This window comes from Raphanus sativus, chromosome 1 (genome assembly GCF_000801105.2).
Source record: "Raphanus sativus cultivar WK10039 chromosome 1, ASM80110v3, whole genome shotgun sequence".
NCBI classification, from domain to species: Eukaryota; Viridiplantae; Streptophyta; class Magnoliopsida; order Brassicales; family Brassicaceae; genus Raphanus; species Raphanus sativus.
In genome coordinates this window covers 10566650-10699726 of record NC_079511.1, presented here as the reverse complement: position 1 = coordinate 10699726, position 133077 = coordinate 10566650, and the positions used below count along the sequence as shown (strand labels likewise).

At 37.0% G+C, this 133077-nt stretch overlaps 30 protein-coding genes, 1 long non-coding RNA gene and 2 other non-coding genes across 61 annotated transcripts; 20 read left to right on the top strand and 13 right to left on the bottom strand.

The window, feature by feature from the left end:
• Positions 1 to 4996: 4996 nt before the first annotated feature.
• On the top strand, positions 4997 to 5696 carry LOC108838628 (gibberellin-regulated protein 12-like). The gene is made up of 4 exons (XM_018611532.2): positions 4997 to 5168; positions 5255 to 5299; positions 5395 to 5425; positions 5515 to 5696. The coding sequence occupies exons 1-4, from the start codon at positions 5106 to 5108 to the stop codon at positions 5694 to 5696; spliced, it is 321 nt and encodes a 106-aa protein (XP_018467034.2). The 5' UTR covers positions 4997 to 5105.
• A 1829-nt stretch (positions 5697 to 7525) lies between these two features.
• On the top strand, positions 7526 to 9879 carry LOC108848830 (uncharacterized). Of its 19 annotated transcripts, none has more exons than XR_008946007.1 (5): positions 7526 to 7681; positions 7766 to 7821; positions 7911 to 8248; positions 8664 to 9383; positions 9467 to 9879. It is a non-coding gene; the product is annotated as an uncharacterized LOC108848830 (long non-coding RNA). The 19 variants fall into 19 exon arrangements; XR_008946006.1 differs by having other exon boundaries at positions 7527 to 7681; positions 7956 to 8248; XR_008946002.1 differs by having other exon boundaries at positions 7561 to 7821; positions 7956 to 8248; positions 8664 to 8817; positions 8949 to 9383.
• Positions 9880 to 14301: 4422 nt separating this feature from the next.
• Positions 14302 to 15801, top strand: LOC108839919 (metalloendoproteinase 3-MMP). Its single transcript, XM_018612702.2, has one exon. The coding sequence runs from the start codon at positions 14548 to 14550 to the stop codon at positions 15694 to 15696; it is 1149 nt and encodes a 382-aa protein (XP_018468204.2). The 5' UTR covers positions 14302 to 14547; the 3' UTR covers positions 15697 to 15801.
• A 5796-nt stretch (positions 15802 to 21597) lies between these two features.
• Positions 21598 to 22202, top strand: LOC108859240 (gibberellin-regulated protein 12-like). The gene is made up of 4 exons (XM_018633130.2): positions 21598 to 21660; positions 21748 to 21792; positions 21889 to 21919; positions 22021 to 22202. Exons 1-4 carry the CDS (start codon positions 21598 to 21600, stop codon positions 22200 to 22202), a joined length of 321 nt encoding a protein of 106 aa, XP_018488632.2.
• A 2536-nt stretch (positions 22203 to 24738) lies between these two features.
• LOC108805060 (protein JINGUBANG) lies at positions 24739 to 26284 on the top strand. Its single transcript, XM_018580313.2, has one exon. The coding sequence runs from the start codon at positions 24884 to 24886 to the stop codon at positions 26111 to 26113; it is 1230 nt and encodes a 409-aa protein (XP_018435815.2). The 5' UTR covers positions 24739 to 24883; the 3' UTR covers positions 26114 to 26284.
• Positions 26285 to 28960: 2676 nt separating this feature from the next.
• Positions 28961 to 31888, top strand: LOC108854314 (chaperone protein dnaJ 16). The gene is made up of 10 exons (XM_018631395.2): positions 28961 to 29373; positions 29711 to 29834; positions 30003 to 30085; positions 30197 to 30308; positions 30405 to 30509; positions 30592 to 30642; positions 30744 to 30833; positions 30904 to 31012; positions 31100 to 31302; positions 31433 to 31888. The coding sequence occupies exons 1-10, from the start codon at positions 29234 to 29236 to the stop codon at positions 31733 to 31735; spliced, it is 1320 nt and encodes a 439-aa protein (XP_018486897.2). The 5' UTR covers positions 28961 to 29233; the 3' UTR covers positions 31736 to 31888.
• A 70-nt stretch (positions 31889 to 31958) lies between these two features.
• Positions 31959 to 33410, bottom strand: LOC108845168 (peroxidase 6). The gene has a single exon (XM_018621532.2). The coding sequence runs from the start codon at positions 33196 to 33198 to the stop codon at positions 32203 to 32205; it is 996 nt and encodes a 331-aa protein (XP_018477034.2). The 5' UTR covers positions 33199 to 33410; the 3' UTR covers positions 31959 to 32202.
• A 5222-nt stretch (positions 33411 to 38632) lies between these two features.
• On the top strand, positions 38633 to 40721 carry LOC130512457 (uncharacterized). Its single transcript, XM_057010473.1, has 4 exons — positions 38633 to 38825; positions 39084 to 39472; positions 39541 to 39634; positions 39996 to 40721. The coding sequence occupies exons 2-4, from the start codon at positions 39438 to 39440 to the stop codon at positions 40686 to 40688; spliced, it is 822 nt and encodes a 273-aa protein (XP_056866453.1). The 5' UTR covers positions 38633 to 38825; positions 39084 to 39437; the 3' UTR covers positions 40689 to 40721.
• Positions 40722 to 41137: 416 nt separating this feature from the next.
• Positions 41138 to 45257, bottom strand: LOC130512453 (uncharacterized). The gene is made up of 2 exons (XM_057010467.1): positions 44789 to 45257; positions 41138 to 43844 (listed from the first exon to the last, which is right to left on the bottom strand). The coding sequence occupies exon 2, from the start codon at positions 43842 to 43844 to the stop codon at positions 41439 to 41441; it is 2406 nt and encodes an 801-aa protein (XP_056866447.1). The 5' UTR covers positions 44789 to 45257; the 3' UTR covers positions 41138 to 41438.
• Positions 45258 to 45382: 125 nt separating this feature from the next.
• LOC108814109 (UDP-glycosyltransferase 74B1) lies at positions 45383 to 47181 on the top strand. Its single transcript, XM_018586607.2, has 2 exons — positions 45383 to 46123; positions 46346 to 47181. The coding sequence occupies exons 1-2, from the start codon at positions 45470 to 45472 to the stop codon at positions 47075 to 47077; spliced, it is 1386 nt and encodes a 461-aa protein (XP_018442109.2). The 5' UTR covers positions 45383 to 45469; the 3' UTR covers positions 47078 to 47181.
• A 291-nt stretch (positions 47182 to 47472) lies between these two features.
• Positions 47473 to 47588, top strand: LOC130497962 (U5 spliceosomal RNA). The gene has a single exon (XR_008936999.1). It is a non-coding gene; the product is annotated as a U5 spliceosomal RNA (small nuclear RNA).
• A 263-nt stretch (positions 47589 to 47851) lies between these two features.
• Positions 47852 to 52261, bottom strand: LOC108821153 (uncharacterized). 2 transcript variants are annotated; one of them, XM_057010461.1, is made up of 12 exons: positions 52071 to 52261; positions 51473 to 51838; positions 51226 to 51384; positions 51044 to 51118; positions 50877 to 50942; positions 50697 to 50789; positions 50462 to 50605; positions 50265 to 50372; positions 50087 to 50138; positions 49221 to 49505; positions 48804 to 48971; positions 47852 to 48248 (listed from the first exon to the last, which is right to left on the bottom strand). In XM_057010461.1, the coding sequence occupies exons 1-12, from the start codon at positions 52236 to 52238 to the stop codon at positions 48037 to 48039; spliced, it is 1896 nt and encodes a 631-aa protein (XP_056866441.1). In that variant the 5' UTR covers positions 52239 to 52261; the 3' UTR covers positions 47852 to 48036. The 2 variants fall into 2 exon arrangements, with proteins under 2 accessions (XP_056866441.1, XP_056866439.1); XM_057010459.1 differs by lacking the exons at positions 47852 to 48248; positions 48804 to 48971; positions 49221 to 49505 and adding exons at positions 49607 to 49841; positions 49924 to 49988.
• Positions 52262 to 52323: 62 nt separating this feature from the next.
• TRNAV-AAC (transfer RNA valine (anticodon AAC)) lies at positions 52324 to 52397 on the top strand. The gene has a single exon. It is a non-coding gene; the product is annotated as a tRNA-Val (tRNA).
• A 656-nt stretch (positions 52398 to 53053) lies between these two features.
• LOC108837022 (uncharacterized) lies at positions 53054 to 54860 on the bottom strand. The gene is made up of 5 exons (XM_018610125.2): positions 54643 to 54860; positions 54383 to 54548; positions 54212 to 54292; positions 53444 to 53567; positions 53054 to 53349 (listed from the first exon to the last, which is right to left on the bottom strand). Exons 1-5 carry the CDS (start codon positions 54806 to 54808, stop codon positions 53308 to 53310), a joined length of 579 nt encoding a protein of 192 aa, XP_018465627.2. The 5' UTR covers positions 54809 to 54860; the 3' UTR covers positions 53054 to 53307.
• A 122-nt stretch (positions 54861 to 54982) lies between these two features.
• Positions 54983 to 58044, top strand: LOC108812576 (GCN5-related N-acetyltransferase 5, chloroplastic). Of its 4 annotated transcripts, none has more exons than XM_057010452.1 (5): positions 54985 to 55711; positions 55804 to 56098; positions 56188 to 56282; positions 56593 to 56675; positions 57755 to 58044. In XM_057010452.1, the coding sequence occupies exons 1-2, from the start codon at positions 55038 to 55040 to the stop codon at positions 56090 to 56092; spliced, it is 963 nt and encodes a 320-aa protein (XP_056866432.1). In that variant the 5' UTR covers positions 54985 to 55037; the 3' UTR covers positions 56093 to 56098; positions 56188 to 56282; positions 56593 to 56675; positions 57755 to 58044. The 4 variants fall into 4 exon arrangements, with proteins under 4 accessions (XP_018440380.2, XP_056866432.1, XP_056866429.1 ...); XM_057010449.1 differs by having other exon boundaries at positions 56593 to 56679; XM_057010445.1 differs by having other exon boundaries at positions 56593 to 57079.
• LOC108812553 (probable serine/threonine-protein kinase PBL28) lies at positions 56660 to 58992 on the bottom strand. 2 transcript variants are annotated; one of them, XM_018584842.2, is made up of 7 exons: positions 58332 to 58992; positions 58048 to 58235; positions 57736 to 57934; positions 57494 to 57657; positions 57296 to 57400; positions 56971 to 57093; positions 56660 to 56899 (listed from the first exon to the last, which is right to left on the bottom strand). In XM_018584842.2, exons 1-7 carry the CDS (start codon positions 58438 to 58440, stop codon positions 56660 to 56662), a joined length of 1128 nt encoding a protein of 375 aa, XP_018440344.1. In that variant the 5' UTR covers positions 58441 to 58992. The 2 variants fall into 2 exon arrangements, with proteins under 2 accessions (XP_018440344.1, XP_018440352.1); XM_018584850.2 differs by having other exon boundaries at positions 58374 to 58991.
• Positions 58993 to 64221: 5229 nt separating this feature from the next.
• On the bottom strand, positions 64222 to 66756 carry LOC108859640 (transcription factor ILR3-like). 3 transcript variants are annotated; one of them, XM_056992559.1, is made up of 4 exons: positions 66465 to 66756; positions 65957 to 66019; positions 65678 to 65792; positions 64222 to 64527 (listed from the first exon to the last, which is right to left on the bottom strand). In XM_056992559.1, the coding sequence occupies exons 1-3, from the start codon at positions 66593 to 66595 to the stop codon at positions 65711 to 65713; spliced, it is 276 nt and encodes a 91-aa protein (XP_056848539.1). In that variant the 5' UTR covers positions 66596 to 66756; the 3' UTR covers positions 64222 to 64527; positions 65678 to 65710. The 3 variants fall into 3 exon arrangements, with proteins under 3 accessions (XP_056848539.1, XP_018489055.1, XP_018489063.1); XM_018633553.2 differs by lacking the exon at positions 65678 to 65792; XM_018633561.2 differs by lacking the exon at positions 64222 to 64527 and having other exon boundaries at positions 65426 to 65792.
• A 394-nt stretch (positions 66757 to 67150) lies between these two features.
• Positions 67151 to 67900, top strand: LOC108857646 (uncharacterized protein At1g24000-like). Its single transcript, XM_018631654.2, has 2 exons — positions 67151 to 67409; positions 67503 to 67900. Exons 1-2 carry the CDS (start codon positions 67304 to 67306, stop codon positions 67751 to 67753), a joined length of 357 nt encoding a protein of 118 aa, XP_018487156.1. The 5' UTR covers positions 67151 to 67303; the 3' UTR covers positions 67754 to 67900.
• Positions 67901 to 76392: 8492 nt separating this feature from the next.
• LOC108845062 (uncharacterized) lies at positions 76393 to 77073 on the top strand (the record flags this gene model as incomplete). The annotated part of the gene is made up of 1 exon (XM_056989585.1): positions 76393 to 77073. A coding segment is annotated over one exon (261 nt), but the record flags the coding sequence as incomplete, so codon positions are not given.
• Positions 77074 to 77526: 453 nt separating this feature from the next.
• LOC108838654 (RING-H2 finger protein ATL47) lies at positions 77527 to 79064 on the top strand. The gene has a single exon (XM_018611572.2). It carries the CDS (start codon positions 77755 to 77757, stop codon positions 78856 to 78858), a length of 1104 nt encoding a protein of 367 aa, XP_018467074.2. The 5' UTR covers positions 77527 to 77754; the 3' UTR covers positions 78859 to 79064.
• A 561-nt stretch (positions 79065 to 79625) lies between these two features.
• On the bottom strand, positions 79626 to 85270 carry LOC108809095 (AP-1 complex subunit gamma-1). Its single transcript, XM_018581226.2, has 18 exons — positions 85043 to 85270; positions 84526 to 84828; positions 84258 to 84399; positions 83979 to 84152; positions 83559 to 83738; positions 82962 to 83116; positions 82667 to 82757; positions 82396 to 82559; positions 82220 to 82274; positions 82005 to 82127; positions 81821 to 81916; positions 81595 to 81722; positions 81326 to 81430; positions 80975 to 81228; positions 80617 to 80862; positions 80343 to 80518; positions 80161 to 80259; positions 79626 to 80018 (listed from the first exon to the last, which is right to left on the bottom strand). The coding sequence occupies exons 1-18, from the start codon at positions 85072 to 85074 to the stop codon at positions 79923 to 79925; spliced, it is 2619 nt and encodes an 872-aa protein (XP_018436728.1). The 5' UTR covers positions 85075 to 85270; the 3' UTR covers positions 79626 to 79922.
• Positions 85271 to 85489: 219 nt separating this feature from the next.
• LOC108807671 (uncharacterized) lies at positions 85490 to 87220 on the top strand. Of its 2 annotated transcripts, none has more exons than XM_018579933.2 (6): positions 85490 to 85651; positions 85723 to 85893; positions 86036 to 86200; positions 86297 to 86497; positions 86577 to 86674; positions 86741 to 87220. In XM_018579933.2, exons 1-6 carry the CDS (start codon positions 85597 to 85599, stop codon positions 87161 to 87163), a joined length of 1113 nt encoding a protein of 370 aa, XP_018435435.2. In that variant the 5' UTR covers positions 85490 to 85596; the 3' UTR covers positions 87164 to 87220. The 2 variants fall into 2 exon arrangements, with proteins under 2 accessions (XP_018435435.2, XP_018435440.1); XM_018579938.2 differs by having other exon boundaries at positions 86737 to 87220.
• Positions 87221 to 87226: 6 nt separating this feature from the next.
• LOC108807661 (uncharacterized) lies at positions 87227 to 89852 on the bottom strand. The gene is made up of 7 exons (XM_018579926.2): positions 89530 to 89852; positions 89372 to 89455; positions 89103 to 89279; positions 88574 to 88744; positions 88283 to 88498; positions 88119 to 88207; positions 87227 to 88031 (listed from the first exon to the last, which is right to left on the bottom strand). The coding sequence occupies exons 1-7, from the start codon at positions 89615 to 89617 to the stop codon at positions 87354 to 87356; spliced, it is 1503 nt and encodes a 500-aa protein (XP_018435428.2). The 5' UTR covers positions 89618 to 89852; the 3' UTR covers positions 87227 to 87353.
• Positions 89853 to 91274: 1422 nt separating this feature from the next.
• On the top strand, positions 91275 to 93695 carry LOC108810847 (serine/arginine-rich splicing factor RSZ21). Of its 2 annotated transcripts, XM_018582927.2 has the most exons (6): positions 91275 to 91373; positions 91467 to 91574; positions 91669 to 91757; positions 91889 to 92108; positions 92234 to 92407; positions 92831 to 93695. In XM_018582927.2, the coding sequence occupies exons 2-6, from the start codon at positions 91486 to 91488 to the stop codon at positions 92835 to 92837; spliced, it is 579 nt and encodes a 192-aa protein (XP_018438429.2). In that variant the 5' UTR covers positions 91275 to 91373; positions 91467 to 91485; the 3' UTR covers positions 92838 to 93695. The 2 variants fall into 2 exon arrangements, with proteins under 2 accessions (XP_018438429.2, XP_018438434.2); XM_018582932.2 differs by lacking the exon at positions 92831 to 93695 and having other exon boundaries at positions 92234 to 92411.
• Positions 93696 to 94505: 810 nt separating this feature from the next.
• On the top strand, positions 94506 to 96034 carry LOC108855274 (uncharacterized). The gene has a single exon (XM_018629048.2). The coding sequence runs from the start codon at positions 94599 to 94601 to the stop codon at positions 95700 to 95702; it is 1104 nt and encodes a 367-aa protein (XP_018484550.1). The 5' UTR covers positions 94506 to 94598; the 3' UTR covers positions 95703 to 96034.
• Positions 96035 to 96089: 55 nt separating this feature from the next.
• LOC108809132 (uncharacterized) lies at positions 96090 to 97271 on the top strand. 2 transcript variants are annotated; one of them, XM_018581275.2, is made up of 2 exons: positions 96090 to 96583; positions 96716 to 97271. In XM_018581275.2, exons 1-2 carry the CDS (start codon positions 96160 to 96162, stop codon positions 97165 to 97167), a joined length of 876 nt encoding a protein of 291 aa, XP_018436777.1. In that variant the 5' UTR covers positions 96090 to 96159; the 3' UTR covers positions 97168 to 97271. The 2 variants fall into 2 exon arrangements, with proteins under 2 accessions (XP_018436777.1, XP_018436769.1); XM_018581267.2 differs by having other exon boundaries at positions 96092 to 97271.
• Positions 97272 to 98369: 1098 nt separating this feature from the next.
• LOC108809148 (spermidine synthase 1) lies at positions 98370 to 100903 on the bottom strand. The gene is made up of 9 exons (XM_018581286.2): positions 100626 to 100903; positions 100458 to 100534; positions 100237 to 100359; positions 99522 to 99626; positions 99329 to 99401; positions 99186 to 99257; positions 98903 to 99098; positions 98670 to 98793; positions 98370 to 98573 (listed from the first exon to the last, which is right to left on the bottom strand). The coding sequence occupies exons 1-9, from the start codon at positions 100789 to 100791 to the stop codon at positions 98508 to 98510; spliced, it is 1002 nt and encodes a 333-aa protein (XP_018436788.1). The 5' UTR covers positions 100792 to 100903; the 3' UTR covers positions 98370 to 98507.
• Positions 100904 to 111455: 10552 nt separating this feature from the next.
• LOC108837228 (aldehyde dehydrogenase family 2 member B7, mitochondrial) lies at positions 111456 to 114515 on the top strand. Its single transcript, XM_018610291.2, has 11 exons — positions 111456 to 111671; positions 111868 to 111999; positions 112092 to 112234; positions 112320 to 112473; positions 112565 to 112794; positions 112966 to 113055; positions 113191 to 113364; positions 113476 to 113613; positions 113694 to 113831; positions 113916 to 113977; positions 114058 to 114515. The coding sequence occupies exons 1-11, from the start codon at positions 111596 to 111598 to the stop codon at positions 114329 to 114331; spliced, it is 1611 nt and encodes a 536-aa protein (XP_018465793.2). The 5' UTR covers positions 111456 to 111595; the 3' UTR covers positions 114332 to 114515.
• A 26-nt stretch (positions 114516 to 114541) lies between these two features.
• On the bottom strand, positions 114542 to 116631 carry LOC108845057 (uncharacterized). The gene is made up of 4 exons (XM_018618328.2): positions 115803 to 116631; positions 115531 to 115719; positions 115355 to 115446; positions 114542 to 115243 (listed from the first exon to the last, which is right to left on the bottom strand). Exons 1-4 carry the CDS (start codon positions 116523 to 116525, stop codon positions 114679 to 114681), a joined length of 1569 nt encoding a protein of 522 aa, XP_018473830.2. The 5' UTR covers positions 116526 to 116631; the 3' UTR covers positions 114542 to 114678.
• A 910-nt stretch (positions 116632 to 117541) lies between these two features.
• LOC108857655 (uncharacterized protein At4g28440) lies at positions 117542 to 118501 on the bottom strand. The gene is made up of 3 exons (XM_057010397.1): positions 118187 to 118501; positions 117892 to 118037; positions 117542 to 117857 (listed from the first exon to the last, which is right to left on the bottom strand). Exons 1-3 carry the CDS (start codon positions 118404 to 118406, stop codon positions 117801 to 117803), a joined length of 423 nt encoding a protein of 140 aa, XP_056866377.1. The 5' UTR covers positions 118407 to 118501; the 3' UTR covers positions 117542 to 117800.
• A 550-nt stretch (positions 118502 to 119051) lies between these two features.
• On the top strand, positions 119052 to 120794 carry LOC108839611 (NADPH-dependent alkenal/one oxidoreductase, chloroplastic). Its single transcript, XM_018612368.2, has 4 exons — positions 119052 to 119609; positions 119780 to 120103; positions 120179 to 120338; positions 120413 to 120794. The coding sequence occupies exons 1-4, from the start codon at positions 119196 to 119198 to the stop codon at positions 120676 to 120678; spliced, it is 1164 nt and encodes a 387-aa protein (XP_018467870.2). The 5' UTR covers positions 119052 to 119195; the 3' UTR covers positions 120679 to 120794.
• Positions 120795 to 120838: 44 nt separating this feature from the next.
• Positions 120839 to 121836, bottom strand: LOC108839619 (beta carbonic anhydrase 3-like). Its single transcript, XM_018612373.2, has 5 exons — positions 121801 to 121836; positions 121620 to 121673; positions 121355 to 121443; positions 121132 to 121237; positions 120839 to 121044 (listed from the first exon to the last, which is right to left on the bottom strand). Exons 1-5 carry the CDS (start codon positions 121819 to 121821, stop codon positions 120877 to 120879), a joined length of 438 nt encoding a protein of 145 aa, XP_018467875.2. The 5' UTR covers positions 121822 to 121836; the 3' UTR covers positions 120839 to 120876.
• Positions 121837 to 129690: 7854 nt separating this feature from the next.
• LOC130512420 (extensin-2-like) lies at positions 129691 to 132861 on the bottom strand. Its single transcript, XM_057010383.1, has one exon. The coding sequence runs from the start codon at positions 132812 to 132814 to the stop codon at positions 129929 to 129931; it is 2886 nt and encodes a 961-aa protein (XP_056866363.1). The 5' UTR covers positions 132815 to 132861; the 3' UTR covers positions 129691 to 129928.
• Between the last annotated feature and the right edge of the window lie 216 nt (positions 132862 to 133077).

Here is a 133077-nt window from a genome sequence, read left to right as displayed (position 1 = left end):
ACTTGCGATTCAGAACGTATAAATGTATGTCACTAGAGTTATCTTTTAAGTTTAATTTAACAAATTCAATAAGGTGTTTTGCCCGTACTTGCGAGCATACTATTTTAACAAATATTGATAAATAGATACATTATAAATTTAAAGACAATTTTGCTCATGAGTTCGAAATATTTAATGGTAAATTGAACATCAAAGGAAAGTTTTTCGTCATAATAGAGATTTAAAAATGTCACATAACATATACTCCAGATGGTGCTACTTATCGCAATGTAGAACATTAGAATTGAAGTCTATAGAGGGATAATCTTTGCAGGAGAGTGAAAAAATGGTGGATGTAGTCCAGCTCTGGCTAAATCGGTTAATGATACAGAATTTTGAAGCATTCATGCATTTAAATGTTTAACAATAAGTTAAATTATTAAAATTTTGATATATGAATTTTTTTTATTATAACATAAACTAGATCTTGACACGCACATCCGTGCAAGTTTTTTTCTTTATATACTATAATAATTAAGTTTATATACCAAAATTCATCACTAACTTAATGTAGTTTAGTTTTATATTTCAATAATACCTATGTTTATGTGACTTATATATTATTACTATAAATTTTATAAATATTAGATTTTGTAAAAAAAATATTTTAAAAACATTATTATGTAATAATACTATTTTAAATATTTTTTTTTCTAAATTTGAAATTTGTAAGGAAGTTAAGTCAACTTAGACCTACATAATATATAATCATTTTGGGATACTGTTAAAAACAACAAAAAAAATCTTTTCTAAAAATTAGCTATAATATATTGTACTTCAAAATAATTTTGTAGTAATGGTTTTATTTGAGAAATTACTTGTAATACACTAATTTGATGAATATAATGTTTTATTTTTTAACTTGAGATAGAAATGGATCTTTCTACCAAAATATTTTTCTTTAATATTTGTAAATATATTTTAGAAAATTAATCATTTAATTTTCATAATCATTAAAATATAGTTAATAATATTTTATATAATATTAAATTTCGTCTATAAATCAAAACTAAATTAATTTTTAATTTATACTAATATCTTATGATAATTAAATTTAAGAATAATGTGTATTATAGTTCTTTTGAACTCTAGATGAAAATATACGGTTTATAATACTCCAATTAACTAAAACCATAGTTATATTTTAGCTACAATTAAATCAGCAAAACTAAATATCACACGTTAAAATACCAAAAGAAGCATATTGGAATGAAATCAAGAAAATATTTCATTAACAATGAGTTTGATTGGTAAGAGATGTGATTTCATTTTTTGGCTGTAAAAATATTGCTGTGACATTTTTTGCTTTGGGTCTAGATATTTAATTCCTAAAAGTTTTAAATTTGGGCTGTAGGTATTTATCTCTGCAGAGCAATTTTAAAGACATAAGTTTAAGGAAGTGATGTGAACTTTAAAAAAAAGGCTGTGAAGTTAAAAAAAAAATACAAATCAAAATTGGTGTATATTTAGGGCTGTAGCTATAAGTGTGGGTGTAGAGAACATCTATAACAACAGACAATCACACCCAATTTGTTTAGTTAGTTGTTTATAAATTTTGACAAATCTTCTCTACAATTCGGGCATAAGGTACCAGAGATAACCAGGGAAGCGATTAAAGCCCAATTGGGAATTATTGCCATAGGCGGCATGGCAAATTATTTGGGCATACCGGAGAGTCTAGTAGGGTCTAAAATTCAGGTATTCGGGTATGTGACGGAGAGAATTAATCAAAAGGTAAATAGCTGGACAGTACGGTTTCTAACTAAAGGAGGCAAGGAGGTTTTGATTAAGTCGGCAGCAACGGCAATGCCTAACCATGTGATGTCATGTTATAGATTACCTAAGGCGGTCACGAAGAAAATAACAGGGGCCATCTCTCACTTTTGGTGGGGTGGAAGCGGAAATAAAAAAGGAATTCATTGGCTTTCCTGGGATAAGGTGTGCCAAGATAAAGAAGATGGCGGCTTGAGCTTCAAAGATGTTCAAAATTTTAATACGGCTTTGCTGGCTAAACAATTGTGGCGTCTAATTGACAAACCAGATTGTCTGTTTACGAAGGTTTTTAAAGGTAGATATTTTAGGAATACAGATCCATTGGATCCACACAGATCTTACTCACCCTCTTACGGATGGAGAAGTATCTGTTCAGCTAGATCTCTGGTTAAAAAAGGGCTAATCAAAAGAGTGGGAAATGGTAATTCCATCTTAGTATGGAATGACCCATGGATCCCCGCTCCTCGCCCGAGGTCAGCAACCCCAAAAAACCAATCACAATTTGTGGTTAACTCTCTCACGGTGGATTATTTTATTAATCCGGCAACTCTTTCTTGGAACGAAATGCTGCTTAATGCACTTATTCATTCAGATGATGTTAGCATTATAAAAGGTTTGGCAATAAGCCGGTCTAATAGGCCAGATTCGGCGGGATGGGCTTTTACGGACAATGGTCGCTACACAGTTAAATCTGGGTATAAAATTGAAACACAATTTCCAGATAAGGCCCTACAGGCGGTAAACTTTGGCCCGGATGTGACTCCTCTTTTAAGATATGCCTGGAAAGTGCAGTGCCCACCAAAATTGAGACATTTTATCTGGCAAGTAATTAAGGGGATAATTTCGGTTGCAAAAACTTTAAGATCACGAGGTATAGTAGGAGATCAAAGATGTAGTTTGTGTGGCGCTGAGGAAGAATCTATTAATCATGTTATCTTTGAATGCCCACCTGCATTACAAACATGGGCTTTGTCATTGATACCTTCAGCTCCAGGTCTTTTTCCGGGAGCCTCTCTGTTTTCTAACATGGATTATCTTTTCTGGCGATTACCGAGTGGTTTTGACTTTGAGTTTTTTCCATGGATTATGTGGTATATTTGGAAGAATCGGAACAATAAGATTTATACTAACAAAACCATGGATCCACCGGAAATTCTTCGCATAGCGAAAGTGAAAGCAACGGTTTGGGCGGAGGCCCAGTTGACGATCCCTACCCACCATTCGATCAATACTTCACCTTTGGAGTGGATGTCGATGGAATCTTTACGGATTTGCTTTATTGATGGTGCTTGGAGAGCACAAGATAACTTTTCTGGACAGGGGTGGTTCTATAAGAAAAATGGATCGACCGAGAAATTGATGGGAGCTATGAACCTCCGAAGAAGCCTATCTGCTTTGCATGCCGAATGCGAGGCGTTGATTTGGGCTATGGAGTGCATGAAGACTCTTAACTTCTCAGACGTGGTATTCGCTACAGACTGTTCTCAACTGGTGAAGATGGTGTCCTCACCTGGAGAGTGGCCAGCTTTTGCTACACATTTGGAGGAGTTCCAGCGCAGTAAGATTTTCTTTACTTCCTTCAAGATTCGACATATTCCAAGGGCGCATAACTCAGTGGCGGACAAGCTAGCACGCGGTGCCAGATGTTCCCCTTCAGCTATGTTTTATGTCGATTATATGCCTCCAGTTTGGTTCCACGAATCAACTGAGCATAGATCATAGTTAGTTTTATGATGTTGTCAAAAAAAAAAAATGCAACCACACTTATTGTTATGATCTTATTATTATGCAAATAGAAAAATATAATTAAAGTAATTAGTTAGAAGATGGTCCAATTTAAAAATCACAAATGAAAAAGATTGTTAATTATGTTTTAATTTATGAAAATTTATTTGACTCATTTCATGTTATTTTATATTTTATTTTAAAATAAATATAATAATTATATAGGTTTTACTTTTTCTTTAAAATACTTATAATTTCTGTTTAAAAAAAATAATATATATATATATATATATATTGAAAGGCTGTATATCTGTCTATTAATATGGTAGATAAAACTAAAAACATTATTTTTAATGTTTTAAGGATTCTTGATAGATTTCATTAATTTATTCGTAATGTTTAATATGTGGAGGTATATTTTCTAATTGGGTTGCTGTTTATTTTTTAGTGAATATTTGTATTACACACGATAAAATATCAAAATTCAAAAGCCTTGCAACAATGAGCGAAACTTGGACATGTCTCTTAGCTGAAAAAAAGCTTGAGTAGTTTGATTTTACTAATTAAAGCTTCTGCATGTGTCAATCACCAAATCTTACACACAAACACGAATAAATCATATATAGTTAGGAAGGAATCATTTAATTGTTTTTTAAAAAACATCATAATATATTGTGCTGCATATTTTTAGGAATTAATCAAAAATCAAATAACAAATACAATTGACTGTTATTAGTTGTTGGACAACAATATATTCTAAATGCTCTTAATGAAATGTTAGGAACAATATATTTCATAAAAAATTTAAAATACAGTCTGACACAAATAATCACACATGAAAGAAGTTATAACTTATATTTTAATAATATAGATACTTCTTGTACCGTAAAATAAATTTAAAAATTCATGTATATATATAACACCTATTACATCCACATGTATGTGTAACGGGAGTTAAACCCCAAATAAAAAGTATATCTTTCAGATTTATAATACAAGTGAGGTGAATATAAATTTACCAAACTCGAACATATGTTATAATTCTAAAAAAGTATATAACATAGTTTATTTTATCTATATCTGCGATTTAGTTTTTGTGTAATGTGAATGTATGTAAAGTTAGTTGTAGTAATATGATAATGTGTATCTATTATGCGTAAGTATATATTTATCAAAAGAGTGGTTAAGGTTTCATATTATGGAAAAATATATTCAGAGATTTATATTTATTTTTCTGTCAACTTTTAATATATATTTAACTATGATGGAACATATTTTCTTGGAATGATAATATATGTTTTGACCATTATGTATTTAGCAATTTTGGAATGATACTATACGTTTTGACCATTATGTATTTAACAATTTTAGAATGATATTATATGTTTTGACCAATATATATTTATCAAATTTGGAATAATAATATATGTTTTGACCTATTTATAAATTCCGTTGCTATTAAAAATCTTCTATAGTAAGCCAATTTTTTTTTGCTATAAATAGATAACCATCAACGGTGAAATACATGAAAGGTTAAAAACAAAAATACAAGAGAACAAAAAATAAGAATGATGAAGCTCATTGTTGTCCTCACTGTATTCAGTTTGTTTTTTGCTTCTCAGCTTTCCAGTGTAATAATCAAATACTTTTTCATCTTCTTTAGGTTTATAATTTCAGTAAAGAATCAGTTTTTAATTTCTGTTTATTTTTTCTATAGGCCGATAATCTAGAGAGTCCATCTGAAGCCTCTCCTATACATGTGGTATATATCTTCATAAATCATAATTATATGTATTTGTATAATAATGTATTCAATTTTGTCATCAACAAACTAACGTGTCACCTAAAACATTTCAGGGTGGAGGAGAAGGTTCACTTAAACCAGAACGTAATGTTCTTTTAAAAAGTTTTATCTTTCTTTTACATAGTTAATGACTACACAGTGATTTATTTAATGTTGTTTGTATTTGTGTGTAGAATGTCCGAATGCATGCAATTTCCGATGCTCAGCAACATCTCACAAAGAGCCATGCATATTCTTTTGTAACTATTGTTGTAAAAAGTGTTTGTGCGTGCCATCCGGAACGTATGGAAATAAACAAGAATGTCCTTGTTATGATAACATAAAAACCAAAGAAGGTGGACCAAAATGTCCATAATATCAAAAATAAAACTGGAAAATATGTTAATGCTTTCTCTTTAAATTATTTATGTATTTTACCATAATTGTAATTGTAATACCAAATAAAATATGTTCATTGCAAGACTAAATATGTGACATACATAAAGGGAAAACAGTCTCCCATATTCCTATAAACTCAAAATCTGGTTCCATAATATCATAAAAAAATTGATTAAACATTAAATGTTTGAGATTCAAAATTATGTGGTTCAACATACTCCCTCTTTTCCAAAATAAGTGAGTTTTGAGGTTTTTGCACGTTAATTAAGAAATTACAAACTTTTATTTTATTTTTCTCGTTTACCTAAAAACAATAATGATTAAAGTAATTTCAACCAATAAACAATTATACTACAGAATATAAATAATTAAAAATATTAAAATGCATTTATTTTTTATCTAAAAATTTGAAAACATCACTTAAAATGGAACAAAAAATTTTTCCTAAAACTCCACTTAAAGTGGGACGGAGGGAGTATTTTTTTGGCCTTTTGGTGTGTATTAGAGGGTTCGTTTTTTCTTATTTCCAAAAAAATATATTTTCATATTTTTGTGGAAAACGCATTGCCATTTTAATTACAACGTGAGACAAAATTAATCATTCAAGACTATATTGTTTCGTTCTCTTCTTACCTATTTTCCTTTCACAATTCCAAATGTTTTTATTCTAGTTTTTTCATATAATCCTAACTTCTCTAAAACGTACATTTCAAGTATTTTTATATAATGCTAACTTCTCTTCTAAGATTGAGATAATCTCCAAGATTTTTTTTTATCTACATGAATCTATCGTATAAATCTGTGGGTGTGAATGAAGTGATGACTGAATTTCTTAACACCTCTCTAAGATCGATCGGTGACCATGCGATTTCTGATGCGATCTCACAAGGAGCCATGCATATTCTTTTGTAATTATAGTTGTAAAAGTATTTATGCGTGCCATCGGGAAAGTATGGACATAAAGAAAAAAAATGTCCTTGTTATGATAACTGGAAAAACAAAGAAGGTGGACCAAAATATCCATAATATAAAAAATAAAACTGGAAAATATGTTTATGTTTTCTCAGCCTATCAAGCCTCCGATTGTAACATCACCTGCTACTCCCCATGCTCAAAACACTCGACCGCTACCAATACTAAAACAGAACTCAAATATGATGTTTTCTGATGGTGCTTGGGACCCGGTCACTGGAAGGGCAGGGATGGGATGGCTCATCAAAAACAGGTCTGGTGCTACGCTCCTCCAAGGTTCTTCGAATCGAAGCTTTCTTGCATCATCTATGGTTGCAGAAGCACTGGCCATGAAAGATGCTATCTCCTCTGCTATTAATGCAGGTTTCAAAGACTTACTCTGTGTTACAGATTGCAAAAGTCTCGCGGATCTCATCACAGGAAACTCCTCTGTGACTGCAATTCAAGGCATCCTCTACGACATTGGCATTTTGAGTCGATCCTTGAACTCTATCTCTTACTCTTTTGTACCGCGTTTTAACAATGAAGCTGCTGATTCCTTAGCTAAATCAGCTCTTGCTGCTCTTAATCCCTTGTAATTTTGAACTCTTAAGTTGCAAGTAATGAAAGGTTTGATCATAAAAATGTTTATGTTTTCTCTTTAAAATATTTATGTATTTGACCATATTTGTAATCTAATACTATAAAGAAACTTCTACTCTCTTCTCCTCTTGCCATGTCACTAAATAAGGTGAGAAGGCGACGCCACGTGTCCTCCTTTTAAAACGCGCCGTTTCATTTTAGTATGTTCTTCATCGTTCGGGCTTTAGTTTTTTTGGGCCGTTTCTTCTCTTCGTTGAGCCCGCACCATAATATATCAGCTTCGCCTAGATTAAACGCCGCGTTTTCTATTAGGGTTAACGTGTGTTCGTTCACATCTCCGGAGAATGGAGTTTCGGGAGATTCAGGAGACATCATGAATAATCTCTGAGTGAAGCTCAGATTGCGTCGGTTCGTATTTGGTTCTTATGCTCCAAAACAATGCCTTGATTAATAGCCTTTAAGAAACTTATTAACTCCATCGATTCACACCAGTCATGATTTCACATTCAATGCTCTCTTATAGGCGGTGTATATCCACCTATAAAAAGGTAAACCCCCATGCCTTAAACATCATCCTCACAATTCGTTTTTTTTTCATTTGGTTTGTTTTTGGGGTTTTGTGACCTTTCATTTCCAGAATTCATGTCTACTGCAATCTCTGATTAGACCAATCCATTTCCAGAATGGAAACCTACGATGAAGAAGTCACCGTAAGCTTCGCAACCTAGATTTGAGTACGGTTGTGTCAATGACAAGACTGAAGCGACCCGTTGAGTCCATTGAAGGAAAGATCAATACTTTGCAGGGATGGGGGATTTATGCTCTTTGAAATTTCTCCAAAGAGATCGTTGCAACTCAAATCAGGGAATCCATTGCTGATTCGAACTTTGTTAGCCGTCATGGTGCCTTCTTGCGGCGACTGTAAAAAATAACTTTAAAGCTATTCGATCTGTCCGCCGTTTTGGAATCATACGAGTAAGAACTCTCTGATTAGTTGCATTTTTGGGTTTCTTGATAGGTGTGAGGTTAGAAAAGTAATGCCTTTCACGTAGTGAATTGCCATTTTCACATTTGAATTCAGGTTATGCAATTATTGAGCTTTTTTTTTGTGGAATGTATCAAAGATGTTAGGTGATCTGTTGTTCGAAATTGAGTTCATTGTTTAAACTGGTGTGCACCTCTAGAGATCGTATTTGGGTTTGTGATTTACAAATATTTGGTTTTCTGATAACCCAAAACAACCCGAAACATATGCTGTCTGCCAAGTTACAATTTTTTCAATAATTTATGAGTCAGTGGCTTCAAATGAAATGATCGTATCTAGAAGATTTGTTTTCTTTCTTCTTTTTTTATTGATGTGTAGAGGTTCTGTTTTTTTTTTAAGATGCAGGTAGCGAGTTCCAGAGATGATATGAGGATATACATATGTGGCAAAAGGATGAGAATAGTTTGGGAATCGTTCCGGTTGCGACAGTGGTGCATGGTGATAATGGGTTTTAATATGATTCCTATAATGATAACTTTTTGAAATTGAAGTATTAAAGGTGATATTTTTTAAGTTCGATTGTGGTTTAGGAGATATGTTTAAATGTTATCTTGGGGGTATATATATAATCATATGCCAATTGTTTATGTTCTGAAACAGATAATCAAACCTGTATTGGTTTTGGTGTAGGGATCTGGTGGACCAGAGGAGGAAGATAATTGATGGCCGCCATGGCTGAAACCTCTGCTTAAAGAGCAGTTCTTTGTTCGCTGCAAGTTTCATGTAGACTCTCACAAGGGCGATTGCAATATGTAATACTTAGACTGCACCAACGGCGAGCTTTGCTCTCTTTGTCTTGCCCATCACAAAGATCACCTCACCATCCAATCCAAGTGCGTTCTTGCTTTTTTCTTACTTAGATTTTTTGGTTGGTTGTGCTCTTTAGTTTAGTTTTTCAATTTGTATTGATTGTTTTTGGCAGATAGGTAGATCTTCTTACCATGATTTTATATGTGTGAATGAGTTACAAAAGTGTTTGCATATTTCCGGTATCCAAATTTATGTGATCAATAGTGCTAAAGTCATTTTCTACCACGAGAGGCCTCATCCTTAAGTAAGGAAAAGGTGAAACCAATATTTTCTGGATTTTAAAAAACGTTGAGATTTTTTTTTTAAATTCATTTGCTTTACTAATTTACTAGACATAGTCTATATACAACGAATATCAGCGTCGGAGAAAAGAAAGTAATGGTGGTTGGGAACGTAAATTCGGATGAAAAAAAAAGATCACGACAGCTGGTAGACACGAGATACGGTTGTAGTCAATGGATAACAAAAACAACTCAACTGTGATTACCAGAGAAGAAATCTAAAAACCAGGAAAAATGAAGATGACCTTAGCAGCGGAAATGACGAGGACGACTAAAACAACAACGGTTGTGTTTTTGATGTCGACACATGCATTCACAGGCCTCTCAAGGAAAATGAGGTGGTTGTGATCAAGTGAAGCAAGTTCTAAGGTGTTATATATACACTTTACCAAAAAAAAAATGTAATATAAACTAAGCGTTTAGGCATGGAAATGTCTTTTCATTAATTGGGATTTAGTATGATTATTGTATTACTCTTTTCTTCGGCAGCCCCCCCCCCCAAAAAAAATTAAACAAAATAAAGAATCTTATTTGCAATTTGGCAAAAAAGAATTGTATGTATTTTGTATTACAGAGAATGTTTTTTTCGTCATAGACCTCACAAGAATCGTAAGAAAATATGAGAGGATACTATAAAAGGAGACAAACTAATACCACACTAAGCAACAACAGACCATTTAACGTTTTTCATTTCTGTTCACAAAAAAAGTTAAAAAATCAAAATAGTGTATGAAGTTAACAAAAAAGAATTAAAGTCAGCTAGAAGTAAAAAAAAAAAAAAAACAATCCTCTGAATGACTAATTAAGTTTAAAACGAAAAAAAATCAATGATGCTATATCAAATTAGAATGTGATTTTAATACAAAACAGTAAAATGTTTTTGCTGAAAATTAAAATAGGAAAAATGTTTTTGGATCATAATGTTAGACCGAAAATATATTCTAAATTTCCTAAACCATTAAACATATGCATTAATCCTTAAAATTGTAAACAAGAATATAAGGAAAATAAAGTTGTTAGAAAATATCTAAATTTTATTTTTAATGTAATAACCTGATTCATATTTTGAATATATAATAATTGTAAAACTAAATAATATTTAATGGTAAAATATAAATAAATGGTGAATATTTTTTGCAGTATCCCGGTTATCTTTTACACTGAGTTTTAATCGATAATAATATTTTTACTATAGTTAGATTGTAAGATATTGTTTTGTCTATATTAAATATTAATACTTTCATAGAAGCTTTAGTGTATTTAACTCATACAATTTTTTACGAAAGTTGTTTTAACTATTTGTATGGAATTTATTTTTAATTAAGACATACAAATTAATTTTACTGAACACAATGAATATATAAACTAGCTATAATTATTAAGATTATAAATAAATATCAAAAGCATAAAAACATTATAAAAGATCAAATAACATATAAATAAAATTATATACAAAAAAATAAAATAAATGACAAAAATAACAAATTGAAATATACACAAATATAGAATCTTATGAATCTAAATTAAATCAGCAACAATACTAAGAAGTCAGTCATATTTAGTTATATAATTGAAATTTGGTGTAGACAACTTAGATATACTCATACCAATCTTAACATAAAAACAATTTACACAAATTGTACTTTTTATAAAATTTGGTATATTGAAAAGTCGTAACCTGGTATATGAACAGCCTCAAAATAATTAAAAAGCATGAAATAATGGTAATTTTATTTTATATAATTGGAATTTAGTGAAAAAGAATTAATTGGAATTTAGTATAGAGAATATAATATACTCAAATCCAATTGAATGTAAAAGAAACTTTAAACAAAATTATATATTTTTTTTAAAAAACTGATACATCAGATTCCGCGCGTAGCGCGGACCTACCCTAGTATCAAATAAAATATGAAGTTTCATTTTTATTGCAAGACTAAATATGTGACATACATAAAGAAAAATTGGCTCCCACATTTCTATAGACGCAAAAGCTAGTTCCTAATATCACAAAACTTGATTAAACATTAAATTATCTCACTACAAGAAATCATCGTCAAAGCCGACGACATTTACCGACTACTATTCTCCTCGGTAAGTTTACGATTGGTTTGTGATAAATTTCCGAGAACATATCTTTTGTCGGAATATTCTCGGAACTTTGCGATAAACCCACATTCTCGGTGTTTTATCGTAATCTATTGTCAGTACATTGTCGGAAATGAAAAAATTCCCGACGAGCTTGTTTTCTCGGAAAGTTCCGAGAACATGTTGTCGGTATTTTCTCAAGACAATCAAAATCCCGATATTCAATTTGCTTATCGGTATGACATCACAAAGTTTCGTCGGAGTTCTATCGGTAAAAGTTTATTGATATCGATTTCGTTGAGATCCAAATCCCTTTTTCTTCCCCAATTATATTTGAGGATTATTTTTTTCTGAAAGGCGATTTTAAATATAACACGTGGCCAAGCAATGAGTTTTGAAGGGTCTAGATGTGTCATTAAAAGAAAAGAAGGGTCGAGATGTAGAGTTTTGAAGGGTTTCTCATGTCCACATATCTCTATTTTTTTATCTACTCCTCTGTTATTTTCTTTCTCCACATCTCCATCAAAGAGAAGATCTCCTCTTGCTCAACGGCGTAAAGGGTTATGTAATTGGCTTGTTCGATTCGTATCACCGATCTGCCTACTAATCTCCGCGGATACGTGATTTTGTTGAGGAGCATCACCAGTTTAATATCGTGAGCCGTCGGTTTGTCGGGTTAATTTCCATTCTGAATTAAACCTGGATCTGGACGAGGTGATGTGCTATTTAATTTCCATTCTCTTTTTCTCTTCCTCTTCTTCTTCCTCTTCCTCCTCTCTTCGTTTTAGCTTTTAATATTTTTTTTTCTTTGCAGAAAAACAACCACCTAATACTTCCCCACACCACCGTTTAAAGACTTTGAGCTACCTCCACCTCCACCATCGGACCACCGTCATTGATTTATTAGATTTAATTTGTGTAGAACTTTTATATTTAATCTGTTTTTAATATCTAATATTATATTTAATCTAATATAATGTATATTTGATAATTTTAATACTAGTGTTTTATTTATATTTCATTATTTATTTATTTTTTATTTAAAAATATTAGCTTGTCGGAAGTTTATCGGCAATATTTATCGAAAATTCATTGGAATCATCCGATTACTTCCCGATAAATAATTCCGACGAAACTTGTTTCACGGTATTTACCGATTGATTTCCGAGAAACAGAAATTACCGAGGCCCAAACTCCAACTAATAGTTGATTGTCGGAAAGTTATGGGAAACGCTCATTACCGACAAACTTCCTATTGATTTGTTCCTCGGAGTGTGAGCTTTATTCTTGTAGTGTCTAGATTTGGGGTTCAACATAATTTTCTGGATTTTTGGATTGTATTAAAGGGTTTGATTTTTATTTTCCGAAAATCTCTTATCATATTTGTGTGGAAAGCTCATTATTTTTTAACTACAACCGTAAACAAGATTAATCATTCCATATTATATTGTTTCATTCTCTTCGTACCTATTTTCCTTTATCAAATCTCCATTTTATTTATTCTCACTGAATCATGTCCATTAAGCCAGTCTAACATATGAGTTTCTCTAAAATCGTATATTTCAAATACTTTCATCTAATCCTAACTTTTCTTCTAATATTGAGACAATTCCCAAACAAACTTTGATCATCCCGAATCTAAGATATAAAGCAATGGTTGTGAATGAAGTGATGAATGAAAATTTTCACACCGCTCTAAGAACGATCAGTGACTAGACATTGAAGACTCAATTACGAGAAAGTCCTAGATTCAAAGTTTTGATGATAACGCCAAACGCCTATTGGACAATTAACGGCAAAAATGATTTAGTACACTTCCAATTTCCCACTATATGGAGCGCTTATGGTAATGTACGAAGTGTTAGACCCTCATATTTTAAGTTTCAGTTTATATTCCACAGAGAAGATCAGACATGCTCTTCATCCTAAAAGATTGTCCATGTTCTTATTATCAAGACTATCCATAGTCTTATATATTATTATTGGACTGTGATGATGGATGAGAGGTGGATGACTTTACCCCCTCCTCCCTCCAGAGAACTTATGTCAAATCATGAGGTGCACTTTAAAATCAGACGGTGAACTAACTATTACAAGTGAAAATAATGTTTGCACTGACATCAAATATTGACAAGTAGAAGAGATTGCTATGATTGTAAGACCATCCCATCAAGGGTTCAAGGAGAAGTTCACACACTTCCCAAAAAAGAAAATATATTAAAATAATAAACAGTGACGAATTTGGAGAGTTGGGGTTCGTCTGGATGAACTCGGGTCGTCACGAGTTCGCCACGTGGCGATCTTCTAGTGGTCTGTTTTTTTTTTAGAAAAAATATGAAAAAAAAAAAAAATAAATAAAGTTGTGAACCCCATGGGGGGTTCGCTGATACCGATGCTCTAAGATATCTCAAAATTAATAAATTAGTAAATTCATCTTTTAAAAAGATTAAATTCGATTTTCCAAATAACAATACTTCTTAAAAGTAATTTTTAATTCTTGGATTTTCTAGTATTAATTGGATATTCATAAATATGCTGTATATAATATCTAGACTGCTGCCCATTCGCTTACACGAGACCTGATCATATGTTAAAGACATCGGTCATTGCAATAATAAATGCCAGAGCTACTGCAAAGATTGCATATATAACCAATCATCTCATTTCACTGTGTATGGGGGAGATTGTACGTTGATTTTTTCAGACCAATAAACAAATATCTCATGAATGTTTCAGAATTTTCAACTATTAATATATCCAGAAAACGACACCATTTAGTAGCAGTCTAGCAGCCTCTTCTTGGTCTTTTTTTCTTCATATAAGAACCTTTGAACGTGCCAAGACCGAGGAAGTTTCCATTTGAATAATTCAACCTTTTCAGCCAAGAAAATTCGCCAAACGCAAACAATGCCTCAGCTTTCACCAAATCAAAGTCACAAAATCCTCCTATGGTCTACTTTAAAAGACTATTACAAATCAGCTTAAACGATTCTATCACATTTTAGCTTATATAAATCTTCTCTCTCTCTAATCTAAGTCCCAACATTATAATGATAAGGTTTTGCGCTTTTGGCGCTTTCTTGTTTTTCCTAGTTGCTTCTCCCGTCTCCGCCGGTTTCTACCCCAACGCCTCAGTTATTCCGCCGGATCTCCGCCGTAACGCCACCGACAACGCCTGGAACTCGTTCTTGAATTTCATAGGCTGCCATGCTGGCATGAAAGTCGATGGCCTTTACAAAATTAAACAATACTTCCAATATTTCGGTTACATCCCCCAAACTCTCCCGGGAAACTTCACCGACGACTTCGACGACATCCTCAAGAACGCCGTCGAGATGTACCAAAGGAACTTCAAGCTAAACATCACGGGAGAACTCGACGAGCTCACTCTTCAACACGTCGTGATCCCACGCTGCGGCGTTCCCGACGTCGTCAACGGCACCTCGACCATGCTCAACGGTGGAAGAAGAAGAAGGACCTACGAGGTCTCCTTCTCGGGTAGAGGCCAACGTTTCCACGCCGCGAAACGCTACTCTTTCTTCCCCGGAGAGCCTCGTTGGCCGGAGCGCCGTAGAAACCTAACCTACGCGTTCGAGCCGCTAAACGAGTTGACCGAGGAGGTCAAGAACGTGTTCTCACGCGCGTTCGTCCGCTGGGCGGAGGTGATTCCTCTTACTTTCAGGCGCGTCGAGAGCTTCTCGACCTCCGACATCAGCATCGGGTTCTACACCGGAGATCACGGCGACGGCGAACCGTTTGACGGCTTCATGGGAACGCTAGCGCATGCCTTCTCGCCGCCGAACGGACATTTCCACCTCGACAGCGATGAGAATTGGATAGTCTCCGGCGAAGGCGGCGACGGGTTTCTCACGGAGAGAGCGGCCGTTGATCTTGAGTCGGTGGCTGTTCACGAGATTGGACATCTTCTTGGGTTAGGACATTCCTCGGTTCAAGACTCTATCATGTTTCCGACCATCACGACGGGGAGGCGTAAGGTTGATTTGCATAGCGATGACGTGGAAGGTGTTCAGTATCTGTATGGTCCGAATCCTAACTTCAACGGTACTAGAAGTCCATCACCGCCAACTCAACAACGAGACACTGGCAACTCCGGGGCTGCTGGGAGGATCGACGGTTCTAGCTCTGTTTTGACTAGTCTATTGATGTCGACCCTTGGATTGTTGTTGTGTTTATTGTAAGTAATTAATCTCTTAGTTGATTTAATTAGATCATTAGTCCTTTACAGATTCTGATACAATTTGTTCTTTTGGTTAAATATATTTTCATATTTTTTCCTTTAGTTATTTAGATTGGTTATTCATTCATGCGTTGTCTCTATTTTTTATTCATGGATTGCCTTTTTGTTAACAATTTAGAAATTTTAAGATAATTTTTCATGAATTATAACTCTCATTTGCCACCACTAACAATGATGACCAAAAAGAACAAAAAGGAGTACTTGTGTATTGTTAATACTAGGATTTGGACCCTGTGACTCGCAGAAGAAACAATACTAATTTTAAATATTATTATACAAAAATATTTAGGATAAAATTATGATATTTAAAAAATGAAAATCTCTGATTTATAATATCTCTGAAATTGAGGTTATGATTAATATATTTATAAAATACATAATCGCGAAATATGATAGAAATAAATTGTTTCTAGTAATGCTATGTTTGAAAGGAACCATGCGTTTGCCATAAATTTTGTCACCAAAATAAAAATAGCTATTTTGCTAAAATTTCATTTCTATGGTAAGATGTTTTCAGTATAAAGTTCATAATTTTGGCTTTTTAAATTTATATTAGCTAATATCATAGAGAGAAATAAAACATAATTAATCTGGTGTATTTCAAAATAATGATTTATTATTGATTATTGTCACCCTTTTATCTCTTTCTAATAAATGTATATATTCATCTCTAAAAAAACTAAGAATTTATCATCAATCATAAAAATACTTTCATAATGGCATTTTAAAAGTAAATAGTGGAAGCGGAGGAATGAAGAGTAGCGCAAATAGTGAATGAAGTCATTTGAGAAGGTCAGGTGGAGCGGGAGACAAATCAAACTGAGATCCGGACAGCAACATGTAGATGGAAATGCCAGGTTGATGCGTCCTAGCAATCAGCAACAGAAGGCGTAGGAGTTGGCTTTGTACTCAAGATGAGCGTGTGATCATGGTGCCATGGTGGGTCTTTAGAAAGTACGTGCGGGTGGCCTCCCCATTGCAGGCAGAAGCTGAAGGTTTTAGTTGGGCTATGAAGGAGATAATTCAGCGTGGATTCAAGCATGTCAGATTCGAGTCTGACTGTCAACAATTGGTTCGTATCACCCAACAGTCCTCTGCATGGCCGGCTCTTGAACCGGAAATGGACGAGATTGATTTCTTCAGATCAGAGTTCTCAAAGTTCTCTTTATCTTATCTAGCACGTTCTGAAAACATCCATGCGGATTGCTTGGCAAAAGCAAGTCTATCACGAGATAATCTTTTTTCTTTCGTCGATGTTAAGGTTCCACCTTGGCTAGTTCATGAGGCTAGCTTGTTTGAACCTTTACCAGTTTAATGATTAAGTTATTTGATGCCAAAAAAATATGGATTTAATGAGTAATCAATTATAAAATATAAATGTGGATAATGACTCAATCGTGTATGAGTGCATTTTCTATAAAAAAAAATTACAACATTGATTAAGTTTTAGATTCCACCAAATCTCTTTAAAAGATGGGACATCATAAATTTTCTCTTATTAAAAGTAAGGTTACCATTTAATCAAAAGTAAATAAAAAATTCTATTTTATGTGTTCTACCAAAAATATTTTATAACCATTCAGAGTGATGAATCTCTCCTCCTCTCTTTTCTTCTTTATCTTTTATTTGTTTTTTGTTTTCATGTGAGATTTTCAATGCGCACACTTTTTTATATAAAGACAAAATGTTGTAATAGTTAAAAATCTTTAATTTGTAATGGTTGGTCGGATTACAGTGTTGATCAAAGATTGCAATGGTTAACTATCTCACTGCAATGAGGTATTTAAATAGTTACAAATGTTTATCTAAACAATTACAATGATACTTTTAAACAATGAATATTTATCTAAAAATTAAAGTGATTTACTTAAGTTACTTATTTTTATCAGCAATTTAAACAGATTCTAATTCTGCAAACCAAATTAATAACTCTGCATCCATATGGACAATAAACGACAGTTGTTTTTTTCACTGCGTTTAAGACTATCCGCCTTTAAATTCTACGTCCGTGGTATATGAAGAAGCTTTGAATTGTTGAAACTTCTCTTCAAGATTTTTATGTCTTCCAAATAACTTAGAAATACTGATTATTCTTTTGGTTCTAAAACTATTTTCACCAACTGAAAACAATCCGTTGAAATGTAACAATAAACTATCTTAGATTCCTCATGCATTTCATTACCCAAATGAGAGACTATATCTCAAAGTGACGACTAACTCGCCCATATATTTCTTGCTCCCGTTAACCATGAAAATGATAGTGGAAGTTTTCAAGACTCCCAAGTCAAATAATAGTATAGAAAGGTTATCGAACCACAGAGAACTAGAGATTTATTACACCAAAAATACACAAACTTTCCTAATCTAAGCAAACAAGAAGATGGATGATGAGTAACAAGCTAAGAACCTACTAGTATGAATAAGGTGATCTCAAATCCTATCAAGAAATAAGTGCAAGAACTAAACTTTCAATCAAATGCTAAGGTAGAATCCATGGGACTAGGAACTTGAATTTGAGTGACTAAGATCTGAGTTAGAGTGGCAAGCTAACAATCAAACACTTCCTTAAGTCTATAACACTAAAATAAACAAGCTCTATGGTCAAGAAGAATGTTCATTTGCTTTAATCAACTAGACACCAAAGGTCTTTGAGCCTAAAAGATCTAAGCAATCATTAGGGATGAGTCTATTAACTATCTAAACTCCCTTAACACAATGGTTTTTGTGTAAGGCAAGTTTAGAGCAAGCTCTACTGTTCAGACATTTCATCAAACACCTTGTGTGTGGGAAATGTCTAGAGCTCTAGATCAAAGAGGCCAACTTTAATCTAGCATTAAGGATAGTAGACAAGCAAGGAAACAATAGATCTAACACTAAACACCCTAGATCTTCACTTAATCACCCTAATCACCCTAGCCCATGAATTCAAAGTGTGTCTACTCTCTAATCTCCATGAGAAACCTTAAAATCTATGTGAGATTCAAGGCTAATCATGTTTAGGAGAAGGAGAAACAAGATTTAAGATGAAGAACTTCCTTAAAATGATTAAAATGTTCAAGCTTTTACAAGATGAGGTAAAGTCTTGAGAGAAAATGAGATACATTAGGGTTTTTTGGAATCTAAAACTATTTATAGCGAAGCAAATTTCGAGCTGGTTTAATTGAATTAAACCGGGTCAAACCGGACTAAACCGGTCAACCATTTGGTTTCGCGTATCTTCTTCTCCACAGCGGTTGTCGTACCCCGCTGCGGTATGCCGCTGGCGAGTCCATGTTTTCCCCGAGCGGCTTCTTCCTCCCGCTCTATCAAGCCGTTGTGGAGCTCGGTCAATCCCAGCGATGTCATCTGCCCGCTGCCATCAAACCGCTCTGACTCGAGCTTAACTTCTTCACATCGCGACTCCACTGACCTCGTTGAATCAATCTCGAACCGAAGTCTCCACCATGAATCAAAGCACGGATTCACATGTCGTCGTCAAATCATTGCTCCTCCGTCGTGCTCTGCTCTGGCGAGGCTCGTCGTCTGCAACTCCAATCGTCATCAGCCAAGCTTCGTCCCAGAATCAAGCCTTGGCGTCGTGGTCGTGAACTCAGCCCATCGCCGCCGCTTCAGAGTCGCGACGTCACCGGACCAAGCACCGCGAGCTCCGGAGGCGACGTCGGAGTGCTGCAGATCCGGCGAGAAGAAATCTCGTGAGAATCCAATGGCGACTTCTTCTTATTTTCAAAACAAGCCCTTGAACTTCTGGATCTTTACAATACGGTCCCAATCTTTGTACAATGCAGAATCATCCAATCGAATCAACCCCTGTACTTCTGATTGTGACAATTTAGCCCAGGCGAATTTTATAGATTTGCAGAATGGTCCCCCGCCTCTTGATAGTTCTCAGACTGGCCACAAACTCTGTAATTTGCAAGGTTAACCTCCGAATTTGACCTGAAATTTCCAAATGCACACTCCAAACCCTATGATATGCATATGAGCATGCAAATGCAATTTAATGACCTAAATGCAACCTAAGATGATCATAATAATCTAAAATATGAATCTAAAAACCTATAAAAACATGAGATATCAGAAAACTTTACAGTGTACTATACCACCTTTGTCATGAATAAGTTTCCTTTTTCATGATCCATCCGTAAAACTACATCTATTTGGGATAGACGGACTATTGCTTCTAGTGATACCCAAGTTTGATTGTTGTCATTTTAAGTGAAATTTGTGGCTCAGCCCAAAGTTATGACTATGTTTCTGCCAACTTGAGAGTGTATGTAGGATCAATAACCAAATTGCTAAATACTTTGTTTTTTCCATATGTATCATAAGATTCATGCAAATTGATCGTCTTCTAATTCTACAAAAAACCTCCAAAATAAATAATCCAAGTTTATAAATAATGATTAAGTGGGAAAAATATATGGATTTGATGGAATTCGTGAGAGTGACTAAATCTGAATCGCGGATAAACATTAAAACACACGATTTATGGGTTCCTCAGGTGCTTCACATCTTGAACACATTGTATCCCTTTGTATTTCTCTTGCTCTTAAGTTTTTCTTAACTGCTATACATCCTGATACCAATTGCCATAAAAATGTTTCATTTTATGTAGATAGTGTGCTTTCTAGCAAAAAACCTTCAATGGAGAGACCGAAGGACCATACATCCGGATACACTCGTTTTATTTTATATTCAGATTTAACCGTGTATCTCCTGTTATTAGTAAAATATCATCTATCATGATCTGCTATACTTTCAATTATCTTCGCATCTTGAGAAGTCCACCAGAGTCTTAACTACCTGTAAATTTCATGTTCTTGATGTTACATTAATGAGAGAATCCACTATAAGGCCCGGATAAATTATTGAAATAATCTAATTTAATTTTTAATAAACAATATATGTTAATTTCAAACATATTTTTTTAAATGAACATAAATCAGATCTTGTACATATTATAGATATTTTTAACCATCCAGTAAATATGCTTTTTGTAAACTACACATTAGAAAATTTCGATTAAAAAGAAAGATTAATACTTTTCCATAATTTTAATTTTTAAAAAGAAAAAAAAAATTCAAATAACTAGACATGATAGATAATATGTAAATGAAAACATTTTAAAATAAAATAAATATAGAGATAAAATAATTATGATGTGATTTTTATTATTGAAATCTATCACAAAATATAATGTATAAGAAAGATACACAATTTTATAACGTTATAAAATAATTTATATTGAGAAATCACATCGTCCCAACTTTTCATGGCACCTTTTAGCATCTTAAGTTATGGCATTTCACAAATAATCTATCTAGTAAATATTTTTTTAAAATTACAGAATTAGTATGCAATTTTTCATGCATACACTTAGATAAAATTTCACACTAAATTTTGTTTCTAGTAAGTTTTAACAACCAGACTTTATCATATGATGCAAAATGTATTTATGTTATTGATTTTTTTAGAAATCATTAAATAAGAAATATATTAGCAAAGAATATATATCTTAGAATGATAATATATGTTTTGACCATTAAGTATTTAGCAGTTTTGGAATGATAATATATGTTTTTGACCATTATGTATTTAGCAATTTAGGAATGATAACATATGTTTTGACCATTATGTATTTAGCAATTTAGGAATGATGATATATGTTTGACCATTATGTATTTAGCAAATTTGGAATGATAATATATGTTTTGACTTTGCAAATTCCATTACTAATTTAAAATATTCTATAGTAAGTCAATGTTTTTGGTTATAAATAGATAATCATCAAATCGATTAAATACATAAAAGTTTAATAACAAACGTACAATAAAAAAAAAAAATGATGAAACTCATTGTTGTCCTTACTGTATTCAGTTTGTTGTTTGCTATTCAGTTTTCCAATGTAGTAATCAAATATATTTTTTTATCTTCTTTTGGTTTATAGTTTCAGTAATGTCTGTTTTTATATTTCTATTTATTTTTTCTACAGGCGGATGAACTAGAGAGTCCATCTGAACCTCTGGCAATACATATGGTATATCTTTGTAGATAATAATTATACGTATTTGTAAATTTAATGTATTCATTTTTTGTCATCAACAAACTAACATGTGCACTTGGAAAAATTCAGAAAGGAGGACCAGGTTCACTTACACCAGAAGGTAATAATGTTGTTTTAAAAAGTGTTATCTTTTTTTTTTTTACATAATTGATGAATTGTCTAAACGGTGATTTATTTAATGTTGCTTATATTTGTGTAAAGAATGTCCGAAAGCATGCGATTTTCGATGCTCAGCAACATCTCACCAGAAGCCATGCCTATTCTATTGTAACCTTTGTTGTAAAAAGTGTTTGTGTGTGCCATCCGGAACGTATGGAAATAAAGAAGAATGTCCTTGTTATAATAACTGGAAAAACAAGGATGGTGGACCTAAATGTCCATGATATCAAAAATAAAATTGAAAAATATGTTAATGTTTTCTCTTTAAAATATCTATATGTATTTGACCATGTTTGTAATATCAAATAAAATATAAAGTTTTGTTTTCCATGCAAGACTAAATATATGACATACATAAATAAAATTGGCTCTCATATTCCTACAAACGAAAAAACTAGTTCCCTAGTATCATAAAATTTTGAGATTTGGGGTTCAACATTTTTATGGTCTTTTGGTTGTATTAGAGGGTTTAATTTTTTTCTTTTCCAAAAATCTCTTTCATATTTGAGTGGAAATTCATTGTCGTTTTAATTACAACAGGAGACAAAATTAGTCATTTCAGATTATATTGTTTCATTCTCTTCTTACCTGTTTTTCTTTATCACATCTGTAAAATAATTTATATACCTTCTTCAAATTATTTTAAGAAAAATAATCTACAAAGATCTATGGAGTGAAGAGGATATCAGATTATGAAAGTATGGTGATGATTATAAACCGAGCTTTACTACCAAGGAAACTTGGAAACTCTTGCGAGGGTTGCAGACACGAGTTGATTGGTTCGAAGGTGTGTGGTTTCGCTACAGCACTCCAAAGTTCTCTTTCCACTCATGGGTCGCCATCCTTGACAGACTGCCTACTGGAGATCATATATCACTATGGAATGGTGGCATTGTGGTTATGTGTCCGCTCTACAAAGACTGTCCTGAGACAAGAAACCATTTGTTTTTTCAGTGAAAATACTTGGGGGAGGTGTAGTCGAGCTTCACCAGAAAGCTTTTGAGGTTGGATTTTACCAATATGTGGAATGACATTATACCCCTTCTCACTAAAAGACGAAGCAAACTAGAGCTGTTCTTGCTTCGATATGTCTTCCAAGCCATTCTATGTGCAGTTTAGGCGGAATGGAATGAGAGGAGACTTAGAGAGGACCCCAAAACTGCGTCGGGGCTGACAAAAATCATTGATAAATAAGTTGGAAATCGTATCTCAAGCATCAGCTACCGCCACAACTCAGTTTACCAAAGAGCTATGGGAACTTAGTTCTCTTTAAGATGATTTCCTCTAATGTAAATCAAAGTTTCAAGTTTTTTGAGTTCAAAACAAACAATTTTGATTGTAAACAGTATTTTTTGTTTGAACTAATTTAACATTCTTTCAGATGATGACCACCACAATAACCAAAATTAAAACTATAGAAAATCAAATATAAACGAATTAAATTATTTTTTTCAAATATAAACGAAGTAGATAATTAGTTGATCTGATTTTTTTATTTATATATGCAAGACACACATATATATATATATAAAGAAATATGATCGAAATGGAATAAAATATTGGTACACATACTCCTCGCCTGACTTGATTGAGCTAGAAGGTTAGTATCTTGAAAGTTCAAACTATTTAATTGTCTTTAGCTGTAAAGTTCAAACGTAGTATTCCCTCCATATTAATATAAGTGTTGTTTAAAGTTTTCTATTTTGTTTCAAAATAAGTGATATTTTCATTTTCTAAATAAAATTTAATGTCATTTAAAATTTGTGATCAGTTATATAATATTGTATTTTTTTTATTGACTGAACTAAATTTATTTAATACTATTTTTATATAATCAAAATAAATTACATAAATTTTTTTTATAACTTTTTAATCTTTGTGAAGAAAATTTAAAAAACTACTTAAACTAAACTGATACAGAGGGAGTATTGATTAACTTAATTACTGGAATTGCTTAAAGTTGAGAACAAGTTTAAGATGGTAATCAATCACCAACGAAAAGATCGGCTGTGGAGGGACCGAGTGAAGTTTGTTAAAGAACAGGCTAAAGATATTAGTATATGGAGTAAAAAGAAAGAATTGGTGAAGGCAGTGAGAGTAGAGAGGTGGATTAAGTGGGTTCGGCTGTGGTGGTGGGTTTCTTTCAGACAGGGATCGCGGAGACACATCCTTTGTCCTTCCTAGTACGACTGTACTATGGCTTTATTTCTAGGGACTGGATAGTCCGTTTTAAACACGTCTTCAGAGAAGCAAATGGTCTTGCGGATGGCTTGGCTACTTATGCTTTTTCTCTAGCGTTAGGATTTCATTTTTTTGATGTTGTTCCAGTAGAAGTTAATCTTTTGTTGATTGAGGATGTTTCAGGCCCGTCTAAGTCGAGGCATGTGGTCGAGTAGTACGTTTATGTTGGAATAAATTAAACTTGGGAGTTTTCACTCCCTTGTATTCACCAAAAAAAAAAATCACCAACGAAAAGATAATGATGATAATTTGACCGTGATAAAGGAATTTAATCTCAACTTTTGGAAGCATCGGGTTTGATCACCCAGCTCCATTAATACCATTAAATAAATCTTAGTACAAATTAGAAGAAAACTACAATAATAACAAAAAGTGAAGTTAGGAACAAAAGGATATATTAAAATAACACAAACACATCAGTAAGCTATCACATTAACGACACATGGTTGTTTAGTCCCCCCACCCTACACTACCCTAAACCTTTTTATTTTAATTATCTTTGACCTTTCTATATAATTCTCCATTAACACTCATTTATTAATCTTTATAGTTACATTATTATTCCCAAATCCTCCCTACCTCGGGATACGTCTCGTCATATAAAGCAAAGCATATCAAAGTGTATCAAAGATCATTCCCGACAAACAAAGAAAAGCTTAAAACAATGAGTTTCTTCCCATGTTATTGTCCTCTGTCTTGCAATAAAACAAGATCAGAATGTCAAAAGAAATCTACTCATCACCAATCAGAACCATCCACGTCATCTTCACTGTTGTCTCAACCAAGTCTCCCACTGGTTCCATCTCTCTCTTCTCTGCTCCAAAGCTCCACCGTCGAGCACCAGTGCGTAGCAACTATCAAAGGTCACTCCTCATACGTCTCTTCTCTCGCTCTCTCCAGGAAATCACTCTTCACCGGCTCTTCCCACGGTGAGATACGTGTATGGCCTCGTGAGCCACCGTTGGAATGTTCCACCGGTAACATAGTTGCCGCCGGGAGCGGAGGGGTTAAATCGTTGGTTATACTCGGAGACAAGCTCATAAGCGCTCATCAGGATCACAAGATTCGTGTATGGAAGCCCATCGACGACGCTAAGTACAAATGCGTGGCGACTCTTCCGACGATGAACGACCGTTTCACCAGCCTCTTCACTCAAAAAAGCTACGTGGAAGTCAGAAGGCACAAGAAGCGCACGTGGGTACACCACGTGGACGCCGTTTCATCTCTGGCCTTGTCACTAGACGGCTCTTTGCTTTACTCTGCTTCGTGGGACAGGAGTTTCAAGATTTGGAGAACATCCGATTTCAAATGCTTGGAGTCTATTGAAAAGGCTCACGACGACGCCGTTAACGCCATCGTGGTGTCTCGAGACGCGTTTTGCTACACGGGTTCGGCGGATAAGACGATCAAAGTGTGGAGCAAGAAGGACAAGAATCACTCTCTGGTCGCTACTTTAAAGAAACATCTCTCGGCGGTGAACGCTTTGGCCGTTAGCGAAGACGGGAAGGTTCTTTACTCAGGAGCGTGTGATAGATCGATTCTTGTGTGGGAGAGATTAAGCCACGGAGATGATGCTGATGGGGAGTTACATATGACTGTGGTGGGAGCTTTAAGGGGGCACACGAAAGCGATTATGTGTTTAGCGGTTGTGTCTGATTTGGTGTTGAGTGGATCAGCAGATAAGAGCTTGAGGGTTTGGAGGAGAGGGTTGTTGGAGAAAGATGGTTATTCTTGTTTGGCGGTTTTGGAAGGACATACCAAACCTGTTAAGTGTTTGGCTGTATCGGTTTCTGGTTCCGGTTCGGATTCTAATTCTGATTATTCTTGTGTGGTTTATAGTGGGAGTCTTGATCTTTCCGTTAAGGTTTGGAACTTAAGGGTCTCGGCTGTTTAACAGTCTTTTGTCGTGACCGTTGAGTAGTCTCTCTTAATTTTATGAACGTGTTGTATGATAATGGAACAGTATAGGGTTAGTCATAAACCATGCACAGTACAGTTCTCTTTTTTCAGTTACAAGGGTCAATATAAATATGAAGGATTGTTAAGGTGATGGTTTGTTTGAATTCTCCAACTTGTGATCCGTAGTATAATGAGTTGTAAAATGCTGAAAACGTTTTCGCTTCTACGATTCTTTACAACTCTATTCTTGTATACTTGCTACATTTCTAAAGTGGTGAATAAATTTAATGTCATCAGAAAAAAAACATAAGACATGAAATTCTCACGACCATATGTGGTTGAATGACCTTCACTGCTTCACACGAAGTTATTAATAAATAGGTTTAGTATTTACTTGTTAATGTAGAGTTATGAAAATAACGAACATGTGATGTATATTTATATAGATAGTTAAGTACAAAAGATTTTTCTTTTAAAGTATAGATAGTTAAGTACAAAAGATGATTACAGAAAAGTATGAACTTTACATTATTTTATACAATGTGTGTTGATGATCATCATGACCATGTGGTCTGGTGATTTTGTGATATGTATGTGACAATTGACCAAAAACATTGATGAAGGGAGGATGGAACTTTTCATAACGAATCACGTAATTTTGTCTTCCACTAAGACTGGATTTAAATGTTAGAATAAAAAGATATAAATGTATATTGTATCACATGTGAAGTATGGGGAGAGAACTTACAATTATCCACTAGATTAAATATAAAATATTATCACATGCTTTATTCGAATATTATATATCTTCGATCGTGAAGAGAGGGTAAGTAAGAGAGCTCCGGTGAGCCTGGTGTCTCAATAGCTTCGATCGCTGGTGGCGAGAAGCGGTGTTCTCAATTCGCGTGTCCAGCGTTTGATGTGGTTCAAAGTCGGAGGGTCTTTCTCTGGCGTGAAGACAGTGCGGTGGAAAAGGGTGTTTGGTTCGTTAGAGGCTTGTTGGTTACAGAGCGTCGTCCAATGAACGTAGAGCGAGAGGTGTTTATTCCGGTGACGTCAAGATGCAGGCGGTGGAGTCAAGGCAGTGACGACGCGTATAGCGTCTATGGCACAGATCTGGTCACGTGGCGAGCCAGCCTCCTCTACGCGTTTTCCTTGATCGGTTACACGGTTGACTTGGTGGGCCGAGGGCCCGTTTTTGGGTTTTGTGTTGTTTTCCGGTTGTTGGGCCTCAGGCCTAACCGTCTGTTTTGGCCCGTATTCTTGTTGACTGGGCTTTTTGTTTTGGACTTCGGATGTGTATCGGGTTTGGCCTGTTTTCTGTTCTATTATAATATTTCAATTTGGGAAAAAAAAATATCTTCTTTTTCTTCTAATCGTAGAATCTCATACCACTAGATAGATTAAATATTGTCACACGATAAGCAGTTTTGTGGTTTTGTTGGAGACTTCGAGTAGTTGAAAGAACATTTGCGGTCGCTCTTGATTAGGTGCGTTTGGAGATTTAACGTTTTGGGCCCGTTTTGATTAAAATATTGGGCTTTTAGTTATCAAAGCCCATGAATAGTAAATAAGTTAAGAGTATGATCACGATGATAAACCCATCAACTAGCAACAATCGCAACTTCGCAGGCATATGCCGTTTTGTTGTGGTAGCCTTAAGACTAGGGGTTCCTGGTCCTGTTCCAATCATTTTCGTAGTAGGAATCCCGATATTTAGGGTGATAATTATAATATAATACATCTCGATCTCTTGAAGTGAAAGTAACATTTTGAAATTTGAAAATATGTCGTTCTCCAATGTTGCAATCTAAAATAATCAAAGACGGTAAAGTATACCTTAGTCATTGCTTTAAAAAAACTATGGTTACAAAACAATCATAAATTTGACCCATTATCCTCGATAAAAGGCCAACAAAAGATTTGGTCAAATCACTAATTTAGTAGAATATGAAACCCAACATGATAATGACGCTCTGATTGCGTTGAATTGTCCTCGTCGCTGTGGTTTCAAAATTTTCAATATTATAATCAATATATCATGTGGACCATCTTTGTTGTTATAAAACATATTCCTGAAAAGTTGTACACTGATGCAAGCCAGCATCACAGTCTTTTTGTGAAGATAGGACAGAAAAGAAAGAAAAAAAAACTAACAAGTTGAGACAGTATTAAAGATGGTCTTTCTTAATCCACCAGCTAATTAAATTGGAAAATACTCTAACTAGAGAAGAATTAAATCAAAATATTATATAGTCATAGTCAACAACACTGTTACTAAACCCAACCCCGCCCCCCCCCCCCCAAATTAAATAGCAAATATTTTTATGATTATTAACCATATTAGATTAGATTAATATATTGACAACTAATTATTTCTACATGTCACATCCAATTCTTAGAGAAATCTTACCTGTTGCTGAGTGTATAAACAGACACGTATAAAAAGTTAATTATGGGTTAATAGTACCTCCTATCAGTTTTGAATTTAAGATGTAACAAAAGCAAAACAAAGAGAAACAAACAATACAATTGAAGAGGAAAATGAATTAAAAAAATAATGTTTGATAAATAAAAATAATAATTAAAAAATAAAGAAGGGTCTTAACTCATATGAGTTGGATAATCAATTGTTAAGTGTTAACAAATCAAAGTTTGTTTATTTAAAACATATACCGTCTCACACCGCGTGATGAGTACGCGCCTCCCAAAAGATGCCAAAACAAAAATAACCTGCGGCCCCTAACGTCCAGCGTCGCACGCGCCGCTAACACGCGCCGCCAAACAGCGCAATGTAGTGAAAATCTAGAGAGTTTTAAATTCCTTCATCTCGAACCCCAAACTAAACTACTTCTCTCTCTCTCTCTCTCCTCCGGTTTCTTCCTTGACAGTTCAGTCTTATCTCTCTACGAACCTGCTCAGATAGAGAGAGTGGTTGCTGGTGCGTGATTCTAGGGTTCCGTCGCTTTGTTCCAGCTTGAGTTTTCTGGGAAAGATTGCAGAAATGAAGGAAGAGTAATCGATAAGAGTTGATTATATCCTCCCTCCTCTGAGCATTCCATCCGGAGATTCTTTGGTTTTTTAAAGTGTGGATTCTTAAAGAGTGGAAGGAAACATGGCAGCTAATAGTAGATCCAAGTCGGAGAAGAAGGATGCGGAGAAGCAGCTCCGGCGGGACCCTTACGAGGTTCTTGGAGTCTTGAAGAACTCTACGGATCAGGAGATTAAGAGCGCTTATCGGAAACTAGCTCTCAAGTAGGTTTCCTTTTATTTGATTCTCTCTCTCCCTCTCTCTTTGGTTCGAAGTCTTCTTGAAATTTTAGGGTTGTTAGTCTACAATTGAATTCGATTTGTTTAGGTCTAAAAGATGAATCTTTTAATTCAATTTATCCGCAACTCTTGCAGCTAGTTAATGGCTACTGTGAATTGCTCCTTTTTAATCATTATGGAAGACATTTGGTTTGATTCGGCTTGGTTTAGGCTAATTCTCTCTCTCTCTGGAGATTGATTACTGCATTATCTGCACAAACATTTTAGTAACTCGTCCTGTTTAAGCCCTCCCTGTTCCCAAAATGAATGTTTGGTGTTTCAGGTACCATCCTGATAAGACTGCTAATGACCCTGTTGCAGCCGACATGTTTAAGGAGGTCACCTTTTCCTACAACATCTTGTCTGACCCTGAGAAACGCCGCCAGTATGATTCTGCTGGTTTTGAGGTCAGCTTTTGCTTCTTGTCTGATAAGTACTATTAGACAGTTGAGCTTAAGATAGGATTCTTGTCTCTACAAGTAATGTTGTTCGTTAGGGACGTTCTTCATGTCTGAATTATACGCTTCATAAAATATAAGACTTTTTGCTAATTGCAAATCCCTTCTCTTTCACAGGCCGTTGAAGCAGAAGGCCAAGAGCTGGAGCTGGATCTCTCAAGTTTAGGAGCTGTTAATACTGTCTTTGCAGCTTTGTTTAGGTTGGTTGGTTTATTTCTGATATGGACTTCTCTGTTTCATTCTTATATAGCTGGACATAGATTTTATTAAATGCAAGCTGAGCATGTGTTCTGAAATTTCCAACGAAATAGCAAACTCGGTGTGCCGATTAAAACATCTGTGTCTGCAACTATATTGGAGGAGGCTCTTAATGGCAGAGTTTCAGTTGATCCTCTTTTACTTGGACAAGCTGTTACTAAAAAGGTGAGAGCTATTGTAGCCCATGCTTGGCTGTGATCTCACTTGTGTGTGTTAATGAGAGTGTCTTACCCCCATCTAAGTCTATTGTTTTTCTTACAGGTTGAAAAGCAATGTGCACACTTTTATGCTGTCACAGTAACAGAAGAGGAAGTAAGTTCCGGGTTGGTCTGCAGAGTAGAATCATCTAGCAAAAGCAAATTCAAGGTTTCGCTCCTCCGACACTAAACTGATATGGAAATGCCAAAAGTATTTGACAACTAACTAAAATGTGCATGTGCTTGTGCAGTTACTCTACTTTGATCAAGAAGCCAATAGCGGATTGAGCTTAGCCCTGCAGGTATTGATTGAAGCGAAAAACCTGTCTGTTCAATGGAACTAATGCGTTGTTACATGTGGTAGAATAACTAATTTGAAGATTTTTTCTTCTTCATGGTACAGGAGGACAGCAAAAGAACTGGCAAGATAACATCTGCCGGGATGTACTTTCTCGGTTTCCCTGTCTACCGGTTGGATCATACCAACAATTCGGTAAGTTCACTTTGTCACTATTAAGTTTCCTTCTTTACTCAACGTGACTTGATTTTTATTATTGCTCTAGATGGCTCAAGCAAAGGATCCAGAAACTGCGTTCTTCAAAAAGCTTGATGGGTTTCAGCAATGCGAACTTACTGAGCTTAAGGCTGGCACTCACGTTTTTGCTGTCTATGGTCAGTTTTTCTAGGCTTGTAATCTGTATGGATTCAGCACTTGATTAAATCCGACTTGGTCGTCAATGACATGTTCCTTTTTATCAGGTGATAATTTTTTCAAAAGCGTGAACTACACAATCCAAGTTCTTTGTGCTGCCTCATATACTCAAGAAAAAGAAGACCTTAGGTCTGTAGAAGCTCAGATCCTCACTAAAAGGGCAGAGCTTGCAAAGTTTGAGACAGAGTACAGGGAAGTGCTTGTGCAGTTCACCGATATGACCAGTAGATACGCTCAGGAAATGCAATCGGTTAGTCTTTTTTTTATTCATTGTAAAACTCGTACCACCATTGACATACAAAGAAGAGAAGATATGCCATAGCTTTGAGTAAACAAGACCAAATTCTTTGTCTAGGTTAATTGTTATTTTCATGTTACAGATTGATGAGCTTCTGAAGCAGAGAAATGAAATTCATTCAGCCTACACAACAGGTCCAGTGATAAAGCGGAGCTCGAGCAAGAACAGACTGAACAGACTAAGAAAGAGCTCGTTCAAGAAGGCAGCGGCCGAGGCGCCTGCACCAACTGAGCAGGAAGAAGAGGACGAGGAGGAAGAGGAAGAGGAAGAAAGCAGCAGAGAGAAGAACAAGAAACCAAGTACTTGTGATCAGTCTGAGACGCTTAAGAAGAAAAGCAAATGGTACAAATTACATTTGAAATTGGACAAGAAAAAACCTTGTTGAAGTCTTTTTTTATCCATCCTCTTTTGCTTTCTTTTCATTAATACATTTATATTTTTCTCCCTCTACCTTTAGGCATCCTTGTATCTGTAAATCATTTGATATTTTTCTCCAACTTGTTATTCGTATTAATCAACTCTTTATTTTTGACAATTATATTATTTGAACATGGTTTGTGCTGATAAACATATTTGAATTTGATATGTTATCTTAATTTGTGGCAAATAATATTAGAATTAATAAATAAATCAACATACAAAAACCAAAGAAAAAAACACTCTCATTGACACGAAAAAATTTCAAGAAAAAGATTTGTCCACCATATGCCTTGATTGATACAAGTTTCAACCAATAAATGTAACAACTCAACAATCACTGACCATTGTGGTGATAACTACTGATAATAATATGACAGATTTTTTGTTTGTTTGTTACGTGTGAATGTGTTTAAAGAGGTAACTTTTATAGTTTTACCCCCTGTAGTCATTGTACTGGTCGCACCGCCTCCTAACGTCTCCATTCAACTCCGTCTTCACCCTCTGCTCGCTAAACTTCTCCATGGCCTTCGCAAACGCGTCGAAGAACGCCGTTTCGTTCGCCGCGTAGAGATCAACAAACGGACGCGTCCTGTTATCAAACGCAATCGCCTGGTCCGACTCGAGCAGCCCGTAACCGTGTTGCAAGTTCTTGTAATACATGTTATCAAACTTCCCGGGGGTAAAAACGTCATTAAACGCAGACATCTCCGCGTCCTTGGTGTAGTTCGCGCAGAGCTTCCTCAGCTCCGCCGCGTATTTCGCGTTCATCCCTTCGGGGCAAAAGTCAGCGCTGTGCTCGGAGTTGCTGTTGAAGATGCGGCTCGCGAACTCTTTGCAGTGGGAGAAGCCGATCGTGTGCGATCCGACGAGAGCCACCATCTCCTGAACGGTCAGACCAGCCGAGCCGAAGATGGAGATGATGTGGTCCATCGTCATGTTGGGGCGAGCTAGCTTTCCTTCGACGCGGTTCATATCGGAGTCGAGACTGTCTTTGCGTCCGTATCTGACGTTGATTCTTGGACCTCCGACCATTGTGACGAGGCTGCGCGTCGCTCCCACGAGGATGTCGGAGCAGGAAACTACGCTGGGGCATTTTAGCTCGAGGGCGGTTTTGATTCGGGTGATTAGGTCGTATGCGTCTCCGGGGAGGGAGTGGTTGATGTCGGCGTCTCGTTCCGAGGTTTTACGGGAAGTAGAAGCGACGAGGATCGAGGCGTCGCAGCCGTCGACCATGCAGTCGTGGAAAAAGAGACGGAGTGTTCCTGCGGCTGTGGTGGGAGCAGCGATCTGTTTGTCGGTGACGACTTGGACGAGGGTTTGGTCGAAGTCAGGGCATGTTTTGCTGTAGTAATCAGACGAGAGGTCGGCTTGAAGGAGGTATGGAAACGACAGGAGAATAAACATACAACGTAACCCACAAGACTTCATTGATGATGAAGAGGGAATAAATAAATATTTTTGAAAATTTCTCTTGAACTCAAATTCTCTAAATGGTTGATTTTTCTCTTCTTTGTTTTTGTTTCCTGTTTGTTGTGGTCGTGTGTTAACGTTCTTTTTTTCTTTTCTTTTTAGCCGTTTACTTGTGTCTATTTTGATTCTGAAACAAAGGTTTTTGTTTGGAAAATCAAAGGAAGAGAGAGTTTCAAGGAGAAACAGAAAACAAACTTTTAACTAAACTGTAAAACTCTTATTTTAGGTCTCCATAATTATTAGAAGAAATGGAGAATGTGGTGGCTTCAAACCATGTCATTGCATATCTGCATATTATGCATTCAGCATTTAAACAAACCTAGAGAGATAGTGATAGATCTTATATTTTTTTTTCTTTTTTTTGATCTTAAACTTGCTTTTAAAACATCTTTGGATTCTAGAAAGAAAGTGGACGGTTCTCATGGAGGTCGGATTGTGTCAATAGACTCAATAAAATGTGGACCGTAAAATATTACAAATGAAGTATCTCATTTAAACAAGATAGTCTGGCTACTTGACTAGATCGTATCTTGAACAACATGTAAATTCTGCCTCCACAAACATCTCACGGATCCAGTATGCATTTCAATATGTCACATCCATTTTCGAAAAAGCATTTAAGTCAAACATGAGAAGTAAAAGAAGGTGATACAAGCCCACTCGATAGTTTTTAGTTGCACCCATAGAAGCCTATACATGAGCCCACCAGGTTCACACCATCAATAAATATTAAGTAAAGAAAAAGTAAAAAATTCTAATTTTACCACATTCAATACCAATTTTTAAATTTACTTTTAAATGATAATCATTTTTGCTCAAAAAATATAACTATTTTCATTCATATCTTAAGTTTTTAACCCAATTTTTTAAAAAAATGTGATGAAAAAATTAAATTAAACCTCTTAAATCATTGATGAATGTTTAAGAATCACTTTTGGCAAATTTGAAAGTTTATAACTTCAACTCCTTCTAAATATTATTCTAAACAGTAATTACTAAACTTTAATTTCAAATATTATGATATTTTTGCTTAACATTAGTATTAAAATGCGGTATCTAAGTTATGGTATTTCAATCAATTTCTTTTTTTAAAAATGATTTCGACATTAAACTATAATTTAATTCAAGCTGTCTCTTATATAAAAGGTCATAATAGTTCATCCACTATGTGGTGTAAGGGCAACTATAAACATAGTACCAAATTCAACTTTGGTGTTAAATAACACCAATTTTGGTGTTAAATTTTACTTTTCATCTTCAACCATCACACCAAATTTTATACAAGAACAATTATGTATTATATGCTTATTTATTAATTTTATTAAATATTAGTTGAAATTAAAAATTTATATATTTAAAAATGCGAAGCATTTTATTTTGTTAAATTTGATGTAACCCTTGATATTACTTATTTAGTTACATTATTAATTAAAATAAAAATACAATAATATTAGTAGTGAGAAAATAAATATTTAAAATAGTATTATATATTTATCTTAAACTATAAATTAAAATTAATGGATAAAACTCATTTATAGATAATTAAGCTAAATAGTAAAATACATTATTTAAAATACAATACTATTTATATTACACCAAATTCAATAAAATGGTATCACTTTTAGTGTTTCGTTGATAATTACATTAAATTTGGTATTTTGGTGTATAACATTAACCTATTTTTTTTCTTCCGTAACTGAGTTAACCAAAAAAATTATTGATGCGGTTTAGATAACCTTATAGTGAATTTAGACAATACTAGACCATGTTTTTAACTCTTAAAACCTTTGCTGAAGTTATAATCTTGTACTATCTTGTTCGGTAATGAAAGAAATTGAGAAAATTTTGTTTTCCATGAATCGTTCGTCTATTATATTTCCATTTTTAATTATTACTTACATTTTTATTGAACTTTTAATGTAGAGTATAAAGAGGGAGAATTACCAATTGTGACTCAAAACTTGGAGTCAAACCCAAAAGAGTACCCCAACTTGGGTCAAAGGCAAAAGTAACCTAAAAGGCTATTGAAATTACAACTATCTCCTTGTGAACAAACAAAAAAACGGATTTTTTTTTACGTTTCTACCCCTCGCAAGTCGTCTGTAAACAGACGACTTGAAAATAAGTCGTCCAGACGACTTTAAATTAAGTCGTCTGGACAGTTATTCTTAAACATAATTTAAAAATTTTGTAAAAAATATTTTGATAAGTGAAAAATTGGAATTATGTAATTAACATATGTCTTAAGAGATATAAATTAATATATAACAAATTTCAATTGTTTTCAGCCCACATGAGTGAAAGTAGTGAGTCATGATATTCTTTAGTTTATGTTTCATCAACATATGTTGTAGTATTGTATGTGTTCTTAGGGTTAGATTTTGGAAAGCATTAAAACCGTTTTTGAAAATTTTTAAAATTACCTAGGCGTGTTCATTTCTGTGTATAGTAAACACTATTGAAGTATAATTTGATTTTATAACGTGGTTAGTAAGTTAATTTAGTCATTTTAGTTTAGGGGTTCATTTTAGGGTAATGGACGACTTAATATTTAGTCTTCTGTTCCCAGACGACTAAATATTAGGTCGTCTGATGTACATTATCAGCCAGAATAAGTCGTCTAAACCGGACCAAACCTTAAAGTTTACCAATGTACTTTTAAAGCTAACCGGATTATTTACCCAATATATAAGGTGATTTTTTTTTTTTTTTCATTTTCCGCGAACAGAAACCCTAACAGTTCTCTCTCACCGGCGATATCAAAGGCGATTCGAATTCCCACTATTTCCGAACAACCATCGTTCTCAACGTCGGCTATCTATCTCACTTCATTCTCACCGTTGTCGCCGCAGCTTCTTCTAACCCTAGCGCCGCCGATTCCTCTAAACCCTAGCGCCCCCGCTTCCACTATTTCCAAACAAACCGTCGCCCTCGCCACCGTGCTCACCAACGTTCTCACCGCCGCTTACTCTAAACACTAGCTAGCACCGCCGTTTCTTCTAAACCCTAGCGCCGCCGCTTCTTCTAAACCCTAGCGCCGCCGCTTCTTCTCTGTAAACCGTAGCGCCGTTTCTCTGTAAACCCTAACGCCGGTAAGTCATCAAACTCGTGGAAAAGATGAACATAAAACGTTGTCTCTTTCAATTTACTCATTCTCACCGTTTCACGTTTATTTTTTCAGATCTATAACCACAATGACGAGTACTCGAACTCCTTCTGCGACTAATCAGGTCCGCTTGAAATTTTTCTACTGGAAGACTTGTAAGTAAGTCGTCTGGAAAGTCTTCAACCTGGACGACTTAGTACGTCCATTTGGAAGACTTTCCAGACGACTTAAATATAAGTCGTCAACTAAGTCGTCCAGTTGGACGACTTTCTAGACGACTTATATTTAAGTCGTCTACTAAGTCGTCTGGAGTAACAATTAAGGCGTGATTGATTTAGCTTGTGTTCTGACTTCTATTGTTGTCTTTGATTATTTTGCAGACAAAAAGGATGGATATTCCCGAACTCCCCCGTAGGTTATACACATTAGGGGAAGAGCCAGAACCCCACAATAGCATTTCGTATCATACGGATAACACGAAGTTGCATACTGCTCTTAGGGAAGCTCTCACTGATGCTGAATTTGAAGAGCTCAAGGAGTCGAGATTGGGAGTTTTCATCAAGTTCAAGGAGCAGGGATTTGGTTGGGCTTCAAGGCTGGTTCACCACTTGCTCGGTTTAAAGCTGGACATTAAGAAGAAGTACGAGATGTGGTGTCTCGTTGGTCCAGAACCTGCGAGGTTTTCACTGTTAGAGTTTGAAAACATCACTGGTCTAAACTGCGACTACATCGAGGACCTTGAGACACCAGAATGTGAAGTTACCCCACAGATGGTTTCTTTCTGGGAGATGATGGGAGTTCATCGGGAAGCTGGGCCAAGTACTGATCAGATAATAGCAGCACTGAAGAGATGCGGGGATTGGTCCAGGGAAGATCGCAAGCGACTCGCGTACCTTTCCATCTTCACTGGATTCATTGAAGGGAAAAAGTTCTCAAGCGCTACACGAGCTACTCTCGCAAGGCTAGTGATGGATTTAGAAAGGTTTGAGAATTATCCATGGGGGAGAGTCGCGTTTAAGGTGCTGATGGACTCTTTGTGGAACAAAGATATTACTGGCTGTTACACCGTGGATGGCTTTATACAAGTTCTTCAGGTCTGGGCGTACGAAGCTATTCCGGGATTGGGTGCTAGTATTGGTCTACCCAGAGCAAACAGTCCGTCTCCACCGATTCTGGCTTACGACGGCAGCAGAGGCCGCAGATTCATGAAAGCTGCTATCTTGAGTCAGGTACCTTTCCATCTTCACTTAATTAAGTCGTCTGGAAGGTCTTCCAGCTGGACGACTTAGTAGACGACTTATTATAAGTCGTCTGGAAGGTCTTCCAGCTGGACGACTTAGTAGACGACTTATTATAAGTCGTCTGGAAGGTCTTCCAGCTGGACGACTTAGTAGACGACTTATTATAAGTCGTCTGGAAGGTCTTCCAGCTGGACGACTTAGTAGACGACTTATTATAAGTCGTCTGGAAGGTCGTCCAGCTGGACGACTTAGTAGACGACTTATAATAAGTCGTCTGGAAGGTCGTCCAGCTGGACGACTTAGTTGACGACTTATAATTAAGTCGTCTATTTAGTATTTTGTTTCAAATATCTAACTCGATTCTTCTTCTATTTACTGCAGACCCGCGTGATCAACTTTGTTGAGAAGGACATTAGTGAAATGTGGCCAAAATGGGACTCTGAGGTTGATGACGTGCCCGCGGAGAACATCATTAAAGTGATGTATGATCGGAGACCGTGGAAGTGGACCATGGATTGCTGGGAAGTCACTGGTACAAAACCCAAGTTTGTGACTCCATCGAAAAGAGCCAAAGAGATGGTTGTGGAGGAGGTGGAGGAAGACAATCAGAGACCTCGGAAGAAAGCTCGTAAAGAGGCTCCTAAAGAGGCTCCTAAAGAGGCTAGAGAAGAGGCTCCTACAGAGGCTACAGAAGAGGCTACAGAAGAGGCTAGAGAAGAGGCTAGTTGGGTGACCAGAGAGGAGTTAGAAAACATGTTCAAGGACTTAAGAAGTGGCTTAGGTGACATGATGAAAGATGGGTTTAAGAAGTGCATCAGGGAGATTAGGAAGATCTCCGATAGATTGGAAGCTGTGGAGAAGAAGGTTGGTGTCACCAATCAGGCTACCCCTCAAGCCCCAGAAACCGGGGTTAGTAAAAAACACCCTACCCCACAAGCCCCAGAAACCGGGGTTAGTAACAAACAGACTACTCCTCAAAAGGATCAGCCTACACTTCAAACCAATCATCCTACTCCTCCCACCAGACAGCCTGCTCCTCAAAAGCAAAGCCTACTCCTCAAAAGGCAAAGCCTACTCCTCAAACGAAACAGCCTGCTCCTCAAACTAAACAGCCTGCTCCTCAAACGAAACAGCCTGCTCCTCAAACTAAACAACCTGCTCCTCAAACGAAACAGCCTGCTCCTCAAACGAAAAAGCCTTCTCCTCAAAAGAAACAGCCTTCTCCTCTGCCCAAAGAGGTTAGTATCAAATCTTTAAGTCGTCTGGTAACTTGTCTTTGTATAGATTTGTAAATATATAAGTCGTCTGGAAGGTTTTCCAGCTGGACGACTTACAAATAAGTCGTCTGGAAGGTTTTCCAGCTGGAAAACCTTCCAGACGACTTATTTGTAAGTCGTCCAGCTGGAAAACCTTCCAGAAGACTTACAAATAAGTCGTCTGAACTCCAGCAGGAACCAAATCCTCTCCCAACTTTAACTTGTTCTCTTTTATTGCAGAGATTGTTGCCGGAGGATACAGCAGATGAGGCGATCTCGGTATATAAGATCTTGCCGGAGGATAAAGCAGATGGTGTCACCTCCAAAGAGATTGTTCCTCTCACTTCCACTGACCAACCGAGCTTCGCTTCCAACGATCAACAACCGAGCTTCGCTTCCACCGATCCAAGCGTTCCAGCTTCAGAACCGAGCCTGGTTGTATTGGACCAAACAGCTCCCACTGCTTCTGTGCGTGCAAGGAGTGAACGAACGAAGAAACCTGCTCCCACGCAGATATCTCCTTATACGGCAGAGAGAAGGAAACTCCTTAGAGTGGGAAAGTATAATCCATTTCCCACACTAAACAGACCTAAGATGAAGGAGCTCGCTGATTGGTTGAAAACTGATCCGTAAGTGATTGCTTTACCCATAATAGCTTGATTTAGTCTACCAAAACTGATTGCTTTTTTGTTTGCAGTGATTATTTCACTAAGGAAGAGGACAAACCACGTACATCACCAACTTGGTGGTATCAAAAACTCCGGACATCCAAAGCATGGCTGGAAGACGTAGTAAGTCTTCTGCTTATCTTTAAGTCGTCTGGTAACTTGTCTTTGTATAGATTTGTAAATATATAAGTCGTCTGGAAGGTTTTCCAGCTGGACGACTTATTTGTAAGTCGTCCAGCTGGAAAACCTTCCAGAAGACTTACAAATAAGTCGTCTGGTAACTTGTCTTTGTATAGATTTGTAAATATATAAGTCGTCTGGAAGGTTTTCCAGCTGGACGACTTACAAATAAGTCGTCTGGAAGGTTTTCCAGCTGGAAAACCTTCCAGACGACTTATTTGTAAGTCGTCCAGCTGGAAAACCTTCCAGACGACTTATTTGTAAGTCGTCTGGAAGGTTCTAACTTGTATTATTTTATATGCAGCATATAGATGCTTGGATGAATGTGCTGAGGCAGAGGTATAAGGAGAACCCACATTGTTTCCGGAGCGAGCGAATGTGCTTCCTGGATCACAACTTTACCCAGTCTTGGAGAGAACAGTATCTGGTCTTCAAAGCATCGTCGTCTGATCACAATGGTTTAGGAAAAATGCTACCTAGTGGGGCGGCGAGTTTGTATGACGGATCAATGCCTTCATTTTGCCAATCAAACAAGAAGTGGGGGGAGGACATTGATGATATCTATGCGCCACTGAACTTGGACAACAAACATTGGGTGGCTATTTGGATATCGATCCCTAAGAGGCACATAGTCGTCTGGGACAGCATACCTTCAACTACCATACCAGAAAGATGGGATGAGATAATGGAGCCTTTTCTCGAGATGGTCCCTTATCTGATTGTGGAGTGCGGAGACCAGATGCATGGGTTGGAGCGATACACATATGAGAGACTGCTCAAAGATGTACCCACGGCCAACAATGGTGATTGTGGCGTGTACGCTGCAAAGTACATTGAATGTCATGCTCTTGGGGTCCCCTTTAGCCCTAAAGACTTTGCTAGGTCCAATGCGAAGACTATGAGGGATACTATGGCTTTGGCTATATGGACGGAGCTTGTTGATCAGCATCTGAAAGATAATGAGGATGGTGGTATGTTTGTGGGCATGTATGATTAGATACACAAATCAATTTGTATAGATTTTTTAACTTGTATAGATTTTTTAACTTGTATAGATTTTTTAACTTGTATAGATACACAAATCAATTTGTATACACAAATCTATTTGTATATTTGAACTATTTGTATACACAAATCTATTTGTATATTTGAACTATTTGTTTACACAATCTATTTGTATGTTTGTGGGCATGTATGATTTATTTGATTTTCTAACTTGTATAGATTTTCTAACTTACAAATAAGTCGTCTGGAAGGTTTTCCAGCTGGACGACTTACAAATAAGTCGTCTGGAAGGTTTTCCAGCTGGACGACTTACAAATAAGTCGTCTGGAAGGTTTTCCAGCTGGACGACTTACAAATAAGTCGTCTGGAAGGTTTTCCAGCTGGACGACTTACAAATAAGTCGTCTGGAAGGTTTTCCAGCTGGACGACTTACAAATAAGGTAGTCTAAAAATAAAATACACTGGACGACTTCGTAAAAGGTCGTCTAAAAAAAAATACACTTGAAGGGATAGTAGAAGGTAGTCTAAACACTGGACGACTTAAATACACTGGACGACTTAAATACACTGGACGACTTCGTAAAAGGTCGTCTAAAAAAAATACACTTGAAGGGATAGTAGAAGGTAGTCTAATACACTGGACGACTTCGTAGAAGGTAGACGAAACACTGGACGACTTAGAAATTAGTCGTCTGGACGGGTAATCAAGACTGGACGACTTATATTTAGGTCGTCTGGACAACTAGTCAACTGGTTGTGTACATTGTGGTTTCGTATGGCCAGTTTCCTTGCAGTTTGAGCATCTCCGTGCCCTGTGTTTCTTCCTGGGTTTGTGTCCCCTCATCCTAGATAGCTCCAACCAAGATTGCCATCTTGATTTCTTCTGTCTCCCCGGACCACGCTTTACGTTTGGAGGAAAGCATTCTCGTTCCTCAATATGTTGTGACACGATAGGATATATATTCTCTGAGTATCCTGCATACAGATGATTCTTTGAGTAAAGTGGACATACAAGTGTGTCGATATGCACACCAGCATGTGTTCCAGCTGCTATAGCATGAGAGCAAGGTATTTTCTCCACTCCATAGACACCACAACCACACTTTACATGTTCCAAATCAACCGCACAGTCCATTTTGCCACCTTTGACAAAGAAACGCCATCCATCAATTGGTTCGACCGTCATCGTATCCGCTATCTCTGATCGAACAGCAAGCAAGTATTCAACACCCCGGCTATGTACAGTTGGGAGACTCAAAGCATCTTGTCTCCTTTTCCAATACCATTTTCCTAACTTCTGCCTTATGAACTCCAGCAGGAACGGAATCGGAAATCCTCTTGCTCGCTTCAGTGCGGAATTAATAGATTCAGCGATGTTGCTTGTTTTTATGTTGAACCTGTTCCCCTTACAATAAACCCTTGACCATAGCTTGGCGTCGGCCTTCTCCAAATACGTTGCAAGTTCCGGGTTTGCACTCCGTATCTCAGCCATGTACCGGTTAAAATCGTGAACCGTGTGCGCATAAGCAGCCCCTTTCACCAAGTACATGAGATGTTTCCCTTTAAACTTTTTGACAATGTTATCTTGAAGGTGATAATAACATATTCCTCGGGTTGCCCAAGGAAACACCTTCTCACACGCACTTTTAATGGCCGCGTGCCGGTCAGAGACTATCACCAGAGGCTTGTCATGAGATATACAACTAGCCAATTTTGTGAAAAACCATTCCCAAGAAGGTTCATCTTCAGCATCCACGATCCCAAAAGCCAATGGGAATATCTGAAAATTGCCATCTTGTGCGGCTGCAACTAACATAACACCTCCATACTTTCCACTTAGGTGAGTTCCATCCACCACAATGACCCTTCTCTGATACTTAAAACCTTTGATAGAAGCTCCAAAAGAGAGAAATAGATACTTAAATCTTTTCTCAGAATCAAGTTCTATAGCCGTGATAGAATCAGGATTTGCAATGGAGATTTGCTCGAGATATGAAGGCAGACGCGAATACCCTTCTTCTGCTGATCCTCTCACCAATTTCTGTGCATATAACAGTGCTCTGTATGAAGTGGTGTAATCAAGCGTCATGCCAAACATGTTCTTCATTGCATCAGTGATATGCTGTGGAGTTATCCCATCAATGATCCCAACACGATCAATGAAAAGACTACCAACATACTTTGGAGTACAGTGTCTCCGCTGAGCGATTCGGTCTCCAATTGAGCATAAATGTTTTTCCACATACTTTGTTACCCAAAACGTGTTTGTCCCATGTTTCACACTCGCTCTGATCTTCCATCCACAACCGCTAACCCGACATATTGCCACAAGGAGAGTTTTTGTTGATTTGTATATTCTGAAAGAAAACCTACCCCTCACTGCTGTCAACCGCAGCTCTGAAAGCAGTGCATCCTTGCTAACAAAACTCTGGTTGACATAGATGCTGGTACAATCCGATTTTCCTCCTTCAATAGCATTTGTCTTAGCATATGTCTTTTCAATTTCTTCAAAACAAATATTATCATCATCTTCCTCGTCCTCATCTAGAACCTTTCCATAAAGACTGTAATCCCCACCATTCTGATCCGTTTCACCAACAATAGTGTTATCAGCATCCTCCTCCCCATTTTCCTCCTCCCCATTTTCCTCCTCCCCATCTTGATTTTCATCTTCAACAGACTCATTATCACCAACATCTTCAAAACATTCATCAGCCTCATCATTATCACCAACATCTTCTTCCCATTCACCAGCTTCATCATTATCACCAACATCTTCTTCCCATTCACCAGCTTCTTCTCTTTTCTCTGAAACCGTTTCCACCTTGCTGCGGCTTGATACACAAAGACATACTCTATGCGTTTTGAGTATCTCGAGCAAGTTTCGAACTTGTCTATCACTTGTAACATGAATGGGAGGACTGCCTGGAGTCATCATCATTTCTGCTGGTAATGAGTAGCTAATCTCCACAGTCACTGATCTCATGTCCAGGTTATAATCTTCTTGAGCCATTGCAACAAGTTCAGCATGTGTTGAATCTTCATTCAATAAAAACAATCTTGCTCCTTTGAGATCATCAACCACAAAATCCCAACGGAAATCTCTCAACAACCATTCTCCATACACTGCATGTAACTTAAAAATCATCTGCAAATATTCAAAATAAAACACATTAGTAAACATAGAGAAAATGAAGAAGTTCAACAAACATTATCGCAGACGACTTAGATTTAAGTCGTCCAGAAGACTTAAAGGTAAGTCGTCTAAAGAGGTCACTTTTGCAATTGAAAATTAAAAGGGACGACTTAATTCTAAGTCGTCCGGCTTTGTTTGTTAAAAAAAAAATTTCAGACGACTTATATATAAGTCGTCTACGAAAAACGGGCTAGTTTTGCATTTGACCGAATCGTGTCAGATCTTTGACTATTTCTGGACGACTTATAAATCAGTCGTCTCTGGAAAGTAAAAATTTCAATATTTTATTCAAACTAGACGACTTACACGTAAGTCGTCCCAGGTTAGTTTTGTAATTGAAAAATAAAACTTGAAATTTAACTTTCTCCAGACGACTTAACTAAAAGTCGTCCAGCTAGACGACTTAATTTAAGGTCGTCCGGGATAAGCAAGGTTTGGACGACTTAATTGGGAAAAATTCTGGACGACTTTGCTTTCCCCGGACGACTTTAAATTAAGTCTTCTGACGGGACGACTTTATATTATGTCGTCTGGTAAAAATTAAATTATGAAGTTTTATTTTTCAACTACAAAACTAACCTAAGACGACTTACACGTAAGTCGTCTAGTTTAATAAAATATTGAAATTTTAACTTTCCGAGAGACGACTGAATTATAAGTCGTCCAGAAATAGTCAAAGATCTGACACGATTCGGTCAAATGCAAAACTAGCCTGTTTCTCGTAGACGACTTATATATAAGTCGTCTGGACTGTTTTTTTTCACCAAACAAAGCTGGACGACTTAGTTTAAGTCGTCCGTTTGACCAGAAGACTCATCAGTAAGTCTTCTACATACAGATGACTTACTTGTAAGTCTTCTACGCGAACAAATTTTGAAAAAAATTCAAATTCGTACCTTAAACTAGGTGAGATGACTTTGTTTGCACACAGGGTCTTCTCCAACCACCCAGAACCTCAAACGAAAGCAACCGTAAGTCAAAACGAAAGAAATATGGCTCCAAACAATTTTGAATCAAAAGCTTCAGTTTTTTGGATGAATATGGAGAGAAAGTGAAAGAAATGTTGTTTTTAGTTCATAACAATTGAAACAGAGAGAGTGTAAAGAGATTTACGTGCATTAAAGGGCATTAAAAGCTCCAAACAGTTCGTACAAGGTTGTTCCCACTATTCATGGCAGTGGCAATATTGTAAATACTTGAAGAAAATGAGGTTGAGACAGTAAAGAAGCCATTTTCGAAAAAAAAAAAAAAAAGGGTTAATGGCATTTTCGTAGATAAAATGCAGATGTGGGGTTAAAAACTCAAAAAAAAAATGAGTCAAAAGAAAATGTTAGTTTTCTGTTTGAATTCAAGTTTTGAGTCACTTTTGCAATAAGCCCGTATAAAGAAAAGAAAAAAGAAATGTATCTAACTAGCCTAGCCATTAGGTAGGTGACACCAACGCGAAACGTGAACAAAATGCGTTCGGACATATATTAACCCAACCACTCATTTTTTCTTCGAACACATCAGAGTTCCTCCGTGTCTTCTTCAACTGAAAACAAGCAGAACTCAAGCTACGCTTCCTCTGAGCTTCAATGGCTGAAACAACAACCAACTCCAAAGGCCACGTCGTGGTCTTACCTTACCCAGTCCAAGGCCACCTAAACCCAATGGTCCAGTTCGCAAAACGCCTAGCTTCCAAAGGCGTCAAAGTCACGATCGCCACCACCACCTACACCGCCTCCTCCATCTCCACCCCCTCCGTCTCCGTCGAACCGATCTCCGACGGACACGACTCCATCCCCATAGGCGTCCCGGGAGTCAGCATCGACGCCTACTCCGAATCCTTCAAGCTCAACGGCTCCGAGACCTTAACCCGAGTCATCGAGAAGTTCAAATCCACCGACTCCCCCATCGACTCCTTAGTCTACGACTCTTTCCTCCCGTGGGGACTCGAAGTCGCGAGATCTAACTCCGTCTCCGCCGCAGCTTTCTTCACCAACAACCTCACCGTCTGCTCCGTGCTTCGTAAATTCGCCTCCGGAGAGTTCCCCTTCCCCGCCGATCCCGCCTCCGCGCCGTATCTCGTCCCCGGCTTGCCGGCTTTGAGCTACGACGAGCTTCCTTCCTTCGTCGGACGTCACTCGGTGAGCCACGCGGCGCACGGGAGGGTTCTTCTCAGTCAGTTCAGTAACCACGAAGATGCTGATTGGCTGTTCGTCAACGGCTTCGAAGGTTTAGAGACACAAGTAAGAAGAGTTTTAATCAAATTATTACTTATACAAAGTAATTTAATTTATTTCTCAGATTATTATACAAAGTGATTTAACTAAAACTATTTTATGATTTATCTTTTATGTTCGTTGATGTTTAATTTAGATTATGTATAAATTAAATTTATGTTTAATTTAGATTATGTGTAAACTACATATTCATGTTAGTTGATGTTTTGGGTTGTGTTTTGGTTTTAGGGTTGTGAAGTTGGAGAATCAGAGGCAATGAAGGCGACGCTGATCGGACCTATGATCCCATCTGCTTATCTAGACGGTCGAATCGAAGACGATAGAGGCTACGGCTCGAGCCTGATGAAGCCGCTCTCGGAGGAGTGTATGGAGTGGCTAGACACTAAGCAGAGTAAGTCGGTGGTTTTTGTTTCGTTCGGTTCGTTTGGGATTCTCTTTGAGAAGCAGCTCGCTGAGGTGGCAACGGCTTTACGAGAATCGGGCTTTAACTTCTTGTGGGTGATCAAAGAAGCTCATATAGCGAAGCTACCGGAAGGGTTTGTGGAAGCTACCAAAGACAGATCGTTGCTGGTTTCTTGGTGTAACCAGCTTGAGGTTTTAGCTCATGGATCGATTGGTTGTTTTTTGACTCACTGTGGTTGGAACTCGACGTTGGAAGGGTTGAGTTTGGGAGTTCCGATGGTGGGTGTGCCTCAGTGGAGTGATCAGATGAATGATGCGAAGTTCGTGGAGGAGGTGTGGAGAGTTGGGTATAGAGCGAAAGAGGAAGCTGGGGGAGGAGTTGTGAAGAGCGGTGAGGTGGTGAGGTGTTTGAGAGGAGTGATGGAAGGAGAGAGTAGTGTGGAGATTAGAGAGAGTTCTAAGAAGTGGAAAGATCTAGCTGTGAAGGCGATGAGTGAAGGAGGAAGCTCTGATCGGAGTATTAATGAGTTTGTGGAGAGTTTAGGGAAGAAACATTGAGTGGTAATGAGATCGGAGTTTGTAAATCTTGTGTGTTTGTTGTTGTTTTAAGAGCATTGTAAGGAGATGATTCCGATTCAATAATAAGTAAACCAATTGTGATATGATTCTTGTCCAAGTGCTTAAACATGGGTATAGGTTCTGCAACAAGTACCACTCCTGTCTGAAAGAAAGATAATAGCCATGATCCACAAGTCCATCACGAATTCTATTATCCTTTACCAAATGGGAAACATCTATGTTATCAATAATAATATATAGGCCCAGTTTTACCTGCAGCCCACAAAGCCTTTTAATAAAGAAGTTTTTATACATCCCACATCGGAAAGCTAAGAGGATTTATGCTGGAGATGTTAGTATAAATACACATCACACTCCTTAGAAACAAACCACGCAGCCATGTGGTGAGCGCAAAGCGAACTATTCTTTCGCCTTTTACTAAAGAATACCGTGTGCTCTCCATGCAAAGTGGCATACGCCTATTTTTGGAGGGATCTGCCTTTGGGTGGACCCAACATTTCGAGTGTTAACTTTTATCTAACACTGAACTATGAGTTTTCTTCCATCGGTTTTGCAAATCTGATATTGTTGTGTTCCAAGTATCGATTTGCTCTCAACCAAGTTATGTGGGGAACACTCGGGTTTTGTTTTTCTTTAAGATCCCCTTAGGCTATAGTTAATTAATATAAAACTAAGCAGAAGAAAAATCTCAAAGTTGATTCTTTTTATTTTCTCGACTGGCATTTCAACAATTATCAATTGGACATCTTAGTAGAGTATCAACCGTTTAAAGGATTTGAATACTGGAATCTGAAGAAATAGCAACAAAGATCATACGAGGATTAGCTTCAAAAAGACTATTTTGTGTTTGTGATCACTGTTCTTGGAAAGTTAACTCTAAATCATATTCCCTTTTATTTTTATATACGCGGACAATATATCTGTCGAAGGGTGTGTCATTAGCATCGATCAATGAGTTCATCTCGGTCTATAAACCGCTCCAGCAGCTCTTGCTCCTTCAGAACCAAGCAATCCTCAGCTTTTCCAAACCAGTTATAACGATTGTTGGCAACGTAATCATACACCGAGTCCCTTAGAGGAGTGGGAACCATGGTGAAAGCCTTCAATGCTGAGTAAGGCAGAGGCAAGTATGATACCACTCGAAGTGCAGCTGTAGAGTCAAAAAAGATGCACAACCAAAAAGATCAATCTACGACTTCATTCTTGGGCAATAGGTTTGAAGGAGAAAACATGTTGAGAAACAAAATCCCATACTGCACAGAACAATAACTCAAAAATATATCACCACAGATCATAAGCAGTCACTAGATTCACTACGCTAACATGAGAGGAAGTCAAGAATATATAATCACAGGACATAAGCAGTCACTAGATTCACTACGCTAACATGAGAGGAAGTCAAGAGTATATAATCACAGGACATAAGCAGTCACTATGCAACCATCTGACATAAGCAGTTTCGAAGAGAGATTCATTCAGCATCAATTAAGCTTACACTTAACCAGCCGACTAAATCCATCAACCATAACTAACAAGCTGGGGGGTACTTAACTAGAGAGAGTTCATATCTGCGAATCTTAAATACAAGCAAGAAGCGCGATGGTAGACTGATTCTAGTGGCCATTAGAAAACACATTCAAGCTTCATTCAATTCTCCAGTGAAACTTGTAAAAGCATTGTTGTGTGAAAAGAAGATTATAGTTACCGGTTGATGCCTGATGGTAAGAGCCGAGACCTTCAACAAAGAGAAATCGCTTCTGAACATCTTCCTTAGTGACTCCACTCACTGTTAGATACGGCTCAGCGGTTTTAGACTGAAGGCAACAGAACTTTATCTTTCTGTGCTTATCCGCTTTGATGATCCACTTCACACCTAACATCAGAACAATCACTACTCTCAGCTGCAACAATCTACCAAATCGACTGAGTAAACTAGCCAAGTACTAAAATCTAATACAATTTCAACTACTTCAAGTTAACCAATACGATTCCTAAGGCTGCAAATCTAATAGAATTGTTCAATCAAGACTGATTACCAAATCAATCGACAGATAAACCTCTAAACGATCTCGCAAAACGGCTTCGTTGTGAGCTTAATAGAGAGAGAGAGAGAACATTGTACCTCCGTGGCAAAGAGGACAGACTCCGTCGTACACGACGACACGTGGCTGAAGGTGAGCTTGCATCATCATCGGCATCGCAGTCGGCGATTCCGTCGGGTCCGAGTACGCGACGGCATCATCGGCGTCGATTTCCGCCGCAGCAGCCGTCGTGCGAGAAACAGCTCCGGACGGCGACGGAGAAGAGAAAGAAACCGATCGACGGCGGAGAGAACCTCCGAGGATGGACCTGGGTTTCAAAATCCTAAGCGCCTTCGTCAACATTCTAGAATTCCTTTTGACATTTCCTTCAGAAAAAAAAATGTTCACAAAGAAAAACAGTTACAGGCTTTTCAATGAAAGAACTGTGCTTTGCTTGAGCTCCAAGTTCAGCGAAAGGCTCAAAGTAAGTTAAAACGGGTTCACCATAACATGTTACTGGGCCAATCTCAGCCCACCAAATTAAATAGGAACACAACTGTAAGGTACAAAAAGAAACCGAGTGTGAACTTTGCAAAGTCAGACGACATATGATAATTTTATTTTCTAGCTGGATTCTACATTGTTTTGCATTCACTTTCTGCAAAAAAATCTCTATTATGGCACATCCTCGCTCTTCACCACATTCTAGTGGTTTCGTTTGTCTGCAAGAAAACGAAGACATGTTGAGTGAACTTTTTGTTTAGGCTACTATTCAGATTTTGATGAGGGTGCTCAAGGACAAACCAAACTCTCTATCTTCGTTCACGGATAATAAGTATAAAGTCTTCACGCCACTTCAACTTGTCCTTCTGTATACAACGCATTTTAGATTTTGGTTAGCTTTACTGTATCATTTTGATCTGACATCATCAAATGTAAAGAATAATGGGAGACTAGGTTGTCTAACCAGGAAGACGGACAGCCAAGTTTGCTTGTTCGTCCGCAGCAGAGTTCAGATTCTGTACAAAGAACAATGCCAGACATTTGAATTAGAAAAACGTCATGCAGTGATCTTGCTCTCAAGTATTAGACCGTTATATCATCTATTTACACAGAGAGAGAGAGAGATGTACTTGGGCACATACCCTTAGTACATGACTGATTTCGAAAGACGCACATTCCTTGGTTAGTTGTTTTGCTTCCTCGTGCAGCTTCGAGAGTACCTCGTTGTTTACCTTCCATTTACCTTTAATCTGTTCCTTCTCATAAACATACGAGTATGTGAGAGGAAGAGATCAAGCGTTCTACTGAGATAAATAAATAAATGACTCTATTGACGAACCTGCATACAGATAAGCTTGGAGTCACCTTTTACTTTAATTATCTTGTAACCTCTCTCAATAGCATGCCTCAACCCTAGGATTAACCCATGATACTCTGCTGCATTGTTTGTAGCAATTCCTAACCCTTGACGCACTTTACAAATCTGTATTTTTTTTTTAACACAACAAAATATTTTTTTTCAGAGACAGAACTTGATTCTGTAATAAAAACCGTAATTCAAAAGTAATTCATACCAAGCTTCCATCCTTAGTTTTCAGTACAGCTGCTGCGCCAGCGAGACCTGGATTCCCCTTTGATGCACCGTCAAACTCAATAAAGCAAGTTTCCTACCACAAGAGGGGAAACATAACTTGAGCCAAAAAAACATTCTGCCTTCTGAATAATGATAAAATACAAACATAACCACAACTCACATCTGAAGTAACAGCCGATGGTTTTAGCTGATCAAAAACCGATGACGTGGAAGCAGAAGGAATATCCTGAGAAACATGAATACTTAAGGTCGTTTTGTCTCGTAATATTATTACTCTTCAGCTATTTCTTCAAACTATAATATAAGAATCAAAAGCCCTGTCCTTACATGTTTCATATCTTCTGACTTCATCTCTGAGGTATCCTCTTCTTCAGATTGTTTCACTTTAGAAGAAGATGGCTCCTAAAGAAGGGTTTTAAAGAGAGGCACAGTTAATAACACAAGACGAATCACGACAGCTGAAGACACTCTACCTAGATAACACTGTGAAGGGTACAAAGTTATGATACCTGGAAAAGACAAGGCGTGAGAGCGCCAAACATATCCTCTCTCAAGTCAGAAGCTCCAAAACAGTAGAGAGGGTTCTTCATCCCAACAGAAGAAAGATATTCCTCTGCGTCTTTAGACAACGAGTATCCCTTATAAACACTAACCGGAGGATCAAACACCTACCATTAACAAAAAGCAATCCTATCCTAAATAAAGTACACACATAAAAAAAAAAAAACAGAGAGTAAAATTAAAAGATGTACTCACCGACGATCCAGCTTGAGCCTGGCAATCATTCAAATCTTTGTAGATTCCAATAACGTCACCCTTCCGGACAACAAAGAATGCGTCTTTCTCTTTATCAGCAACAGGAACAGCGGTCAACAATTTCGATCTACCAGCCTTAGATCTGGAGGAATAGCAATGAGGTCTAGAGAGTCCGAGTGGAGTGACAACACTTGCAGGGTTTAAACAGGGCTTTGAAGGCATGAAAAAGCATTGGTTCCATGGGATCTTGGAAGTGACGTAGCTGGATCTCTTGAGAAGCCCCAAGGAAATGTAAGAACGGGCATGATGAGAGAGGCAGTTCATTACAGTTTTAGTAGTTATCCCCTCCACACACACACACACACACTGAGATGAAGAAAAGACACAACTTTAGTTAAAATTCATAAGTCATGTACACTTTAAAACAAGCAAAGTTCACAAATTTCTTCTTCGTGTGATAATCTAAATCTGGGATTAACAGAAAACAGACTGAACCACGAGAGCTTTCGGAGAAGCAATTTCGAACAGTGAATGCATACAAAATCAAACAGAGACTACTGCGTGAGGCTAGAGCAGGGTTGTTAAATTGACATCTTACCAAGCAAAACGAGGTGGAACTCTGGATTAATTGCTCTCTTTGCCGCAGTGGGGAAGAAGATGAGAGGCAGAGAACGGTGGGTTTAAGCCGGGTTTTGGTCTGCGTCAGGTGGTCTTTAGGGTAATTCTCAAACCGAAATTTTATTTTGTTCGGGTTTGAGTTTAGCATTCGCCGGTTTATTATTTACCTAGTGGCCAGAGATGAAAAGCCGGAAAATAAGACAAAATGCTGCATATCGTTTATAAGGACATCTGGTTTCGTGGTGTAGTTGGTTATCACGTCAGTCTAACACACTGAAGGTCTCCGGTTCGAACCCGGGCGAAGCCATAATTTACATTTTTTTTTCCACTAGGTAAAACCCTAAAAAATACTCCCTCTGTTTCATAATACTTGATGTTTTGCCTTCTTGCACAAAGATTAAAAAAACTAGATTTTTCTAAAAAAAATATTTTAAAAATATTACTTTAGAATCAATTAACCAATAATAAAAAGACAGTTAAATCTAATTGGTTGAACAGTTTCCAATAAAGTTAAAGTTAACCTTAAAATCTCAAAATTTCATCTAATTTGAAACAAAATTATCCTTCTAAAACATCAACTATACAACTCAATTACAAGTTTGTCATTAATAAAAGGAAAAAAAAATTAAAATTTAATATATTATTTATTACAAAAATTAACAAAAAAATAAAAACTAATCCTCGATTAGTCACTCTCCCTTTTTCCGTTAACTCAATAGGTACCGACCAACCTTTACTGTTACCTGGAACTGAAAGTGAAGTATTTTTACTGCCGAAAATAAGACTTCTGGTTTGTGTAACTGGTTATTACGTGGTCTCCTGTTCGAACTGGTCGAAGCCACAATTTTTATTTTTTTTTCACAGAAATGAGCTTGTGTACCCTGCTTTGGTTTTGATTTCTTAATGTGATTTGGATTTTAATTGTTTTTCTTTGGGTAAATTTATTAAGATTTAATACCAACATCAACAAAAACCAGTAAGATTGCAAAATGCACGAAAATGTGATAAATACGGATAATTTTTTAAAAAACAAGGTGAAACTAGTCTGCTTGAGTTTCAAATCCCTGGAACTCAAGAAATCTCTAATCTGGTAAAGACAACAACATGCGAGAAAAGCCCACTTCTCCCTTGCCGATCAGATCTAAACGCTTTCTTGGGTTAGTAGCTGCGACATACCCTTTTTGGCGACTTCACTGACCGTCTCCTTTCCACTGGCCTCATGTGCCAACAAGTTGCAACCTTCGTCTCACCAGTTCAAGCTGTGATGAGAGGGAAACATTGGCATTAATATCACACACATTCACACAAGAAGGCTTGATCAACATAACACAATAAAATGCAAGTGAAGCTTACCACTTTCTTGACTCGGTTGTTGGCGGCATCAGTCCCTCCGAAGACGCAATCGGAAAGATAGGGGCTACGAACACGTACTTCTTTCATCACCAGAATGTCTGAGTTTTCCCACTGCACAGGAAGCCTGTTAAGAAACAAAAAAGATAGCAAGCGATTCGAATCATTAGAAACTAAAAACATTTCAACATTCCTATGAAGTCTAAAACCATGCATCCCCACTGCATCTTAATTGGATCACAGAGAAACTAATAACAATACTTGACAGTAATTTAAAACCATGCTGAATTTGGAAAATAGCGCAATAAAAAGTAAGCAAATGATATACTAAAACAGTACAGATCATGGGAGGAAAAAAAAAAGACAAAACTTTGATTAAATTTTGTTCCAAAGCGACCATCAACAAAGAAACTAGAGAAATAACAGCACTAATATCATGTCCAGAATCTAGCAATCGGCAATACAACACAACAGAAACTCAAGCAAATTTCCTTCTTAACAACCACTTGTTAACAAGGAACACATATAAACTAAACTAGGCAAACATCTATCTGATTAGCCCCATCTCTATCAAAACCTATCAGCAAAAAACAAACACAACCTAATTCGTAAAAAAGGAACAAACATGGTAAATTGGTAATCTTCTTCACACGAGAAGCGAGACAGAGAGAGAGACAAACGCTTAAAATCATAACAAAATGTTATACAGTAATAGCAAAAATTCTACAAACCTTCCCCAATTAGAAAAACTAAAAAAGGAAAGATCTTTACGTCTTAGACAACGCGTCGAAGATGCTCTGCGCCTCAGCGGTAACACCAACACCCATTCTCTCAGCTTCTGCTTCCGCTTGCCTGCCCCCAAATACACTTTCATAGTAAGCTACTTGAAAAAAAAAAAAGAAAAAAGCAGAAGACTTTGCATTCAAAAACAATAATTTTAACCTGATAGCAAGTGCTTCTTTAGCTCGGAGCGAGTCGAGATTAACACAACAGCTGTCAGTAAGAAGCGGATCTTCGGTTTTGCCCAAATAAGACAGCCCAGTTATGAAACTCGCATTCACCATCCGAGTGTTCTTCGAATGCCCAGCTCTAGGTTTCGTACCCTCTTGTGAAACGAACCAATCACGTCAAGGATGATTCAACAAAAAATCATAATCTTAACAAAAAAAATTATTTGAGAGTAAAACAAAAAAAAAGGATATCAAAAACGACGTAGTTGCGGATTGGATCGTAAGCCATGACGATCCCTCGGAACTCATCTCCGGTGATCACTTTCACCGAATAAATATTCCCCACCGCGAATTTCTCGCCTTCTCCTCCTCCGATGTCGTTGGCCACCACCGTTGCTCCTCCTCCTGCTGGATCCATGGCGGCCGCCTTCCCAATCGCGCGTTCTGAGAAACGTCGATGTACAGAAAACCATTACAAATACATATTTGTAACATTTCGATATATGGGCCTCAAGCCCATATACTTTACTGGGCTTTCCGCGGGTTTTATCAAAACGCCGCGTTTTACTGTCGTCTCTACCAAATTTGTCAGTTATTTTATCCATTTGAGAGTGAGAGAGAGAGAGGAAGCATCATCTCGTGTATCAATGGCGGCCGTAAGCATCGCACTCGCTTTCTCTTTCGATTCTCTCAAGCAAAACCATCCCGCGAAGTTCAACCTCTCGTCTAGATACCCTTCGCTATACTCCTATAGATCTCGCCACCGCTCCAATCTCAGATTCGCTTCACTTCCTTCTCCGCACTCTCCTTCGATCTCAACCGCTACAGAAACAGGAGAAGAAGAAGTAGAAGAAGAATCCACGGGGAGATACGACTTTCTCGAGGAAACCTTCCGCACGGGGAGGTTCTTGAGCAACGCGGAGCTCGAGAAGCTCAAAGCCCTCGAAGGGTTTGCGTATTTCGAGGAGCTTGAGTCCGGATCCATGTGGGTTCGCGTAATGAGACAAGACGAGATGGATTCGACGGTGAGTCTCCTCGCCGAGTCGTTCGGAGAGTCGATGATGTTGCCTTCCGGGTACCAGTCCGTGCTGAGGTTCTTGGTGAAACAGTATCTGATCGAGAGGAGAGAAGTGTTGCCGCACGCAGTGACTTTAGTTGGATTCTTTAGGAGAAAAACGGATTCAGAGGAGGTTGTTGAGATGGCGGGAACTGTGGAGGTTTGTCTTGACAAACGAGGCGCTAATGCTTCTCCTCCTTCTCCTACTCCGCCAAAGGAATCGCCTTATGTGTGTAACATGACTGTTAAAGAGGATCTTAGAAGGTATTTTATTTAGTGTTGTTTAATGTTGTTTTATGATTAAAGTTTGTGACTTTTTTTTTTTTGTGGGGGGGGGGGGTGATGATTGGGTTTAGGAGAGGGATTGGGTGGCATTTGTTGAAGGCGAGTGAAGAGCTGATATCTCAGCTTAGTCCTTCGAAAGATGTCTACTTGCATTGCAGGATGGTCGATGAGGCTCCTTTCAATATGTACAAGAAGGCAGGGTACGAGGTTGTTAAGACGGATACTGTTTTGGTCCTTTTGATGTTGCAGCGGCGTAAGCATTTGATGCGCAAGAAGCTTCCACCGTCCACCACCTACTCTTCAGATGCGGTAGATGTGGTGGAGTCTGATAATGAGCTGACCTCCTCTGCCACTGTGTGAACACGGGTACAGTTTTTTGTATCATTGTGGCTCTTAGTGTTCGTTGTAAAATCAAATAACTTTGAACTGGTTGTGATTGGGGCTCCATCATGCAGGAACTACATTGGACTTGAGTTGTTACCACCCTTCCATCCACTGTTGATGTTCCATTTTCTTGCTTCAACTTGCTGTTTATATGATCGTAGTAGAGGTATGTCACTCATGTTCTTATCCAATGTAGTGATTGTCTTTCTTGGTTACATATGTGCGGTCTAAAGTTTAAGCATAAGGCGAAAAGAGGAAACAGAAAAAGGATACACCCCTGAATGTATATATATATATATATAAACACTCCATTTCTCTTCAAGCAAAACACTCTTGGAAAATAAAACACAATAAACACCCCGATTTACATGGTGACTTTATAGTATATAGTATATACATCTAAATAATGTCTCGCTTGATATAATTTTTAGCAGCTGTGAATTATTTATTAATTAGGATTGTTTTCTTTTTATCAGCAACCTCTCATTGTTGGAAAAAAAAATGACGTAATCCATATTACTGCTTTGAAAGAATCTGGTGTCTCTAGAGCCTTCTGAATGTAGGTATCGTCCCACCCAAACCGCCCTTGGAGTTTGTGTAGATAATTAGTTGCAGCTCCTTAACACAGTCAGTCACAGAAGGCCTCTCGCTGCTCTCTATACGGATGCAACGTGATGCCAAATCAGCAAACATGGCTATAGCTTCCATGCTGTATGAGTTCCGAGACAGCTCTGGATCTATAACCTTGCGCAGTTTCTTTCTATCATTTAGTATACTCCTGACCTGAAACGTAGAGAACAGTCGGCAGTTTATTCTTTATGTTAATTCTTAGAAGCTAGGAGGGCCATTTTTACCTGTAGCACCAGGTTCTGTTCGTTTGGGCCCTGAGTTAAGTCAACTGCTCTGCGTCCGGTTAGTAGTTCTAGCAGCACGACCCCAAATGCATAAATGTCGCTTTGTAGTGTAAGTTTACCTGTCTGCCACATCACAAATGGAAAATATTATGCTAAAACTGTCCTTCCTTTCTTATGAGTTCTGATATTTAAGTGTGATTAAAGCTTTTTTTCTGGTCATTCATGTCACTATTAGCAAGTTTTTGTTTTAGCTATGTAAGGTTTAGTTTGCCCTTTGGCGATTTATAGGAAGAAATCATGTGAAGACATAAGTAAGAATGTTTACCGATGTGTATTCTGGGTCGAAATAGCCGAATGTTCCTAGAACTCTTGCTGTCACACAAGTGTCCTTTCCTTCTGGCATCAACTTTGCGAGTCCAAAGTCTGATATCTGCAAGGGTTTCACTCGACGTCTTAACTTTTAGTGAATGTTTTGAACTTTTTTTCTGCATAAACCATCGACTTAGTGTATTGTGTAATGCACCTTTGCGTTATAGTAGGTGTCCAGTAAAACGTTGGTGGATTTGAAATCTCTGTGAACAATTGGAATGCCAACACCAGAACTCGAATGTAGATACGCGAGTCCTTTCGCTGCTCCAAGTGCGATTCTGAGTCTTATTGGCCAGCTTATCTTTGCTTCTTTTAATCCTGTGATAAAAAAACACCGTTTAGTTTAGTGGCCATTTTGCCTTTTAATGGATTTGACTGTTGTTTCATTGACTTTACCATTCAAATGATCTTGCAGGTTTCCGTTTTGCATATATTCATATACAAGGAACCGGTGTTTGCCATCTGCACAGTAGCCAATCAAAGATACCAGATTTGGATGGTCGAGTCTACTCAATATATCCACCTCCACACGAAATTCTCTTTCTCCGTCAGCCTTTTTGAACGGAGGCAAATCCATCTTCTTGATCGCAACAACCTTCAGATAGCAAAAGGATCAAAGATAATACATATGTTTCATCTTTAACAACATGTAACACTATAAAGCCTGTAAATCACATTAAAATGAAGCGAGTATAGTTCATATCATACCTCTCCTGTTTTTAGAGTGCCTTTGTAAACTCGGCCAAAGCCTCCTTTACCGAGGAGATTCTCATCACTGAAGGAATTTGTGGCCTCTTCCATTTCCTTGAGGGTATAAACACATGACCCGTATCTTCGTTTCCTTGGCTGAGACGTCTGATCTTCTATTTGCCAGCACTCTGCTGTTCTGTAGACCCCTGAGAAGTAAGGTTTAGGTTCCACACAGATTGATTCAGTTTCAGTTAAGCCCCACTTTTATCCAGTATTAGTAATGTCGAAGATAACATACATACTTTTACGCCATCTGGCGAAGATGATGGAGAAAAGGAACGTACATGGATCCGTATCATAGGATTTGCTTCTCCTTCTCTTGTTCCAAGCCGAAACAAGAGGAAAATGCATAGCTTCTGGTTGTGTCTTTACGCCTAGTAGGTGCAGCAAGAGACCATTCAAAAGCCAAGCTTCTGATGAATTCCTTCCGAGTTTGTTGCTTACAAAGAAACAGAGAAGATTGGTGTTATGCGAAGAAGAGAGAGAGATATAGAGGAGTCTATCAAGTCTCTCTCTCTCTCTTGGTCTTTAAAACCTTTCAAGCAACTAAATTGATCTTTGAGGGGTTAGATTTGTGAAATACTCAACAGCAGTATTTCAACTACCGAAGTTATAGAGAGAGGATAAAGAAAGAGACGGTAGAGCTGAAGCATACGTAAGATTACATGTACGTGAAGCAAAAGTAAATAATAGCATCTTCAGAAAGACTTGACCTGTTTTCTTTAACACTTGGTATGGTTCTCTTGTCTGAATCTATTTACTTCTGCCAGAGTATATGTGTATAAATACGTACGTATCTGTTTCGAGATAGGGAGAGAGATGAGAAGCTGCTTTCAAGAGTGTTTTCCTTCCCTTTTTGCGCTTCAATTGTTTTATTTTTACTATATTAATATTAGTGTTGTTTTCATTTGTTCGTTGAGTGATGGAGACACATATATTTGTTTACAGGGGAAGAAGAAGAGGACCTCTAATTTTCGTAAAAGCAATCTTTGTTTCATAATTAGCTTGTCAAATCCTAGGTTACTGTAACGTATCTAATTATATATTCAACATTTGGTTCGGGTGAACCTTTGCTTCAAACAGAAAATGACGAGTCGTCTTTACAACCTTGTTTGTCGTTTCTTTCTTAAGACTGCAGAGTGATTGCAGTTTAATATCAACTGAGAGACAACATGCCGTTTTCTTCGCAGATATCGGGCCAGGCCTCATAACAGGCGGTTATGGGTCCATATAACTAAAGTGAAAGTAACCTTTCTTGAAATTGTTTAATTTGGATTATAATACATCCGAGGGGAGATAGAACATAAATGAAACCTCTATAAATTAATAATATTGGGATTACACCAAAACTATATTTTTTATTAATTTATAGAGATTATCAATTTATCGAGATATTAATTAAACCAAAAATTCAATTTAGAACTATAAAATTATATTAATTTATAGAGATATTAATCTATCGATTATTAATTTAAAAAAAGTTATAATGTAGTTACAATCAATCAAGAATGCTATTATTCCAACCGTGACATGAGCATTTACTGAAATTTACTTCATTGTTTTCTTCTTTGAACGTCATCGTGATTAATATATCAAATAAAAATTTTAAGCTACAAAATAGCTGCTTAATCTATTTTGTTGTTTGTTATGTATGAAATTGTATTAATTAAGCACATTGGATACTCAGATATATAATAACTGACTAATTTTGGATATCAGCTATGAGCCTATGAGATAACAGAAGTATTACTTTTGATTAGAGAGTTAGATGTGATAATTTTGCTTAGTAAATTGAACACATCAATATGGTCTGCAATAGTTATTCACCATTAACAATCACTTACAATGTATTTACTCATGAAGCTAACTACAAGTTGAGTAATATAAGAACTTAAAAAAAACAGTGTTAACCACATTGGATACTCATATAGTAACTAAAATGAGTAAGTTGAGTGACTTGGTTATTTGCTGATTTATAATATTTCTTGATATCTATTCTACTAAAATATGATCATGTCCGTTTGATAAATGTTTGGTTTAATAATGTATTTTATTTATTTAAGGGATTATTATATCAAATTAAATTCAAATATGTGGATTATTATATCAAAAATAAATTCAAATATGATTACACAAATATCTAAATATAAAAATTAAAATTTTCAAAAAAAAAATTCAAAGAGCGGATCATAATCTAATTCATTAGTTAAAACTATTCTCATATTTTCAAATATGTATCAACCTACAAAATATTTTTTCCTTACAAATTAAAACAACTATACACACACACACATATATATATATATATGTATATATATATATATATATATATTGTATGGTTCCAATTAGTTGCTAAGTTATTAATTAGATTAAAAAGTTAACACTCTTTCTAACTCATAAGATATACAATTCATTTTTCAAAGGTATTTAGGATTTTTACAGATTTCTCGTCAACCGCTATGATACCAATTGTTGGAATTGTTAAATCCATATCCAACTATTTATTATCCGACTAGTACGATATTGTCCACTTTGTATCTTATAAGTTGGCCCGCATGGATTTACTTTTCGGTTTCTTCCCAAAAATCCTTATACTAATTAGAGTTAGACTTTTCTTTATATAGTAGATACTTTTTGTCTAAACTTCTGATGTGAGAATTAATTTGATATTTCACAAATGCATCATATCTCAATCAACTATCTTGCTGGTAATTAACCCTTTCAAAATTTCATTCTTGTTTCTTGATCATCGATTTAATTGCTATATATGCTTCTCTGTAGAGGAGTTGAGGTTCTATATAGAGTCGACGGATCTGGAGAAAAAAAACAGTGACAATAATCATATCTGGGAAAAGATAAACACAAAATACTTCAAGACGGTCAAAGCAACCATCGTCTTTCCTATGGAAGACATACATAGCCTCGTGAATTTGCAGATCGTGTGCAAGAATATTCGCAATGACCCTAAAGATCGACTTAATCGTCTAACACTCTTGCACGTCACATCAAGCTCATTGATACCAATCTTTATCATTTATCAGCTAAATCATACACACAACTCCACTCACTCTAATTTTTCGGCGGAAGAATATTTTAGTGCTTTCATCAAAGCATCTGAATCTGATTTATCATTATTAGATACAAACCCTGATTTTTATCTTCTTAGAAAGCTGTGGTGGAGATCCTGAATAAAGATCCCGTGAATGGGACAACTAAGATCAGTTTGATGAGGAGTACTCATGCCTGGATGATGAAGTTCACTATTCTCAAAGTCACCATCACTATCACTCCTCCGGAAGGAGATAACAATAAGGGTGGCCACGTGGAGTGGATCACCAAGGCCGAAGAGATTTCTGATAACCACCGTGATAAAAGATTTCTTTGTTAATACAGCTGATCATGTTTGTGAGATCATCAGGGACAAGCTTGGGAGTAAATAAGACCGTTGACGTGGAACATATAAGTATATTTATATTAGAGTAAGTCCGCGTTACATGCAGAAAATTACTCTATTATATTTTCCTTAAGGGAAAATTGCATTTTAAACCGGGGCTTCTAGCCTAGTGGTAAAGGGCTCACAGCTGTAAGTACCGCCACCTGGGTTCGAATTCTGGCCACTGGGGAATTAACATTTCGGCATTGCCAGGGACAGAGGACCGACATGTGGCAACATATGACTAGTCTGGACCACTTCTGTGGGGCCAGGATACCTCTGTATAATTCAAAAAAAAAAATCGCATTTTAAACCCTCAGAATGTCACATTCTACCACTTTAAACACTGAAGTTTTTTCACTAACATTTTAAACCTTGAAAGTGTCACTTTTAGCAGAACAAACCTCCAACGAAGTTACTTGTTCTTCAAGATAACTAGGTGACCGGTACTGTTCATTTGAGGGTGATGAGGTGTCAGTTTTTTAATAATAATAAAATAAAAAAAATCGAAAAAATAAAGAAAATCACAAAAAATTTGAAAATTAAAAAAATCCAAAAAAATCCAAAATTTCAAAAAATCGAAAAATTAAATTTCAAAATTAAAAATAAAACAATTTTTTTTTGAAAAATATGTTAATTTTACATAAAATATATTTTTTCTATATATAAGGTTTTGGTGTGAGTGGAGCTTCTTAGATAAAAGACATACATTTTAAAAATATATAAAAGAAAAAAAATAATTATTATTATTATGTAAATTTTACAAAGTTGTTAAGATATCTATTAGTATTATTTATAAAAAAATAGTAAATTTAATTTTGTTTTAAAAGAAATTAATTTATCAGTAAAGTTCTTAAAAACAGTAAATAACTTTAAAATTAAATAAATTACTGTCAAACTTTAGAGAAACTAAAATGAATGTCACTTATCTAAAAAGCTTCACTCACACCAAAACCTAACATATAAAAAATTAAAAAATATATATTTTATGTAAAATTAACATATTTAAAAGAAATTATTTTATATATATTTTTAATATGAAATTTTAATTTATATTTTGAAATTTTAATTTTATAATTTTGAAATTTTAGATTTTTTTGAACTTTCAACTATTTGAATTTTTTTCACTTTTCATGTATTTTATTATTTTTTATTAGGGATTAAAAAAAAACTGACACCTCATCACAAAATGAACAGTACCGGTCACTTATTTGGTTTGGAGGTTTGTTATGCTAAAAATATCACTTTCAATATTTAAAGTGTTAGTGAAAAAACTTCAGAGTTTAAAGTGCTATAAAGTGACACTCCGAGGGTTTAAAATGCGATTTTCCCTTTTCCTTAACATTTGCTTTTATTTTTTTATTATTTTATTCTAATTAATGTATAGACACAAAGACACAAAATTACTTTTAAATTTATCATTTTTTAAACTCGTTTTTTTTGTAAAAGACAAAAAGTTAGTTTCGCTAGATAACTAAATTTTCTAATATGATGAAAGCATTTATATATATATATATATATATATATATATATATATATATGTTTGTTTTAGTATAAGTTATATAATTTCATTTCTGTTACTTATTTTGTTATCAGGTTATTTTACATTATGTCTGATGTTGGGCTATGAAAGTATATATATATATATTTAGTTTCATTTTTATATTAAATTATGGTTGAGATTTTTATTTTACTATTTTGTAAAAATTTCACATTTAATTAAATAAAGTAATCCTACATTTTGTGTTCACAATACTTATTTTACCCTCAAACCCACTTTGATGCATTTTTAATGTTTAATTTATTTTCAATTATATTTCATATTAATTTCACTATTTTATAACAACTTTCACTATATATTTTATCATTTTTGCTGTAAGTTATATACATTTTTTTGATATATACTTTTTGTAAGAATTTTTTTATTATACTATAAAAAATTATTTCAAGGTAGGTAGCATGAAAACCTATAATATCAATTGTTACTATATATATTTATTGAATTTTGTATATGCTATTATATTTGGACACCAAACAAAACCATGTTATCTGAATAACTAATTATAATTTTTAATATAAGATTTATTGATTAATTTTCGGGATAAGAATTTACATTGACTTTGTTTAATAAGTTAGTTCTTATAGTAATTTTTTTAAATATTTTGTTATTGAATCTAATAAGTTATATTTTAAATTTGTTACAATTTTTTAATTTAATAATTCATTTTGCTCTAGTTGTATTTTTCTATTGAGAGTTCTTTCGTGATGTAACATGGATTCATCATATACCTATAGTTCAAATAGGCAAGTATATATAAGTTTGCTGAAGTAGTATAAATATTCCACGGATGTTTAGGACTGAATCAAAAACTTATAAAAACTTACACTATTGGGATAACGTCTTGTATACAATTTTCGTCAATGCATAAAAAGATACACATATTGGCCTAATACAATGTAAACAATCAACATGATCATAAAAGAAACATTACTCATAAAATTATACTCCCTCCGTTTCATAATACTTGATGTTTTACTCTAGTGCACAAAAATTAAGAAAACTATATTTCTTTAATAAAAAATATTTTAAAGATATAATTTTAGAATCAATTAACCAATAATAAAAAAAAGTGTAAAACCTAATTAGTTAAACAGTTTCCAATAAAGTTAAAGTAACCTTAAAATCTCAAAACTTCATCTAATTTGAAACAAAATTATCCTTCTAAAACATCAACTATTATGAAACGGAGGGAGTATTAAATAATTTAACCAATTCTTCACTTGCTATCGCCGATGTAATGGTCTCAGACCTCTGTAGGACGCCACAGTGACTTCTGGACAGAGATCACTCCTCCATATTTGGAATGTGTCATTCTTACATTCCATTTCAATGATTCCACCATCTTCTCAATTTCTCCTATCTTTCCATGTCATCTCTTACTATAAATGTTCCTTGTGGTCTAAGAATTCGGTCCACTTCAGCCATTACAGACACCAAACTGCACCTGAAGGTTTTGTTTACACATCAGATTTTGCATTCATAAATATAAAAAAGGCAACAGAGATGCATATATCTGAGAGCACTGTATATATCCATTCGCTTTCTAAATGGTTTCTAGATGCCTAGGGGATACCGTCAGTCCAGATTCCTAAACCACACGTTACTCCTTTGCTTTGTTTTCTTATTAAAATTGCCATATGCTTTTTCTATTATCTTATGTTCTGATTTGTCCAAACTTAATATCAAAATGTTAATGACAAGAGAGACGAAACGAGAAACAATTCTCGAATTCGCCAACTTTTGAAATATTTTCTCTCAAAAAAACTTGTGCAATATTTTCTTGCAAGTTGTTCTTTGTTCATTGGTTATATTTTCCTTGTTTTAACATTAGTAATAAAAATAAAATATATTAATATTATGTAGTCGAACTCGAAACTGATGTTCTTAGAGCATCTCCATTGAGAATTCTTAAGGGAGGTTCACACATTTCCCCAAAAAAAAAATATTAAAATAAGTAAATTTTGTGAACCTCTTCTTGCAAAGTTCTTCCCGGTGAACCCTTTTCTCCTGAGGTTCATCACTGTAGCGTGGGCCCCACGTGTCGTGGCTGCCCACGATTGGTCTATTTTTTTTTATTTTTTATTTTAAGAAAGAAAATTCAAAAGAAAAGTAAAAAAATTTAATAATTAAAAATTGAAAAGATGAACCCCAAGAGGGGTTCACCAATGGAGATGCTCTTAGAGCATCTCCAATGGTGTTACCACCATTGGAATCCTTAGGATTATTAAACTAATTTTTTTTTATTTAGAATAGTTAAAGATTCTAATCAAGATAGAATGTCCAATGGTGTTCTCTAATTTTGAATCCTTAGGAATAAAAAAAAAGAACAATATAATCAAATGTGTATGGAAGATGATCATAGAAAGAGATAGAACTCATAGGAGATGTATGGAAGATAATCATATAAAACCAACGATTCCCAGTAAGCATCATCACCTTATCAACTGAAAATTAACTAATCGGACTGAATAAAAGCCTACTGTTTCCGTAGATGATCAACCGAACAAAACAAATCTCCGGTAAAAATCTGGACTTTAAGGATCATCTACAGAACCTAGAAAGAGTATGCAAAATCCAGAACAGAGCATCATAACCTTATCTATAAGATGTACACAAAACTCAAAAGATTACTTGACATTCAGCCTGTCTCGGCACTGCTTCTCTCTACATGCTTTTGAGCTAGTGGCAGAGGATGATTCACATCTTGCCCTGAGAAAAGTAACGATCAAGATTAGTTTTTTTTTCTGATACCTTATCAACCAAAAACTATTTCAAGAGAGCCAATAAAATTGCAGAAGTTGTTAGAGTTACATGGTTCAGTCAGTCTTTTGAATAAAGGTGCGACATATGGAGTTTAGAAGAAAAAGGCTTACCTCTTTTTGGAGCCATGTTCCTTGCTGGCTTCTGAATTTCCAGCTGAACCATCAACTCCTGCGCTGAAACCAACAAGAACCAAACAGTTATTAATACAATGCAAAAAAATTCAAGGGACATACCATAAATCGTCTCAGAGCGGAAGCTCAAGAACTTACAAATACGCTCACTTTATTTTAAGAAAAAACATTGACATGATAAGGTCAAACTAGCAACTCAGATAGAAAGGCACTATCCACAAAAAGAATCTAATTCCCAACCTAACAAAGTGATAGAGATCAATCGATTTCCGAATCAAAAAGACATGTCAGGCACCCAATTTGACTTTGAGATAAAACAAACACAAGAACTCTCCTGAAGACTTTGATCAAAATTGAACATTCGCATGCAATTAGTAACAAGAAGAAGTTGTTCAACCAGTCACCCACAAACATGACTATATTGATTCCTGTCAAATTCAATCAAACAGATCGTAACCCTTGAATTCAATTAGAAAGAAGAAGAAACCTGGAATTGGAAGAAACGGCAAGAGGTTGTTGGTGAAGGGGCCAAGAGAAACCAGGACCTTGGATGGTGAAGCTTTCATAGTCGGCATCGATCAGGTCTCCGTCAATGGCGTGAAGCATAACGAAATTCATCTGAGAATTCTCTCCACCCAATGCCAAGCCGCCACGTATATAAGGATTTGATCCTTAAAATCCTTATCTAAGGATTAATCTTTAGGTAAGTGAGTGTTTATATTGTTATTATATTGTAAATCCCTAGGTTTAAGAGCTAAGGATTTCTCTACAGCCCCTGTTGCGGGTGCTCTTATCCCTAATAGACAACTCACAAATATTTGTTGATTTTCTTCTTTTCATCTCTGTGGTCAATCAAGGACTATGCCTCTGAACTTTCGGTGAGATCATGTGAGGAATGTGATAGAAATCGCCGGCCAATCGTTGTGGACAGTTAGTTGACAAAAAAAAAGTTGACAAAAAAAAAATCGTTGTAGACAGTTACGGTGACCAACACGTGCACCTCTCTTCAGGAGCACGTGACTCTGTCTTTTAGTGTGTTTTTTCTTGTGAACCCTGTGGAGCCATGGCTGCTACTCCCACAAGGGAAACACGTGTCTTCTGCTTAAAGGGCAGGCTATTCCAACGGGAACCACCGCTCATTTCACATAGTCTTACATCTTCAGACCCGTCGGTTCCACGGTCGAGACAAGTGACCATCAGAGATGTGTGGGGTTAAGTAAAAAACGTTAGCTTATGCAAATTTCATCTCTATATATAAAGATCATCGTCAAAAGGAGTGTAATATCACTTCATTGAAATAAATTAGTAAAAGAAAACAAATATAGAATGGAGCTACATGGAGATTCTTCCGGCGAGTTTGACACCAAGTCTCCGGCGGACAAGTTATTTACATCTTTCACCGACGACATAAACAACACTTTTGACATCATATGTAAATCTTTTTTAACTCTTTCACGTTTCATTCTTATTTCTTGATCTTCTCGATCAAAACCCTTAATAATTATTTGATGTTCTTTCACCTTAGCGAAAGAGAAGATCACTGAGTATGTGGGTTGGGAGAAAAGAACGGTGACGCTGAGTATGAGTGGAAATCTTGTCTCAGATAGCTACAAGAAGTTCAAAGCAACCATCACGGTAACTCCCAAGGCCGATGGTAGCCGCGTGTTGTGGGCCGTCGAGTTCGAGAAGATCCGCCATGACGTTGAAGATCCAGTGTGGATCATCGACAGTCTTATCAATTACTTAAAGGAGATTGATGGAATTTTTAATATATAGTATTTTTTCTAAATGAACTGGAACCTAAAATATTTGTGGTCTACGTTCGCCATGTTGGGGTTTATGAACTACGTTTGAGGATTGTAATCACTCACTCATAATGAACAAATGAGGATTTGGGAATCAGAGACCGCATCATTTGTTATCTCTTCTTGGTCTTAGTCTTTTATATTTTCCCTTTTCCATCTCGGTCAGTCTAAAATCTGAGTTAGAACCAAACCTAAATTTGAAACGGGTTCAAGTATCTGGTTTACGTTGTATTATATCTGAATCAAATTCAAGGAACCCGAACTGAATTTTTAAATTAAGTTTTAAGGTTAAGTTACATGTTTCAAAAAAAAGAAATCGACTGGTTTCGAACCGAACTTTGCTTATTTTTTTGGTTATTTAACGAATAAGTCCATTCTTAAACTCCAAAACAATTTTTTTTTCCTGTAACGTGGACCGGACCATTATTTTGACTTGGAATAAATGGACTTAGGCCTATGGACTACAATTGAAAACTTTAGCTGGCCCATTATGACTATTTTTTGGATCTCACAGGCCTATTCAGATGGAAACGATAACGTGGAATTTACGTTTCGTGGGTTTTTTAAAACCACGTGAATCTCGAAATGTTCTTTTTTTTTGTAAAACTAGGATTAAACCCGCCCTACGGGCGGGACAATAATTTACAAATAGTTTAAATATATTTAAAATATTTTCATTTCTATCTAAAAAATAAATAATTTTTTTCAAGTCAAATTTGTCTATTTATTTTACAAATTATACTTATATAAAGAGAATCTAATCATTTTACAGATCAAGTTACAAATTATAAAATATATATTTTCAAAGCTTATTCTAATTTAGCTGCTAACGATATGTCACATCGACTATTTTTGACAAATAAGACACATCTAACTAATAATTGTGGTGTGCTTATGACGGATGTGTTTGTTTATGATAGATTTGATTGTGTTACCGGCTCCTTGTGTTGCAGTTGTTTATGATAGATTTAGTTGTGTCTTACCGTTACTTACGTTGGGATAGCGATTTTAGGACTTGACTTGATTCCTTAATTATTGTTCATTACTTCTTACCATTATTCCAAAAAGTTGTAACTCGATATGTTTTCTTTGCTTTTTGTTCTTAGGGAAGAATTATTCATATTCATTTTTGTGATAAGTTGAAAGGACTGAAAACAATCATGCGCATGGTAATATTCTTATATATTTTTTCTAGCCAATCTCTTCGTCTTACTGGTTTGGAAAACATATATTTTAATCCAAAATGCAGTCTTTGTTCTATATTTCCATTGCACTTGCAAACGCTATAATTCTAGGATTAAATAATGGTATTTTTTTGCATTTTTATCTTTCTTTTGTTTATGATCATTGTATTGCATACTCTTATTAAAAATTATCTTCTATTAAGTATGAATTAGTGGTCTAAGACTATTGGAGATAAAATGATTTTTGGGAGTGATATTCTTTCACCAACATGTGATATGTGACTATTTCACCTTCGATAGCTCGTTTTGTCATATGAGTCAGCATGAGTCTTGTTTCATTGCAAAAACATTTATAATTATGTGTTTGAGAGCGAGATAAGCAGTTTTTCATCTAAAATATTTGAAAATAATAAAAATGTAAAACTATACTTTTTCAGATTAATTTAATTTAGTATTTTTATATTTTATATTGTATAGTTACTTAAAAATGTAAACCTGTACATTTTTTAGAGATGTTTAATGTAGTATTTCTTTTTTCTTATATTTTATATTTAATTATTATTTTTTTTGCTTTTGTATTGAATGTATTATAATAGATATTTAATGTAATATTTTTGTTTCTTCTATTGCATATTTACCTATTATTATTTTATAATGTAATGCCATATGGCTTTTACCGAATTGGGATTTGTATTAAGACGTGGACACTATTTGATGATTTCTTCTATTTATATTTTATGCATTTTGATTTTCAAATGTTAACTATATATCTATTCTTTTTCATGTTGTATTTTTGAATGTTTGTATGAATACATGAATGCTTTGTATTTATGGTTTGCATAATAAAGAGTTTTCATATTTTTACGTTAAAATTATTGTACATATAATTAATATTTATTTTTAATAGAAATAGAAAACAATAGCACAAGGAGTAATTTTTGAAAATAATAAAATGTAAAACTATAAATTTTCAGATAGATGTTTAATGTAATTTTTCCATTTTCTTATATTGTATATTTACTTATTATTTATTTTTTTGTTATATTGTATGTTTATTTATTCTAATTTTTTGATTTTATATCAAATGGTAATATCACGATAGATGTTTATTGTAATATTTCTATTTTTATATTGTATATTTACTTAGTATTTGTTTTACTATACATTTTTTCATATAGATGTTTAATGTAGTTTTCTATTTATTGTATTGTATATTTATTTATTATTTGTTTTTATTCTTATATTATAATAGATGTTTAAACATTTTTATTTCTTATTTTATATATTTAATTATTATTTATTTTACTATATATTTTCAGATAGATATTTAATTTATATTTACTTATTTTAGTTTCTTTTGCTTTTATATCAAATCATAATATTACGTTAGATGTTTAATGCAATTTTTTATTTCTTATATTATAGATGTTTTACTGTTTAGTTTTTTTTTACTTATTCTAATAATACAATAGATTCTAATATTACAATAGATGTTTAATATAATATTTTTATTTCTCATATTGTATATTTTATTGTTTATTTTACTTTATTTTTTATATAGATGTTTAATTTAGTTTTTTCATTTTAATTGCATATTTACTTATTTTTATTTTTTATATTGTATATTTACTTATTCTAATTTTTTTGCTTTTATATTAACTGATAATATTACGATAGATGTTTAATGTTATATTTTCTTTTCTTTTATTATAAATTTATTTATTTATTTTCTTAATGTCATGTGGCATCTCGGAGATTTTTTTTCCGATGATGTGGACACCCTATAGAACCTCAAAAGTTTTCTTTAGTAGTAGGGATTACTAATATATTTTGAGATAAATGTTTAATTTAGCTTTTCTATTCATTATATTGTATATTACTTATTTTTATTTTTCTTATATTGTATATTTACTTATTTTAATTTTTTCTTTTATATATCAAATGATAATATTATATTAGATGTTTAATGTAATATTTCTATTTCTTATATTTTATATTTATCTTTTTCTTATTATATATATTTACTTATTCTAATATTACGATAAATGTATATTGCACATTTACTTCTTATTATTATTATTTTATTTTGTATAATTAGTTATTCTAATATTACGATAAATGTATAATATAATATTTATACTTCTTATATTGTATATTTTTATTATTATTTATTTTAATGTATATTTTTAGTTAGATGTTTAATTTAGTTTTTAATTACTTAGTTTTATATTTATTTAATGTATAATTTTTTCCTATATTGTATATTTACTTATTCTAATTTTTTTTTTGTTTTTATATCAAACGATAATATTATAATAGATCTTTAATGTAATATTTCTATTTCTTATATTGTATATTTACTTATTATTTAATTTTACTTGTATTGTATATTTATTTATTTTTTAATAATAATGTCATGTAATAATGTCATGTAATTTATTTCATTGTCGAAAGAGAAGTGTTTCTCGAAGTTGTATTCAAAATTTTTTTACCTACAATCTGATATGAGGAAATTAAGGAAAATGATATGATGATGGTGTATTATATGCATGGCAGTAATAAATATACGGTTGTACGTACTCAAGGACACTAACTAAGAACAAAAAAAAACGAAAACACTATAATGTATAACATAAGCGTTAAGCTAACCTATTTGTCAACTCAGATTGTAATCATAACACGTTGTATTCCTTGAGTTTCATTGTTAAAGGTGATCTTTATGCCACAAACAACACCAAAAACGTCTGCAGAAACATGTGTAAATGGAAGACACAACTAACCTCTAAATTTCAGCTTAAAAGGTAGAGCTTGAGAAAAGCATGAGTAGCTAAACATATCTTGCAAATCCACGTTTGTATTAGTAGTAGATTCTCTCTTCCTCAGTAGGAGTTTGAAAGTGTTGAGTCTTGATCCCCAATAGACCTTGGACCAAAGTTGACTGAAATATTAATGTTATACTCAGATGGCATACCTCGAATAGATGAATCAGAAATTTAAAACTGAATAAAAAAAGAATTTTGTTTTAGTAATGTTGCCTTCTCATCGTGAAACCATGTCCAAACCCATAAACTATTTCTTCATAAAAAATTGGAGTTTAGTACTCACCATAGGTTGAAGCGGTGGTTCTAGGTTTTGTTAAATTTTTGATTATAAGAAGGTTTTAAAATTTGCTAGACATCGATACATCACATATAGAATTTTGTTTTAGTAATGTTGCCTTCTCATCGTGAAACCATGTCCAAACCCATAAACTATTTCTTCATAAAAAATTGGAGTTTAGTACTCACCATAGGTTGAAGCGGTGGTTCTAGGTTTTGTTAAATTTTTGATTATAAGAAGGTTTTAAAATTTGCTAGAAATCGATACATCACATATATAGTCTCTGAATTTTCTTTTACTATATTTATTTTACTGTATATTTTTAAGATATTTTTAATGTAATTTTTCTATTTTTTCTATTTATTTACTTATTCTAATTTTCTTTTTTTTATATCAAATGGTAATACTATGATAGATGTTATTATATATGTTATATTATATATTTACTTTTTATCGTATATTTACTTTTTATATTTTTTGCCACGTGGCATCGTTGTAGAGAATTTTTTTCGCTGATGTGGACGCTTCCTGGAGCCTCGAAACTGTTCTTATATTAGATGTTTAATGTAATATTTCTATTTCTTATATTTTATATTTATCTTTTTCTTATTATATATATTTACTTATTCTAATATTACGATAAATGTATATTGCACATTTACTTCTTATTATTATTATTTTATTTTGTATAATTAGTTATTCTAATATTACGATAAATGTATAATATAATATTTATACTTCTTATATTGTATATTTTTATTATTATTTATTTTAATGTATATTTTTAGTTAGATGTTTAATTTAGTTTTTAATTACTTAGTTTTATATTTATTTAATGTATAATTTTTTCCTATATTGTATATTTACTTATTCTAATTTTTTTTTTGTTTTATATCAAACGATAATATTATAATAGATCTTTAATGTAATATTTCTATTTCTTATATTGTATATTTACTTATTATTTAATTTTACTTGTATTGTATATTTATTTATTTTTTAATAATAATGTCATGTAATAATGTCATGTAATTTATTTCATTGTCGAAAGAGAAGTGTTTCTCGAAGTTGTATTCAAAATTTTTTTACCTACAATCTGATATGAGGAAATTAAGGAAAATGATATGATGATGGTGTATTATATGCATGGCAGTAATAAATATACGGTTGTACGTACTCAAGGACACTAACTAAGAACAAAAAAAAAAACGAAAACACTATAATGTATAACATAAGCGTTAAGCTAACCTATTTGTCAACTCAGATTGTAATCATAACACGTTGTATTCCTTGAGTTTCATTGTTAAAGGTGATCTTTATGCCACAAACAACACCAAAAACGTCTGCAGAAACATGTGTAAATGGAAGACACAACTAACCTCTAAATTTCAGCTTAAAAGGTAGAGCTTGAGAAAAGCATGAGTAGCTAAACATATCTTGCAAATCCACGTTTGTATTAGTAGTAGATTCTCTCTTCCTCAGTAGGAGTTTGAAAGTGTTGAGTCTTGATCCCCAATAGACCTTGGACCAAAGTTGACTGAAATATTAATGTTATACTCAGATGGCATACCTCGAATAGATGAATCAGAAATTTAAAACTGAATAAAAAAAGAATTTTGTTTTAGTAATGTTGCCTTCTCATCGTGAAACCATGTCCAAACCCATAAACTATTTCTTCATAAAAAATTGGAGTTTAGTACTCACCATAGGTTGAAGCGGTGGTTCTAGGTTTTGTTAAATTTTTGATTATAAGAAGGTTTTAAAATTTGCTAGACATCGATACATCACATATAGAATTTTGTTTTAGTAATGTTGCCTTCTCATCGTGAAACCATGTCCAAACCCATAAACTATTTCTTCATAAAAAAATGGAGTTTAGTACTCACCATAGGTTGAAGCGGTGGTTCTAGGTTTTGTTAAATTTTTGATTATAAGAAGGTTTTAAAATTTGCTAGAAATCGATACATCACATATATAGTCTCTGAATTTTCTTTTACTATATTTATTTTACTGTATATTTTTAAGATATTTTTAATGTAATTTTTCTATTTTTTCTATTTATTTACTTATTCTAATTTTCTTTTTTTTTTATATCAAATGGTAATACTATGATAGATGTTATTATATATGTTATATTATATATTTACTTTTTATCGTATATTTACTTTTTATATTTTTTGCCACGTGGCATCGTTGTAGAGAATTTTTTTCGCTGATGTGGACGCTTCCTGGAGCCTCGAAACTGTTCACGTATATAGTCTTTGAATTTTCTTTTACTATATTTATTTTACTGTATATTTTAAAGATATTTTTAATGTAATTTTTCTATTTTTTCCTATTTATTTACTTATTCTAATTTTCTTTCTTTTATATCAAATGGTAATACTATGATAGATGTTATTATATATGTTATATTATATATTTACTTTTTATCGTATATTTACTTTTTATATTTTTTGCCACGTGGCATCGTTGTAGAGAATTTTTTTCGCTGATGTGGACGCTCCCTGGAGCCTCAAAACTGTACTTTTAATAGTATAGATTTTTTTTTAATCTGGTTAAATCCAAGGGAATCGCAAGCCCGCGAATGGACCATTTTTCTTGGGCATTCAAATGGGTCCTAAAGCATGGACCCATATCCGCTTTAGATGAACAGAACAATGTGATTTAATTTCGTATATCAGGAGGATCGATCCTAAAACGTGTTAGCGTCCCAGACCCGTCCACTGCTACTTGACCACAAGACCCGTTCAATCTCGAAATGTTAAAACAGCATAGTGATTATTAGACGAGAACAACCAACGCAGCAACTCTAATGTAATGTCTCTTTGGACATTGAAGAGTCACGGTGGATGAGTTGGCGAAACACATGCAAGTTATGGGGTTGAACTTGCATGCCTTTTCCTTTTCGATGTTATTTTTTCTTTTCTGAAAATTATTTTCGATGATATGACTTAACAAATAACCAACTCTCTGCACAAAAAATCATGACTGAGATACTACCATATATATTCATATAATTTATCTTATCTCGTGCTTTAACCACATACAAAATGTTCCACTGATAATTACTCATAATTGTTCTAGGAGATGCGTGTCTTGTATATCAAGAAAATAGCTCTATTCATCCATATGAAGCATGCAAAAAAAAAATCAAATTCGAAGCATTTTTTACATTAAAAATACTCCCTGAACATAATCAATTGATAGTTGCACGTTTGTTTATGATAAAAATAGGAAATAAAGTGCGAAAATTATGAGATATGATGGAATAATATATTCAAACTAATTTGTAAGCACATATACAAGTTTTTTGAAGTACATATACAAGTTGAAGTTCTTTTTTTGTAACTATACAAGTTGAAGTTTACAAAATATTTGTTACAAAAAGTATTTATATTGCAAATAGTTATCAAAACCATATTGCAAACTATAGTCTTAAGAGTTGCACATAAAACCGCCAGATTCGATCCTGTAAAGAAATCCTATATGTTAGTGATTGGGATCGATAGCGATGTATGTAGTGAAACTAATTTATTTGTGCTTCAGCCACAACTATGATCATATCATTTAGTTACATTTTTTAAATGTCTAGAATCAGATGTTTCGAGATTTATGGAATAAAACATATCATGTGGTTCTGGATTGATACTACTCACGAAATTTATTTATTAAAGGAAAAAAGAGAACCATGCAGATTCAGTGGAAAAGAACGTTGGCAATGATCAGACAGATTGGAACAGGGTCGTAAACCCAACGAAGCCTAAGCCTTCATGGGATCCACCTGGGAACGTCAGCCACGTCATAATTAAGAAGCCCAGCGGTTCTTGCCTTACTGGTCTCGTCCTTGTGTAACACACATCCGTGTCTCTCATATAAACCATATATTCAAGTCCAATTCTAAACTCCCCACTCGTTTGCCATGACACTACTAGCTTGTTATGGACTGCCAGACTGGCTCGTTCCAGGCAAATGTGTTTAGTTTGTCCATGAACAAAGATACACATTAGTTAAGCTAACATGAAATCACATAATTCGAAAAATAAACTAACAAACAGAATTTTTTACTCTCATATTTTTATTACTACTTTATAGCAGCTTATGTTTGCTCAAAAAGACAAACAGATCGAGAGTGTGGGTGTAAAACAATCATTTTGACACGCACAAGAAAAGACTTTTGATTCAAAAACAAGAAAATAGAAAAGAGAACAAACATTAAATACAAAATAAAAAAATTAATAAGAATTTGGGACTATTTATATAGGACCACCTACACGCCCATACCCATTGCATATCATAACAACTCTGTTTTCATTAGCAAAAATAAAAGGCAATGGAAGAGTCAAAATTGTACAGAAAAGAGAGGAAGCAGACGAAGAAAATGAAAACTGGTAGAGGTTTACGTTCTAGAGTCGGGTCAATCCAGATGAGAATGAGAAGGCTCCGTGTACTGATACCTGACGGGCGAAGACTGAGCCAACCGGATCTGCTTTTATCAAAGACTGCTGATTATATTATGCATTTGGAGTTGAGGATTAGATTTCTCAAAGCCCTCTCCGATATGTACTCACCACACTCTCGAAACTAACTATTTTTGGTTCGTTTGTTAGTTTTCTTATTCCTCATATTTTTCGTTGTTGTTCTTCTAAATGTAAAATCTTCTTTTATATTTGTGTGTTCATCACAAATTACTTGCGTTGAAAATTTGTCACTTTGTAATTCATATGATCTTTCATGATTTAGGTGAAGGCGTGAAGCTTATTAGTTGGGCCTTTTGTACCAAACACTATCATAATTGGGCCCTTATATCCCATACATTTTGCGATAAAGCTTTTCTAAAAAGTGGTGATGACAGGCTTTTCTTTATTTTACCAATTCCAAATTCCGATGTTCACAAACTCGAATTTTGTTTTAAACCATTTGTGGACATGACCATGTGGATAATGGTTCCTCTAAACTTCAAAATAATATTTTCTACTCGTTTTGTATAAACAAATATTTTATACTAGTTGCTTTTTTTTTTTTTGCGTTGCTTCAGTTTATTTATACGAATACAAATAAATCAACTTGACATAAAAAATATGCAGCACTTTCAGAAATACAGTAAATGAAAACGATTATTGCGGATTATTCCCTTATTATTAGATAATTAAATGTGATAATTGGCTTTTAGCTATTGAGGTCTTATTACCAAAAAAGAAAAAGGAAGCCATAACTTAATTCATTAGCCTTTTTCTACGTTCTTCGAAACTGCTAGGTAGCACAAGATCCCTGAATCAAAGCATTGGCCTCCACACCAAGATTTGTAATTTTCCAGTTAAAGTTTTTATTATAAAAATAAAACAAAAAAAAGTTAGGTGACCTAATAAAAGACCTCTTCTTAAATAACTCAATGATCAATTTACAAGTGATTAATCATTTAATTAAGCCTTAACTAACACAACTACTAATAACTTTTCCTTGCATGTTTTAAGCTAATGATCGTAGGGGGCGCTCTCTCTAGTTGTGCCAAAATCTGTTTAGCAATCATTCCTCCTACATTTTGACCGTCAATTCGATTTTAAAAATTTTATTGAGCTCCATGGAAAAAACAATCATAAATTGAGGGGGTTAATGATTAAATCCGAGAGTGAACCTTAATGGTGTCTCTGTTCTTCATCATCACATAACATAACCAGAAAACAAAAAAATGTCTGAAACGATTCATCAAATCTCACCTGCTCCTCCTCCTCTTCCACTCACCACCGCGAATCATCACTCATCCAATCGAATAAACCCAATCCTCCTCTTCGTCATCGTCCTCCTCTCCTTCCTCTTCTTCATCTGCACCGTCCTACATTTGACCGTCAAACACTACCTAAACAAGAAAAGGTCTCGACTTTCCTCCTCGCCGGGACCCGGTTCCGACCGAAACCCAGAAGAACTCTCCGACTCCTCCGACAACACTTACAACCAGAGACAGCTCCAGCAGCTGTTCCATCTCCACGACTCGGGTCTAGACCAAGCCCTCATCGACGCCCTCCCCGTCTTCCTCTACAGAGAGATCAAGGGCTCCAAAGAGCCCTTCGACTGCGCGGTCTGCCTCTGCGAATTCTCCGAGGACGACAAGCTCCGGCTGCTTCCGATCTGCAGCCACGCTTTCCACATCGACTGCATCGACACGTGGCTCCTCTCGAACTCGACGTGCCCGCTCTGCAGAGGGACCCTTTACCCTCTAGGGCACCAGTTCGAGAACTTGGATTTCAATTTCGGGTTTTTCGCCGGGGAAGATGGAGATAGGGTTTCGCCTCCGGGGGAGAAGGCGGCGGCGGAGAGTGATAATATTGGGAAGAGAGTGTTCTCGGTGAGGCTTGGGAAGTTTAGGAGCAGTAATAATACTATTAATGAAGGTGAAGGAGGAGGAGGAGGAGAGACGAGTGGGTGTGTGAGTGTGAACAGTAGTAGTCTTGATGACAGGAGATGTTTCTCGATGGGGTCTTATCAGTACGTAGTGGCTGAGTCAGATCTGGTGGTGGCTTTGTGTCCTAATAGTAATAACGAAGGTTTGAAGAGTGTGAAAGATGGAGAGAGTAATGTCGAAGGGAAGAAGATAAACATGAGGAGTAAAGGCGAGAGCTTTTCTGTGTCCAAGATTTGGCAATGGTCTAATAAAAGATCGAAGTTTGGGAACCAAGCAGAGACCAATCTGGTGGGTTCTTCTTCTTCTGCATCTTCTTCCTCTTATCCTTGTTCTGGTAGTAGTACAGTTGCTGCGGGGTTGTCATTGAATGGAAGGAGATTTCAGGGTCCATGAGAAGGGAATGAATGGGGTTAGGTACAGATCAAAGGGGTTAGCTAGTTTTCTGCTGTTGATTTAATTAAATCATTGATTTTGAGTTTTTTTTGTTTCTTTGAAATTCATTTTGTTAACACTATATACTGTAGTGGTGTTCTTTTGTGTTTGTTGAGGAGAATAAGCTTTGTTCTTTGATTAAGTTATATGTGATGGTTCTTTTAGTCCCCAAGTTCTAATTCAGTTATGTTTCAGTTAAATTCCTAGGAAACCTAATTCCGGTTTGTAAAGATTCCAAGATGGAACCTCAAAGATTTGCACAAACTTTGATGATTTTGTTAGCTGTATTTTGTGTTTAATGTCCAAACTTTGATGATTTTGTTAGCTGTATTTTGTGTTTAATGTCCAAACTTTGATGATTTTGTTAGCTGTATTTTTATGGCAGATCATATATGAAATGAAATTGAAAAAAAAGAAGAGAAGTCAAATTTTGTATCGTTGGTGGGGTGGGGTGGTGTTTGTGGCTTGTAAAGAGTATCCAAAAATGGGATGGAATCATTACTGGTAGGGATAAATAATATGATGACCCCTACATAATTTGTTATTATGCTCCAAAAGAGCATTCAAGAAAGAACACTCGTGAACTTCTCTCAAGTCACAGTTTGTCTTCAAAATCATTACCAAGCAAGTGACATAATTGCATTGGCCAGTAAATTCGCAAATAAAATACAAAACTTTTTTGTGCAAAGACGAAGCTGTAACTGTAAGTAGAAATACATCACGTCATGTGGGCAGTCAAATCTCAAATCTCTTTAAAAAGTTTTATACAAGAGGAGAGAGACAAACTTGTGTGCTTCCTCCATCACTTTCCGACTCTAAACAGATAGAATTTTGTTCAAAAAGAAACCTGGAGAATCTCAAATCCCAAACAAAAGCCAAAGTTTCAGGAAACGGATGACAAAAATAGGAAGGTAAAAGCTGATTTTGTTGCGTCAGTGGGCGATACATATCTTTTTTTTTTTTGGAATACGGATGATATGATAATAAATACTCAAAAGTTCCTTATGCTGAAAATACAATCAGCCTCACAAGCCACGAGGGAAGTTGTTGATCTGTCCTTCCTCCAGTACATCTTTTCCATTTACTTTGTACCCAATCCTCATGCGCATCACAAGAGATTTCTGCCATACAAACATTAAATCAATTTAGTGATAAGTAACTGAATCCAGAGGATCAACAATTGATCATATATGAGTTTATGGATCACCAAGTGCTAAACTGAATGTTGAAGACATAAATTTAAGCATAACAGAGGAAGTGTACCTTTCCGTGCTGGCTGTTAGTGACTTTCAGATTCTGCATAATGTTACCGCTTGCCGGGAGTGTGTTACTGCTTGCTGGATCCAAGTGCAGCTGGAGGAACTGGAGATTTCCCAGAACGAAAACAAGGTTAAAGAAAAATTTGAAAACGGGATAATAAGGGGAAAAAAGTAAACTGAAATGACCTTTGGAACAGCAGCCTGGAAGATAAAATCTGTGAAATTATTAGGAGATAGATTTATAAAAGTGGCTTGCACATTTGTTGTTTGTGGGTTCTCTGATGGCTTTGAGAAGGTGAACTCAATCTTCAAGGTGCTGCTCTCGTATGCAACAATAGGTGGATATGCAGGACCATTGGTTGCTGCAATCAAGGAGGACAGCAAGTTATTCATCTTCGTAAAAAGAGTTTCGATGATGCTACAGATTTTGTTTTCAGTGATTATATAGAATTTTTCTTACCTTCCTTCGATGGGCTTGGGGAAAGACCATCTAACAAATCAAACATACCACCAGCAGAAGCAGTCGTTGCTACGTGAGGTGGAGCTGGTGAAGAGAGTGTGTCTAGGGCAGTAGAAGGACTATTGTTAATGGCAGCTGTCGATAACAAATCAATTGATGATGTGTTGTTTTGCGCCGGAGAAGGTGTTCCAATTGATAAAATATCCATCAACAGATCTGCGCCGGCTTTTGGACCCGGGGCTGCACCTGTAACATTGCAATGCCATAGAGGGAAAGATTGCTCATTCCAGACAATATCATAGCTGAGTACACCATAAAATGACAAAAAATATGTTGTAGAGACGCCAAAAAAACTAACCAGATTGTGCCGGCGATGATCCTAAGTCAACACCAAGAAGATCCTGAAGGAAATCTGCACCAGATGAACTAGGTGCAGCCATGATATCGTCAGAACCCAGATCCAGCAAATCCACTAGTGGAGCTGCAGCAACACCATTTGGAATACTAACTGAAGGTTTGGCCATTGTTGAAACTGACGCAGGCAAAGAGCCAGCCCTCCTCACATTGAAGGTAGCTTCATCTAGCACCGGCATTCTCTCAACCAGAGAAGACCTTTATTGCATAGAGACCTCGCTTTATGAGCTTTGAGGGGATAGAAAATTAAAACTACACTAGAAGATGGATTCAAAGAAGGAATTTATTTAACCACCTGATATTTTTATGCCTGTCAACAATAGAATTGAATTCAATAGCTCTCTGCTGCATTTCAAGGAGAAGGCTCCCTTTCTGCTTCACAATTATATCTTTAATCCTCCTGGCATTGAATTTTAGAGAACTGTTTGGTTAGCAAAAGAGAGCTGAGGACACGAACTACAGTTTCTAGTAGACAGCAAAAATTCACTATTTATATACCTAGTACAGATATTAGATGAACGAGTTGGGATAAGAATACTGAGATTCATATATACTAGAACATACTCTGAGATAGAAGGAAAGCGGGATGACAGCTTCAGCAGAGCAACCAATGCCATCGCTTTTGTAGTCATATCTGAGTTATGGCGAGTAATGGCTTCCTCGATTACGTCCACTGCATCACTTTCCGTTACCTGCCCAAGGCAGTCAACCAGTCATTCAACAAGAAATCGCAAGTGGCAATATCACATATGGAGAAATAATAAATTAATATTGGTACGGTAATGCTCACCGTTATTGGATCTTCAATACCAAGCATACCCACATTGTTAACCAGCAAATCACCATATTCCCCAATGCACCAAATCGCCACTCGGACAAGGGTCTCCTGTTTGAAATCTCAAAGAAACCCTATTAGAAAGGATTACACTCATTGAAGAATGAAATCAATCTCACATTAGAAAAATAAGACATACCTGTTCTGAATATGTCAAGACTGCTTTGTATAATGCTCTGACTGTATATCCATGAAGCTCTGATGCATTGCTTATGACAACAATCAGTGCATGCCACACATCATCTTTCACAAACTTCCCAGCCTACTAACATGGAATAGGAGTAAGGTTAAGACCGATACAAAAGAAAACAATTAAAACGAGCTTAGGCAGATGTCTCGCATTTCAATCCATACCTCCGAAAGAACCTTAAGCATCTGATCAATGTACCAGATTTTCTCTGGAGAAAACCTGCATTATCGAAATTCTTAACAAATCAACATAAACGCCAATTAACTAGACACTCACATTTCTTGAACACAAAAAGGGGTAAAAGCAAGTGCTTCTTCACTTGCTCAAACAGAATACTTACTTTTCAACGATAGAACAAATTTTCGCACTAAGATCCTCCTTAAAATCTTCATCGCTAATTTCCAAATAATCAATCAGCTCCTTTGTCAGTTGTTTGACATTGTTCTCATTTATCAAAAGAGACACGAGGTCAAGAGCTCTTTTCCTGATGGAAGCATCTGGGTCCTAAATTGTTCATGGAAGCAGACACCGAGTTAATATGTATTCTTTCTCTAAGAAAAATATTACAATAGTTGTTAAATTTTTTTTTCTGGTAGTACTAAAAACAATACCTTAACACATTCTAAGATTGTAACTCTGTGCCTTTGCACTGCTTGATCATCAAACGCGATTGCTTTCATCAGCATGTTTAATGCAACATATCTGAGAGAACGAGAACATGATATAAGGGGAATACAACATGTCTGAGAAAACAAGAGCGAGAAAACATAAAATAAAACGAATATTAAGAAAGAAGCGCTGTCCGATAACGAGAGAGCAATGTGCTTCATAGAGTTAACCAGACAAGATGAGAGACAGAAAAAAGAAGAAGCTAGTTACATATAACAAATTGAGGTAGAGTCCAACCTGATATTGTTGTCACGGTTAGATAAGAATCTTCCCAAGATATTGATAGCAAGCACACGCAAACTACTGGTATCTTCAATGGCCATGATTGTTTCAACACACTCATAGAGTACGGCGTTTCCTGCGTTTTTGTTTGATTCAGTTTTTGTGGCCACCTACAATAGCATGAAACCAACTAAAATAAAAACCTCTCAGAGTAACAGCAAGGATCAAGGAACCTGTAAGATTATGTAAACCACAGTAGATCCCTGACTGAACTGAAAATATTTTAACAAAGCATGTGACAGAGGCGGCACCAAAAGAGGTAAAATTCAATCCGGCTAAACGTAAAGGTAATCTTAGTACTAACAAGTCTCGTATCTACCACAGAGAATGATGTCCGACCACCCCTATCAACTAAAGAAACTTATTTCCCACTTATGCTATAGAATCAGTCCCAGCACATCTTTTCTTCCTACAACATCTCTCCAAAATATATATTTACTGTAACTGAAAAGAAAGAAAAAAATGATAAGTTTTATGGTTCCTACGGGAACTACATCGCAACTGTGAAAATGGTGAACGATATCCAGAATCACTTGTTAAATTATGACTAACCTGGGCAAGTATATCAGTCATCAAATCACTAGCATCAGCGTCACCATGGCCTAAAACACGTAGGAGCTTAAGTAACCGTATGTGAAGAAAAGGATCTGTGATCCCTGCAACATCATACTCAGGCTGATATGCACTATTAGTAATATCCCTCAAAGTTTTTATCAGCCCCTCCGTGCATTTCTGTACATACAACAGAAAAACAAGAGAGAGGAAATTTAGTGCAGGAGAAATATAGTACACAGACGTATCATACAAGTAACAGATTGTGCACAGGTACGGATGTTCTGCGTGATAGGAGAATATATACAAAGAATATAGGAGAATATTTTCATATTCTATCACTGCGAAGAATATTAATCTACAGTACGACAATGCTCATGTATGCATAAATTGAGTGATCTAAAGAAATTATGAAGCTACCTTTCTGAAGTATTCTAGGGCCTCATCATTGATCGTGCATAGTTCATAACAAAGTTGAACTCCTGTAATAAGAACCCCATGATGCTTTTCTTTAAGCAAGGAAGAAGCAGCATTTACAAAGTTCTCTGCAAGATCTGGAACTTTCCTCACTATTCTAGTGGAGCAAAGTGCCGCCTACATATAATACAACACAAATGGTCAAAGAAATGAAGGAACAGAACAAACAGCGCTCAAAGTCCATCAAAACATATATATTAATTAACTAGAAAAGCACTTCACCTTCTTACGGATATTAGGGTCACGAAACTGGATCAATCTTTCTACTTCAGGCGCAAGATCACGAGCCATTTCTGCAGAACAAATATTCCCTAAAGCACAGAGGGCAAGCCCTACAACATACTGGTTCGTGTGGTTAAGATCTCTGCACGTGAGTTAAGGCTAAAAACTGGAACAGATCTATCACTATATTTACCCCCTACTGAATTCTCATCACAGCAATGCAACCCAATACACTAACACTGAGCAAGACTCTATATTAAAAGGATACTGTTTTAATGAATTGGTGACGAGCATCAACACTTCCTGTCTCTCATCAAGAAGCAACATGAGCCCGAGATAACCAATCCTCTTCTCCGGGAACCCAGGAGACGCAATAAGCTTCAAACACTCCATCTGCCCAAAATGCGTCGGGTAGCCCAGCATGTGTATGAACATGAGCTTGGCGAGGTTCCGGTGCCTATCGTGAGGGTCGTTCTCATTGATGGACGCTCTGATATCAGCACACTCTTTCCTCACAACGCCACGCTCCTCCGCAGCTGTTTTGCACGCTCTTATGGATCTGATCATGTCCCTGAAATCAAATGTACCCTTAAACTTCAGAATCATACAAATACAATTACGTAAAATTTTTACAAACTGATCTGACTCTCCAAAATCAAATCAAATCAAATCATCAAATGAACGAGCTCGATTTCTTCAAATCCTCCTCTCACTTGTATTATATGTTATATATGAAATGTATCGTTGATCAATAATAAACCAGAAGGGAAAGAGGATCTAATTACCTTAGACGAGTACCGGAAAAAATTGAATTCATGATTGGGTGTGGAAGAGCTGGACCTTCTTCGCCCGCCGGCAACTTTGGGAAGAAGAATCTTCAAATCAAGTTAGCAGTATTTCTCCGCCCGAATTTGTCCCGGATCCGTTACCGGAGCTCCGACTAATCTGATCAAAGACGAGAGATCAAAACGAAACTGAGATTTGGATCTCGATGAACGACAATGCTCGTTTCTTTTTTTTTGTATAACATGACTTTACTTTACATCGAAACGACAACGTTTCGGAAACCGTCATAAAACAAACCGGGCCGTTATTGGGCCGTTTAAATAATAACCGCTATTGGGCCGTTTGAATAATAGTTGTGTTGTTCCCAAATTCTCTTCCCTACACTTATACACAGCAGATTAATTTATCTCAGGGCCCTACAAATCGCCCAATTACATGAAGAAGAAGTGCGAGACACTTTCAATAAAGGAATGAACTTTAAAGATGCTAAGCAGCAACATTAAGTAAGAGAGACACACACAGTCGCTTTCTCAAACCCCTCATCGATTCCGACATGGCTTGGTCGTTTTCCTCCCTGTTCCTCTTCTCGTTCTTTGTTTTCAGTTTAGGTAAGTGTTCAATTGATATAACTGCTTTTCTAAGGGTTTTTCTCATGGTTTTGATTTTTGTTTACATTCAGTCGAGGGTAAGCATGTTTTGGAAGACGGGTACGAGGTTACTACAGTGGTCGACGGTCACAAATCTGGTCTTAATCCACACACGGTTCATGCTCTACCGGGATCTTCTAATATGATCGTCCTTGATTCGTCTGGAAGCACGTTCTACACTACTTCTTTTCCTATGTCCGTTGGTAAAAAGCCAACCTTTTTTTATATCAAATCTATGAATCGTGTTTGTGTATTAGGGCTTGTGGGCTTTTGGTTGTGTGTGTGAAAGTCTTGAACTTTTACTATTTTAAGTGAAGATTTTCAGATGTGTGTGTGTGTGTGCAGATAGTGTGATAAACCGGTTTGCTGGGGATGGTAGTATCGGTTATTTAGATGGTAAAGCTGGTAATAGCCGGTTCAGCAAGCCGCGTGGTTTCGCTGTGGATGCTAAAGGGAATGTCTATGTTGCTGATAAGAACAATAAAGTTATACGCAAGATCAGCTCTTCAGGTGTTTAAATCAATTAGTAGTACTGTGCCCCTTTGCTTCAATGCTTGTTTGGTTGAACAATATATTTATTCTTTTGTTGTTGAATGGACTTTGTAGGTTATGTAACCACCATTGCTGGTGGAATCTCAAATGAGTTTGGACATAGAGACGGACCAGCACAGAACGCAACTTTCTCTAGTGATTTCGATATATCTTTTGTTCCTCAAAGATGTTGTTTGCTTGTTTCTGATCATGGAAACGAAATGATCCGCCAGATTAATCTAAAAGAGGAGGATTGCCTCCAAAGCTCTCATTCTAGTATGCTTTTTGTTTTACAGTAATGTTTAGTACTCTCTTCTTATAGAAACTTCAACGGTTCTTCTTTTGATTTTTTCAGATTTGGGGACATACTCTCTTTGGTCAATAGGAATTGCCCTTTCATGCTTTCTCGGTGTAGCCATTGGATTCGCTTCTCGCCCTTACATCATTCGTCATGTAAGTTACACATTAATTGTACCAACTTTATATTTGTGATTCTCTTAACCAAATCGTTATAGACAGGAAGAAGTGAGCCACCACTCGTTCATCGCGACATGGAAGCTTCTCCTAATCAAATTGGGGGAACAAGTTCGGACCTTCTTCTCCTACACTAGAAGCCTAGTTGCTGGATCAACACTTTCTTCTCTACTAAGCAGACTAGTTATGATGATCGTTTCTCACCTTTCCCTCATGTATTCCGCAATAAGTAGATTAGTATGTTCCATGGTATCTCCTCTTTTCTTCATGTGTCAGCCCAGCAGTGTAGCTGTTTTAGACAAGACGGTCTCTTCGCCTGATCCCGTAACCACGAGTCAATCACAGCCGCAGCTTTCTCTGAAACCCTCTGATGATCTTGTGGACCTGATTACGTTTGATGATGCCGAAGAGCACAATGATCAGGAAACTGTCACTGCTACATCTTTTGTAAATGTTGTGTTAAAGTAGCTTTGTGCTGAACGTTTGCTTAAGCATCTTTATGGAAGTGCTCATCTTTTTCTTTTATATCACTGAATAATAACTAAAGTTTACTACTTTTTCTTACAAGTTCTAAATACCCAAATCCCCAAAATGTCACCTCTCAATAAATCTAAATACCCACCTGTACCCCGGAGCTACAATGCTCTTAATCAACTTCTCATGTATAGGAATAGTAACCATATGGGTAAATCACAGATTGGTCTGCTCTGTAATGAAGATTCTGGTGACTATTCATCTGATCAGTGCCTGCTGCTGCCACACGCCTCTGGTCTTGCTCCTGGACCGGTCCAAACACAATCTCATTAGTCTTCTCACTGATCCGCTCATAATGAGTGTGTGGGATCGTTGAGTGATGCCTACGGTGATGCTGCTGCTGCTTACGTTTCTGTTGCTGCTGCTGTTCCTCTCGGAATTCAGGGTCCAAGCTTCTGAACAAGGCACGGCTCTGACGAAGCTGTTGCGTACTCTCCGCGTCTTTAGACATGAAAGGGTAAGTCTTTTTGGGAGTGATGTTTCTGCTCTCGATGGGAGGTGGTGGTTCGTCGTTGTTGTGTATCACAAAGCTCTCTTGAACTGGCCATGGAGCTGTGCTGTAAGCAGAATGATTTGTTTCTTGGTCACTGAAGCTGAAGCTGACTGTCTTCTTCTTTTTGAGACCAGGAAACATTCCACTTAACAGCTCCGCTACAAACAACCAAGCATTCGACATGAATACTCGTAACGGCACGAGGAAGCTTTCTTCTTGCTGCTCTTGCTCATCTCCGGTTGAAATCAGAGATGGTCTGACTGGTTTCAAAGGCTTTTGATCAGGAACGGCTTTGTATATCTCTTGATCCTATGTAAACACACAACAGCCAGAAATTCTGGTTACAGCAGAAGATGGTAATGTTTTAAGATGTTAGGATGCGATTGCAACACTTACAGTGTGATGCGAAAAGATAGAACCGAGCCTACGTTGCAACAGAGCCAGCATGTAACCAAAGAAACCTGCCGCTATAAGAACTGCAATCCCTGCAATATTTTTAAAATTAAAGCATTTGAGGTCAGAGATAACAAACCAAAAAAAATTGGAATATTAGATCTTACCAAGAGGAAAGCCACTTCCATACTGATAAGCACAGTCATCAAAATGGAGTTGAATCTCTCTGATGGCTCGGTTTCCACGGTCAACGACTAGCAAAGAACAGCTGCTTCCAACGTACACAACATCGAAATCATTTGAAAACTTTGCATCTTCACTCGGACCATCCACATGACCTCCTCCCCCACGAACCACTTTCCCTCCAGCAATGGTTGTGACTCCTGCCATTACAAATTATCTGAGATAAACCAAGCAACACTTGTCCAAAAGGCAAAGATGGAAAGAAAAAAAAGGACCTGCTTCACTGATCTTCCTGATAGCATTATTCACAGTATCTGCAACATAGATATTTCCTCTGTCATCCACAGTAAGCCCCTTTGGATTATTCAACCTCGCGTCTCGTAACCTACCGTCCACATGACCAGGATATCCTTCAGGTGAGCCAGTAACAAGCCTTGGTCTGCTATCTGCCATTTTAAAATCATAAACAACAGAAGGAAAGCTTAGAAACGACAAAAGCACCAGCAAAATCTCCTGATTTTTTTCAACCTTTTTTAAAAAAAAACCTAAGACCTCTCTATTGCTGCCATATACAACAATTAAGGATAAGTCCATGTGCACAGTTGTACATCGATTAGGTAAGAAAAAAATAGTATCTTTTTTTCACGTGACCCATCCGTATACAAAATCCTTAACACAGATCATCAAAATATTGAGACCCACGTCGGTAAATCAAAAACAGTACAACAAATGTGACACACACACACAAACCCATGTTTCGAAATCGGAAAAAAGTTAGAATCTTGATGGTGGAAACAAACTTACAAAGGGAAAGAGAAGATGAGATCTTGTAAACGTTGCTATTCTCGGAATCGAGGATAAGCAGCTCGCCGTTAGGCAAGACGTGGAGAGAGTAAGGATCGATACCGAGTTTGCTTCCGTCTAGAACCGTCTCCACTGAATACCCGTTTTCGAATTTCACCATCGACTTCGTAGAAACCGCTGATTGATTGATTGATTAGTAGAAAGAAGAAAAGCTCAGTGATTTGAAAAGAAAAAGATCAAAACTTTTATCAGTGAGTGGTTTAGAAAACCTGTTTTCTTAGAGGTGGTTTTGAGAGACCATAGCCATTTCATGAGGGAAGTTCCGTGATTTGAGATGAACCCACTAACAATCTCTGCGTAAAGATCGAAACTTTAGATAAAAAAAACAAGACATTGCGGGGAAAAAAAACAGAGTGAGACGACGAACTTGCTGGTGATGCTGATGAAGGAGCTGAAGCTACAGAAACGGAGAGGAGGAGAATGATGATACCCAGAAGCAGAAAGTCCCTTTTCATTACTTTGGTTCCGGGAGAGATTAGTAGCTAAAACCCTTTGTTCATATCTTAAAAAAACGGAGAGAAACAGAGAACAATGTGAAGAGAAAAGCAAGGATGAATGGTGGATACTGTGCTTGCGATAGTGAGGAGCAAATGGTTATCAAAGGAAGTAGGGACAGTTTGTGAGGATGGAGAAAAGGTTGAAGAGGGAGAAGAGAGAGAGAGAGAGACAACAAAGGAGAGACGAAGACGAGCGACACACGTGTCATGCCATCGAACGTCGGCGTAACAACTTTATTAATGCCAAAGATTTTTTTTTAATGGTTTAGACCGTTTGGTAGCATGCTCTATTGAAGACGTTGCAACAAACAAACGTCCAAGGGAGATAGAAAATATGTGATTGCTAATTTGTGACAGTATAATACTATAATATCACTTGTTCAAGGAATTAGAGAAACGAGCTTGTCCTTTTGGTTACTTTGTTTCGTGTAAATACAAACCATCATTGAGACTTCAAAAGATATTATTCTATACAAAGAGATGAATACACCTTCCCACCAAGCTTGGAAAAATAAAATAATAATTCACACAGACGACAAGTCCCATTGTTATCTGTTGATCTTTCCAAGTCATCTGTTGCTTTTGGTTGGTTACTCACACAACTGACACATTTCTTTTCTTGGTATCAGCTGATGCTCTGAAACGCCACATGTGTATGTGAGGAGGAGGATTCTTGTGGATGCCCAGGCTTCGAGCTGCTCGATGCAGCAGCTAGTCCTGCTAGGAGCTTCAATACGTCAGAGACATCATCCAGGAAGTACTTGGCTTTGCTTGGTTTTCTTCCCACCGTGTGCAGGCAAAGATCTCTGGTCGCATTGGGAGGTCCGGGTTTGTCACTGTGCTTAATATTCTCTCAAACATGTCCCCGTCTGATCTGTCATCTCTTATACACATCACCATGTCAGGTGAGTTTCCATTCTCTACCATTCGGTGTATGACTTCTTCCACGGCTAAAGCCTTTGCTTACTCCCTGCATCAGCAAGAAGAAGAGATTAAATCACATAAGAAGCTAAAAGGAAGCTTTTGCATTTGATTAGCACAAAGAAAAGGGAGTGCAACGGATTCTTTATCTTACATGTGGTTTGACCTCTACGATCTGCTGGCCTCTCGCTCGTTTGCAAGCACACTCATAAATGTAACACCATGGTATATTTCAATTCGTTATATTATGTACAATGATATGATTTGGTAAAATATTTGTTGACCAGAACTAGCGATATGCATCTTTGTTATGTTTTTGAAAATCATTTGAATACTGCAGATGTAAGTTTTTATTACCAAAACTAGCTCTCTTATATACACCATGAAATTTATCGCATCATTATAACCAAGTGTAAAGCATCTCTTTCAAAAGTAAAATTCATGGTGTCTAAGAATATTTCAAAGAAAAAAACATGTAAAAGGAAAAATTTAAAGTAGTAAATTCTATAAATATTTCAAAAATAGATGTCTAAGAATATTTTAAAAAAAATTCTAACTAAATTAAACTACACAAATGGAATATTCCAAGTCTGGGTCTGGTGTTTCCTTTTGTGAAATATCAGACTTCTTGTGAAAATACTTTCCGAAAAGGGGTTTACTTGTAATTTGTAAACTTCTTTCATTATAATTACATTAAACTTTTCGGTCCGCTAAAAATTCGTGCTCTCTTTCCTCTCCCAAGTCGGAACCCTAAATACATCCTCCCCCTTCGCCGCAAGCCCTCGATTCTCAGGTAAACCATACTCCGATTTCCCCTTCGACACTAGTCACAGCAAGTCTCATGAAACTGACAATCTCTTTTACTGGGTTCTGTCCGTTCGTTCAGGTTTGTCTGATTTTGCAACATGACAAGAGTTTACGTCGGGAATCTCGACCCTCGGGTCACCGAAAGGGAACTTGAAGATGAATTCAGAATCTTTGGCGTCCTTCGCAAGTAAATCTCTAAGCTTTTTACAACTTTTAGTTACTTTCTGTTTACTGGAGGTTTAGTGTATTTTTTTTTTAACGCTTGAGAATGAAATCTGCAGTGTTTGGGTAGCTCGAAGGCCACCAGGCTACGCTTTCCTCGAGTTCGATGATGAAAGAGATGCTTTGGATGCTATCAGAGCTTTGGATGGTCAGTCTTCGACTCCTTATTAGTTGCTATCTTAGTCTCCATGTTTGGATTGGGTCTTGTTTCTTTGATTTTGATTTGCAAAATTGTAACTTTTTTTTTTGTTTATTTACCAACTGAGTCATGGTCTTCAGGGAAGAATGGATGGCGTGTGGAGCTTTCTCACAAAGATAAGGGAGGTCGTGGAGGTGGTGGTGGTCGTCGTGGTGGTATTGAGGACTCCAAGTGCTATGAGTGTGGAGAGCCTGGTCATTTTGCGAGGGAGTGTCGCCGTGGTGGTCGAGGAGGCTATGGGAGGCGTAGAAGCCCTAGCCCTCGCCGTCGTAGGAGTCCTGATTATGCATATGGACGCAGGTCAGTTTTTAACTAAAACATTCTCATCAACCTATTTTAAAACATTCTATCTTTTGTTGGAGTTACTTGTTCTTATAAGCACTTACGAGATGCATTTTTGTTCCTTGGGAATCCATCTTGTTCAGGAGCATCAGCCCTCGTGGAAGAAGGTCTCCTCCTCCAAGGCGTCGCAGTGTGAGTCCACCTCCACCTCGCCGCCGGAGCTACAGCAGATCCCCACCACCGTATCGTGGCTCAAGACGTGACTCTCCTCGCCGCAGAGACTCTCCCTATGGCCGACGTTCACCATATGCCAATGGGTAAGTTGAAAGTTTCCTTAATATGATTTTGATACCTAAACATTCTCAACTTCCGCATTGTCTCTTAATCTTAATAACATTTAAAATTGATTTATTTTGTTTGTTATGCCTTATCTCTCACTATATATCTGAACTCTAGAACTCTGAGACCAAAACCAACGGTAGAATCTACTATGCCAAATCATTTTCGTGAAGCTCTCTAAAAGTTAGATAATCTAAGCTGACACAATAGGCTTCACCTCTACCACATTCCCTCTCTTAGGCTATAGTTACCTTAGATCAGAACTGAGGATGTCAAAAACGTTTTAGGGGCTGGACTTCTTGACGTATACAGCTGCAACATCACTTCCTCTATCATAGTTCTTTGATATACGGATTTTTTTTTTGTCTATGGCTCATATTCTCTTCGCTACTGTCTTGCAGGGTGTGAGACTCTTACGGAAGAAGAAGGAACACTGAGTGTCGCTGTGCTCGTTAGGATATGTTTGCTATGCTATTAGTTCTTCTAGGGTTGGTTGTTGAGCATGGACTCGTCGTGTAGTGGCATCTTATTAGACTTTTCTGTGATTTTGGAAGCTGTTCTCCAATGGCTCTCTGTCTTGTTCTTGTTAACCTGGACTACTGTCGAGAGTATCGACCGTGTTGGCTTGCTGTCTTCAGCGTGCTTGAACCCTAAGGTCGTTTTCATGCTTTATTTGACTTATATCATCCATATATATATATATATGCTCCTGGTGTGTTTGGTTGAATGCAGTTTTCTTATACATCTCATTCTTGTGACATATCTAAAAGGTTAAAGTGTTTTCATTCTTTTTTTTTTGCTTGTGAGGTATGATTTCTGGTAAGGGCAGCTGCGCTGCATCTTAGTCTTCCACAACTTTTGCTTTGTCATCTTCAACCCATCAAAATCTGCATCATCATCTCGACCATCATCAATCAGCTAGTTTTGCATGTTGTTACATTAGATCGCCTTGTTCTTTGCTCATCACTTTACTACAATATGCAACCAAGCTTCTAATGAGAAAGACGAAGTTGTTTCGTCACCCTGCCCCTTCCTCAACCTTGGTCTCGGCTTGCCAATAGTTTTGCACATCACTTCTTGATCACTTTAGTTTTCAACATCTTTGTCACGCATCCATTGGTACTATTAATCTTTCTCTGGGGTTAAATACTATGGTTAAAACTACATGTAAACCCTTTGTGGATGCTTCATTTTGTATTGCTTGTGGAAGGTGTTGAGTCTACTGTGATCATGATTTGATTTTCCAATGGCATGTTTCTTTTATCATTTTATCACATGCACACACATATTTTCTTGTGGACCAATTCAACGTAAACGGTTTAAGTTAACGTCACCATTATCTGCATATCAACTACTTTATTAACAAATGACAAACTGCTAAACTCTGTGACCTCCCATCTTCTTCTTTTGTGAGAAATAAGAAGATGAAGATTCAGGAGAATCCTGAGTTCATTGATGTAACCAAACGAGCAAGGAAGCTACTCTGCGGTAACCTAAACCTAGATATCTTCCTCTTCCTTTGCACTCTCCCTCTCTTTTGTTTCTTGATCTTCTTCGAGCTCTCCCTCCAAACCACTGTCTTACTGGCTTCTGAATACTTCTCTCGAGAAGTCAAGTTTTGGGGTTACCACTACACCTCTCCTCAAGACCATGCCTTGTTGAAGAACTTGATCTCGTTGCTTCTCCAGACATTTCTTTTCTACTTGTTCCCTTACAGGCTTTTAGGTCTCTTCACCACCACTACCATAGTCTCCGCATCTTCACTTGTCGGTGCGAAGAGGAACCGTTAAGGCTCGGTCAGTTGATGACCTATTAATGTTCATATATTATGGCCAAGATGTTTGCTCATTCACATCTAAAATTAACTACAAAAATGAAAGTTTAATAAAATCAACTTGACTCAGAAGTTGTCTGTATAATAGACTTGACAATGTGTTGCGTCTTGTGTGATCATGATTTTGTTTTCTACGTACTCATGAAATTGAATATTCTTCTTCTGTGAGAATGAATTGTAGCCGGACTTGTGGACCAAGTCAATGTCAACGTTTAAGTTGACGTCAATGGAAAACGTTCATTATCAACTACATTAGTAACACAAGACAAACTGGTAAAGTCTGTGACCTCCCATCTTCTTCTTCCGTGAGAAAGAAGACAAACCTGCAAAGGAAGATGAAGATTCAGGAGAATCTTGAATTTATTGATGTACTCAAACGAGCAGAAAAGCTACTCTACAGTAACATAAACTTCATCCTCTTCCTCTTCCTTTGCTCCCTCCCTCTCTTTTGTTTCTTGATTTTCTTCGAGCTCTCCCTCCAAACCACTATCTTAGTCGCTTCTGAATACTTCTCTCAAAAAGTCAAGTTTTGGGGTTACTACTACAACGTTCCTCAAGACCATGCCTTGTTGAAGAACCTGGTCTCGTTGCTTCTCCAGACATTTCTCTTCTACTTGTTCCCTTACAGCCTTTTAGACCTCCTCACCACCACTACCATAGTCTCCGCATCTTCACTTGTCTACAGGTGCGAAGAGGAACCGTTAAGGCTCAGTCAGTTGGTTCAGAGAACCATAGAGATATGTCGGAACAGAATAGGAGGTTGTCTGATCACATCTCTCTATATCCTCCTCATGTCAACCTCTGTTTTCTTCGGTTTCTTCTTTGCAGCAACGAACTATTTGTACATAATATCTCTGATCGGACTTGGTGACCACACATACCGCTATTACATTAGTATTGAAGAAGATGTTGTCATCGATACCACCACACCAACCCCCATGCTTTTAACAAATGGTAACGTCTTCGAAGATCTAAATCCAAGTAGGATCTTGTTCGGCTCGGTGATGGCTATGTTTCACGGTGCTATCTTCATAGTCTTGCTGGCTAAGTTCAGCAAGTGGAGTGCAGGGTGGAACATGGGTTTGGTTGTTTCCGTGTTAGAAGAAGAAGAAGAAGACGGTCAAGGCATCTACGGAACAGATGCTTTGGCTCTGTCTTCTTACTATGGAAGAGGACACGAGAAGCCTGGCCTCTGGGTGATGCTTGTGTTCTTGTTATTCGTTCTTGCGATGAGGATACCGTGTTTATGCCTCAAATGCAGTGAGAGTTCGAGTGGGAATGGAGTCTTGTACACTAGTTTCTACGTCGGTTTGATTTGTGTTGGGAATGTAATCAAATGGGTGGCGAGTGTAGTGTTATACCATGATTGCAGAACTAGGGTTTTGGAGAAAAAAGGTGATGTGGAGATTGGATCAAAAGCTAAGGCTTTTGCTACCTAAGAGAAGTGGTTTGCCTTTATCCTCTTGTAGTAAAATTTGACATCTTTGTCACACATCTGCTTTACTCGATCTTATAATAAAAGAACTATTTACATTTGAGTTTACTAGGTTTAAGCCGTTAAAGTCGTTACATGTTAATTTATTGTTGTTTGACCTATCAATGTTCATATACTATGGCCAAGATGTTTGCTCATCACATCTAAATTTACTTGCAAAATGAAAGTTTAATAATTCAACTTGACTCAGAAGTCGTCTGCATAATAGACTTTATCTACTAAATGAATCCCCACCACTATTACATACGCTGTGACTTAGTCAAGAAGTCAACGTCAATGGTGGACAACGACCATTATTAATGTAATGGAAGACTAATTGGTACTTACATGTCCCCACTAAACTTTAAAAAACAAGCAGATATGTGGTTGCCCTTCTTCTACTCTTTGAGAAAGAGGGCAAGATGAATGAGAAGCTAAGTGTCATGGAACTACTAAAACGAGCTGCTAAGTTACTACTCTTCAGTAACATCAGTCTCCCTTTCTTCCTCTTCCTCTGCTCTCTCCCACTGTTTTGTTTCTTGATCTTTTTCGAGCTCTCCCTCCAAACCACCGTCTCCCTCACTTACCAGTTCCTCTCCCAAGAACTCGAACTTGGCGGCTACTTCTATCTCCAAGATCATAAAGATTTGTCTGAGAATGATCTGGTTCCATGGCTGATTCAGACATCTCTGCTATACTTTTTCCCTTACGCCCTTCTCGACCTCTTAACCACCACCGTGATCGTTGCAGCGTCTTCCGTGTCTTACACGTCCGAGGATGAAGAACCGTTGGGGCTGCTTTGTTTGGTACAGAGATCTACCAAGATATGTCGGAAGAGATTATTAGGTTGTCTGATCACATCACTCTATGTCCTCCTCTTGTCAACCTCAGTGTTCTTTGGCTTCTTCTCAGATTCAGTCAACTACTTATTCGTTTTTTCTCTCTCACGTGATTACAAAAACTTCTACTACCATACAGGAGTGCTGTTCCACGCGGTGGTGGCTTTGATTCACGGTACTGTCTTCATAGTTCTGGCTGTCAAGTTCGGCAAGTGGAGCGCGGGATGGAACATGGGTTTGGTTGTTTCGGTCTTAGAAGAAGAAGATGGTAAAGGAGGCATCTATGGAACCAATGCTCTGTCTCTTTCGTATTGGTATGGAAGAGGACATGAGAAACGTGATCTGTTGATGATGTTGATGTTTTCGGTATTTGCTATTGTGACGAGGATGCCGTGTTTATACTCCACATGCAGTGAGAGGTCAAGCGGAAATGGAGTTTTGTACACTGGTATCTATGTGGGTTTGATTTGTGTTGGGAATGTTGTTAAATGGGTGGCTTGTGTTGTAAGCTACTATGATTGTAGAGCTAGGGTTTTGGAGAAGAAGGATGATGTGGAGATTGGATCAAAAGCTAAGGCTTTTGCTACCTAAGAGATTTGTTTTTTGCTTTTGTCACACGTTATGCTTTGCTTACATTTGGAGTTTTCTACATTACATCATAATTTATTGTTAATGCTCATAGTTTGGCTAAATAATTTAAATAGTTCAAAAACAATTTTCTACTATAAATCTGGACCTTAAGCATGAGGACCAAATCAGAAGTCTTTCGTTGATAAACTTGAAAGCTTACTACAGTGATATACCCTAACGACGGAACATTCAAACATTACATATGACTTGTATTAATCTTGCATTCTTCCTCTGCTCTCTCCCACTATTTGTTTTCTTGATCTTCTTTGAGCACTCCCTCCAAACCAACCGTCTCTTTCACTTCCCACTTCCTCTCCGAACAAATCAATTTTGAAGAGCACTTGTCTGATACTGATCTGATTATCCAAACCACCTTATCTCTCCCAACAAGACAGTTTCTGGGAGGACTTGTCACAAAATGATTTGATTCCATGGCTGGTCCAGACGTTTCTGTTCTACTTCTCCCCCTACATTTCTAGATCTCCTTACAACCATCATGATCATTTCAGCATATTCGAACTGAAGAAAAAAAACGATGGGGCTGCTTTATTATTTGGTGAGAACAGACTAAGAGGTTGTCTGATCATCACATCTCTCTACGTCCTCTTGCCAACCTCTATTTTCATTTTTTTTTCTTGTGTGTTCTTCGGTTTCTTCTCTAAGTGGACCAACAGCTTAGTTATTGTCCCTCTCTTACACCAACACCAAGGCTTCCTTGACCAAATACCGGTGCCCATCTATGCAATAGCGGTTCTGATTCAGGGTTCTCTCTTCATGTATCTGGCTCAAAATTCACACCAAGTGAATAGCAGGATGGAGCATGAGTTTGGTGTTTCGTTCTTGGAAGAAGGAGAAGACGGCGAAGGCATCTAGGGAACCTCTGGGTGATGTTGCGTTAAAAATGCCATGTTTATACTCCAAACATGGCAGGCTTTGATTTTGTGTTGGGAATGTGCTTGTGTTGTATTTTATCATGCTGGTAAAAACAAGGTTTTTGAGGAAGAGGAGCTAAACCTACTTGAGAGTATTTTGCAGAAAAGCGTACTGCCTTTTATATAAATGGAAAAGTGGCAGTACGCTTTTTAAAGTTTCCAGCTTCAAAGCTAAAGCAAATAAACTTGGTAGATACGACTTGCTTAAATGTAGTAATATGTAAAGAGCTATTGTGCTAAAAGAAGACCATTATTTGCTTGCAGTAGTGTCACAGAAACATGCTTGAAACAAACCAGAACATTCTAAAAATTGTGAAAAGGTTTTATTTTGATAAATGCAACAATCCCCCAGATGACTTCTCTCCCTTTTCAATTGGCTTTTGACTCTATTACCTTCTTGGCGAAAGAAGGCAAGCAGAACGCAGCTGAATGAATCTGAAGCACAGATGAAGTGAGAACATAAGCTGATTTGTATTTGAATGTTTAGACCCATGCAATAAGGTATTATTGAGAGCTTTTGTTTTTGTTTACCTCAGCGTTGTAAAACTTTAAGGGTCCCTTTGATTTGCTGGAGCTGTCATCAATCGGGTTCACAGGGTTCTTGAAGTCAACGTCAGGCCCTTCAGTTGAACAGAGCATGAATCCGATCACCCCACTGCAGTACATGAATTGATGATACACATTCAGGTTATAAGTTATATATAATCACCAAAAAAAAGAAAAAGAGAGAATGATATTGGATGTTAAAAAGTGATGAAACATGCCTCGGGTATGTTGGAACACTGGTCCACGCGTAGTTCACAGAGCCCTTGAAGATCTCACGGCAATTGGAAACAATGTCTTCGATGATGTCCATGTGAAGCCACAAGCTTTCAGCCTGAGTGCACACAACTCCACCAGGTCTAAGAGCTCTCGCCACAGATTGGAAGAAGGGTTTCTCAAACAGCTCCTTTGCAGGACCTGACACACAAACACCAGCACACATTGTTCTCAACATAACATAAAAGAGATAGTCTGGTCATTGAATGGGAAGAAATTTCATGGTACCAATTGGATCTGATGAGTCAACAATAACTGCATCATATGATCCTTCAGCAGCATTCTTCAAGAAAGCAACACCTGCATTAACCAAACCCTCCAACCATCAGTTTGAATGACAATATTTCTAGTTAAAAAGCAGCAGTTTGTACCATCGCCAATGACGAGGTTAACGCGAGGATCCTCGAATCCAATTGCTACATTAGGGAAAAACTGCTTAGATACCTGAAGATTCAAAGAAAGTCGAAAGAAATTAAACTAATATACACGCCTCTGAACGTTCATCTACTCTGATAACAAAGCATTCATCGAGACAGAGATGGAGGAAAAGTAACTAGTACTCACATCGACCACCATTTTATCAATCTCACACATATCAATATGCTCAACAGAAGCATGGCGTGCAACCTCCCGCAGGACACCTCCATCTCCTCCTCCAATGACCAAGACCTGTAGAAAAACTAGACGGGCACTGATCAGATACACTTTGGCTAAAAGCAAAAAAAAACAAAAACAGCATTTTAAGCTGGATCCACCTAAACCATAACCTCAACTAGTTTAAATTACCTAAAGAAACTTTAAGTATCCACATTTTTCTCAAGCAATCTCAAATAACAAGCTAGATGATGATAACCATTCAAGCTAGTTAAAAACACTTTTCTTTCTTATTATTATTAATATTACCCGATAAAGTAACTTGAGTCCTCAAACTTTGCCAGAAGAGAACGTGTGACAATGTACCTTTTTCTCTCAAGAGGCCATCAATGTTTGTAAAACAAAAAAGCTAAAAAAAATGTTAATCAATCATCTACCTTTTTCTCTAGTGGACATTCCTATCACCACTCTGTAACTGTAATCATTCATGTCTAGTTTCTTTTCATATCTGATTAAATTCTGGTTTTACTCTATTTCTCCACAAGTAATGATTTAATCACTCTACTTTACCGGAGAAGAAGAAAAAAAGTGAGCTTCATAACCTTCCATTACACTCCAAAGCAATAGTCTTTAGCTAAACACTCCAAATAGATGTAATAAAGAAATAGTGTTTAAAGTAATTAACCTTCTTTGGGTTAGGGATAGAGCACAAAGGAAGATGAGTGATCATCTCCTGATAAGCGCACTCGTCTCTCTCCGTGAGTTGGATGACTCCATCCAAAACCAACACTTTTCCATATGTCGCAGACTAAAAGACGACACAAACCAAAGATAAAGTGTTGTTTCATAAAAACAGAGAGTTAGGACAAAGTCATTATTGTCTTTTTTGGTGTTTGTGTTAAAAACCTGGAAAACAATGACATCCTGATAATCTGATTTCCCTTGAAACAAAACCTTCTCAACCTTCAAAGAGTGTGCCTCTCCTGCAATCATCATTAGATATAAAAAAAAAATCTCAGCTTTTAAATCATAAAAGGATCTCCTTTTTGAGATTAGACAAGAAGGAGAATCGACCTGGCCACATGGGACTCATCTCGGAGAACCAGCCAGGAATCACGGAGGAGAAACAAGCAGGCTCCTTTGTCTGATCTCCGTTCTCTGTCTCCATGGAGGCGGCAGCGTTATCCTCCTCTTCTCTCGGACGCTTCAGATCGGTGGCGGAGGCTTCTTTGGCATCCATGGCTGCTGCTGCTGCTGCTCTGCTCGGCGGAGAAGAGGAGGAGAAGGTGAAATGAGAGAGGGGGATTAGGGTTTTATGCAGAGGGGAGTTGTTTTGATGCGTAGTGAAGCGGAAGATATAAGCAGTGGAGATTCGCTGTGTGACGGAAAATATCAATTTCATTTAATTATTTTTATTTTTTATTATAATTCCAAGGAAGGAGAAAATTTGGTTGAAATTATTATGTGATGATAATACGACGGAGGACACACTGCTTTTACGCCTCGAATATATCCCCCTCCCTTCTACTTTTGGCTTTATGTCTGTTTTTATTCGAATCTAAATTACTCACTCGTCTTTCAACACACGTTCATACCACGCGCAACCTCACGTGCAACGCATGCCAGTTTCCAACGTCCACCAAAGCACATATCAGAGAGAGAGAGAGAGAGAGAGAGAGAGATTTGCAATTTCTAAAAATTTAACCAGTACTCTCAACTGTTACACAATACAATACACAGTATCAGATAGGTTTATTTACACAATCAAATTCTAATTGGGTGAATTTACAAGGAATAAACAAGATGAGTTTTTGGATAGGGATATATATAAGTAATCAATTACAAGACTCATCTTACATAGCAAAAGACTTACTCTCTAAGAGAAGATATATGTTGGGCCCAAATATGACCTCCTAGCTAGTGATAGACAATAAGAAATGATAACGGGCCGCGAAAGGCCTATCATGAATTCAATCTTCAAAAACAGCTAAGTCAGATCCGGAGGCTGTGAGCTGGAGATGTTCATCAGAGAGGTCAAGGAAAAGAGGCAGCTCGTTGACAAGTAAACAGGCGCAGGACCCGGTCAAAGAGGTAGCTCGTGGACAAATAAATAGGCGCAGGACCCGGTCAAAGGGGAGCTGTTACAAATCCCTCAAATCACGGAGGGGATCTCGGGAACCAGTTGGCTACGATCAAGCGGGACCTGAGGCTATTTAAAGAGAAAGCAAATCAAGAAAGAAGATCGATTCGACCTTTATTCATTTTCACAATTATTCATATCAACTCTAAAGCATTTTTGCTATCTTTGTAATCATCAAGAGAAACATCTTTTGTAACCATTCTTTTACCACATTATCAATACAAATCGAAGTTCATTCAACAAGTTATTACGGGATTCAGCCCGCGTTATCTTTCCCTAACCTTTCCTAAACTATAAACCTGACCTAAAATCAGGAGGTGAGTTTAATCCCTCACAATTGACGCCGTCTGTGGGGAAGAAACAATGGAATCCCTTACTCCAACTTAAGAATGAATCCAGTCGATCAGACAACAAATTCATCTAACCGATGAACAGTATCCCGATGAACAGTACTCGGATGAACAGTACTGGATGAACAGTATTCCGATGAACAGTATCTCGGTGAACAGTATCTCGGTGAACAGTATCTCGATGAACAATATCCCGATGAACAGTATCCCGATGAACAGTATCCCGATGAACAGTATCCCGATGAACAGTACTCGGATGAACAGTACTGGAAGAACAGTATCTCGATGAACAGTATCTCGATGAACAGTATCTCGATGAACAGTGCTGGAGCAGCCAGCACGAGAACCTCCAATGGGATCGATCCAGGGCTCCCAGCCCTCGTTACCCCTCAGCACCAACCTGCTCCGAACCAGACGGAGGCTCAGCTCTCTGAGATCCGTCGCATGATGATGCAGCTGGTAGAAAAAGCTCAAGAAGGTGAGCGTACAATGCAACAGCTAGCCGCTCGGCAGCAACGATTTGAAGAGGTCACTAGATCTCTAACCGCAACAACCCAACCACCGCAACGTCAGGGCTTGGGAGTGACCTTCCAAGATCAAATAACTGACCCCTCGTTCCCTCGAGGATGTCTCGACTTTTCCCTTGATAACACTGGATCAGGAGAACAGGGACCAGCTTTCCAAACGCCTCATGCTAGGACAGCTCCCGTGTTCAGTCCACCCCTCACCAGTGCTATGGGAAGCAACATAGCATCGACTAGCTATATTCCCGATCAGGTAACTGGTCAGAGCGCTCGCTTACCTCCTCCACCACCTATTCTTAGGTCAGGAGAAGGAGTATCCGACCCGTCCGGGGGCAGAACGTCAGCTCCGGTGTTTCGGGCCAGAAACCTAAACACGAATCCGGGCGAACATCAAAGGACGGATGCTGATCCTACAGCTCGCCCCACTAACCTAACTCGTCAAAATAACTCAATAGCCAGTGAGCAAATCAGCCCACCGAGCAGTTGAAAAAAATGATCGAACACGATTCCATCAGGGACCTGTTCGCCAGGTACATGTTCGTCAGGTACCTAACGATGACCCGACTGTCCTTCCTCTAAAGGGACCTGAGGCTATTCGTAGATATATGGAGCGGACTCACGCAGCTCTCCAAAAGCTGGGTGCTCAAGTCCACAAGGCAACGAGCTCAGCTCCCGAGATCGAAAGCTTGATCGAGGAGACCTGTGGAACACCATTCACTGACAGAATTGCCAACTCTTACATAAGAGACACACGAAAAATTAGGATCCCCGAATACGACCGGACCTCAGACCCAAAGGCTTACCTGAGAGCCTTCCGGCTAGCTATCGTGAAAGCTCACTTTACGAAAGAAGAATGCGAAGCAGGTTACTGCAGGACATTCGCCGAAAATCTAGTCGGAACAGCCCTCGAATGGTTCTCTGTGGTCTCGAACCAAATTCGATAGATAGCTTCGACCAGTTAAGCAACGCTTTCATGAAGCAATACTCGACTCATATCCTAAAGCAAGCATCCGAGGCTGACCTCTGGAAAATCAGACAGCGAGTGGGAGACTCACCACGAGCCTACATCGAAAAATTCAGAGCAGTGGGAACTAAGCTCTCAAACCCCAACGACCAGGTCGCCATCGAGGCTCTCAGAAGAGGTCTCTGGTATAAATCGGAACTTTGGTCGGAGCTAACGCTCAATCCTCCCCCAACTATCGACGATGGTCTTCATAAAGCGTCTAGATACGTCACCTTGGAAGAGGAAACAGCTGCACTGGATAAACTCCACAAGAAACCCCAGAATCACCCGAAAGGTGAAGCCTCAGAAGCAAAAGGACCTCATAAAAAGGGGAACTCTCGAAACAATCAGACCCAGGGAGAACATTCCTATGCAATCGAGGAAGATAAGGAAGAAAAACCTATCGCCGCAGCAAACAAAACCTCCTGGTCAAAAGGATATGATGAGAACAAACACTGCTCTTATCACGATCGGAAAGGACACTCAACTGAGGAATGTTGGGACCTCCAACGACAACTGGCAGCTAAATTTGCAGCCGGAGAAATAAAGGGAGTGGACCTTAAAAAGCCACCACCTTATCAGAAAAGAGGTCCCAGAGACACCTCTCCAAAGCGCGATAGGTCACCTGAGAAGGAGACCGATTCGCCACCTCCAGCTCCCAAGAAAAGAGTCGATATGATTCTTGGAAAATTCCCCCAAGGAAAAAGTTTACAAGTCGAAGCTCTCTTGAGCAAACCGTCCCCTCAATCGAGCCCCGACTCGAGGGTGAACTGTATCCTTAGAGGATCAGATATATGTCAAGACTCCGTCAACTCCATTAAGAATCACGTACGGAAGGCTGTGTCTAACACTGGACCTAAGCCTCCTAACCCCGAGTCCAATGCTAAGATTTCTTTCTGGGAAAGCGAGACCTCAAACCTTGACAGACCTCACGATGACGCGCTGATCGTCACCCTGAACATCGCAGGATATGAAGTCCCTAAACTCATGATAGACACAGGAAGCTCTGTTGACCTTATTTTCTACAACACCCTAAAAGGGATGGAAATAGACGACTACAAAATTATTGGCCAAAAAGCTAATCTCGTAGGCTTTTCCGGAGAAACAGCTACCTCATTGGGAACTATTAAGCTCCCAATTATAGCTGGCGGAATCATAAAAATGATGAATTTCATAGTCATCGACAGACCTTCCCCGTTTCACGCGATCCTAGAAAGACCTTGGATCCATAAGATGAAAGCAGTAGCTTCAACTTATCACCAATGTGTGAAATTCCCGACACCTGAAGGGATATCTACCGTGCATGGTAACCAAAAGATCTCCGGGATCTGTTACCTGGGAGGATTCGAAATTCTCAAAGAATCACCCCAATAGCAATTACAGATCCAGGAGGGTCGTGAGATACAACATAATATTTGAGGTCCCCCTAAGAACCTCACCGAGCAAGTTAGTATCGACGACTCAGATCCTGAAAAGCAAGTGAGTATCGGATCCGAGCTACCTCTCGAGACTAAGAAGGAGCTCATCGACTTTCTAAAAAGCAACGTCGGAACCTTTGCATGGATCACCAGTGACATGAAGGGTATAAACGCTGATGTCACTACTCACAAGCTTAATGTAGACCCCACTTTCAAACCGATCAAACAAAAGCGTCGCAAGCTAGGCCTAGAAAAGGCTCAAGCTGTTAACGACGAGGTTGACCGACTTACGAAAGCTGGGTCCATTCGTGAGGTACATTACCCAGACTGGCTAGCTAAGCCAGTAGTTGTAAAAAAGAAGAACGGGAAATGGAGAATCTGCGTAGATTTCACCGACCTAAATAAAGCTTGTCCCAAAGACAGCTTCCCGTTACCTCACATCGATCGTTTGGTCGAGGCCACTGCTGGCCACCAGCTCCTGTCCTTCATGGATGCATTTTCAGGGTACAATCAAATCATGATGGATCCCGACGATCAAGAGAAAACCGCATTCATAACTGAACGAGGGACCTATTGCTATAAGGTCATGCCATTCGGTTTAAAAAATGCAGGAGCTACCTATCAAAGGCTAGGGAATAAAATGTTTGCTGGCCAGCTCGGGAAAACCATGGAGGTCTATATTGATGATATGCTAGTCAAATCCTCAATTGGAGAAAACCACATTTCCCACCTAAGGGAATGCTTCGATATCCTCAACAAATACGATATGAAGCTCAACCCTGCTAAGTGCACCTTCGGGGTACCTTCAAGCGAGTTTCTCGGCTACCTCGTAACCGAAAGAGGCATCAAAGCCAACCCGAAACAGATAGCTACCTTTCTAGAAATGTCGTCACCTAAGACAACCAGAGAGGTACAGAGATTGATTGGACGAATCGCAGCATTAAATCGATTCATATCCAAGTCCACCGATAAGTGCCTCCCATTCTACAAACTTCTAAAAAGTAATAAGAAATTCTTATGGGACGAAAAGTGCGAGGAAGCCTTCAAACAATTGAAAGCTTACTTCTCCGAACCTCCGATCCTGGCTAAACCAGTATGGGAGAACCGCTATATCTTTACCTCGCCGTATCAACCGCTGCAGTTAGTGGTGTGCCGGTACGAGAAGAGCAAAACGAGCAAAGACCTGTCTATTATACAAGCAAGAGTCTGATAGACGCCGAAACTAGATACCCTACTATGGAAAAACTAGCTCTAGCTGTCGTAACAGCTGCCAGAAAATTGCGACCTTATTTCCAATCGCACTCAATCGTCGTAATGACTTCACAACCATTGCGAACAATTTTGCACAGTCCTAGCCAATCATGACGATTTGCTAAATGGGCAATAGAGCTCAGTGAATACGATATCGAGTATAGACCTCAAGCAGCAGCAAAAGCTCAAGTCCTTGCCGATTTCATAATCGAGCTAGCTTCCGAACAACTAAACTTGGAAACGGAAGCTCCGAAGTGGAGTCTGTACATTGACGAGCCTCGCCAAGACAAGGTTCCGGCATCGGTCTAAGGCTGACCTCCTCAGCTGGAGAAACCATCCAACAATCCTACAGGCTCGGATTCAGCGCTTCTAATAACGAGGCTGAATACGAAGCATTAATTGCAGGATTAAAACTCGCCCTAAGCCTCGGAATTCGAGAGTTGAACGCTTATAGTGAATTACAGCTAGTAGCTAGCCAGTTCCACGGCGAGTATGAAACAAGGGACGAAAGAATGGGGGCATACCTAGAAGTTGTCCGGAACCTCACTAAGCAGTTCGACAGATTTGAACTAACGAGGATCCCACGAGGAGAGAACTCCTCAGCAGACGCGTTGGCTGCTTTAGCGTCAACATCAGACCCCCTCGTAAAACGGATCATACCCGTAAAGGGAATCGAAAAACCAAGTATCGACAAAGCTACCAAAGCTGAGATCGATAGCAAGCCGAAAGAGCAAACGGAAGGTAGCTACCCCCAGACGGTAGCAACCCAAGCTCTTACAACGTACTGGTTCCCAAAAACCAGAATTCGTAGCTTTAAAAAGCATACCTCCGGGGGCAAGATCCAGACCTCGGATTCACCTGTCCACGCAGCCAGGACCAGGAGTCGTTCTGCTTTTGAAAGCGCATCCGAAGAAACGACCCAGACTCCGGAAGAACAACACCAGAACTGGAGATATTCCTCAGAATTCAGACTCCTTCGAGCCTAATTCGACCAATATCTCCGGGGGCAATAAGACATCAGGTCACGACACTCAGGGACCTGAACAAGACACATCAGGTCACAACACTCAGGGACCTGAACAAGACCGGCCCTCATCTCTTCATGACAAAATCATTTGGAGAGAGGATTGGAGAATACCGATCATGCAGTACATCTTGTAGGGTAAGATTCCCCCTCAATAAGTGGGAGGCCCGAAACTCAAAGCATTAAGCGCAAGATACTGCATAATCGAGTCAGCCCTCCATAAACGAAGCATTTCTGGACCTTACCTAAAATGCGTCCATGGCGTCTGATCCCGAAGCTAACGACCAGCTCTTATCAGACAGCCTCGATTTAATCGAGAAACGACGAGACCGAGCTTTGCTTCGGATTCAAAACTATCAGCAGGCAATGGCTCGACATTATAATTCCAAAGTCAGGCCTCGACAATTTGTTGTAGGTGACCTGGTACTTAGGAAGGTTCTCGAAGGAACCAAGGAACCAGATGCTGGGAAGTTAGGAACCAATTGGGAAGATCCTTACCGGATTATCCACGTGGTACGACCTGGCGTCTATAAGCTCCTGAAGGTACGAACCGAGGTACCTGAAATCAGATCGTGGAATGCCACAAATCTGAAGAAATACTATCATTAGATACTTAAATTCCTCGAATTACGTTAGGCTTGACCCCTTGACTGGGTACGTAGACAATTGTGTTATGAGTGTAATCCCAATCTCATTTTAACACTCTTTCTACCATGGCGAAAGGGGGCATATGTTTGAGAACATATAGCCCAAACAGCGATTATATGATTATTGTGATACCATGTATCCTATTATCAATAAAGCAATTATCTTCGATACCTTGACTTTTTAACAAATTCAGGTCTCTACGAACCTGAACCTAAGGTCTTAAAATCCTTTGAACTAACTCAGGTCTCTACGAACCTGAACCTAAGGTCTTAAAAACCTTCAAACAAATTCAGGTCTCCGTGAACCTGAACCTAAGGTCTTAAAACCCTTCAAACAAATTCAGGTCTCCGTGAACCTGAACCTAAGGTCTTAAAACCTTTTAAACAAATTCAGGTCTCCGTGAACCTGAACCTAAGGTCTTAAAACCCTTCGAATAAATTCAGGTCTCCGTCAACCTGAACCTAAGGTCTTAAAATCCTCAGTAATCTCGAAGGTCTTAAAATCCTTCCAACAAACTCAGGTCCCTACAAACCTGGATCTAAGGTCTTAAAATCCTTAACAATCTAAAAGGTCTTAAAATCCTTCAAGCAATATCAGGTCTCGACGAACCTGGACCCAAGGTCTTAAAATCCTTACCAAATCTTCAAGGTCTTAAAATCCTTATCAAATCTCCAAGGTCTTAAAATCCTTATCAAATCTCCAAGGTCTTAAAATCCTTATCAAATCTCCAAGGTCTTAAAATCCTTTCAAATCACAAAGGTCTTAAAATCCTTATCAAACCTCAGAAGGTCTTAAAATCCTAAGCAAACTTCAATGGGTCTTAAAATCCCACAAACGAATTCAGGTTCCCATGAACCTCCTCCTAAGGTCTTCAGAGTAGCTCAGGTTCCTAAAAACCCTGAGCTAATCTCAATATTTCAGGAGCTCCTTCTAAGGATCCTCGTAATTGAATACACTTGAAATCTTCGAGACCTGATAAGTCACTAGACATTGTATATAATAATCACAATACATGTCCTAACCGAAACTTCCACTTGACAAAACTCAATCTCATCCAAGAAACGATCAAACCAAGTCAAATGACTTAATACGAAAAACAAAACCGAAATTTGAATAAAAGGGTTTAAAAGCCTCCTCAGGCTAACGAGGGTTCAGAAGACCCTAAGGTTTAAAAGCCTCCTCAGGCTATAAGTCCGAAACGTAAACAAAGCCCATTGGGCAAAAGTTATGAAAAGCAACATTACAATTCAAAAAGAGCCGTAGCTCTTAGACATCATTATCATGGGAGCTCATCCCGACATCCTTCTTTGGATGGATCTCCCTCATATGCCTCCTTGTCATCGCCCATCTGGGACGCCTCGACTGGAGCTGAATCAGGGCCCACCAAACCTAAGTTAGAACTATACCCTCCGTAAAAGGATAAATTAAACATGTTAATCTCGAAAGTACCTGAACTCTCTGAGAATTGAGGAATGGGAAGCTTGCTGGCCGAGAAGTCGGATACTTGTTCCTTTTCATACGCAATCGCAGCCATCAGATTAAGCAAAAGAAATCTTCAATAAAGATAACTGTTGCTCGAGATCTCAACAAAAAGATTGATGCTCGGCGGCTAGGTCTAGCTTCCGAGATAAGGAATCTTATCTCGAAAGCTGGGGGCAACTGTTGGGCCCAAATATGACCCCCTAGCTAGTGATAGACAATAAGAAATGATAACGGGCCGCGAAAGGCCCATCATGAATTCAATCTTCAAAAACAGCTAAGTCAGATCCGGAGGCTGTGAGCTGGAGATGTTCATCAGAGAGGTCAAGGAAAAGAGGCAGCTCGTTGACAAGTAAACAGGCGCAGGACCCGGTCAAAGAGGTAGCTCGTGGACAAATAAATAAGCGCAGGACCCGGTCAAAGGGGAGCTGTTACAAATCCCTCAAATCACGGAGGGGATCTCGGGAACCAGTTGGCTACGATCAAGCGGGACCTGAGGCTATTTAAAGAGAAAGCAAATCAAGAAAGAAGATCGATTCGACCTTTATTCATTTTCACAATTATTCATATCAACTCTAAAGCATTTTTGCTATCTTTGTAATCATCAAGAAAAACATCTTTTGTAACCATTCTTTTACCACATTATCAATACAAATCGAAGTTCATTCAACAAGTTATTACGGAATTCAGCCCGCGTTATCTTTCCCTAACATTTCCTAAACTATAAACCTGATCTAAAATCAGGAGGTGAGTTTAATCCCTCACAATATAGACCACACAGAAACGTTTTAAGATCTAATTGCAAGACGCCATTGTTCAAAAATAAGGTATAGAGTTCGTACTCAACGCAAAACAAGCCCATATGATACAGTTCACGGAGTATTGTAGAATTTTAGCTAATGATTGATACAAATATTTATATATGAATCGTTTTGTTATGTTGCTGATATTTTCAACAAGGTTCATCGTCTGTTACAGCGTCCAAATTGATAATTGGATGGCAGGGTTTAGTCCATTATACTAGTAGGCCCAATCTAGAACCTAACTTCCTCAAAAAGAAGAATGAACATCATGCAAGAGAGCTCTGAGCTCCCTTCTTATTTTTTTGGGTTGGTTGTTTGCAACTTAGCAAATACATATTTTTTTTCTTGCTAGAGGAAAGATATACGTACAATACTTTTGTAGATAGTTTTTGGACGGAGGCTTAAAGTTATAGAGACACATTACATAAAATATTTAGTTTGGTGACAAGTACCAACCCATTAATAGTTATGTTTCAGTTTCATACGTTTGTCTCTAGTTCAAGTTCAATTGGACGGCCTAATATGATCCTAGTTTTGTTTTTAACAAACAAAATGGTCCTTGTTGGTGCCAAATCTTATACTAAAATGATATAGAGGAAAACAAAACTTGTGGAAAAGTGCATGACATAGTAAGCTCTATATAGAAAAGTTGTTAGAAAGAAAGTTAAAATGATATTTTCTATAAATAAACCAAAAATCGTTCCTGTCAGTGACCCAGTGTTCTGATCTAGACGAATCATGATAAATTTTTCAAAATCATGGTGGCTATGATTGAATGACAGTTTTACCACAAACACAATAATGTTATTCCATCATGTATTTTAATATAGTTTAAATCTAAATCCTCACTTCTTCTAGTTTAGATCAGTTTGTCTTAAGGATGGTTCATGCTCTGGTCTTTATGTTGTTCATTATGGGCTGTTGTTTGCGGAGACTTTTCTTTTGGTTGCGGAGACTTTTCTTTTGGTTCGTCAGATTATGGTAATCGCCGGTGTATGTATTTGGTTTTTGTTGATCTTAATGAAATAGTGTTTAAAAAAAAAAGAGAATTGCTCTGATATTGTATGAAACTATAAAATTTATTATTTTTATTATTTTTTTATATTTATATACCTGTAAAGCAATATGTAGAAATGTTTTTTTAGTCATTTGTTTCTTTGTTTTTTTTGGCTACAAAAACTTAAAAATGATAATTTGAGAGAAATGCTCGGATTAAAATGGATATTATATACGGTTAATGTTGGAAAATATCTCGTTGATCTGACACTTGTTTCCTTCTCTTCAGTAAGATATTAATTACTTAAATAGGTCTTTCCATGTTTGTTAGATAACGAAACATACGCAGCATAACAGATCGTTCACAGCGACACACTGTAGAGAAGAAAGAAGCTTACAGAAGTTGCAATGGCGTCAAGAAGATTATCTTCACTGCTCTCTCGTTCCTTCATGTCCTCCTCGCCTTCTCTTTTCGCTCTCAGAGGTATCTGATGCGTTCCATTTTTTTTCTTTTCGCAATATGTGATCGCTTCTTAGAATCCGATCGGGCTCTGTTCATATGTGACAATGTCCCTAACGACGATCCACACTCGAAATCGTTCTGTTTCGTGTCTCGTTGATGTTTATCATTTATCCCACAAATGAATCTCGATTGATCCCTCGTTTTTTGTTTCATCCAGGCAAGGAACCTCTCATGATGAACAGAGGAGCTCACAGATACAGCAACCACGCTGAAGACACGATCACTCCGCCGGTGAAAGTGGAGCACACACAGCTCTTAATCAACGGAAAGTTCGTTGATGCCGCCTCAGGTCAGAGACTTTTTTTTCCTCAAAACTGTTCACTATTTGTATATACAGAGTGATCTGATTGTTACATTTACATTGAATGATCGTTTTTGCAGGAAAGACGTTCCCCACTTTGGATCCAAGAAGTGGAGAAGTCATCGCTCAGGTTGCTGAAGGTGATGTGGAAGACGTGAACCGTGCGGTTTCAGCTGCACGCAAGGCCTTTGATGAGGGTCCATGGCCTAGAATGACTGCTTATGTAAATACACAAAAAAAATAGTTTCCTTTTTTGGTGTTTTTAAGATATCACAAAACATCTGGTTTGTTTGATCTATTTCTTTCAGGAGAGATCAAAGATACTACTTCGTTTCGCTGACTTGGTCGACAAACACAACGACGAGATCGCTGCTCTTGAGACTTGGGACAATGGGAAGCCTTTTGAACAGTCTGCCAAGGTTGAAGTTCCTATGCTTGCTAGGGTGTTTCGTTACTATGCTGGTGAGTGAAAACCAATTGACAAAATAATCACTAATGTATATAGGTTAGGTATCTGATGAGTTGTTTTGGGTGGGTGGGGTGAGTTTCTTAGGTTGGGCAGACAAGATCCATGGTATGACGGTTCCAGGAGATGGCTCACACCATGTTCAGACACTCCATGAGCCTATTGGAGTCGCTGGACAGATCATCCCATGGAACTTCCCTCTTCTCATGCTTTCTTGGAAGCTTGGACCAGCTTTGGCTTGTGGTAACACTGTTGTTCTCAAGACGGCTGAGCAAACTCCTCTCTCTGCTCTTCTTGTTGGAAGATTACTTTACGAGGTAACCCATGTACTCCTTGTTTTTTTACTTTCGTGTGTCCACTTGACGAAGTAGTAGAGCTTTTTGCTTGTTACCAAGTTATATAGGCTTTCATTGAATTTATTTTACAAATTGCACCTCCCTGATTTAACATATGTTATGTTTTGCTCAAGTATCTGATATTTGTGACAGGCTGGACTTCCCGAGGGAGTTGTCAATATAGTTTCTGGATTTGGTCCTACAGCTGGTTCAGCCATAGCTAGTCACATGGACATTGACAAGGTTTAGAAAACTTCTTCTTAAACATATTTTGTGGCAGAGAAGCTACAAAATATGAGTTGAAAAAACATTAGATAGTTTAAAAAAGATTCTGCTTTCTGTACAATTTGAGATAAAATCCTCTGTAATTCTCTACAGGTTGCTTTCACCGGTTCTACTGGTGTTGGAAAAATTATTCTTGAGTTGGCTTCAAAAAGCAACCTTAAGGCAGTGACTCTTGAGCTTGGAGGCAAGTCACCATTCATTGTATGTGAGGATGCTGATGTGGATCAGGCAGTTGAGCTTGCTCATTTCGCTTTGTTCTTTAACCAGGTTACCTTTATTCATAAAATAATCTCTACTTGTTTTTGTGTGTGGACAACTATGAATCTACAATCTTAAGAATGAATGCCTTCATGATAACCTCTTTTGGTTAACTCGCAGGGACAATGCTGCTGTGCTGGCTCCCGAACATTTGTGCATGAACGAGTGTATGATGAGTTTGTAGAGAAAGCTAAAGCTCGCGCAATCAAACGCGCTGTTGGCGATCCCTTCAAGTCTGGCATTGAGCAGGGTCCCCAGGTACAAGAATCCTTACATGATGAAACCGTTACTATATTCTCAGTGAAAGACAAAACAGCATAACAAATGGGAACAAACAGGTGGACTCAGAGCAGTTCAAGAAAATCTTGAAGTTCATTAAACATGGAGTTGAGAATGGAGCCACCTTACAAGCTGGAGGTGACCGGTTTGGTTCCAAGGGCTACTACATTCAACCCACTGTCTTCTCAGACGTCAAAGTAATATTACCTTCTTAAGCAGCTCAATTACCTTCACCATTTTTTTTACAAATAAGTATGTCCTCCTCGTATTGAACTTGACAGGACGACATGCTCATAGCAACGGACGAGATCTTCGGACCTGTTCAAACCATCCTGAAATTCAAGTACAGATCTAACGCTTACCAAACATGTCATCTTTGTCGTCTTAACCTCCTTACTAATGGGTATTGATGTTTTGTGATAGGAATCTGGATGAGGTGATTGCAAGGGCTAACAACTCTAGGTACGGTTTAGCTGCAGGAGTGTTCACTCAGAATCTGGACACAGCGAATCGGCTGATGAGAGCGCTCAGGGTAGGTAGCGTTTGGATTAACTGTTTTGATGTGTTTGATGCCACAATTCCATTTGGAGGGTACAAGATGAGCGGCATTGGAAGAGAGAAAGGTATCTACAGTCTCAACAATTACTTGCAAGTCAAGGCTGTTGTTACTGCCATCAAGAACCCCGCTTGGCTCTAAACCAAACCAAACCAAACTAGGTATCTCTCCTTAATAAATTGGACTTATGCTAATTTACTCGAAGTTGGTTAATAAAGGATTAACACTTATGATGATGGAAAATTTATCTTCAGCTCTTTTACACATGGCTACATAAAAATGTGTGATTGTAAAACATTTCTTGATATATTTATCTTTTTTTTTATTCTTGTGACTGATATAACCATCTCATTTATTTGTGACATTTGAGAATAAACCACTTTTTATAAACTTGACTAAACTACAATAGAATCCATGAATGAGTTTCTATATAAGCAGTGGAAACAATATTAAAAAAAAAAAAGTCTCAGTGACTGCACTTGTATGATTCAAGGATTCTTCATTTTGATTCTGAGCTTCCTAGTGATTTGTGATGCTTTTGGATGTACCGGTCGTCTTGTGTTATCAGCAGACTGTTCAGCTTCCACCCAGTTTAAAACTTGGAGAATCAGAGACTGTGGAACCTTCTTAACATCTGCATCACCTGTTCCTTTACACTTCTTCATCCCTTTCTCTAGAGCCTTCTCTATGAACTCCATGAACCAGTTTGCAGCTTCGTTCTCTATCTCTTTAGCCAACCTAACTGTGTTTCCTAACCCGGAAGGAGGAGGAGCTGCTGCTGATGGGTTCTTGTTCTCATCGTTTGATCTCAATCTCTTATGGTTTTGCTGCTGCTTCATGGCAGTGGTTCTTTTCTTTGATGCAGTCTTCTCCTGATCAACAGAGTTGTGCTGGATTTCATTGAGTACGGAAGACGACATATCCTCAGATTTGTTCTCAATGGACGCTATCTCGGTCACGGTTTCAGATATCTGCCTGTGAAACTCCAAGAACTTCTCAAAGCACGCAGCTGGACAATCAGGTTTTGCTGATTTGCTCAGATTAGCTAGTGTCCTGTATTTCCCCAAGAAAAAGATTAACAAGAACTCTTATCACATTTTCAAACTCAGAACGCCATCAAATCATATAAGGAAAAACAACAAAAAGAGAGATTCAGTTGTGTACTTGAGATGACGGACAACTGTTTCGGTGACTGTAGCTTCTCTCAATGCCTGAAGAGCTATCTTCTGAGCCGTCTCTCGCTGCTGCATAGCTTCCTGTGCACATAGTATCACCAAAACATTCTTAAAAAAGAGTTAACCTTTGAATCAAGATTTGTGCAAAACGGAAAACTGAATCACCTTGCTTAGTGTGCTGAGTCTTCCTGTTAGACTCGAACTCTTCTCTGGTTTGTCCATCTTACTATACTTTGGAGAAGCCAATTTCAAAGTAGACTTTGGAGCATCTCTTTCATCTTCCAGCAAAGCAGCCGCTGCGGTTACTCGTCTAGTGCGGCGTACACTCGGAGGCGGTGAGTTGCTTTTCTTTGCCTGCAAAAGAAAAAACTCCACTGTTTAAACTCTCTCTTTATGTATATAAGCCAAGAAGAAGAACAAAATGTACCACCACCTACAGAGGATTTAAAAGGACTAAAAAGAGCAGAAGAAACAGAGCTCTTCATTGTCTCTCTATCACAAACACTTCTACTTCTTAAAAACTTTGAACTCATCAGTGGAACAGCACAGCTCTTCCTCATCACCGAACAAGAACTCTCTCCTTTCCCCAAAACCCCTCCTCCATAAGAACACCTAACACCACCACCTGGTGACCTCCCTCTCGTCATCATCACCACCCTCTGCTTCGCGGGAGTGCACTGATCAAAATCCAAAGGCGCAGGCTTTAACAACACAAAAGGAGACGAAACGTCACCGTTCAGACCCCAAGTTCCCCTCCTCGAACCAGTCTCGTCCTCAGCCTTTCCTCTCGCGCAGCTCATCAACGGCTCGGGAGTTGTTCCGAGCAGAGGATGCCTCCCAGGGATGAGCCTAGCCCCTCGAACGATCGGAACAGGTGTCCCTGGATCGAGCCGATCCACGTAGATGAACTGGCCGAGCTGCATCTTGTTGCTCAGCACGACGTCGTCTTGGTCGGAAGGGAGGGTGACGTAGATTGAGTGAGAAGAGTCGGTTACTTTTATGAAGAAGCCTTGTTTGGGTATGAGATTCTTCTCGTCGAGATCGATGGGGACGATGTCCGTGACTTGTAGCAGAGAGCTTCTGTGCTCTCGGGTCGGTTTGACTCCGGTTTTCATGCCGTCGATTAGCTTCTGAAGGATCCCGGGTGCTAAAGCCGCCATTGTTTTTGAGGTTGAGATGATGAGAAATTCAAGAAATGGGTTTGGTTTCTTTTTTTTTACTTAGCCGAGGAGAGCCAACGAACGGTAAGTGTACTTTGAAGGAGGAAGCAAGTTTTTGAATAGTAATAAAAGAAAAGATTTTTTTTTTTCTGTTAGAACGTTGCGAGCAACGGTCGAATTGGTGTGATGGGTCGAATTGTATTCGTTACTATTACAGAATTCATTATTTTATTTTATTTGAATTGTAGTTGTATAGTTAATTATCGGCAGGATCTTCTTGGTTTTATTTATATGCTTTTTCTCTGATCCGTTTATTAATAATAACAATATAGTAATTACCTATTGACTTGTGTTTTTGAGTTGACTCTGTTTTTTCTCCAACAGATTGGACAAATTGATATATATATATATCCCTTTTTGTTAGATTTGAATGGAACAAGTCACCATTATTAGCTTTTTGAAGGTTTTAGTAACTAGAGTACCTTATCGAAGAACAATTCGTAAAAAGTATTTGATGAGTTTTGGTGGATTGGTTAACTATGTGTCGATCAGGTTATGAAAAATAAAGATTGGTTGGCTAACCTTTTTAGGTAGTTTACAGGAAAGTTAGTGGCTAGTAGTTCAAACATTGACCAACCCCTGAACAAAAGTTGGGACTTTTTTTCAAGTGCTGCAACTAATATTAGGTTTAGAAATATCCATATCATTTCATTTGGCATTCATATATTCGGTTTAGTCCGATTTGTTTTTCGTATATAAATTTTGGATCCATATAAACCAAGTAAATTTCAGTTTGCATATTTAGTACTATCAATTGGCTTCAAATAGTATAATATGCTTGACTACTGCTTGAGAATCTATTGCCTCGACTTCTGTTAGGTTTTGAGGTGTACCAAACGTCTGCTCCTACGTTGACCAAGATCATAAGTTTTTCTCTTTTCTTGTGTTCTGTGGTCTCTGGCTCTTTGTTGAAAACATTATTTCCCTGTATAGAGTAATAATAACATTGCACCAAAGCCGTAACAATTATGTCGACATTGCAAAACAAAGGCTGTAACAAAGTCATAATTAACAAATCAAAAGCAACTTAACCCAAAAAACTATGCATTCATTTTTATAGAGGCATCTAACTCTTCCATAGCCTTGTGCAAGATAGAGATATCAGGTTAACTCTTTCTTGACGCCAACAGTTACGATTTACTTCCTTTATTATTACTGATCATCAGTATCTCTAGAGGGAAAACAAATTGGTATTTCGAGTATTTTTTTTGTCACTCATTCGACAGCATTAACTAGCTCATACTCGACAAGTGACATGTTGGTGTCTTCTTTCTTTTTTTTTTTTTTTTTTTTTTTTTTTTGTAACTGTGGTGTCTTCTTTCACTTTGAAGCTCGCAGGCTCTGTGACTTCAACGCGACCCCACTTGTCCACAGCTAGCCTCATTGATCCTTTATACATGTCGATTTTTGCATTGCGTAGAGTTACAGTGGTTCCTTCTTTCATTAAGTCCACTACACACAACAAAAACAAGTTTACAGAACCAAATATCAAAGATAACATGTAACATTTCATTTATTCACTAGCACATACGTTCCTACCATTAATACCAACATACCATTATGATAGTCAAACACAAATGTCAGTCTCTTAGATAAGTTACCTTGGTCATTTCTTGCGGTGAAGACCACAACTCCGGTCTCGTCTCCGACAATGCATTCAGAAATGCGCATCTGGCGAGCCTGAGGACCATCTGCACCTTTTTGTAACACCATCTTGGTGCTAACGATCTTAACGGTCACATTGTGTCCACTAGTCCCAGGACGCAGTTGATCAACCTTAGTGAAAGCTGGCTTTCTCAACCCGGGTTTCGTGTCTGCCATTTTTCAATAAGAAGAGCCCTGTAATGAATAAACGCATAAGTTCTTACCAATTCAAATGATCCAGGTTAGATAATAAATTGAGCAACAAGAAACAAGAGTTGTGAAAAAAAAAACAGAGCAATGAAGGAAAATGAGATCACTTCAGAATATAGCAATAACTAGGAGCAAATCAATGCATGTTCCTTGCACTCACCTTTGGATTATTCGAAGGTTGACACGACAGGATAGAGATAGATCTGATTCACGTCACATTCAATGAAAAATGAATTCAAAAAAAAAAAAAAAAAAAAAAAAAAAAAAAAATGAAAAATGAATTCAGGGCGTGTGAGGAAACGGACGGTCGGTTTTTAAGCTTGGCCATTGATCAAATGTCAGTCATCCACGTGTACACATCGTGCTTCGTTGTGCGCGGTTGTATAGTCGATCATCATCGTGCCTAGGTGAACGGGATTCGATAGCCTATCAAGCCCAACTAGTATTTACAGCCCAATTTATATATAGATGAAACAAAAACAACATGTTTTTTTGTTTAAATTTTTGAAAACAGCAACGTTTTCGTAATGAGTTGAACGGACTACCCGCCGTTTGAATTCGTTATGGTTCTCGAATCTCCGGATACAGAAACGCCACAATTTTTCTAAATTAAAAACGACAACCACAGAAAAAGACTGACCAATCAGAGAAGGCCACGAGACGTGGGAGTGATTCAGTTCAAATAAAAAAAGCAGAGGACGCGAAAGAGATAAGCCGTTTCGTGAGGGAAGAAGAAACTTAGCGGTAGACTGAAAAATGAACACTGCTCTTGCAACAACCACCGCCACAACTCCCGCGCTCCGCCGCCGCGAGACTCTGCCTCTTCCTCGTCATTGTTGTATAGCAAAATCGTCAGTTTTCCGATTAAACAGAGTAGGAATCCGATCCGGCGTGCAAAAGGTCGGGAAGACATCGCTGAGGATATCCGCGAGCTCTCAGAGCGCTTCGGCGGCAGTCAACGTCGCGGCGGATGCTTCGATTCCGAGCGAGATGAAGGCGTGGGTGTACAGTGAGTACGGCGGAGTGGATGTTCTGAAGCTAGAGAGCAACATTGCTGTTCCGGTGGTTAACGATGATCAGGTGCTGATCAAAGTCGTTGCGGTGGGTCTTAATCCCGTCGACGCCAAAAGACGGCAAGGGAAGTTCAAAGCCACCGATTCTCCTCTCCCGGTAAATTTCATCTCTCTGATAAAAACTGTAAATTAATTTAATTTGGATTGATCAAAAAAAAAAAAAAAATTAATTTGGATCTCGCGGGCTTTTTGACGCTTGCTTCATGGGCTTTAGCCCAGGGCCGGCCCAATTTCAGATTCTTTTGAATATATTCTTTCTTGGAGCAGACGGTTCCAGGATACGACGTAGCAGGAGTAGTGGTGAAGGTGGGAAGCGCGGTGAAGGAATTCAAAGAAGGAGACGAAGTATACGCGAACGTGAGCGAGAAAGCATTAGAAGGACCGAAGCAATCCGGTTCTCTGGCGGAGTACACTGCCGTGGAAGAGAAGCTATTAGCCTTAAAGCCTAAAAACATCGATTTCGGTCAAGCAGCAGGGCTTCCACTGGCTATAGAAACCGCCGACGAAGGTCTCGTTAGGACGGAGTTCTCCGCCGGAAAATCAATTCTCGTCCTCAACGGCGCCGGAGGAGTAGGAAGCCTTGCGATTCAGGTAATTAAAAACGATTCTCGTTTCTCATTGTTGGTTTCTTGATTTGGTTCCTCATGTTTCCATAAATGAATATAGCTTGCGAAGCACGTCTATGGAGCTTCGAAGGTTGCTGCAACAGCGAGCACTGGGAAGCTAGATCTAGTGAGAAGTTTAGGTGCTGATTTAGCTATTGATTACACTAAGGAGAACATTGAAGACTTGACTGAGAAATTCGATGTCGTCTTTGACGCCATTGGTAAGTAACACATGAAATCTAGTTTCTTGTGGAACTAATTAAAAAAAAAAACTGTTTTTTTTTTGGTCCAAAAGGGATGTGTGATAAGGCGGTGAAAGTGATTAAGGAAGGAGGGAAGGTTGTGGCATTGACCGGAGCTGTCACGCCTCCTGGTTTCAGATTCGTTGTGACATCTAACGGAGATGTTTTGAAGAAACTGAATCCATACATTGAGAGTGGGAAGGTGAAGCCTGTGGTTGACCCCAAAGGACCTTTCCCATTTTCGCGCGTGGCTGATGCTTTCTCATACCTAGAAACAAACCATGCCACAGGAAAGGTCGTTGTATATCCTATCCCTTGAGTTGCTTTAAGTGTAGCCTTATTTGTATGTAAAGCTAATTATGCAAGTATCAAAAGTCCTTGTAGAGTGTTTTGAGTTGTGAACTCATATAAATATGGAAGTTAAAAATTACTATTTGTAGCTTATTCATTACAGAACATATGAGACTAGAGAAGAGACTGAAGTAGTAAACATAGAGAAAACATGAGTAGGAATGTTTTAAGAAAAGGAAAAAGCAGGGGTGGTCTTTAGGTCGAGTTCCCAGAGATCAAACGTTCCTTTCACGAAATCGTAGTGAGCTCCTCTTATGGCCAGCTTGTTCTTCATAACTCGTTCTTTCACAAATGGGTAAGACAATAGATTCCCTAAGGACACATTCACGGCTTCCTGGAAAGTACCCATGGACAATCTCAGTTTCTACCTTCAAAATTAAGACACAGAAACAGATTGTGTGTCTTTTTTCTTATTATGTACCTTCTCACAGTAGCTGTACTGATCGTTGAAGCTCAGATGTTTGAAATCCTGCTTGATCATCTCCTTTGCCGGTGTACCGATCTGGACCCAGTTATCTATGAAGAGGCTGCCATTTCAAATTTTTTTTAGTAAAGTTAGTGAACCAATAGGCAATAAACTGTCTCATGCTTGATCATGCAATATAGGAGGATACTGAATATATTAGCGTTTTGAGATTAATTACTTCTTAGCAGGAGCAGCATCATCTTCAATGGACATGAGTCCCTTTATTCCACCACAACGGCTGTGACCAATCACCAGAATGTTCTCCACCTGATAACGACACATCACATTATCTCAGGGTTAAAAACTTGGTCCAATTAGCTTTTTTAATAAGTATCTTATACTGACCATGTACTGTCAAAGAAGCAATACAAGAGAAATATCTCTAAGTAAAGATTAATTAATTAGTTACGTACGTTGTTACAAAAAACAAATTAGTTACGTACGTTGAGGGCTGTAACTGGAAATTCAAGGGCAGCGCCAACACCAGAATGTTGCGTCTGCAAGTTTCCACAGACAAAAGTTAATTTTGTTAGTTTAATTATTTAGTCACTAACAACAACTTGTGATGTTTTTGTAATTAGAGGGACATGGAAAAATAGTTTTCTTTATTTATTTAGGACGAACCTTGTCAAAAGGTGGCACCATGTTTGCAATGTTTCTAACGACAATGGCTTCCCCAGGTTTGAAATTCAAGATCTGAGTAGGGCTAACTCGAGAATCCGAACAAGCAAACACCAGAAAAAAGAAAATAGACACGGTGATGAATTGATATAGGAAACATACAAAATGTTTTGCATGTAGGAAACAAAAACGTCCAAACTATAATATTTTGTTTTTTCTTTTGAAGAAAAAAGAAAATAGACACGGTGATGAATTGATCATTTTTCTCATGTATACATGTACCGTATCGATCATTCGATTGGTCTTGATTTTGATTTCAATCACTTTTACCTTTTCTTCAATGGAAACTAGATAAATCTCGATCTACGTAGGGATATGGATAGTAAATATCATGGTAGAGGACAAACTAAAATCGAGAACTACATCGAGTGGTTAAGATGAATGTCAAAACTACGAAGATGCTATTATAGAATAGTCAAGTAAGATATATCTTAATACTATCGATTTGTATATCTTAATCGAGGACTTGTTCTTGCTTTGCTCTGTGGTTTCCTGCTATAGTCTGCATATGCTATTTATCCTTCGCGTTATTGTTGTAGTCTGTGGCTGTTCCCTTTGGTTTATATTATTTTGCTTGTAATGTTTTTTCAAATTTATTTAGTAGGTGCTTTGTTTATTTTTCATTTTCTGTTTTCTGCTACCAGTTTCTTCGTTCTTCTGTAAAAATTGAAATCCTTGGTATAATTGTTTAAAATCTTACCAAAATATTATTGATTTAGAAATATTTTGTTTAAGAATGCCAGTAATTTTAAGTCAAAGTTTTCATTGCTTTGTGTTTAGTATTTTTTTTTGTTCAATAAGGTCCAGCCACTATGAGATAAGTCTCCTGCATAAATAATGCTTTCCTTAGCTTTGAAAGTTTGAAAAGTTCAATGGTGTAGACTGTGTAGTGTTTTCCAAAGACTTTAAGATACCCAAGTCAAAATGAAATGAAAAACATCATGAGATAGAATTGGAGAAAGCACGAAACCCTTAAAAAGCCTCTGCTCGATCGAACAATAAGATCTAATTCACGGCAAAATTTGGTTTTATTCCAGCAATTTTCACTCAGACTCGAAGAACCAACATTCTTTTCTGTCGTTCTACTTAGCATTTTTTCCATTAGGGCTGGGTGTTTTATCCCTTAAATTTCATTTGATTCGTTGTTATTCGATTCGAAATTCAGGATATCCATAAGCTTTTAAAGCAAAGAAAATACTAAACTTTAATATCCATTAAAATCGAGAAAATCACAAATATTAAAATTTTGGGAAGCGAATATCCGATCCGATCCGTCAATGTATAAATACATATATTATTATATTTAAAGTTTTAAATGTATAAAACTATATAGTTATTATTCTACATATGATTTGACATATTACATTCATATTATTACTTATATAAAGTATTACATAAAAGGAAGATAAAACATTTATGACAATTATAATTTTTTTCTTAAGTTTTGTATTATTATAACTGTTAAATAAGTTTAAAAACTTACAAAATATGTAGATTTACTATTTCTTTTAATTTTTATCTTTTATATCATGCAAAAAAACATCATACAAAACAAATTTGTATCAAATTTTTAAGATTGTTTGTAGAAATCAAAACAGATAAGATATCCGTAAATATCCGCAAACATTTATTTATTTTTTGGATATCCGTTTTTCCGAATATTCGTATTTTTGCAAAGCAAAATAAAAAAAAAATTAGATATCCGTAACATTCAAACCAAATCACAAATACTTTTAAAAACCCGAATATTCGATCCGCGCCCAGACCTATTTTCCATCTCTTTCTTTTGGAAACAACCGAATCTCATTGCTCTGATTTTGTGAAAGATCACACCGTAGTACTATAGTCATTATCCAAATACCATCTTTAATTGCAGGAGTAACCATACAAAGATAAGAAGGAAAACAAATTAATCTGAGAGAAGAGAGAAAACGATATTTTAAGAATTTTTTGTAAGTAGTGCCAAATTCTTAATAATATCTCTTTCTAATCTTAATTTTTATATTCCATGTTACAATTTCCACGTTAAAAACAAGTAATAAGATTAACAATTCTCATGGCAGAATAGTTTGAAAAAATATGCCATGGCAGAAAAGTAGGTATCGGTGAATTCAATAAGAATTATTAATCAACGGTAGATGCTTAAGACCATCTTTATCGGTGGGACGTCCTTAAAACTTTTTTATTATTAGGCTATAGTTAGGGACAATATTAAGAAACTTTAAGCAAAGTGATGATTATTGGTGGGATTCCAACACAACTCAGCTTCATCGGCGCAACATAACACCGTCGCTTCCGGCATCTCGCAGACGTTACACTGCATCTTTATCCAAAAGAAAAAAAAACATGAGTTTTACTCTTTCTCTGATCAGCTCATCTTCTGCCACAGTTGCAACTCTCTGAAACCATGCAACTCTCCGTCGATTTCACGGCGAAGCCATGCGCTTTTCCAATGAAACCACCGGAGTTGATAAACAAGCTTCTGGGAATCGATGGTTTAAAAAGATTCTAGAGTTTACGGCAATTGAAGGAGATGATAAGAGATGCAATATCATCTTCTTCCCTTCACTGGATATTGAAATACTACGGAGGAAAGAAAGAGAGAGATGGAAGTAAAAGAGGAGATGAGACTGTGACACGTGGTTACAAGGAATGTTTGTTTTGTACCTTAATTAAAGGTCGTGACTTGTGTTTATTGCTATTTTTCTTTTTTCTTTAATTCTTAATTATATTAAGGACTCTGTTAAGGGTTGCCGATAATCATGGTCTGACGTAAAAGAAGAAAGTAATTAAACACAAATAGACAAAAGTAAAACTAACAATTTGTTTTTATTCAGGCCAACGGATATGACTGGATGAGTCAACTAACGTTGGCTGGTCTCACGTGGCAAAATGAAATAAACTACAATTATTTTCGTAAACGTAAACTTTTTTTAATTTAAGGAAACTTTATATATTATATGTCTTTTAGGGAACATCCAGCGAGTCAATTCAATATTCCCTCCATTTTATAATAAGTTTTGTTTAAAACTTTTATGTTATTAAAAATTAAATAATTTCTGTTTTATTCTTATTTAATATATATTTTTATTTTTAATTAATTAAAAGTAAAGATAAAAACTGAAAAAATTATTTAATAATTTAAAAAGATATTTATAATAATTTTTTAAAGTTTAAATAACATTAAATATGAAATAGAACTAGTACATTAAAAATTTAGGATTTTTTTATCATATATCTAGGGATTTTTAATCGAAGGCATTTATGTAGTGCCAAAATAGTTAAAGTTCAGACTTACTAAAAAGATCATTTAAAATACTTTTAACCACCAAACATACTACAATTACAGTATAACTTCTTTAAATTAATATTCGATAAATTAATATATACTAAAAATTTCTATAAATTAATATAATTTTATAGTCTCAAATTGATTTTTTGATTTAATTCGTATATCGATAAATTAATAAAAAAAATTATAGTTTGAATGTAGTCCCAACATTATTAATTTATACACCGGTTCATAATATTCAAATCTATATCTTAATTTGATTGAAAAAACCTGAACCGAAATAGCAAAATATCCGAATGGGTATTATTGATTTAGAAAATATTGGATATCTAAACCCGAACGAATAATATTCGAACCCGAATGGATATCCAAAGATAACCGATGACAAATAACCACGTTTTGCCGCTTTCTACAACCACATGACTGAAAAATTATTTTGTGCCTATGTTTACTTACTGTCAAATAGCCACACAAATTAGTCAATAGCCACACCAAACTTTCGTGGCAAAAGAATTTTTTTTAGTGATTACACTAATAATATTTATACAAGTATTTCTTTCTTATTGTTAATTGTTTTCTTTGAAACTTATTTCTTACTTTCTTATTTTTGAGAAAAAGTAGTCGTTTAGGATTTTGAGAGAAAAAGATAAAAATTGTCATAATCTAGTATTGTATACTGTTGAGTGCATTTTCTGATAATAAATCTGTAACTAAACCATAATTTACATGATTATGGTATATATAATTCAGATATTAACACATGTGTCCATTTTATTTTGAATTCTTAAAAAAATTTAAAATTTTCCTATTATAATTGATAAACTAAATCTTCCCGTCTAAACTGTTTTTAGGTTTTTTTTACTTAACTTTTCTTATAAAATAAACCACACACAAATTTTGGACAATAACTATCAATTTATATTATTCTATTTTTTTTTTCATAATGGACCATTATATTATTTCTTATAAATTAGAAGTATTAATCTAAAATATAATTAAAATCAATATGGTGATTACCAATCGGAAATGAACAGCATAATAATTTTTTCCAGTTAAAAATGTTTTCCAAATAATAGATATAAGGAGTTTTAGTTCAGTACTCAATTTTCAATAGGTAGACAACACACGAACTTACAAATTTAAGCCAACAGAAACCATATTTCACAAACGAGCTATTTAAATATTAATTTCACTTTCATCTAAACATGAATTGATACTGGATATTTATTGATTAAAAAAAATTAGAAAAGTGGTTAGTCAACCACTAAATTAAATATCAATAACATTTTATAACAGAATAATTTTCAAAAAAATCTTTGACTTTTAAATTAAAGAAAAAGACAAAATTCTCACGTAAACAATTTTATTTCTCAATTATCATTTAAGCGCAAACAAATACGGAAATACCTACTTTTTGTCATGTAATTTTAGACGTGTGTTTAATACACCACTAAATTCTCATTAACACACATTCAAACATCCTGATATAAATCTCTAATATAATGGACTTAATCTCATATACCCAAATCCTTAAAGCCATATACTTTTCTCCAAATGTATTAGACGTTTAACTGCCACTCGATAAAACCATACTTTCATCCAAACACGAATAAATATCAAACTTCATTGATAAAGATAACGACGCGGTTAATCAACCGCTAAAATGTTATTAATTAACATATGTTTATGCCATACGAGGAAATTTTCCAAAATATTCTCTAAGTTTCCCGATATTACATGAACCAAACCGAAAAACTGAATCAAAAATGAACCAAGAACTAAATGCGCAAGGCTAATGTAAATGTTGAAATTATTAATTTTGAATATATGTGTACGTGATTTAAAGTTTGACATGAAACTTAGTAATTTTTTGATTTTTTTCTTTCTGTTATCAGAAAATAAAAGAAGGTTGGTTTAAACTTATCATTTTTCTAGTTCGTTCTAAAAGAAAGAGTTTAGATAGTCAGCATTGAGTTTTTTTTTTGAAAACTTATAACCTTTTATAAATCTGAGTTTCAAGTAATTCTAAGATGTGGGAACTTGAGAAGTGTTATCTTGTATTATCCTATATTCTTTGTAAGATTATTGTTGAAATGCTTGAACATTATGTTTGGATAAGTTATCTTTAGACCATGATTAAAAGTCATCATCGTTTTATAAAGTATTTTTTTTTTATTTTGTTTTGTGGTTAAATAGCAATGAATTTTGCACAACTTTGAGACTACTTACCAAGATTTATGAAGCTGAGACAAAACCACCAGACAATCCAAAACTAATTATTAATCATTAAAATTTGGATTATTCTATAAGATTCCTGATATATTAGAAAATGAAAAATTTACTAGTTAAAAGGACTAATGTTCAATTTTAAGGGGATCTGTTTCAGCTCTTATGACGCATCTACAGGCACCAAGTGTAGTGGGCACAGAACCGGATCGACCTAGTTGGTTTCATAAAGTAAGTAGAATATAGAATCGTTAATTTTTTTATAGTTTGTAATAATATAATTATCCAGTGTTAAGAAAAAATATTTATCTAAGGCTATTTCTCTTAAAATATTTATAGTTCGGACATCAATTATCATTTAAACGCAAACAAATAACTACTTTTTGTCATGTAATTTTAAACATGTGGTTAATATACCACTAAATTCTCATAAACACATTCAAACAACCTGATATAAATCTCTAATATAACCGACTTTATCTCATACCCAGATCCTTAAAGCCATATATTTTTTCTTCAAATGCATTAGACGTTTAACTGTCACTTGATACAACCATACTTTCATCCAAACACGAATAAATATCAAATTTCATTGATAAAGCCAATTTAACGACGCGGTTAGTCAACCGCTAAAATGTTTTTAATTAACATATGTTTATGCCATACGAGGAAATTTGCAAAAAAGATTCTCTAAGTTTTAAATTCAAGAAAAAAGCTCTTCAATAGACACTAGTAAGTATAAGTAAATTATTTTCATTGACCAAACTATTCCAAACATATGTTTAATCGATAGTTAAAACCTTATTACCACATGTATATAAACAATTAAACATCACTACTAATTTTTTTTGGTAGAAAACATCCCTGATATAATCGACCAATTCTCCTCTCCAAATCCCTATCTTCTCCTCCAAATCCTTTATTCGAAATTATCTCTTCATAAATCTCTCAGTCTCAGATAATAAAGGTGCATAAGACAAAACATAGTCTAGGAAAATTAAGGTTTATAACGTTGTGGCGTAATTATTTATGACGGTTGAGTTAGAATTTATTTTGGCTTAAATTAGTAAGTTCATGCATTATTTGTAAATGTCTCCATTTAGATAATATGAGTGTAGTTTTCGATTAAAAGAGGAAACAGAAATTGGGGGTCCGTTCTTTTCATTTAATTGAAAATAATAGAAACCACATCATAAGTTCATAACTATGATAAATTGTGAATTTATCAGAGTAGCTTTATTAATTTTTAAACCAAATTAACCAAAAACCGAAATCGAATGGGATCCGATATTACTTAGGATAAAGTCGTTTTCTAAATTTGTTACATGAACCAAACCAAAAAACTGAATCAAAAATGAACCAAGAACTAAATGCGCAAGGATAATGTAAATGTTGAAATTATTAATTTTGAATATATGTGTACGTGATTTAAAGTTTGACATGAAACTTATTAATATATTGATTAACATTTTTATCCTACGATAAAACATGTTAGTCGATTTTTTAACTTATATAACTAAAGCTATATTTAAAATAGATCAAAAATATTTTTTCTATGGTTACATAATTAAAACAACATACATCCAAAACAAAAATAATAATATGACCAGCAACACAATATACAGTATCAGAAATTTAACTAAAGAAGTGTGTTGCCAAAAAAAAGTTAACTAGAGAAGTTAAGTGCAAACATTAAATTGTTGTGTTTGACTTAACATATTTATCTTAGTTAACATAAATACCAGCACGGCGGACGATAGTGCTAAAAACCGCTATCTAATATAAAAATTCGAACTTTATATTCAACATTAGATCCAAATATTAATAGTTTAATTTCATAAAACCCATAAATATACTTAAAGCTCTAATAAATGTTTATTTTACAAATTAAAATGAATAAAATTAAAGCAAAATAAAAGAAAAAAATTTCATAGTTTATAAATGGACCTTAAACCGTAGAACAACACACAAATATGTCAAAACAGAATAAAGTATGAATCTATAACAAGAACATACACTTTTGGCTCAACTTTATCCAAGTTTTGAAAATTCCCCAATTGTGTTTATGTAAATCATTAAAAGTGAAAACATATATTATGAAAAATAAACATTGCACGGATGTGCGGATCAAAGACTAGTTTTCAATTAAAAGAGGAAACATAAATTGGTGGTCCGTTCTTTTCATTTGATTGAAAATAATAGAAACCACATCATAACTATGATAAATTTTAAATTAGCTGAGTAGCTTTATTTATGAGGGAAATTTATATAGACAATCTGGATAGTGTAATAAAACTGGCAGAAGATAACATAAATATCCCAAACAATAAGGTCAAGAACATAATGTATAGAACTGCAACAAACTTACATATGGATTAAAGGCAACCTACAGCCCATAAAAAAGACAATGGAAACATGAATTTAAATCAAATTTCAATAGCCAAAGAATTCATTCGAACCTTGGAAATTAAAAAGGACTAGACACACAAAAAATAAAAAGATAGAACATCAGATGAGACTTGGTATCTTACTTATGAGTTACATAGAACGAGCTTAATAATACGAAGGTGGAGGAGGAGATTTGTATTCGGCGTTTGGAGATGGAGAGTATGTTGGTGGTGGTGGAGATGTGTAGACATATGGTGGTGGTGGCGATTTGTAGTCAACCTTTGGTGATGGAGAGTAAACCGCTGGTGGAGGTGGTGAACTGTAGACATAAGGTGGTGGAGGAGATTTGTACTCAATCTTTGGAGAAGGAGAGTAATATGGTGGTGGAGGTGGAGAGCTGTAGACATATGGTGGTGGAGGAGATTTGTACTCAACCTTTGGAGAAGGGGAGTAATATGGTGGTGGAGGTGGAGAGCTGTAGACATATGGTGGAGGAGGAGATTTGTACTCGACCTTTGGAGAAGGAGAGTAATATGGTGGTGGGGGTGGAGAGCTGTAGACATACTGTGGTGGAGGAGATTTGTACTCGACCTTTGGAGAAGGAGAGTAATATGGTGGTGGGGGTGGAGAGCTGTAGACATACGGTGGTGGTGGAGATTTGTACTCGACCTTTGGGGATGGAGAGTAATATGGTGGTGGGGGAGGAGAGCTGTAAACATACGGTGGTGGAGGAGATTTGTACTCCACCTTTGGAGAAGGAGAGTAATACAGTGGTGGAGGTGGAGAGCTGTAAACATAGGGTGGTGGAGGAGATTTGTATTCAACCTTTGGAGAAGGGGAGTAATACGGTGGTGGGGGTGGAGAGCTATAGACATATGGTGGTGGAGGAGATTTGTATGTGGGCTTAGGGGAAGGAGAGTAGTAAGGTGGTGGTGGGGAGCTGTAAACGTATGGTGGTGGAGGAGATTTGTATGCATGCTTAGGAGTAGGCGAGTAGTATGGTGGTGGTGGAGAGCTGTAAACGTATGGTGGTGGAGGAGATTTGTATGCATGTTTAGGTGAAGGTGAGTAATAAGGTGGGGGAGGTGGAGAATGGTAAACATATGGTGTTGGAGGAGATTTGTACTCAATCTTTGGAGAAGGAGAGTAACATGGAGGAGGAGGTGGACAAACACAAACATGTGGGTGTGGTGGCGATTTGTATACCACCTTAGGTGATGGTGAATAGTATGGTGGTGGTGGAGAGTTGTAAACATATGGTGGTGGTGGAGATTTGTATGCAGGTTTTGGTGAAGGAGAGTAATAAGGTGGAGGTGGGGAGCTGTAGACATATGGTGGTGGTGGAGATTTGTACGAGGGCTTGGGGGAAGGAGAATAGTATGGTGGTGGGGGAGAACTGTACACATATGGTGGTGGTGGTGATTTGTATGCGGGCTTGGGAGTAGGAAAATAGTATGGCGGTGGAGGAGAACTGTAGACATATGGTGGTGGAGGAGATTTGTATGCGGGCTTAGGAGAAGGAGAGTAGTATGGTGGGGGCGGAGAGCTGTAGACATACGGAGGTGGTGGAGTTTTGTATACAGGTTTAGGTGATGGAGAATAATAAGGTGGGGGTGGGGAGCTGTAGATGTATGGCGGTGGTGGAGACTTGTATACGGGCTTGGGTGAAGGCGAGTAGTATGGTGGTGGTGGAGAGTTGTAGACATATGGTGGTGGTGGAGATTTGTATGCGGGTTTAGGAGAAGGAGAATAGTATGGTGGTGGTGGAGAGCTGTAGACATATGGTGGTGGTGGAGATTTGTATGCGGGGTTAGGAGAAGGAGAATAGTATGGTGGTGGTGGAGAGCTGTAAACGTATGGAGGTGGTGGAGACTTGTATACGGGCTTGGGTGAAGGCGAGTAGTATGGTGGTGGTGGAGAGCTGTAGACATATGGTGGTGGTGGAGATTTGTATGCGGGTATAGGAGAAGGAGAATAGTATGGTGGTGGTGGAGAGCTGTAGACATATGGTGGTGGTGGAGATTTGTATGCGGGTTTAGGAGAAGGGGAATAGTATGGTGGTGGTGGAGAGCTGTAAATGTATGGAGGTGGTGGAGATTTGTATGATGGTTTGGGTGAAGGAGAGTAATAAGGTGGTGGTGGAGAGCTGTAAACGTATGGTGGAGGTGGAGATTTGTATGTGGGTTTGGGTGAAGGCGAGTAGTATGGTGGTGGTGGGGAGCTGTAAACATATGGTGGAGGTGGAGATTTGTATATTGGCTTAGGCGAAGGTGAGTAATATGGTGGTGGTGGAGAGCTGTAGACGTAAGGAGGTGGTGGAGATTTGTAATCAACCTTAGGAGAAGGTGAGTAGTATGGTGGTGGTGGAGAGTTGTAAATGTATGGAGGTGGTGGAGATTTGTGTGCTGGTTTTGGAGAAGGTGAATAGTATGGTGGTGGTGGTGGAGAAGTGTAGACATAAGGTGGTGGAGGAGATTTGTAATCAATTTTAGGAGAGGGTGAGTAGTATGGGGGTGGTGGTGGTGAGTTGTAAACGTAAAGGGGTGGTGGTGGAGAGCTATAGACATAAGGAAGTGGTGGAGACTTGTAGTCTACCTTAGGAGAAGGTGAGTAGTATGGTGGTGGGGGTGGAGAACTGTACACGTATGGATGTGGTGGTGGGAAGCTGTAGACGTAAGGAGGTGGTGGAGATTTGTAGTCCACTTTTGGAGAAGGTGAGTAAGATGGTGGTGGTGGCGAACTATAGACGTAAGGAGGTGGTGGAGATTTGTAATCCACCTTTGGAGAAGGTGAGTAGTATGGGGGTGGTGGTGGAGAACTGTAGACGTAAGGAGGTGGTGGAGATTTATAATCCACTTTAGGAGATGGCGAATAGTATGGTGGAGGTGGAGAGCTGTATACGTAAGGAGGTGGTGGAGATTTGTACATTGGTGGTGGTGGAGAGCTATAAGTGTAGGGCTCATAAGAAGCAGCAACCATTGTTGCCATGATAACGAAACCAAGAGCATAAACGAGATGGGCTGAACGCCTCATCTCGGGAGAAGATGTCATTCGTAGTTTGATTGCTTCTCCAACACTTCACTGCTTTGGTTTTTGTTTTATTTTTTTTATGGTTCTATATTACTTGTGTGTATGCCTTTATATAGCCTCTGGGGTTTTACAATTTTTTCTATTTGTTTGGCTTGCATCTCAGTAATTGTGGAAGCATGTCTGCGTCAATCTTTCGTGAAACGTGCAAGAACGTGCATCAAATGTCAACGAACAGCTTGTTATTTTTATTCTTTCAGGTTCGTGAAGAAAGATGCATATCATTG

Bases quoted from the DNA above. Each gene is read 5' to 3' on its own strand.
- LOC108838628 (XM_018611532.2), top strand. From the start codon at position 5,106: ATGATGAAGCTCATTGTTGTCCTCACTGTATTCAGTTTGTTTTTTGCT. The intron at 5,300-5,394 runs GTATATATCTTC...AAAACATTTCAG, and splicing joins AAGCCTCTCCTATACATGTG to GGTGGAGGAGAAGGTTCACT. The intron at 5,426-5,514 runs GTAATGTTCTTT...ATTTGTGTGTAG, and splicing joins AGGTTCACTTAAACCAGAAC to AATGTCCGAATGCATGCAAT.
- LOC108839919 (XM_018612702.2), top strand. From the start codon at position 14,548: ATGATAAGGTTTTGCGCTTTTGGCGCTTTCTTGTTTTTCCTAGTTGCT.
- LOC108859240 (XM_018633130.2), top strand. From the start codon at position 21,598: ATGATGAAACTCATTGTTGTCCTTACTGTATTCAGTTTGTTGTTTGCT. The intron at 21,793-21,888 runs GTATATCTTTGT...GGAAAAATTCAG, and splicing joins AACCTCTGGCAATACATATG to AAAGGAGGACCAGGTTCACT. The intron at 21,920-22,020 runs GTAATAATGTTG...ATTTGTGTAAAG, and splicing joins AGGTTCACTTACACCAGAAG to AATGTCCGAAAGCATGCGAT.
- LOC108805060 (XM_018580313.2), top strand. From the start codon at position 24,884: ATGAGTTTCTTCCCATGTTATTGTCCTCTGTCTTGCAATAAAACAAGA.
- LOC108854314 (XM_018631395.2), top strand. From the start codon at position 29,234: ATGGCAGCTAATAGTAGATCCAAGTCGGAGAAGAAGGATGCGGAGAAG. The intron at 30,086-30,196 runs GTTGGTTGGTTT...CCAACGAAATAG, and splicing joins GTCTTTGCAGCTTTGTTTAG to CAAACTCGGTGTGCCGATTA. The intron at 30,643-30,743 runs GTATTGATTGAA...TTCATGGTACAG, and splicing joins GATTGAGCTTAGCCCTGCAG to GAGGACAGCAAAAGAACTGG.
- LOC108845168 (XM_018621532.2), bottom strand. From the start codon at position 33,198: ATGAAGTCTTGTGGGTTACGTTGTATGTTTATTCTCCTGTCGTTTCCA.
- LOC130512457 (XM_057010473.1), top strand. From the start codon at position 39,438: ATGAAGGAGCTCGCTGATTGGTTGAAAACTGATCC. The intron at 39,473-39,540 runs GTAAGTGATTGC...TTTTGTTTGCAG, and splicing joins GATTGGTTGAAAACTGATCC to TGATTATTTCACTAAGGAAG. The intron at 39,635-39,995 runs GTAAGTCTTCTG...TTTTATATGCAG, and splicing joins AAGCATGGCTGGAAGACGTA to CATATAGATGCTTGGATGAA.
- LOC130512453 (XM_057010467.1), bottom strand. From the start codon at position 43,844: ATGATTTTTAAGTTACATGCAGTGTATGGAGAATGGTTGTTGAGAGAT.
- LOC108814109 (XM_018586607.2), top strand. From the start codon at position 45,470: ATGGCTGAAACAACAACCAACTCCAAAGGCCACGTCGTGGTCTTACCT. The intron at 46,124-46,345 runs GTAAGAAGAGTT...TTTTGGTTTTAG, and splicing joins TCGAAGGTTTAGAGACACAA to GGTTGTGAAGTTGGAGAATC.
- LOC108821153 (XM_057010461.1), bottom strand. From the start codon at position 52,238: ATGCTAAACTCAAACCCGAACAAAATAAAATTTCGGTTTGAGAATTAC. The intron at 50,943-51,043 runs GTAAGGACAGGG...CATGTTTCTCAG, and splicing joins AGTCAGAAGATATGAAACAT to GATATTCCTTCTGCTTCCAC. The intron at 50,790-50,876 runs GTGAGTTGTGGT...CTCTTGTGGTAG, and splicing joins CATCGGCTGTTACTTCAGAT to GAAACTTGCTTTATTGAGTT.
- LOC108837022 (XM_018610125.2), bottom strand. From the start codon at position 54,808: ATGGATCCAGCAGGAGGAGGAGCAACGGTGGTGGCCAACGACATCGGA. The intron at 53,568-54,211 runs GTAAAGATCTTT...GTTTCTTAACAG, and splicing joins TTCGACGCGTTGTCTAAGAC to GCTTCCTGTGCAGTGGGAAA. The intron at 53,350-53,443 runs GTAAGCTTCACT...CTCTCATCACAG, and splicing joins ACAACCGAGTCAAGAAAGTG to CTTGAACTGGTGAGACGAAG.
- LOC108812576 (XM_018584878.2), top strand. From the start codon at position 55,038: ATGGCGGCCGTAAGCATCGCACTCGCTTTCTCTTTCGATTCTCTCAAG. The intron at 55,712-55,803 runs GTATTTTATTTA...GATTGGGTTTAG, and splicing joins GTTAAAGAGGATCTTAGAAG to GAGAGGGATTGGGTGGCATT.
- LOC108812553 (XM_018584842.2), bottom strand. From the start codon at position 58,440: ATGCATTTTCCTCTTGTTTCGGCTTGGAACAAGAGAAGGAGAAGCAAA. The intron at 57,401-57,493 runs GTGCATTACACA...AAACCCTTGCAG, and splicing joins ACACCTACTATAACGCAAAG to ATATCAGACTTTGGACTCGC. The intron at 56,900-56,970 runs GTAAAAATGGCC...TCTACGTTTCAG, and splicing joins AACAGAACCTGGTGCTACAG to GTCAGGAGTATACTAAATGA.
- LOC108859640 (XM_018633553.2), bottom strand. From the start codon at position 66,595: ATGAATTTCGTTATGCTTCACGCCATTGACGGAGACCTGATCGATGCC. The intron at 66,020-66,464 runs GTTTCTTCTTCT...TGTTGGTTTCAG, and splicing joins GCCGTTTCTTCCAATTCCAG to CGCAGGAGTTGATGGTTCAG. The intron at 64,528-65,956 runs GTAAGCCTTTTT...CAAAACCTTCAG, and splicing joins GAACATGGCTCCAAAAAGAG to GTGCAGTTTGGTGTCTGTAA.
- LOC108857646 (XM_018631654.2), top strand. From the start codon at position 67,304: ATGGAGCTACATGGAGATTCTTCCGGCGAGTTTGACACCAAGTCTCCG. The intron at 67,410-67,502 runs GTAAATCTTTTT...CTTTCACCTTAG, and splicing joins CAACACTTTTGACATCATAT to CGAAAGAGAAGATCACTGAG.
- LOC108838654 (XM_018611572.2), top strand. From the start codon at position 77,755: ATGTCTGAAACGATTCATCAAATCTCACCTGCTCCTCCTCCTCTTCCA.
- LOC108809095 (XM_018581226.2), bottom strand. From the start codon at position 85,074: ATGAATTCAATTTTTTCCGGTACTCGTCTAAG. The intron at 82,128-82,219 runs GTATGGATTGAA...CCATGTTAGTAG, and splicing joins TGCTTAAGGTTCTTTCGGAG to GCTGGGAAGTTTGTGAAAGA. The intron at 81,723-81,820 runs GTGAGCATTACC...TGCCTTGGGCAG, and splicing joins GTATTGAAGATCCAATAACG to GTAACGGAAAGTGATGCAGT.
- LOC108807671 (XM_018579933.2), top strand. From the start codon at position 85,597: ATGGCTTGGTCGTTTTCCTCCCTGTTCCTCTTCTCGTTCTTTGTTTTC. The intron at 85,894-86,035 runs GTAAAAAGCCAA...GTGTGTGTGCAG, and splicing joins TTCTTTTCCTATGTCCGTTG to ATAGTGTGATAAACCGGTTT. The intron at 86,498-86,576 runs GTATGCTTTTTG...TGATTTTTTCAG, and splicing joins CCTCCAAAGCTCTCATTCTA to ATTTGGGGACATACTCTCTT.
- LOC108807661 (XM_018579926.2), bottom strand. From the start codon at position 89,617: ATGAAAAGGGACTTTCTGCTTCTGGGTATCATCATTCTCCTCCTCTCC. The intron at 89,456-89,529 runs GTTCGTCGTCTC...ATCTTTACGCAG, and splicing joins TTCATCAGCATCACCAGCAA to AGATTGTTAGTGGGTTCATC. The intron at 88,499-88,573 runs GTCCTTTTTTTT...TTGTAATGGCAG, and splicing joins CAGGAAGATCAGTGAAGCAG to GAGTCACAACCATTGCTGGA.
- LOC108810847 (XM_018582927.2), top strand. From the start codon at position 91,486: ATGACAAGAGTTTACGTCGGGAATCTCGACCCTCGGGTCACCGAAAGG. The intron at 91,758-91,888 runs GTCAGTCTTCGA...CATGGTCTTCAG, and splicing joins TGCTATCAGAGCTTTGGATG to GGAAGAATGGATGGCGTGTG. The intron at 92,109-92,233 runs GTCAGTTTTTAA...CATCTTGTTCAG, and splicing joins GATTATGCATATGGACGCAG to GAGCATCAGCCCTCGTGGAA.
- LOC108855274 (XM_018629048.2), top strand. From the start codon at position 94,599: ATGAAGATTCAGGAGAATCTTGAATTTATTGATGTACTCAAACGAGCA.
- LOC108809132 (XM_018581267.2), top strand. From the start codon at position 96,160: ATGAATGAGAAGCTAAGTGTCATGGAACTACTAAAACGAGCTGCTAAG.
- LOC108809148 (XM_018581286.2), bottom strand. From the start codon at position 100,791: ATGGATGCCAAAGAAGCCTCCGCCACCGATCTGAAGCGTCCGAGAGAA. The intron at 100,360-100,457 runs GTTTTTAACACA...GTCGTCTTTTAG, and splicing joins AGGATGTCATTGTTTTCCAG to TCTGCGACATATGGAAAAGT. The intron at 99,099-99,185 runs GTACCATGAAAT...TTTGTGTGTCAG, and splicing joins TGACTCATCAGATCCAATTG to GTCCTGCAAAGGAGCTGTTT.
- LOC108837228 (XM_018610291.2), top strand. From the start codon at position 111,596: ATGGCGTCAAGAAGATTATCTTCACTGCTCTCTCGTTCCTTCATGTCC. The intron at 112,795-112,965 runs GTAACCCATGTA...TATTTGTGACAG, and splicing joins TTGGAAGATTACTTTACGAG to GCTGGACTTCCCGAGGGAGT. The intron at 113,978-114,057 runs GTACAGATCTAA...GTTTTGTGATAG, and splicing joins CAAACCATCCTGAAATTCAA to GAATCTGGATGAGGTGATTG.
- LOC108845057 (XM_018618328.2), bottom strand. From the start codon at position 116,525: ATGGCGGCTTTAGCACCCGGGATCCTTCAGAAGCTAATCGACGGCATG. The intron at 115,720-115,802 runs GTAGGTGGTGGT...TTTCTTTTGCAG, and splicing joins TTAGTCCTTTTAAATCCTCT to GCAAAGAAAAGCAACTCACC. The intron at 115,244-115,354 runs GTACACAACTGA...GGGGAAATACAG, and splicing joins ACAGTTGTCCGTCATCTCAA to GACACTAGCTAATCTGAGCA.
- LOC108857655 (XM_057010397.1), bottom strand. From the start codon at position 118,406: ATGGCAGACACGAAACCCGGGTTGAGAAAGCCAGCTTTCACTAAGGTT. The intron at 118,038-118,186 runs GTAACTTATCTA...TGTTGTGTGTAG, and splicing joins CACCGCAAGAAATGACCAAG to TGGACTTAATGAAAGAAGGA. The intron at 117,858-117,891 runs GTTACAAAAAAA...AAAAAAAAAAAG, and splicing joins AAGTGAAAGAAGACACCACA to AAAGAAGACACCAACATGTC.
- LOC108839611 (XM_018612368.2), top strand. From the start codon at position 119,196: ATGAACACTGCTCTTGCAACAACCACCGCCACAACTCCCGCGCTCCGC. The intron at 119,610-119,779 runs GTAAATTTCATC...TTCTTGGAGCAG, and splicing joins CCACCGATTCTCCTCTCCCG to ACGGTTCCAGGATACGACGT. The intron at 120,104-120,178 runs GTAATTAAAAAC...AAATGAATATAG, and splicing joins TAGGAAGCCTTGCGATTCAG to CTTGCGAAGCACGTCTATGG.
- LOC108839619 (XM_018612373.2), bottom strand. From the start codon at position 121,821: ATGGTGCCACCTTTTGACAAG. The intron at 121,444-121,619 runs GTACGTAACTAA...TGTCGTTATCAG, and splicing joins TTCCAGTTACAGCCCTCAAC to GTGGAGAACATTCTGGTGAT. The intron at 121,238-121,354 runs GTAATTAATCTC...TTGAAATGGCAG, and splicing joins GATGCTGCTCCTGCTAAGAA to CCTCTTCATAGATAACTGGG.
- LOC130512420 (XM_057010383.1), bottom strand. From the start codon at position 132,814: ATGACATCTTCTCCCGAGATGAGGCGTTCAGCCCATCTCGTTTATGCT.